Below are 144,179 nucleotides of genomic sequence, written 5' to 3' on the forward strand. Positions count from 1 at the left end.
GCAACAATCAGCTAAACTTTATTACCAGCTGAGGCCCTTAAGATGGGCATGCGGAGTCCAAGCTCTACCCAGTTGTCTTCCCTGATTACACCTTTCCTACCTAGACCCCACCCCTCAAGGCCACGATTTTCAAACCTAGCTTCACATTAGAATCAAATACGGAGATTTAAAAGATAGTGATGCCTGCATTCCATGTTCAGGGATTTGACATAATCTGTCAGAATAGGCATTGGGATTTTTATAAACTCCCCAGGTAATTCCAATGTGTAGCCAGAATTGAAGACAACTCTCTAAAACAGAGCTTCTCAAAGCTTAACTTGCATACAAACCACCTGCAGATCTTGTTAAAATGTGATTCAGTGGTCTGGATTAGAGCCTGGGATTCTGCATTTCTAACAAGCTCCTAGGTGCTAACGCTGCTGATTATAGACTTCACTTTGAGAAGTAAAGCTCTTAGCATTTGTATTTGATTTTTTTTAAACCTAAAAAACATACTTGGGGTTCAAGTCTAATGGAAGTTTCTTGTAGCACTCAAATCTTCCAAGTAGCTGGGGTGATGGTAGCAAATAAGTGAATCCTACCACTCCTCATTGGGGAGGATACTTTCTCAGCTTGCTGTGGCAACTCAAAGCTTTTCCTGGTATTGGAGGTCCTTAATTTCCTTGGGTCTGACTTTCAGACCACTTTTGCTGTCATGAGTTATGCATGACACTTTTGTATCCCTGTTGGAGATTGTACTTCCACTGCCATTTTGAACTCCTTGGTGGTGGCACCCCCTGCCAGTCAATAGTTTGGCCATTATTAATTGAACTGCTGTGTTTTTGCACTTAGTTGAGCATTTTATTGCAGTGCTTTTCAATCTATGTTTCCAGAAGCCTAGGACATAGAACAGTGGCTTGCAGACCCTATCATACAGCAGATCACCGGGAGGACTTATTAAAACACAGATTGCTGGGTTCCCTCTTCCAGCATTTCTGTTTCAGTGATGATCTGGAATTTGCATTTTCAAGTTCCCAAGTTCCAAGGATATGCTGGTTCTTCTAGTGCAAGGACCTAGATTCTGGGAAGGACATTGGAAAGGTGGTAGAGCAAAGGGCCTCTTGGCCTCTTATCATGATTTCTTACTGCATAACAGTTATGTTTGGGGATTCCAGATTCAGATTTTATTTAAAAAGTTTTTTCCCCTTGAAGTTGGAATACTGCTGTTTTGTTGCCTTTGGTCTTCAATAAATTATAGAAATCAATGGAAATGAAAATAAAAATGTTTATCTTAGTGATATGGGGGGGAGGTATCATCAATTTAATACAAATGAAACAAAGAAAAATTTTTAAGCATAAACCATAGGATTCTGTGTGGACTTCAGCTGTGTGTTCAAACATAATGGAAAAAAATTAAAGAGAATAACAAATAAGTGGGAAATAAATTGTTGAAGACTGTATAGAAGAGGAAGTGCAATCAGGGATTTTATGGTATTTTTAGGCTTGGGAAATAGAATCCCACTGTAGCAATACCTAAATCTCTTTCAAGATACCCATCACATACAAAAAGATGGGACAGCTGGGAAGGTTTTCATTTTCAGAATTTCTTCAGACCTGACCCTGAAGAAAATACTATAAACATCACAACAGTATAATATTTCAGCTTACTGAATTGGATCAAATTCTACCACAAGGTGAAATGCATCATTTCATCTATAAAGCTCAAACATAATGTATTAATATCAGGCCCTTCATTTTACAGAGTAGGTGAGAAGGATGTACCTTGGTAAATTTCATGTTTACTTTTAGATAAAATGGATCTGGGTAAGTGCCAGCTTTTGTATCTGTGCTTCAAGAGACATGCTGGAATAACAAAAACAAAGGCCCAAATGACCTAAAATGGAACTAACTTTTCCGTCAGAATGTGAGTCACTTTTTAAAATAACTGTATTTTCTAAGGACCTCTAATAGTGATTTTTAGGTAGGATGTTCTTTTCTCTATTTCCAATGTTTATAGGAATTCAAATTCAAAGTTTAACAAAAGTCTACATGCTTGGTTAAAAATTAATCTTCCTGTAAGGAAATTGGGAAAGAGCTGTAATAAGGGGCTTTAGGGCAAGCAGGCTGGGCGGGTGTGTAGGCCTCAAAACTTTAGAAGAGATATGGAAAGAGCTCTTTAAAAAGCAGGTTTTTACATGTTTTAATGGGAAACAGCGGAACACAGGGTCCTGGTATCCCACCTTACCCGTTGTGGAAGACATGCTGAAGGAACATCTTTAACAACTTAAGTACTGATAATTAAATGAGTAATATCTTAAAAACTAACACATTGAAGGCAATATAATTCACATGGGCTTCTCCCACCGCACCCCAGAAGCAACCTGAGCGACCAGGCGGTCGCTCAGGCAGATCGCTAGGGGTCTGTCTGGGAGACCTACACGGTTCTCGGAACTGGAAGAGATCAGCAAGCGTTCTGTCCTCCTCAGAAAACTTGCTTCCCTTCTCCCTATGCGCTTGGCTTCGGGTGGCAGCCCTGCCAGACTCCTGGAATTCGCGGCAGGCTGCGGGTGCTGGTACCTCTGGTTCACCCTTTCACCCCTCCTTCACCCCCCGGGCGCCACGCGGGGTGGCGTGGTTTTTCCGCCCACTCCCGAGGCTATGCTGGCAAGGCCGGGAATTGCAGGGCCTCTCCGCTTTGGCGAGCCCTGGAATCCGAGCGCACCCCGCCACAGCCATTCTGCTGGGGCGCTGGAGGCTAAAAAAAGACTGGGGTTTGTTTCAAGATATTCCGATTAGACATGCAGCCAGCCTCCGGGGAGGTCTGAACTTGTCCCCGACCTCCCCCATCCTCCCCGCCACCAGTCCGGGACGCAGAGAAGCTTGGGGGTGGGCGGCAGGGAACCAACGCCCAGCAGCCGGGCGGCCGGGGGGTCGCAGGCCCTGAGCGTTCGGCAGCGGAGGAAGCGCGCACGCAGCCTGGCGGGCCAGGGCACCCCTGCGCCCGGGAGCGGAAAGCGAAGCCCGCCGCAGGAAGGGTCGGCGCGGCCGGATCTCCGCCACCCCCCAGGCCACCCCGCTCCCTAGCCGACGCTGTGAGTGGCAGCGTCGGAGGGCGCGGCGCGGACGGAGAAGGGCGGGGACGCGGGCGCTGGTTGGCGCGGCCTCGGGGGCGGGGAGCGCGGGGCCGGGCCGGAGGCGGGGCCGGCGCCTGGCGCTGGAGCTGCGGGCGCACGCAGGGGAGCCGTGAGCAGCTGAAGCGGAGTTGGAGGGAGCGGTGGCTGCCGCGGAGGCGGTGGGGAAGTGAGTCGGAGACGGCGAGCACGGATCAGGGACGACCTGAGGGTCGGAGCCAGGTGGGAGGCGCGTCAGAGCGGTGCGCGCAGGAGGCCGCAGCTGCAGCCCGGGCCCCGCGGAGGAAGGAAGCCGGCCGGCGGGGGAGGTAGGCAGCAGTGGGTCCGGGTGTGTGTGCTCGGGAGGGGGAGGTGGTGTGTGCGTGCATTGCTGCCGCTCTCTTCCTGTCGCCAGCAGCCGCTTCTCCTTCTGCAGAGCCGAGCCAGGGGGAAGCGGGCCGGCCGCCGACATCCCCCGCTCTCCGGGCAGCTGCAGGCCCCGCGCCCGGCTCCCCTCGCAGCGAGCGCCCTGCGCTCTCGGGGCCACCTCCTGGCTCTCGATTGCCTGGCCTTCCTCCGATCTGGTTCTGCACGCGCCGGCCGCAGATGTCCCCGGAGTCGCAGGCGTGCTCGGGGCTTATCCCCACCCTTCGGTTACCGCACGCTTCCGAGGGTCCCCGCTGTGTCCTCGCTGCAGTTTTCCGGGGTTCTGCTTCGGAGGGCAGTGCCCTGCCGACTGCCTTTGGGTTAACAGAAAGCAGCTATCCTTTCTCCCTCCGCGCTTCAGCTGCTGCCAGGGTGGCTGCCTGGCCGCCTTCCCCGGGCTTTCGGGCGGCGGTGGTCTTCCGAGCTCGCCCCCAGCCCCCGCCCTCCTAAGTTTGTCGCCCTCCTCTTCCGGGGTTGGGGAAGTGCTCCTCGGGGCGGTTAGTTGCTGAGGCCCTAACTTGGCGCCTGGCGCCGACCCGGCCAGGGCAGGTTGTTGAAGGCATATTTAATGGGGTCTCGGAAACGCCCGGAAATCCAGTTTTTTGTAACGCCGTGCAGGACTGGAGAGACCTGCCCAGCAATATGGAGCCGGCCGGGGAGAGCAAGCGAGCCTGCAAGCCCGAGCTAAAATATCTTAGGGAATTGTCTTGAAGCTACAGCTCCAACACTTCATAAGGGCAGAAACTGCCCCGCAGATTACAAGACAAAGAGAACAGAAAAGCCCAGGCCCGGCACCCAATTACAAAAATGTTCTTTGGTATAACCAGAATTCAGGCAGGCAGTGCAAGCGTGTGAGTGGAATGGATGTTGCATGTTGAATGCACAATGTGTGTGAACGGGATTTGGGAAAATTCTTACGGTCCTCTGGGCTGTTAATATCGGAAAGGTCTCACTCCACCGTTAATCCCTGGAGGAGCTGCATTACTGTTAGTGTCTGTGTATGACTTTACTCTTCATTGGGGCATTTTATGATTTTAGAAACGATAGGGTTTTTTTTTTCTCTTTGTCAGTCAGGGCGAAGTATGAACGGATAAAGCAGTTCCGGGTTCTGAATGTATGATAAAATTGTCATTTCAGTGCGATGGGGTTCAACTTTTTCTTGTTAGGCGTAACATTCGCAGCCCTTATTTGACCCAGGCTTCATGTGAAGTTATAATTTAATATTTCATTTGCTTGTGTTCCGTTTTGACAACCTTAAAGATGGCTAAGAATTGTCAGTGTAGGAAGGTTCATTTCTCTTGCAGGCTATTAGACTTCCAGATCTTCAAAGTCTAAATTATTAGGAGTTTAGTGACCTCTGCACAGAAGGCCAAAAAGTCATTCATCATTGAAAAAGAAAAAAAGCCCCACACTAGTGTTAACTTTTTGATAGATTACACAGTTCTTGAAATAAACCGTTTAAAAAGAGCCTGAAATAGTTTTTCTTAGGAAGAAAAGTCCCTAAAACTTTAGGAATCAAGTGTTTTGGTCATTACAGAGAAAATACCCTAAGAGTGGTATTTTTTGTCCCTGGAAGGCTGGTAAGGTGTTTTTAGTTGGGGCATGGCATAGCCGAGCTCTGCAGATAACTGAGAGTTCAAAGTCAAGGCTTAACTGGAAAGGCCAGTGGAGGAACCTCCCTGCCTTGTAGAAGTGGTGAGTAATGTCACAAGTGGCTGGCCTTTTCAGCTTTTATATGGCAGTAGTAAGTAGGTACTTAGAGGGTCATTCTACTTTTTCCATAGAAGTATATACAGTTGTATGACTGAAAGAAAGTTGTATGTATCTAATAGCTCTTCTTAAAGTGTTACATGCATTTGTTTTTAACATCTTGATTTGGGACCTGTTCTTGTCTGTTGCACAATAGAACCCTGTAATGTACACATTGCTATCTGCTTTTTAAAAAATATCACCTTGTCTTTTTAAATCTGTGATGGCTATAAGTCAGTGTAAATAAGCCTTTCATTTTCCTTAGATTAACTATATTGTTTTTTTCTTTGGCTATTTCTTGAGTTTAAGTTTATTTAGCTTAGGAGAATTCCACAAAGTAATGTTGGTTTAGGGAAACAGAAACAGTTAAATTAGTTATAGGTAATACATATTTTGATTATTGACAGGTGTTAGGATATTATTGGGAGGCTATATGTGTGTGGTGGTGTGCATTAGGCTTCTGAAAATGGGGGTAGTACCCAAGCTGATTTTTTTTTAAGGGCTTTGAATCTTAAGGGCAAACCTACTCTATTTATCTAAATTTTGTACTACTAAAAATGTTAGTTGTTTTTTAAATTAAAATTTTCCATGACTGTCATGTAATTTTTAGACTTTTATGTTTGTTCAAATATCCTTTTTTCTCCTTTGGTAACTCAGAGTATTCTAAGAAGGCTTCCACTCTGAAAGACTGTCCACTTACTCATTAAAAGAGGAACAGTTCTTGTCCAGCTTTTGGTGTGTTTGCATTTTGTGATTTGCAAAATGTGTTTTATTGAATAAAGAGATGGTAAATGAGTTTGAAAACACTGATTTTCTGGTGAGGCAGAAAGCTGAGATAATGTTTGGATTTTTGTTTTTAATTGTCACACATTTAAGCCATACACAAATCAGAAGAAAATTGGACGTGTTTAAGTATTAATATATTATATATTTTAGACAGACTCCCTATAGGTCTCCCTCTTTTGGAGGACTGAGGAATTTGCAAGAGGGAAGTAAGTGTCTTAATGGAAAACCCTCTGAAGGCTAGAAGACCGATCAATGAAAGGGGCTATCAATTTAGTTTTTACTTTTAGAAGACATAATAAAATTGATATCAGCTTTTTATCAGAGACTTAGGTTGTAATTCATTTTTAATTATTTATATTTATTGCATATTTCTATGCCTCCTCTTCCTACACCCTAATGTGAGTACTTGCCATGGTGCTGCCAAAGCTCTTATGGATTTACTTGCCTGAAAGAGTGGCTTTGAAAGGCGGATTCATGTACCTTAAGCCAAATGAGCTGAAAACTAGACTGTGTAATTACTCATAAACTTGCCTGTTTGGCTTATGTTAGGATTCTTTAGAAAGGGTATAATGAGTGTAATATAGCTTTTACTAAAAAAAGAGAAAGCCTACTGTAATAAAAGCGTCTTTGGAGATTTTTTTCTTTCAGCATTGTTTTCCTTAAAGTAAATCAGATATGTACCCACAGGCACCTGTAGTCAAAATAGTTCTCAGGTTAATGACCATCCCAGAGGGTATTGTAGTCACAGGAGTCTAGCCAAAGTGTGAGGAGACTCCACCAGTGGCTGTCGTGAGTTCGTAAAGCCCGGTTGCCAGGCCAGCCCTGCCTTGCTCCTCTCTCCTTGCTCCCTGGACACCCAGTGGTCCCGACCTGAGGCTGCAACCCAGGAACTGGGAACTGGGGCTGTAATCCGAAGAGGCATCTGCCTTCAGTCCCTGGAGGACTGCGTGAATGCTGTCATCTTTTGCCTTTGAGGGCAGCCCAGGGAGCAGCCCCCAGACTGGAGAGGAGTACTGCCCCCTGCTCCAACACCCCTTTCCTGTCACCCCTCCCCCCACGTGACCCCTTCTAAGTCTCCTTTGCCCTGACCTCTGCATAGTCACTCTCTACCTCAGGTAGGGAGAGAGCTAGATGGGCAAAGTCCACATGCAGCATTTATTTAGCTAGCTATTTCGAAAAGGAATTAAGGAAACATCAGAGAGTTTTCTTTTGACTAGCTGCAGGATTCATATAGAAGGGTTTGTGGCATTCAGAGGCAGTGCAAAGGAAAGTTCCTGGCAAATGTCTGTTCCAAATCTCTGGACTGTTTAAATGACAGTAAGTGGCATTCAATTCTTACAGTCATAATAACAATAACAACAATAATAATACAGTACTGCAGTTTACTCACTATGGAGCTTCAGGTACATTTTTGAACTTCTCTGTGCTGGTGTTCTCATCTGTACAATGAGGATGAGAATTATACCTTAGGTGGTCTAAGCATGAGCTGAATTGATATATGTAAAGTTCTAAAAACAATGCCTGGCACATAGCAGTATGGTTGTGTTAATTATACAAGCTCCTATTATCGAGCATGGAGCTAAGTGCTTTATATATTTAATCTCATCTGATCCTCTTAATAACCCTATGAGGTGCAGGTTCATTTATTATATCTGTTTCATAGGTGATAAAATTGTGACGCAGAGCGGTTTAGAAAACTCGCCCAAGGTTACCTATCTAGGAAGCTAGGAGGGCAGCTGCCTGAATATGAGCTCAGGCTCATACCAACCTATTCGTCAAGAATTTCCAAAAATACCATTGTTTTTGCCCAGGAAGAGGGACTCGAAATCTATTTCAATCCTCTCTTCTCCTGGCTGCCTCCTCAGGTTTCCTTGATGAGGCAGAAAACCAGAATGCTTGGTCCCATGGTCTCTTCTTCCTGGTGATGGGGTGCCTTCCTGGGGCCCTGAAAGCAGCAGCTGGAGGTGGCAAAGCCTGTCTCCCAGCCTCCCCCGATGTCCACGGAGCACCTGAGAACCCCCTTCCAGCGGGGCCTGAGTCCCTCTTTCTTTTGCCCCTCCTGCAGGCCATCGTTTTAACTGCTTTCTGGAGAGCCTTGTCTACTTGTTTCACCTGGGCTTGTCCAACTGTGTGCGTCCTGGGCGCCCTGCTTCTCCACTGTGCAGACCCCAGTGGAGTGCTGAGCCACGTGCAAGGCTTTCTGTTTGGTTGCTCGGTTTGAAAATGAATTGAGATAGTTTCTGTCTTGAATTTGAGCCACTCCCTTCATTCTCTTGTTACTTTATTTCGAGGTAAAATTGGCATACCATAAAACCCACCCCAGGCCTCACCTAAATCCAGTCTTTGACAAAATCTTCAGACTTTCCACCTTTCAATTTTTGTTATCTTGGTAATAATTAAAGACAACTTGTTAAATTTGCTAGTGTGTTTTAATTTTTGTTCAGGGTGCTAGTCATTATTTCCAGGACACCAGCATTTGAAAGATGGAAAGATTTTAAGTACTGATTTTAAAAAAAAATAAGGCTGGATTGAAGTGAGGAGCCTGCTCTAGACGCCGCTGGCACGTTAGGAGTGGGGGCCTGGGAACCCCCTCCTGCCCTCCCCATCTGGATTGAAGACCCATTTTGTGCTGCCACCCAGGGCCCAGTTGCTAATTTCATCACAGAGTAGAACCACATGATCACTATATATTCTTGAAGTTGATGTCATTTAAAAATATCCTTTTCTACCTCTCCCCCCGAGTTTGCTAAATCCTTGTCCTTTGTAAAAAGGGAATGGAGTAAGTCAACAAAGTCAGAGGGTGTTTCAAAGAATTTTGTTTGTTTCTTTGCCAAAATACCTATAGGTTAGAGGGTTAAACTAAAAACTACATTCAAGCAGTTGTACATTAAGCGGTCATGGATGTCTACTTGTTGAGCATCAGAAACAGTTTTATTTTGAGGAAGAGATTGACAGTTGCTCATTATCTTAGCAGGGAGAGAATATATACTTCCTAGTTAATGGTATTGTAGGCAGTCTTCTTTGAAAGATTTGAATGACTGGAGCAAAATAATTCCCTTTAAGGAAATTTAGAACCATTGCATACATTTATAAGAGTAAGTTCATTTATTTTTTCATAGGATTTCTTTGTAGCCCTTGTTATAGTTACTTATGCATAGGCTTGAATCCTGTATCCTAAAACTGCCTTCATTATTTGAAAACACTGCATTGTAGTGAGGAGCCTAGAATGATTGGGGGGGGGGGGGCGTGCAGAGATGCCTAGAGGGATACAGGTGGCAGAAGCTAAGCTCCTAGAGCAGAAATGGACGGGATTCCAGAAGTGGGCAACCTTCCAGCAGTGGTGTGCCCCATACTCTTTTATTCACTAGTTTATGGGCTTCTCTGGCAAGGGAGCATTTTAATGATGGCTCCGTGGAAGAAAATTTGCTTGGTTGGAGATGCTGGATCTTGAAACCAGTGGAACTGCTACTGAGTTTGAATGGATTCTTTTGTTGCAGGTGTATTTGTGAAGGAGCCATATCAGTGTTCCAAGCAAGTTTGTCAGTAAGGCTGCTCCCAGATAGTAAAAGGCACACATTCAGGATTAATCTGGAAAGTATGGAGCGTGCAGGCAAGAAATCACATCGTTGACCCCGCTGACACCTCAGCTGCCCTTGTGTATAAAAGTAAAACGAGTTTGGGCAGTAGGCTCTGGTGGTGTTCCAGGTGGGGGAGCTCTGAAACCACACTGTCTGGATTTGAATTCTGGTCCCCACTTCAGTTGCTGTTTATCATGGCCAAGATACTAAACTCTGTGCACCTCAGTTTCCTCATATGTAAGATGAGGATATTGACAGCATCTACCGCCTATCGTTATCTTGAGGAGTGAACAGACTAATACACATAACGCTCCCAACAGTTGACGATGATGACCATTGTTAAAATGGGAATGGCATAGAGAAGACACTGTGTGATCTGCAGTTGGGCACTACCAAGCCATCCCCTCCCCACCTAAATGATTTGTCTGCTCTCCCTCCTCTCTCCAACCACTTAATTGCCTCTGAATCATAGCCAACCTGCAACTGTTTAAAATTCCTGCATTGGTCTTCCTGGTCAAAGAAAGGCATCATGTGTCTTACCTAGAATTCTCGAGTGCTAGAAGTCTTTTTTTTTTAATCAGATGAGGGCCCAGAGTGCCATACAGAGTTCTTACAGAGAAAGGATCCCTTGTTCAAATGACAGGGAGGGTGAATTTGCTGAGACGTGTGGATTCCATGCTCCCGTGGAGGGGGGTGGCTAATCTAGGATCTAGACTCTCTAAAGTCAACAGGTAATTGCTCCAGGTTCCTTTTCTTTTTGCGTGGGCAATGGTAAGCAGTTTTCAGATTTGTAAAACCTTGACCTTCACAAATTTCATCTCCACTCAGATACGGATCCTTGTCTTCCTACAGTGTCCCCTGGGGAGAAGGTTCATATGCACAGCGGCTTAGATAAACTGTGAGCAGGGCTCTGGTAGTTGCTGGGGAGCACATGAGGGAGAGAGAGAGCTGCTCAGACTCCCAGTTCTGGTAAGAATCCCACCAAACTGGTCTGCTGGGTGATGACACGGAGAACGTGCTAGGCGGCAGCTGGCCCAAAGACCTTCCCGGCCCTCTGGTTGAAAACTTTTTTTGTCCAAAAAGACATACATTGCCAGGAAAAGCTAACACAAATTTCAAGGCAGATTTGGAGGAATTAAATTATTCTTAGGCACACTGCCTGGTTTCCAGGCATTTAGAGATATGTAAATTTTCACGTTCTTTAGAGCTCTGTGTCTCATTTGTGCAGAGTACATTAGTACTAAAAATGAGATTTGCTAGTTCCACAGTTTTGTGTGAATTTATGCAGTGAATATTTAATTTGCTTCTGGATCAAAAGGAGCCTTCAAACAGATAATGTAGCTTATTTTTCTCATACGCCCTGCTGGTTGTTTTGACTTTTTTTTTTTTCCCTCCGACGACTCAAATGTAAAATAGAATACTATCCCAAATTAATATTCATGCTACACAAAGACTTCCGGTGTTTGTTTTTGCCTCTTTTAATGTGTAACTCCTTTAAGAGTGTTATTGTATTATAGCTAAGAGGCTTGAACCATGTAGAGCTAAATACTCACACTTCTGAATGCCAACATCACAATCTATGATTAGATTTTGCTTCTTAAGATGCCCACCCGAAGAGTGCCTATAATAGCAAACTTCTATGGTGCCCTACTCTTCAAAACCGATAAAAGCTCTCTTTGATGTAGCTACAATGCGTGGCTATTTTATTGCTTTATTGTACCTTCAGGTGCCCTAACTGAAACTTTTAGGTTGCTTTTACTCTTTATAATAAAGATAACCTTGTGAATGTAGTCCCAAGTGTGTACATATGCATGCAGTTCTATCAGCCATCCTCTTTGACTTACGGTTTTTTAAAATTTTATTTATTTATTTTTCACTCCCCCCTTTCCCCCCCTGAAATGGCTCCTGAGTCTGTCTGCTTGTTGTCGCCTCATCTTCTTTTAGGAGACACCAGCAACTTAACCTGGGACCTTCCATGTTGGAGGCAGCCGCTTGAGTCACTTCCACTCCCCTGACTTAAAGTTTTAGTCTTTGCCTAATTCCTCTGCCCCCAGTATGTTCAAAAAAATAAAAGAAAGAAAAAACTTGCGTTGCCCATTTCCGCTCTACTAAGCTGTCTTTATAGAGCACTCAGCAGCAGTGCTCTCTGCTTCCTTAACTCCTTCAAATCTAGCTACTGCCTTCACTAATGTGCTGGAATCTGCTCTAAAAGTCAGCGATGGTGCCACAGTAGACAGAGCCCCAATTCCCCAGTGCCAACTCAATCTCCCTCTAGTGGAAGCCTCTGCAGGATTAATTTTTCCTGTCTGAATGCTCTCATCCCTTGTTTCCAGGTTGCTGCATGGTCTCTGAACCTTGACTTTCCCTTCTTATTTGCATTCACTGAACTTCAATGTTTGGTCCTTGGATCATATTATTTTTTGGACTTTTACTATATTTTTTTGTTAACCCTTCCATCCCTATGGAACTCAGCCGTGCCTTATTTGCAGCCAGTTGCCACACTTCTCATGCACTCCCTCTCCTGAATCACCGCTGGGATTTCCAGCCATCCACCAGTACACTCTTCTGCCATCCTTCCTCCTCTGTGTACCCTTTGGAGGCATCTTGGCCCCTGCCCTCACGGCCTCCTGCCCCAATGACTGCAATTCACCTTTCACCACCCCTTTCCCTCCTATGCACCATGGCTAGATTGAGATTCCTCAGGTGCAGCTGATCCTATTTATTGCTCCCCTTTCAGATCCTTTTAATGGCTCCCTGATACCAAATCACTCACAAGTTCAACCCAGGCAGGCATGAGGTCAGACGGTCCCTGCCTTTCTAATTCAGTTCCTTCTGCTCCCTCTTTGTCTTTAGACAGATTGGACTTCCTATTCTCTAGCTCTTCCCAGAATACAATGTGTGCTTAGTCACAGCTATACCTAAGATCACCTCACACATTGCATTACCTCTCCAGATTCCTGGAGTTAGATTTGTGTGTCTCCCTCATTTGAATCCCAGGCATTCAGTCTCTCTCTTTTACCTAGTTTTGTGGTTCCTTGTGTACCAACAAGTCTTAATCTCTGACACATTGCCCTATTCCTCTGCCCGCCCCAGCCCCACCCATCTGCACATGCACCCTGCCCAGTGTTCTTAGAAGGCAGGGATTGCCTTACTAGTCTTTGTCACGTACACTGTGTCTAGCAATTGCACATTGGCCCCTGTACATCTGCCAAATTGATTAAGTACTTGTTGAATTGGAAGTAGAAACTCAGATTCACACAGATGGCAAAGTGTGATGTTCATTCATAAGTCTTGTTTCTCCTTTGCCAGGTGAAGCTCGCGTGTGGAGTGCAACAGTAAAATCAGACAACAGATGGACAGTGTGACAAGAGCGTCAGAAAGGATTGGGCCTCGCTGTGAGAGTCAGCCTGGAGGCCAAGTGTTGACAAGTCGCTGAAAAGGAAGCCAGTGGGAGGACTGTGGCTCACAGAGGCAGTGGAGGCCTGTCTTCAGACACACCATTGATGGAGGACAGATGGACAGCCGGATGGCCAGTCACCTCTCCTCCTAAAGCTTTGGAGAGTTGTCCTTTGTCCGCTGTTGGACACATATTAGGAGTTTTAATACTCTCTCTGAATTCGTTTACCATAGAAACATAGAGTTAAGACTGCAGCCTTTCACCCGATTCATCTGTTGCATGGTAACAGATTTGCAAACATGAGTGCCGAGGGGTACCAGTACAGAGCGCTGTACGATTATAAAAAGGAGAGAGAAGAAGATATTGACTTGCACTTGGGTGACATTTTGACTGTGAATAAAGGGTCCTTAGTAGCTCTTGGATTCAGTGATGGACAGGAAGCCAGGCCCGAAGAAATTGGCTGGTTGAATGGCTTTAATGAAACCACAGGAGAGCGGGGGGACTTCCCAGGAACTTATGTAGAATATATTGGGAGGAAAAGAATTTCGCCTCCCACGCCAAAGCCCCGACCACCTCGACCCCTTCCTGTTGCACCAGGTTCTTCAAAAACTGAAGCAGACAGTGAGCAACAAGGTCAGTATTACTGATTACTTAATGATTTTTTTGGCTTTGCTTTAAGGAAAATTCTTAGGTTTGGGTTGGATTGTCATGCTCTGGGCAGAAGTAATCTTGGTATCTACCTGAATTTATAAACAGTGAATAAAAGCTTTGGTCAGTCTTTATACAGCTACAAATCTATGTATTTTTGGGGGGGGGGGGGGAGTTGTTATGAAACTATGGAAATGGTATCTGAGTACCTGCTTAGTGCATTTAAACACTATTATTTTAGTTGCTGTTGAATTAAGCATCTGTTGCATTCTTTTTCTTCTAATTGGTATTATGTAGCTAAGTAATCATTTTTGTGGAAGGAGAGGATAAATCAAATATAAGTAAAGTGAACATTGATATGATTTGTATGGAAAAATGTAGAGAGTAATAAAATGACCACAGAAGAAACCATTGTTTTTATAACCCAGTGTCTCCCTCCTGGTTTCTTCTCCAGGAACACTGTGGCTGAAGCTGAAACTCAATCCCATAGTTAGTATACAGGGAGAGGGATTTCTCTTTCTTCACAGGCAGTATTATTTGTAGCATTTGATGCCTATATTATGCTTGACCTTCATCAGAAAAGCAACAACAACAGCAACAAAACACTGAGTATTTTTCTTAAATGGAAAACACCTTTATTGAAAAACGATTTATTGGGTTTATTGGAGATGAGCCATGCTCTAGCCTATTGCACAGCTGTTCATTTAAGCTTTTTCTTCTGTTCAGTTTCATGTTTTGATAAGCCCTGGTCTTAGCTTTGCTGCAATCAGCATTGCCAAATCGTGGTTTCCTCACTAGTAAATCTCAGGCATTTTTCTCTTGTGTAGTCTTTTTTCCTCAGGAATGTTCAGAAGGAAGGGATTGTTTAAAATAGAGTGGATGGAACTACAGTGGTTGCATGTTGAGTAGAACTGACTGAGTGCATGACAATATATTTTTGGAAGAGATTCTGATATTGCTACTACTGTACTATGTCGTCTTTAATGTTGGCTTATTCTAGCACAGATGCTAGATAATGAGAATAAAGAAGCAAAATGTAAGGGTAAGAGCTGCCCTTTAGTATCAAGTAATAGTAGCACTGGAAACTTTTGTAAACGTCAAGGAATTTTCTAAGGATACCTGACGGGAAGTCATATTCTCTCCTCTGCCAGACGTAAAAGGAATATTTGCCTCATAAACATGATTCTGTGCTTTATAAATAATGATGTTCAAATAATATCTTTTACCATAGAGTTCAAAAGCAGAAGTTAATTTTTCTTTGCATGTGATTCAGAAAACCTTGAGACTACACATACTATATATAATTTTGTCAACCATTGAATTTCTTGCATCGTTTCACTTAATCGTTGGAAGATATATGCATCATTAATTTTTTCCATCAAACTACATTTTTGTTTGACTTTTTATTTTCAAGTTAGAAATACAGTCTTAAGTAGGCTAGTTCAGTGGACAAATGATGTAGTTCACTCCAGGACACGAAGGATTACAGAATCATAAAAATATCTGAGTCGAATTAGAGAAGATTATTTAAAGGATGAGTAAAAAGGTATCTTCGTCAAGATTGGTGGCAGAAAGATTTGTGAAAATAACTTCTAAACAAGATTGCCTTTGATAACTGTGAGGTGTAAGTTGATTTGGTTATAGCATACAGAAAAACAAGTCTTTGCCTTTCCTTCTAGGAAAAATTATTTTCTCTTGGTTCTAAACTATTTTGTAGTGTTTTCTTTCTCATGTCATATGGTGAAAATAGAAAGTTTAACAACGTTTTAATACATAGAAAGGCAGGAGTAAAATGAAATTTTTTAGCCAAATTCAAAAAGAGGCCACTGATAATGTGCATCCAAAAGTAGGAAGAGAGGGCCTGAATATAAAGAGAACTTAGGACTGAGAGCTCGAAAAGGCAGTGTTGGGGGGTAACTTGAGGAGTATAATACTGAACATTGGATTTTCTAGAAAGTTTAGTCTTTTGTGCTCATTTAAATGTGAAGTGCTTTTGTAGTGTTTGAATATGTGAAGGCCAGAGAGGATGGTAGTTTTCTCTTTTATGTAACTGAATTCTTTACTCATGTTTTTTCCTTTTTACCTTCCCCACCTCCCACCTGATCTAGCCTGTTCTTCGTGTTTGGCTGTCTTTATTTCATTTAGAAGATTGCCCCTGAGACCTCAGAGCCACGTGTTGACATAATGCTGCATGGACCATTGGCACAAGGCGTCCTACTTGGCGGGGGGAACGGGGACTGAGCAGAGGGGGCTGGTACCAGCGCTGCCCACTGGCGGTTCCCTGAATCCTGACGAGGCTCACTCACCTCTCTGTTTTTAAAAGAAAGCTGCCATTAAACTCTGGCCAAAAGTAGACTCTTTGAGAGATTCCCTTTATACAATAAAACCCAGTTTTTCACTTTGCATGTATATTCCTGGAAATAAACTGTGAAGTTTAACATTTAGGGGAAAAGAGCCCCTTTGAGGAAATTACACCTGCCACCAATACATTTTGCACATAGCTTTTCCGGAAGCCCTGACCTATACACTGAACTGAATTTCTTTATTGGATAATCTGGCGTTCATTGGGCTTTAATTCATTCAGTAAACATTAACTGAACCCCTATTTTTTTGTGCTAGGAGGTGGGGGCTAAAGATCAAATGAAGACTTGAAAGAGACAGCGTGCCCTCCGATGCCTCTCCTCCCTCTCTCTCCCAGGGCCTCTGCCAGTTGCTCTCCCACCTTAGGGCTGTGCTGAGACTGTCGCTTTTACTTGCAAACTCTTCCCCAGACATCCATGTGGCAGACTCTGTCCCCTGCTAAGTCTACGCTCAAATCTTTTCTTTTCATGTTGCAACCTGCCCTACCGCTGTGCAAGGCATTTATTGCCTAGTCTACTATATAGTTACTTCTTAGTGTTTATCATTTCCTGTCGTGTCCCACTGTTAAAATGTAAGCTTCATGAGGGCAGGGGTCTTTGTTGGGGGTCCCACCACCCCATTTTCCCAAGTATTTAAAACAATGTACTCCATAGCAGGTTCTCAGTGAGTGAGTAGCATGCTGTTGAGAAGCTCATCATCGAGCTGTTTCGTGCATGTTCTTCTGGACTTTTGAAACTAGCCATGTGCTTAGTATACTGTGTACAGGCATACAAGGCTATACCGGCCTATCCTGTTTTTGGAAATGAGGCCCTTTGTTATTTGCATCATTTACATGAATCACAGGAATCCTGAACCTCAGCCTTTACCGTTGCCTGAGCTAGCCTTGACGAAATGTCTTTAGAGCTCTTATTTTCTGTCTTCCTGAGTGGGACTGGTCGTTCTGTTTGTGGGTAAGTGTGTTAAGCTAATAGTACCTTCCTTTAGCCACTTAAGCAGAGTGATTAGAGCATATGTCATCATTCAGTGAGTATCCTCAGGGCACAGGTTTTATACTCTCTCTCCCCTCCTATTATTATTTCCTCCCCTTCACATGTTGGGACTAAAATTGCTAATAATGAGTATCATTTTATTTCATTCTCCCGAAACCCAGTAAAGCTCCATTTTACCTTCTTTGGAGAGAACCTCTTCCATGTTTTGTACACATGAAGGGTATGGATGGGTGTATAAAATGGTGGTGCAGAGAAGTGATGCTCTGACTCTTTCAACTTTTATCCATTCAGATACTGGCACTCCATTCCCAACACACAGCCACATTTTATCACGGCTCCATGTTCACTGGAGGTCAACTGGACTTAGGGATGGGAAAGTGAAAATGTATTACTCTTTCATAAGTGAACTGTTTTAACAGGTGCTTTGAGATACTTTCATTAAAGTCATGCTAAAATAATTAGACAGGTGAGAATCTGATCATGTCAATTTTTATAGGAGGTTGAAATTTGCTATGTAGCTTCATAACCTCCATCCACCCCCTGCCCTCACTGCCATCTCCAGCAATGGTTCCCAGTTGGTGTCACATGTAAAACATATAGCACTCATTTAGGGTGGCCTCTTTGAAATTTTGATCAAAATTCCTTCTAAACAGAAGGAGGGGGAAAAGGCTGGGGGGGGGGGGGCTGGAGCTGCAATTTGTATTGGTTTTCTTAGTTTCCCAAGCCATCGTTTTTGTTTTGTGTGTGTGTGTTTTAACATTTTTCACTCTCAGCATTTGAGTGTCCTTCCATGGTGGTTGTCATTCCAGTGCTGTAATAAATCACATAAATTGACTACACAGTATAGAGGTCAGAGAAAATAGTGCCCTGATTCTACATTGCACACCTTTGCTCAACCCTGTGGTCAAAATATACAGCTCTCTCCTTGAGGCAGCAGAAATAGTACCTATGAAAGCAATTCATTTTGCCTCACGAATTCCTTCCTTTGTGAATTCTGCTTTATTTCAGAATATGCCTTCTCCTAACATTTCTACCTTCTCTCTCACTGATGTGAAACTGCTGTGAAGTTGGAGGATTGTCTTGTTAAACCCCCCTGAAGGAGTTTCCTTCAGATGTGGTAAAACATCTTGACATTTTAGCATTGACTGCCCATTTTGCAGTGACCACTCTCTGCTTCTGTGAGAAAGCAGGGACCATAACAGGATATTTGAAGATAAGGGCCTTTGAGACCCATCTCTAGCTTCAACCACCCAGAAAGTTAATCAGTACTAGAGATTTTCACCCAACCATAAAAATTTAAGTGTTTGTCCCTTGTGTTATAGTAGGTAATGAAATATATTTCTAAAAGACATAATCAATGTAATTGATTGGAGAAGGGGTCTGGAAAAATAAGCATGGCAGTTATTTTTTTTTGAAATCAGGTGATTCTAACCACTTCTTTTATAATCACAGAATATATTATTCATGTGTTAAGTTACATTATCTACTACTTTATCATCCCTTACATGAGCACCAGCTTTTATTTTCTTCTTGCTAAGCTCTTAATTTTTACAACATTCTTAGTTAATTTTTAGATTTAATTATTTCCCCAGGAATGTGAAAGAAGAAGATAGTTCACCATAATTAACAATTTGTTTATTCACAATTATGTGAAAAGGTAATTGGCAAGAAGAGAAAGCCTTCTGGCTTTGGCTGCTTTTCAGCAGAAGGGACCCGTCCCTTCCTTGACCTGACCACCTTAGGAACTGACCACCTTAGGAACTGACCACCTTAGGAATTGAGTGGCAGACCTTGGGGATGAAGTGACAGGGGAGCTCCCCTTGGAGCAGAGTCTCCCCAGGAAAGAGAGGAAGTCTTTTCCCACTCCTTCCCCAGCCTATTATTTGAATGGAAGGACTTACTTTTCATTTTCTTGTGGCTGTGGTGACAGTTAAGTTCAGGGCTACAGAGGGAGACATTTGAGGAAAAGCCTTCTTCCAGATTACTGTGACCTGTGTAATTTAAAATCCTGGGCTGCGGTAGGCAAGTTATGTGTTCTTACCTAGGTGAGCTATTTGTTCAGATCCTCTCATTAAGGCTTCTGGCATCAGACCTTTCTTTGTTCCTTTTTCCAAAATGGGTCCATATCTGTACATCCTAAGGAAAGCCCTCACGCCTCTGATTTGGACTGAAACTCTGCACATGGAGTGAGCCTATTTCATTTACTAGAAAGAAGTGACTAAAGCTAATACTGATGTTCTAATAAAATGTTCTTTGTCATAGAAGTAGAACTCTCTAGTCTAAAAGTATTTTGTGTATAGTTTGATTGTGAATAGATAGATAAGTTTGATGTCAATCTTTCCTCATTTCTAAGTGAGTGATCTTTGTCTGAAACAGGAGGCATTCTGATTAATAAGCACTTCTCCAGTAAGTCTGAGTTGGAGAAAATAAACATTTGAAATTCTGAAATTCAACAGCATATGGTGCTTTATTTCTGTGAAGTAGCATCCAAAAGGGGGAGGATTTTTACCTTTGGTAAATAATAATACCAAGTACATGGTGCCATTTGCATATCCATGTTCTACTTAGTAAAAGAAAACAGATGTTAGCAGTACAGCTGGATATGCATGTATGTGTGTATCTGCATTGCTAACTAATTTCCATGAGGAAGGACTAAAATTGATCTGCGGGGGGAAATAACTTGGTGTGCTGGCTAGAAATGAGCAGCATAATTGCATAATGGATTATATCTTAATGTTCTGAGGTCTTGATTGAATTTATAGCATTCAATATCATGGTAGTTCTTGGGCTTTCAATAAAACTAATCCAAATAGAGGAGGACAAAGTGACCTGGAAATGGTATTTGTTTGAATTACTTGGGTATAATTTCCCTAAAATGTCAAATTGTTTAACAAAATATTGTCAGATTACTTTGTAAATGTGTTATTCCTACTTACTAATTTATGTAAAGGAACACAGTATTTTGTTTCTACTATGATAATTCATGAGCTATACATTGTTAAAATGTTCTGATAAAATATAACTTCGCAATTAAAAACAAAACAAACAAGCAGCAGATCTTACTGTTAAATTATGTATGCAGAACATTCTCCCAGTGGCTTTATGCGAACTAAAGTATGACTGTCGCTTTCAGGAATACCTTCTCTGAACTGCTTCTTGCTTGGAGGTGTTTGCAGTGAGTTTGTATTCATCTATTTATCTATTCTCAGTTGGTAGCATGTATTATGCAATGCTTATAGATTATTCTCTCCTGTCACAGTTTGATACATATTGCAGTTCCAACTGTGAATTTATTACATTGTATTGTAGGAGACTGTTTGTAATTTGATGATCAAATCTGGTATCCAAGCTAGTAAAGAATGTAGGCATAAGTGAAATATAAATCTCTTTGATATATTATTTGAGTCAGAAACTCTCTGCTGATTTGCTTCCTGTAAATTTATTAATTCTAATCTCGGTGTGCTTTAATTGCAAAATGAAAAGCTAGGTACTGCTTCTTCTGGGTTTGGCTGTATGTTTTAACCTCATAGTGCCTCTTGATGACTGAAAGTTCCCCATTTTCCATGTAAGAATAGCTGGAAAAATAGAATCCAGAAAGATTTAAGTTTTCATTGGCCATATTTCCCCCAGTAATACAATCTAGAAGGAAGGGAAAGTTGTGAGAAGGCTTATGTACAGAAACAAGGTACGACGGTTTGGAAGATGCCCTCACATGACCTCACTGCAGGATCTGATTGGAGGTTGGTCTGTGAGATTACATGGGATTATTGCTAATGAAAGTGTCCACTTGGTTCCAAGGTTTTGCACATCTGTGGACTGGAGGATTTTAAAATATATTTCAACAGTAGGAGTATTTATCTTTACCTGTATGGTGGGCATGCAGCAATTGCTGATATCTAAATTGGTTAGAGACTCTAAATTTCATACCTTGCACTACATGAGCAAATTAAAAGATATTCATGGAGTTCCCCATTGTACTCCATCTATGCAGCATAACTAGATTTGTTGATATGATACACTCTAGAGTTCCAGGGGATTTGTCTAAAGGGTTTTTCTTTTGTTTGTTTGCTTTTAGTTAATTTCAAGGCAAGAAGAGGGTGATTGCCTTGAAGTTTGTTTATTCAGGCATCTTCAAATTTCTGTGATACAAATATGTACCTGAGAGGTAACAGGCTAGCACAGGCATTAGGCAGGCTGTGTTGTGAAGCCAGCCTTCCAGCTTTCCCCTAAGAAAGAAATCTGATGTGGTACTCTTCAACTCAACACAGAGCTATTGCCACAGTGAGGAAAAGTCAACATTAGTTCCATCATGCTGCTGGTTTTTAGAAAATACAGTTTTCAGAATTACTTAAAGGTATTAGTAATAGCATCTATTGTGAATTTGCATCAAACTGATTTTATTTTTGTCCTTTTTTAAAAAAATATTTTTTAACATTTAAGAATATTGTTTCTTTAGCAGTAAACAGTTCATTTGAAATACTTCCCTGTGTCCAAACTGTGGAAGCATAATTGAATATTTGTGTCATTATTAATTTACAATTTCAAAGTATTTTATAACATTGCTAATTTATAACATCTTACCATGTTCTTTCAGGTAGCAAAAAGTAAATTTTCCATTTTTGAAGGAGAGATATCTGAAGAGGTTAGAGCAAGACGACTTTTTTACTAGGCAATGCTGAATACCTACAAAGTAACAAGGAATGAGAGACAATGAATTCTGTTAGAACATATGACCATAGTATACAGTATATAGTTCAACATTGTTCCACAGTTTCCCATAAGTCTATTTCAAGCTTGAAAATGCCTTTTTTTAAATGTGCAGACTCAATACTTGCCAAGTGTTCTGTGAGGTGATGTACAGACATTTTTCATTCAGTCCCTAAAACCACCCTGCAAAGCTGGCATTATAGCCATTTTTGAGATTAAGAAACTATAGCTCAAATGGTTGTGCAAATATTTAAAAAGAAAGGGAGCGCCACAGTGACAGAACATTCACTGGATTCAAGAACACTCTGGACGGGACAATCTTGAGGATCTTGTTAAGCAGTCCTTTTGTGAAGTTATCAGTAACTGAAAAGACCAGGTATTTTCTGCTTTTTGGGTGGTCTTTTATGCCTGTTTTACCAGTTAAGTTTCATTAACTTTGACAGTCACACAACCATAAAAACAAATTAAACTTAGAATTTTTTCTTTTGCTTTACCTACAACTTGAAACCTTTTCTCATGTCTGCTAAGTATAGTAAATACTGAAAAGTTGAATTAAAAGGAGATTGATAAGGTCAGGAAACTAAGACAGTTTTGGGTATATGTGTTTATATGCATTTTTTTCTGTGAAGAAATATAGCTTGATCAGATACTCAAAAGAAGTTATATATCATTGAAGAGTAGATTTTCTTCCATTTCTGTTATTTTTGGCAAAGCTAAATGCCTGCTTCACATGTTTCCTGGAGCCTCAGATTTTCTTATTTCCGACTCATTATTTTGATTAACATGTAGCACAGGCTGGTTATTACCTATTTATTACTGCCTCTCCCCCAGTTCCCAAACCTGAAGGTATCCAGCATAAAAATACCATGGCATGTGGATAGCACTGCTTAAAATCTGTAAGTTCAAGAAATCTCAAGTTGTCTTGAATGCATATGAAATCTTGTACTTGATTTATGTCAGTTAACAAAATTACATTTAAAAATACGGACTAAATTACTAAATTCCTTTGACTCTTAAATTTTGTTTTCTCAGGAAAAGTCGGCTACTGCCAAGTTTGTGTTAACCTTGTATTTTTGTTACTCAAATTCCAAAGACGGAAGGGTAGCAGAGAGCAAGTGAAAGACAGGCAGTGGAGGCAGGTGAAGATTTCCTCTCAGGGTGGCAAAACTGCATTGAAAGGTAAACCACCATGGAAATTCACCTGGGAACTGTTCATCTCAACCTGCCGTCCAACTCTAGATCTGAAACCAGCACCCAAGTAGACTAAGAGTTGGCTCAGAGCAAACAGCAGGTTTGGGTAGGTCACTCTTTATTTAGTAATAATTATGAAAACCAAAACCAAAAAATGCTGTTTCATGGAGAGAGGATCATAATGAAGATCCAGAGGAAGAACAGGCTTCCAAAAATGATTTTTTGCCTTAAGAATTCATGGCCCTCATGAAATGGGGACAGAAAGGAGTTAGGAGTGTATGAGTTGAAATGACAGTAGGATGAACTGAAATGGGAGCGAAACAGTAAAAAGAATGATCACAAAGAAACTAAAAATGTGATGTCACATAAAATTCCTATCAGAGGCAGTAAAGAGTAGAATTGCCTCAGCTGAAAGTAAAGCCAGTGCCATGAAGGACAAATGAGGATAAAGCTTTTCTAGAATAAAAAAAAACAAAAATGAGAGAGAGAGAAATGAGATAGCAAGTATATATATATATATATAGAGAGAGAGAGAAGATCTAATAGAATTATAAATGTTGATAAACAAGAAATCCTGTCAAGTGAAAAAGAAACAGTAATCAACATATAATTAAACTTTCATGCATATGTACCTATATGAAAGTGTTCTCCACATTTTTCATGCAAAATGAATGAAAGCACCCCCCCATAGAGATATGACATTTTTTTAAAAATTGCAAGAATAAATATGGAAGCTTCCTGCCAGAAGTACCTGGTTTTAACTACAGAGGAACAAAATTCAGGTTGCCTTCTCCTTTGTAGCAGTAAATATTAAAAGAGAACCTAGATCAATTTCTACTGAGTTTTGAGGAGAAATAAGTGGTGACTCAAGAATTTAATGAGCATGCTTCTTCTTATCTTTCATGTGGGAAAGCAGTTGAGAGACATTCTCAGATACTCAAGGGCTCAGAAAAGATATATTAAATTTCTCATGTCACATGGGGAGACCCAAAAAGATTCTTAAGCTTTAAGATAGAAAGGCTTAGGTTAAAGAATAACTCCTTTTGAATATCTTAGAGTAATTATCAGAAAAATAATTTGTAACGTATGTATTTTCTAAATACCTACAAGTATAATGTGTGTGTGTGTGTATCAAAAGATAGATAATAAAGAAACATAAAAATATTGGTATGGGGAAAATGCTTACTACATTTGAAAACTTTAAAGAAATTTATGTTGTGTCTACAAGTACGTATACCTACCTCAATATGAAACTTTGGGTTTGTAAAGTCTATATATGTGTATTGAACAAACAGTTATTTGCCAAGTGCTGTACTGATATTATTAGAAGAATTCTATGACATTGGGCTACTTATTACAGCTCAAAGATAAAGAAATGGACACTTAGACTGGCCCAAGGTCACACAGATAGTTGAAGAGTTGGGCTTTGACCCAGTGTTCTTACCCACCAATGTCATATTGCAAACTGACCCTTTTCTGGAAATAGACCCAAGAAAAACTTGAGGATGAAGCTGATTTGTGAATTACTCTTCCTTACAAAAAAAAACTCATCAGAACTACAGGTTGGCAAGAGGTGATTATTTTAAAGGCTAGTTCATTCGCTAACATGTTGGAACCGAGTCTTAATTTAAATATTTTTGATATTTAAACTTCAAGTTCTCCCTCATTGAGTACTGCCTCAAAATGTCATATACTTATGTGTATATATGCCTTTCTAATATTATAGTATAAAAGGCAATATAGAAAAGCCATTGTTTGGTTAATTATGTAAATACCCTTATGATTGAATTTGCCCTTTCACTAATAATCTGCTTTAAAGGATTGTAAACTGTCTCTAAATTGCTACTTTTCTTGACATTGTAGATACATGTACAGTTATATTGTAACTGTCACTTGTGGTCTAATCTTTCTCTTAAGAGGAACTTGGGAAAGCTGGTCAGCTTTAACATGTGGAGGAAGTTTAAACATATTGGAACATAAAATTCACAGTTGTTTAGGTTGAATCTCCATTTCTTGTCAGGCATCTATGCAGCTCTTCCGTGATTGGAATTGTCTAACTTTGGCTTGCTTTATGGAAAAGTTTCACAAGATACAACGAATGTTTGCTCTTGTTTTCTTTGCCAATATCCCTAGTCTATGGAGCAGACTTTCAGACTTCTTTGCCTATATAATGGCAATGTAGCCAAAAAAAAAAAAAAGAATTGTCATCAGTTAGCTGTTATTTTGGTTTTTTTCCCCTTAACTACTTTTGGTGAATTCCAAGAAATTGCAACTGCTTGTTATATCCCTCCAATATTCTGAGTAATTCTTTAACATTTCTTTTTAGTTTTTTAGGTTTTGTTATAGTCTAAAAGAGACTAGTTGATTTCATATGCCCTAAAAGAGATGGATGGGATCAATTTCACAGTAGTCATTTCCCAAAATACAAATCCATCATATTTACACCATGGCAGGCAACCCCTGCCTGATTCATTTTCTAGAACACTTTTTTAAAATATAGTTGAGGCTTTTACTTGGTTAACAGTAAGAGTCTATTAATTCAGTGGATCCCTAAGGGACCATCTTTTGCTAGTGTCAAATCCTATGTTTAAGTTTGTGTTTTGAGTGTTTTCAATTTTATATCCTAGCAAATGTAGTTAGTAGCCAGGCTATGTTATCTCACACTTACTGTATAATTTCCTAATACAAGGGAATGAAGAAAAGGATGGAAATTAATAGTTATTAAGATAATAATTAAAGCTTCTTAAAATGAGGGCAGGGGGACGGAAAGCAACTTTCTTTTGTCTAGGGAGTTGAAAAGAAGAGATCATTTCTGACTGGGGGTATAGGCCTTTCCCCAGAAATCTGTCTCACAGAGTTGATATTTAATATTTTAGGCAAAGTCAGTGCAGATTATGATTAATTTTTGTTACCTTTTTTGGATCTTTCATTTATGGTGATACAGATGAATTACACGAATGTTTGATTTGCTAGTAAGATTGTATTTGCTGTTTTTTTTTTAGATTGCTGCTTTTAGTTCATTTTATCTATATGCTCCCTTTTCATTTTCTTAAATACATATGAGATGAAATGTTTTTCCTCTGATATGAAAAGTTTGAAATTTCTTGAATGTGATTCTTTATTAATACATTAGCTGATGTGATTGAGCATTTGCTTTGTATCAGCTGTATGTTCTTTCTGTATTTTCTCATTTATTCCCTCTTTGTAAGTGAGGTACTAGAGGCTTAAAGAGGTCAAGAAACCTGTCCAGAGCCAAACACTGGCAGGTGGTTGAGAGTTGGGATTTCCTGCAGGCTGACTCAGGATGTGTTCTTTCTCATGCCATGCTGTGCTACCCTCAGAGTGAAAAGGGGGAAGAAAGGACCCTCAAATCTTTTAACTTCCCTGAGGGCATCTCCTGTTAAACTAATTGCAGACTCCCAAAGCACTATATAAATATTAGTTATTATGAAGTGTTGTGGTCTGGAAATTGTAGTCTTTTAAATACAGTCTCACATCACTCTAACTTTCCCATATGCCATTTACCCTCAAATTAACCTAAAAGTCTTTAAGATTAGATAGTAAATTTAAATTGGCTGATTGGCCAGTATCTTCTTTCTGTCAAGATCATGTGCTTGAGCCAAATGCCAAACCAAAGTCTTTTATGAGGCAATTTGCATATCCTATTCATATGAAATACATCAACTTCTTTAAAAGTTTTCTTGCAATAAAGAGGGCCACGTCGTGCTGCGCACCAACCGCACAGGGCTCGTTCTCAGCACGTTCTGCAAAAAAAAAAAAAAAGAGTATAGAGTATGAAATAGCACAGGTTAAAGCAGTGATCTCACTTCATTCAAGAAAAGATAGTGTAGTATTAGAACACTAATGTTTTTGAACCTGGAGCATGACGACTCTTTTTTCGTAATTTCAATCTAGAAGAATATTTGTCATTTGTTGACAAGGCAAATGTTTACTCTTTGCTTGGAGAATAGAGCTGCTCGGAGAGCATTTCGGGGCTAACCCATGGATCTTGTGTCTGAACTTTTTCTTGTGGCCTCAGATTGAGTCCTGCTCAGGGAATGCCATGGGCAAACTTTGGTTCAGATCACAGTTGATAATGTATGAAGCCAAAAGAAAAGTCCCAGGTGCTAGGTCATTCCATAAATCAAGAGATTTAATGATTTTATTAGAAGCACTACTCCAGTAAGCCAAGGCAGGGTGAGGTTTTCGTAGGTAGGTCAGTATTCAAATGGTGTCCCAGGCCTGACCCAGGAGACTGTTTTACCTGCTGTGATATGGCTGGACCCTAAGACATCGTCCACCTCTTGGTCGGAGTTAGGGTATCCTTTGTAACTGTGATATGGGGGAAGTTAATGGCTGTGAAACGGGAGGCATGTTGGGTTGAATGAATAGCTCAAGGTTCGCTCACCTTCTGAGCCATAGCCAAAATTTCGCATTTTGGGAGGCCTCTTTCTTCAGCTTGCCTTCTTTTGCATTTGCCCATCAGTTTCTGAGTTAGTTGAAGTGTGTTTATCCAGGGAAAGCCCCTGTTTTGGATTTAGTTTGCTAGAGAAAACTGGATCTAAGTGGGAATAAAATTTGCTGACCCCTGTCTCAGAGGTTAACATTTTCATTTATGTTTTTGCATGACTCATTTTAAATTACAGTCCTCTTCAGATATAGAAAAAACCTTCCTCTTCCCACCCTCCTTCAGACACCACATGATGGAAAAAGCAAGCATTTTCTGCATAAGCAATATCTTTTTTTTTTTTTTTTTCACTTGCACGAAAAAGTCTGTCTCTCTGTCTCTCTGGTGGGACGTTTTTCCTGCCAGAAATCCCACTGGTCCACTGTCGCAATTTTTACAAAAGGCCATGATGAAAGAGGAAGGCATATCTTGAACCCTAGGCCTCTGTGTTATGTGAAATATAACTTATATTTCTGTTCGCATCAGAAGAATTGTTATTTTTGAACCTTTCTGATAGGCATTTAAACCTACTAGTATCTCTAACTGTTAAAGTAAAATTGTGATTAAGGAAAGATTTGTTCCACTATTATGATTAGACACATAAAACTTTGGAAGGTTTTGAAGTTTAATTTCCTGTGTAAAAAATGTGTCCTTTCCTACGAACTCCAGCTTGATGAGAGGATTTCCCTCAGAGAAAATTCAGCTCTGAGAGGAACCGTCCGTGGAGGTCGTAACCTAGAAAATGTTGCAAGGAAAGTTTCAGTGAATAAAAAGGGTTAGAGAAAAATAAAGGGGGTTAGGAAGTGGAAAGTTCTGTTCCACCACAGCTGTAGCAGAATGAACCTTTTCACTCTGGAGCCTGGGCACCCATAATTTGTAGCAACTGTGTCTCTAGAAGTCAGTGATTTTAGTTCATAGTTGAGATACATGGGCCCCCACTAGGAATTTGTACAAATAGGGACTCCTTTCTTTCCTCCGAAAATGTTCACTGGAGAAATTATATATAAGCCAACTGATAAGATGCTTGTCCCATGGCAACCTTTCTTTTCCTTTAGAGGCGGTTCAATTTGAGGGCCAAAATGAAGCTACTGTAGCAGAAACTAACTCCCAGCCCAGGGTAAACTCCTTTATAAAGAGCACTTATAAAGTAAGGGCTGGGTAAATTTTGGTGGATCACAGGCAGGCGCAGGTTACCTTTGGGATCCAGGTTCTGAATAATAATCTGCTACTAAACAATCAACTGGACCAGAGTGACAAGGGACTACTTAATTGAAACTACATGAAATGGTTCCTTAAGCTTCATGGACAATTGAGTAACTTCAGTTTCCTTTCTTTACTCTTGTTTACTTCCTGCTCTTCTAAAGTCAAGCCCTAGGTATTCTGGTGTTTTACAATGAGAAGATTAAACAGCTGTTGTTTAAATTAAAGCATTAATTTGGAGTGTTCTATGACTGTATTAGTTATATCTTCTGTAAGATTAAATTCCTGAGGATTTGACAGATTCACATAAGCAACAATATGTGTCTATCCAGGGCAAACCAAAATTCTGTTTACCACTGATCCTGGGTGATTTTTGATTTGTGTACAACAAAAATCTTTTAAAACCGAAGTAATTTTTACTTGATTTTCCCCCCAAGCTCAGTAGAAGAAAAACAAAAGAATCTGAAGCATGAAGCACAGTTGTGAGAAGTGTATTTGCATGGGTATAGGACTAAGTGATGGAAAATTCTGTTCTTTCATTCAGTGGGACTTAGCTGAAAGTATATTGAAAGCCTTTTACCTAAATGGGTTATAATTAAAGACTTGGGGATTTATTTACTTTAACAAGAAATATTAAGCTCGCTCAGTGGGCCCTGTGAATACTTTTTTTCCTGTGTATTTTATATTAAGTAATAAATTAAATTCCTGTGAGTGCAATGAAGAATTTTAGCTGTAACCACCATTGCAGCTCATGCCGAATATTTTAATGTGCTGTTCACTGGGTAGTTGACCGAATCAGATCCATGATTGATTTTGACTTCTCTACCTTTGTTTTCTGAATAATAATTAAGAGCATGTATGTTTCAGGAAAATGGTACTTGTTTGAATTTTTCAGTTGTAATGTGACCATCAGATTAAAGGTAAGAAATAAATGATTGGATTTATTTGTCAGGATAATTCATCTTTGCCTTAAATTTGCAGTTCCCTCTAAAGGAAACAAAAACTTCATAATTGAGGGAGACCACCCATCCCAAAAAGCATTGTCTCGCTTGGCTAACCCCTCCACTCCAGGCCAGTTATTCAAGAATTTCTTGTATCACCCATGGCCCTTCCCCTGAGAGGAGTTCTGGAAAAGACCATTGTTTCTCCATCTTGCTACCTTTTCAGTGAAGTAGCCCAGCTGCCTCACCCTTCTTTCCTTGTGCACTGGGAGGCCAGATGGCTCCTGTGTTCTTTTGGGAGGGGATCGCTCTGCCCCGGCTCACCACAGATATGTCAGAAGGGCGGTTACATAGCAGGTCCAGGTACATCGAGAAAGAGAGCTCTTTGGATCCTTTTTAAAAATAAAATCCCATTTTTTTCTTGTAGGTAAAAAAAAAAAACAAAAACCAAAAAAAACAAAACACCTGAACATCATCTAAAATTCTGTACTATTCTATCACATAACACATCCATGGGTTCTATAGGCAATTCCTCAGAAATCCAGAGCAGTGTGCAGTTTTTATCAACCTCCCTGCATCCCTGTGGCACAGGGAATTATTTTTCTGTTATCGAAGGGGCCAAACAGAGGGGTGAAGTGACTCACAGTTAATTGCCAGATTAAATCAGGCATCCAAGTTGCTCTGCTTCTGGTTAATTCTCTGAGACTCAGCTGCTGCCTTCAAAAAGAAGAAATACATATCAACATCCAAAAAGAACATAGTGTGCAGATATGGGATGGGTCTTACTAATTACCTCTTTTTTTCTGATCAAGAGAGCCTCTTGGTTAGAGGAAATAGTTGAACTACTTTAATAATCTAACAGCGGATATTACATTTCATAATTACTGCATTAAAAACAAATACATTTAACAGTAGTTGTTACTCCTGGGAGATTTAGGGATTCTAATAAATATGACTCTGTTTATTAAATTTTGAAAGCTGTTTGAATTTTGAATGGGCTAAGTTTGGGTCCTTATGGGTTTGTGGAAGGGTTTTGATATATAGAAAGATGAGTTTGTTACTGATACTATATGAGCACTGAAGCAACCCATGACAGTTTTGTTCAGTGTCCTTTCTCATTGTTCTTTCTTACCTGGAGCACTTGTGAACAGGCTGGGCATCTCCATACTTTGAACAATGCCCTTGGACAACCATTAGTCCTAATTGCTGTGACTAATTTGCTGTGCCACCTAAAGAAGGTAACATACTTAGCCTTGGTTTCCTCAACTGTAGAGTAGAATTAGACACTTTACCAAGTCAAAGGATTTCAGTGATGCATCGTGCTCACAGCCAACCCCCTAGAAAACTCATTAGAGCATTAAAAACCAAATATTCAGTGATAACATTCAAAAATAAAAAAGCACGTTTGGCACATACAGAAAATGTTCTTAAACTTGTGATGATTTAAACCTGAAGGAAAAAGGAAAAGAATTGAGATTGTTTAGCTATAGGAAATAAAGACTATGCTCATTTAAACTGTTGAAAATTATATGAAGCAAAGGTTTGTGGAGAGTAGATGTTAACTATTCTTCATCTTCTCTGGGACTATCCAAAGAAGAAATTAGGTTAAATTAGAGCTGATTTACATAACTTAGCTAGCAGTAGTGTTTTTACTGACCAGTTTTTTCTAAGACACATTCTTGAATATTCTCTTCAGTTTCAATGAAAGCAGCACTACATTTGGTGTATCTTTGTCCATATTGCCACAAACAAAAAGACTACAAGAATAGTGCTTGAGACAAAGTTTATATATTTTGATTTATGATTACTAATCATTTATCAAATAACTGATTAGTTGGAAAAAAAAAGGAAAAAAAGCTGAGCCTGGGGAGGAGGGAGGAAAGGTGGTCTTTCCAAATCTGAATCTTTTTCCTCAGTAGTCCTAGCAATAAAGATTGCCACCTATTGGTAAAAATAAAGAACTAAAAGATACATTGTGAATATAATTTAAGAGCATTGAATTATATTCTTGAATGTGGTTAAAAGGGGAAATTTTAGATTGTATACATGTTACCAGAATTAAAAAAAAAAAAAAAAAACAACTATGGGTCTGTATGACACAAACAGTGAACCCTAAACTATGGTCAATAGTTAATAGTACAATTGTACTGGTATTCTTTCTTTACTTGTACCCCACTAATGCAAAGTATTAACAATAGTGAAAACTGTGTAAGGAGGAGTGTATGGATACTATTTTCTGCATGATTTTTCTATAAATTTACAACTTCTCTAATAAAAATAAATAAATGAAATATTAAAATATTTTTGTCAATCTTACATGTAATGGGTGTGGTCAAAATAGAAGTATTTTGATGGTGCCCTTAGTTAAGGTATCTGAAAATACATTAATCTGATAGAAACCTTTATGCTGGGCTGTGAATTTATCTTATCTAATTAAATCACAAGAGATATTTAAGGAGAATAGGCACGTAGCTTTCATGGTTGCTTTACAAAGTGTATTTTTGAGACTGTCATAATTCTACTTTAATGGAATTTTAAATGGATAAATGGATTTTTAATTGGATACATTTTGGAGGCTAGATTGCCTTAGAGAACATTTTTCTAGCTCTCTTGTTAGTTGGGGCTTCCCTTCAGTCCAAGCTTTTGAAATCCAGCATTTCATCCCATCTGAAAGGGGATGACCTCGGGGATGCTAGCCTTTATGCCCCGTGGTGCCAGGATCTGTTTTCCAGATCGTGGGCATTCTACAGAGAGAATTGCCCTAAGCGACATCCTCTGCCCAGAATTGCTGAATGTCCTTAAGGTGCATTTGATAAATTTTTTAAATTCTTCATTTTTTGTTAAAAATTCTCAAACTTTCTACAAAGGGAAATCATTCTTTTTAATGGCACTTTTTCCCTTTATTGGGATGGAAATGTAAATTCATTTATTTGGACTACTTTAATTAAATGTAAAATACCAGCATAGCAATTTTTATTGTTAATAATATATCAGATTAAATCTATCTCCTTTCACATCTCCAATATCTAAATACCCCTCAAATATTGAGAAAATAAAAATGTACAGAGTAGTGTTTTATCTTTGATTTTTGTGTGTGTGTGTATGTGTGTTTTGATAACTAGGGAACTTACAGAGTCAACACTGTTCCTATATTGTATTCTTATTTTTTACTCACATGTCTGCTCATAATTGGAATTTAAATTTTTTTATGTTAGGTACTACCCAAATAATTATTTGATATGCACATTGTTGACATTAAACATTCAGTTAGTGAATTTGGCAAAATTTATTTACCACTCACTGAAAGGCGCTAAAGAAAGAGATTGTACAAGGGAAATAGGGAGACCCATATGGTATTTGCTTTAATTTTTACACAGTACACCTATATATGTGTGAAAAAAATAAACTGCAAAGCAACATGTTGATGAATTTAAATGAGTAGAGCTCCATAAAAGCAAAATCCAAACAGAAGATTGATTAGAGTGCAACCATAATAAATCAAGGAATACTTTCTGAAGGAACTGAAACGTATTTATATTTTCCAGCAGATTCCTGTAGATGTCGACATTGGAGTTATCCCTTGTGTTGCCAAATATTATGAAATACAGGGGAAAAGGTAGCTTTTAAGCATGGTCAAGAAATTTAAGACATGAGCATTTTATGTAGGAAAGTTGAAATTCATTGTTATAATGAGGCTGTGTAATTTCCTTCTGTAAAGACCTGCCCATTTACCAGTAATGATACCTTCTTTCTCTTCTATTTTTGTCCCTTCCTTTAGGAAAAGGAATATATGCTTGCTCATTATTTAAAATTCAGAGTCATTTTCCTGTTTCAATTGGGTTTTGTTCCTACCACTAAAGAAGAGTAGAATTAGGTACACATGAGTCTTTTATTCCTCTTTTATTTTTACTTTTTCAACCACCCAATCTGTATATTGGGATCTCTCCCTAAAAGAAAATGTACTGGGCTTTAAATTGTCACCGGACAAATTATCTACCCTATCACTAAGTGATCCTGTCAGAAAATCTAGTATCTAACCATGTATTACTCAAGTATTTTAATTCAAATTATTTTCAAAAAATGTTTCCATTCTTATTTTACTTCTTTTAAGTATTTTGTTGGGCACTTGGACTTCATAACTAAACAGTTTCCTTCTCCAAATGACATAGGTTAGTCAAGTAGCCTTTAAAAGAATTCTGCTATCCTGATTACACCAACTACTATGCTGCTACTGTGATCTACCTCCCGTAAAAATGTGTTTTAATAGGTGTTTAAAGGTTTCACTATCCATTTCAAGTACTCTTTGGGTGGAAACTGCTTTTTAAAAAGTTAACGCAGATTAGGCAACTATTTTTGAACATTCCCCATAAAAGGCATTTGATAGACTACATGGTGAATGAATAGGTGAATGCTGAATGCCCATCTCATTCCATTGACCTTTAATTGTTCCCCCAAAGACGTGGGGATGATTCCCTGGGCACTGCTGTTCAGTCATTTTTATGTGCTTATTCTATGCCAGGCACTGGGACTGATGCTTGCTTGGGTCACCAAAATGAATAAGGCATCTTCTCTGCCTTCAGCAAAGCTCAAAAACCTGATAAAGGGAAACAGAGAGAATGAGCTTAAGGTGCCATAACTGATTCCTAGGGACACATGTCTTCCTTTGCCTTTACCACCTGCTGTTCTCCCACATCGTTGCACTTTCTTTGTGGGTTCTGGTGAGCTGGAGCTCCAGTGCCCCCTCTGTAGGTTGGTGGGCAGGGGGAGGGACAGGGTGCCACAGGTTGCAGGGCATACCAGCAAGATTTAGAATCCCAATGGCAGCCTCAGCTTGGGAAGTCAGGGGGAACCTGCGTGTTGCTTGCTGGCATTGCCAGGTTCTTCTGCCACCCTCCAGCTTTCCTCTTCTTTGTAATTCCCCCAGCTCCCTCACACCCTTGCCTTGACATCATTTATGAAGATGAAAGGATTGGATTATTCCTGTTGGCCTTGGTGTATTTAGATAATAGAAACTATCATATGATTAGCTCAGTTTCCATTATTTACTAAAATTTATATTACTGATAATTGCACTCCTCACCATGCTAGTCGTTCAAACTAGGTTGGGTGATACAGACCATATGGTCTAACCTGGAGACCTAACCACCATTTATAAAATTTCTGGGGGAGAATGTGTTCCAAGTTTTGCACAACCATCTTACAAATGAGCTTTGGAAACACAGTCCATATGTTAAGTTGGAAACTTCTTGTGTTAACATTTAGCCATGTTAGGCAAGCTCTAGATTTGTTAGCTTACATGTATGTCCGCAGCCTTTCGTTCCAAAAAGCCACCCTACTCAAGGATTTTGAATAAACTCTTGGAGTTCTTGAGGTGAGTTACGAGATTTCAAAACCGGCTCACCGGTGCCACTAAGCCAGTGAAAACCAAATTCATATCCTGAAAGCTGGCATTAGGTCAAATGTTTGAGTCTTTACCACTGTTCTTTTATGCATGTAATACTAAAAGTAACTTGGCACTCCAATGCTTGTTGCTTTGTGACTTCTCAGTTGAGAATGAAAGTGAGGAAAAGGATTAATAAAATAATCAGCTCTTAGGCATTAAAGATTTATCTTCAAAACCTACCAGTATACAGTGGGTTACTGCTACCTCTTTCTGATAAGAATCCTACCATTTAAATTACCCTAGGATTTTTTTTTTTTACCAAGGAGATACCTGGAGGAAGTTGACAAAATATTATGTCAATTAACATTGCCTTCATCATAGCATTTAAGAATGTATGGAGGGAAGTGGACTTGGCCCAATGGATAGGGCGTCCGCCTACCACATGGGAGGTCTGCAGTTCAAACCCGGGGCCTCCTTGACCCGTGTGGAGCTGGCCCACACGCAGTGCTGATGTGCGGGCAAGGAGTGCCCTGCCACGCAGGGGTGTCCCCAGCGTAGGGGAGCCCCACGCGCAAGGAGCGTGCCCCGTAAGGAGAGCCGCCCAGCGTGAAAGAAAGTGCAGCCTGCCCAGGAATGGCGCCACACACATGGAGAGCTGACAACAAGATGACACAACAGAAGAAACATAGATTCCCAGTGCTGCTGATAAGGATAGAAGCGGTCACAGAGGAGCACACAGCAAATGGACACAGAGAGCAGACAACTGGGGGGGCAGGGCTGTGGGGAGAGAAATAAATAAAAAATAAATCTTAAAAAAAAATGTATGGTGGGAATGTACTATTTATTGATAAAACCTTTGCAACACCTCTCTGGTAGCCTTCTTGTGCATGGAAATAACTCATAGGTTCTCAGTTCAGAAGATGGAGCGTATAAACAGTATTTTGAGTTTTTTTCAACATTCCCTATTTATGTTAAAAAATACTTTTTATAATGAATTTGTCTTTCTGAGTCCTTATGCCCCTAGAAGTTATCTCTTTGATAGAGCTTAAGAGTGTGGACATTTGTGAGCCATTCACTAACACAGGAAGTGCATAAAAGGGTTCTTAAGTCAGTCTCCAGGTGGGAGGGAAGGAGGAGGAGGGAAAGGGGATTCCTGTAGACCTGGATTGATACCAACTACTGTTATCTGATTGTAGGCCCAGCTGCAAAAAGTAGAAAGCTTTTTTTTTGTGGGCTAGGAATCCAACTCCTATTTTTTCTTTCATGTTTTCCAGCATTTTCATTAGTCCCTTCTTTAACTTTGCAAGTTTTAAGAAAGAGTATTTCTCTATACATGAAGGCAAGCACATAGTTGATGGCATGAGGAGAGAGAGGGGAGGAGAGAGAGATGGGAGCAAACTGTGTCTCATGCAAGGAGGGTTCAGATCAGGAGTTTGGGGGACCCCACCCTAGCTGGGGGTTGGAGCCTTGCCTGTTTGCAGGGGGATAATGACTGACCTTGGAGATATTTTGGCTGGATCAAGTTTTGGGCTTGGAAAGCGCTGCCTGGAGTTCACCAGCAGGGATGAGGCAGAAGTCACCATTTGGTGCCTGCACATCTTAAACGTCTGCCAAGTGTTTTACACAGCCCCTTACATCTCGCCATTGACCTGAGCAGTGAGTGACTTGTGGAAAGTTCCTTGGTAAGCACAGTGGGGATTGGATTAGAAAGGTTGGCCCTTCACCTCTTGTCTGCTGTTTTAGAGTAAGGGCTGTGTTCTGAACGTAAGGATCAGCAGAATTGAAATTTCAGGCAGACTTGAGGAACTTACATCTGATGATGTGCAAGTACCTACATGTGTCTTTTATTATTCCATTGCCTTAGGAGATGCTGTTTAAATTGGCAGATAGACTTACTGAAAGCAGAGCTGTCGCTGGTGAGATTACTGATTTCACCAAAAATGAAAGGAAATAAAAAAGGCTCAAATGCCAAGGGAGAGGGGAGGGGAATGTGTAACATTTAAAAGTGGGTGAAGCCATCAACCTGACAAGAAAAAGTAGAATAAAATGTGGTTTCAATTTGTTGTACTGAGCTCAAGATGATGTTTCAGTAGAGAAAACTGTAGGAATTGAGTGTGTACGGGTGTGCGCACTCTCTGAATTTCAAAATGCAGTTATTTAGAAGCTCTTATTTCTTTCAGTCCCCAATTCCATACTGATAGTAAATTAGAAATTTTCAAAAATACAATAATAGTTTTCAGAGGGCTCACTGATGATTAAACCAAGAGCTCTGTAACCCCCAGGCTAGAGGTCTCCAACCTTTTTGTGGAGAGAACTGCTTTTTATTTCCCTGAAGTCTTGCATTAGTGGGGCAGGGCCTACAGGCATTGTTGAGTGCCCGGCCTAATTCTCTTAGCAGTCTAAGTAACACTGCGCTGCCACCCAGTGGTAACTGACGGAACTTCAGACATACGGAGTGGTTCCACCTTCTCCCCCTTCTCTATCTTTTGCTGTATCGCCAGTTTTGTGGTTTTTTTCCAGATAGTACCTGACACAGAATGTAATGGGAAAAACTGCATTTCTGGCTTAATTCGGGGTGAACGTGAATTTATTTACCTTCTTCCTTCTTCCTAGAATTAATGTCCACATTTGCCATGATGTGCATACTTTCTTTGAATGTTTCTGTTACCTTGACTAATGAATTAATGCTTTGTGATATTTCTTCTTGGCATAGTTTTAATTTGAAGTATGCCCTCACTTACAGTTTTGTGTTTGTGCTTTGAACTGTGGTTTACCAATTTCCTGGTATGTTTCATGACACTTATCCTACATTTCAGACAAGTATTCATGTGCCCCATAGGATTTGAGCTGGACTAGGAGAAAGAGCCAGCTAGCAAATGGAATTATTCTGGCTTGTGAAAGGTTCCAGCCTTTTAAAAGTAGACTTTGAGAAATAGAAAACAAATATTCTTGGGAAGACACAGGGTTTGTTAGTACTTGGCTAGAAATTTTAGGAAGGGAAAGAACATTTCCTCTGGCCTCAGGAGCACATTCAATGTGAAATATTACTGTTTTTAAAAGAGCCAAACTTAGATTTATCTTTGGGCCATTTATTTGACTTGAAAATAAATGGATCTAGTCTTTATAAATAAGAAAGTCCAGCATGCATTTTTAAATAAAATGATATTTTAGTAAGTTATGCAAGATTCTCCCAGCATCAGCTATTAACTAAAAACAGCTGGGACTTAGAGGTGTTTGCAAATATCTACCATGAGCTGGGAGACTGGCAAAATATAGTACAAGTTAGTTCCAGCTGCACGCATTTGCCTTGTTAGAGTTCTTTACGGTAAATGAAATGCATGCTTTATACATACTTTGGTGTACTCATATTCTCTCAGCACTTGACTAAGCAGGTGGAAAGCTTATTTAGCCACAGGAATGACTGTAAACAATGAACTATAAACCCATCTATATCCATTCCAAGCAAATGCCTTCTTTTTATTTTCCCATGGATCCCTTCTTTTGTTTATTTTTATAATTTTATCAGAACCCTGTGATTTTTAAATGTTTGCCGTTTGGTTATAAAAATGGCAAGTAAATGTGAACATTATAAATCAGTTGATCAATCAGTATTTTAACAAACTTTTAATGATTGCTCTGTTAACTCCGGCATTGTCAGCAAATGTAAAGTTATACCAGGAGAGATTTGCTCCTGGAAATGAATGATTCTGCATCCTAAATTTAAATGTAAATCATTTCAATAGTTCATTATTTTGTGCAGTTGGTTCCATTCTCTTGTCTTCCCTCTTCAAGTCGGATGGAAAATTGAAAATTTACTAGCAACTTTGAGTAGTGGGATTTTTAGATTTGAAAAGGACCATAGGGATTATTCAGTTCAACCTGCAAAAACTATACCAAAACAAAACAAAAACTCTAAAAAAGAATGAATGATGGTAGTACTAGACATAAGAATCTCTTCATAAAGCAGAAATTGCCTTAAGATTACAGAGACTTTGTTAAGTGTCCGATGTTTTAAAAATTTCAGGAATTCTAAGGACAGAGTTTCTGGAATATTGGTTTAAATATTTAAGTCACTCATCTTGGAACTGGTCCGAAGAGACTGATAAATGTTTGTGTTATTAACCATTTGTAAGTTAATTTTTATAATTTTGATGTGACTTAAAGGAATACCCCCTTGGAAGTGCTTAGCTATGGTTCTTTTAGGTCTTAAAATTATAATACAGGGGAATAGATTTGCTTAAGGACAGTCTCTTTCTCTTTCAATGAGGCAAGCGAAGCAGTTTCTTAATTTAAATCAGGGTTTAGTGAGATTCTGGAATCTTATTCCTTAGTTTTCCACTGAGTAACCTTCAAATCTTTCTCTCTTGTTCCTGTCCCTAGTTGACATTGAGTCAGGCCTCAATTTGTACTGTGAATAGTAGATGCTGCTCTAAGGGTGCCCTTACTAGGAAGAGAAATCCTTGAAGGGAAATAAATCCAGAATGGCCTGGAACATCAGTGGCGAAGGATGCTCCAGAAGCCCTTTAGAGCCTAACTTCTGAGATTTTTAAATGGGTGATGAAATTTAACAGCCTCCGGTTTTTTTAAATCACCAAAGGAGAATTGTTTCAGTCCCTGATTTGCAAAGTACTCACTCTTTAGTTCTCTCAAAGTTTTCATCAAACAGTTTTCCATGCCACAGATGTGGAAGGAATAACCCACTCTTACTGATAAAGGGAAGTTAGTGTTGTGCAGGAACAAATGATGAATTCAGGGTTTTTCCGGAGTCTTTGGAGGTATTCATTCTTGACCAAACTAAATCCAAATAGTATCATTATCTGGGTCAGCCTCCCATTCAGCCTAATTGTCTACTTCAGCAATTAGGTAAACAAAGGTCACTTGTTAGCTACTGCTTCATAACCCTTATAGGCCAAGCATTAATTTGGAGCCATGCCCTGTGAAATAGTCTTTGGGGGACATGAGTTAGTCATTTTATAAAGATAGTGAAGATTGAGGAAAATGCTTATGCTTGCTCATAATGAGTTGTTCCTTCATTTGCTTCTCAGTCTAACTAAATTCGTAGTAATCTTTTAGTGTCCCAGCCTGAACTTGTTGTCCCCACTTCTATTCTTTTAACTTGGGAGGAAATCAGAGGACAAAATTGAAACATACTGGCTGGTAGTATGAAATAGCTATAGTATTGGAATTCTGTTAATAATTATTGTAATGGGATTCTAATGTACAAATTCATAAATATTCTTATGCCATGTAATTTGGAATATTATTTATGCTTTTTTAAATTCCCCAGAGGTGGTAAGTGTTTGGGGCTTTGGTCTGCAAGACATTTCACACCAAAAATGCTGATAACATCTTCAAAAACCACAAAGGCTAGATTTTGCAGGCTTCATAACTGAGTGCCTTTGTGGTGTGGTTTTTTCCTTTTCTTTCTTTTTTTTTCTTTTTTTTTTAAACTACCTGGTTGCAAGCAGTAGGCCATTGAATTCATAGGGGCATATTCACAAAAATCTTTAAAACCAAGTATCTGTTTAAAATGGCATTATAGTTCAAAACTACTTTGATTTCCACAACTAGAGGTTTTTCTGTTCTGTAATGAAAACAGCCTGAACTTAGTTATTAACCCAAGTGTTTCTCCACGTTCACCAACTGGATTTTCTATTCAACTAGTTTGTTTAGTTTTGTTTCTGAGGATCAAAAAATAAAAAATATAGAAACATTTTGTGATTTCTTAAGTGCTAGGAAAATTCAATATGCTATTGTTCTGCTTCTTAATTTTCCTGTTGCAATATGAGATTGGTCATTGTTTACGCTCTAACGGTGAGCATGGCTGGGTGTCCTAAAGGATAATTTGGTCTCAGCTTTGCAAAATCCACTATTGACCAGAGCCTTTCAATGGTCTTAATTAGACCCATTGGAGCAATTCAGTCATAGCCAAGTGCAAAAGAGCCCTATATGTGGGTGTGTGGTTTTAGGGAAGATTGTGCCCAAAATACTATAATTAGAGGAATTCAGGTTGAGGCCTTTTAAAGTCAGATCATAAAGCCCTGTGATTTAATAACACAGAAAGCTTCTTTGGGCCTTTCCATTTCTGTGTGATTGAGTTTATCAGATCCTTCCCTAAGAGACTGGATTTTAAAAATTTATTTGTTTATTTTTTATGAGGTACTGGGGATTGAACCCAGCTCCCTAGTACGTGGGAAGCAGGTGCTCAACCACCGAGCCACACCTGCTCCCTGAAGCTGGTTGTTGAAGGGAGACAGACCAGAGAGACCATGAGGCAAGAAGCAGTCTCAAGGATTGGGGAGGAGGACTGGCAAGAGAGCGGGGTAGTGGAGGAAGGAAATGATCGCCACATTTGAAGAAAGGGTTGGGAAGGACAGATGGAGGTGCTCAAGACAAGCCTCGTGATTTTCAGTTTTTGTTGAAATGTAGCCCTATGGACGACAGTTAGTGCATTCACCAGGCCACTTGTAGCACGGTGGCCCAGCAAGGGAGGGGAGGTGGCATCAGTACCTGTCCTGGGGTGGTGAACTGCCTCCTCAATGTGGCTGCATCAGATAGAGAGCAGACGTGCTTTTTGGGAGACCTCCTTGATCTCTACTGTGAAGCGGGGAAGTAGGACGCTGAATGTTGCTGTGTGAGACGGGGTAGCACTGGCATCCCCTGCCCTTTCTCCCAAGACTCTTGAGGAAGTGGGCACTGCATGGCCCAGCCAGTCCCGGCTGTCGCACATCCTGCTTCTTCCTCCCAGCAAGTAAAGTGCTTCATACGTCAAAGCAGTGTGGACAGATGTACAGTAGGAGCTGTCTCTTCATTGGGAAGAGCCATGAAGTGCCTTTTGCCCACAACTTTTGCCCCTTCGTGTCTGCCAAAGAGCCTGCTGAAATGCAAATGCCATCTTAGAGGAGTAACCCTTTAACATGGGGCTAATATTTCATATTAACAGTTTAGCATTGTTGTACAGTCTGCTGAAGGACCTCAAAGGGAAATAATATAGTCATGACAGCCAATTGGGATGGCATGGGGAGATGGGCATATTACACGTTGAATTTCTTATTTTCTACTAATCCTTTTAACTTGTATGCTACAAAATGATGTTCTTCCTTTGTTAAACAGTTTTTCAGAGTATATTAATATTTTCAAACATCCACTGTATTTGTTACCATGGAGCTATCACTTCCCAAGGAGATTTCCTTGTCTATAATATAATTCCCTGTGCTCTCCTTTTTGCTTTCACCAAATAATACTTCCTGACTCAGTACTTTTTTAGCTGTTTATAATGTTATCATATAATCAGACTTGAGACCTGTTGGCCACTTTCAGTTTCTGCCACCCAAAAAACATTTTACGTTTGAAGAAAACAATAGCAGTTTTACTTTTTAAGGGAAGTAGTTTCTCCTTTGGGCCCAAACTGGACCGCAGATATCTGAGCGGCAACACTCATTTTCTCTTAGAAGCCTCAGTGAGGAGCTGGGCCTCCAGTGGAAGAATTGGATTTTGGGACAGAACACCCAGAATGGGGCAACTGCTGCAAGAGAGGCAGCATTTGACAGCAACAAGGTGCTACTTAAATTCTTCCACCCCTCTCCACAGCCCTCTGTGGTTACTGCCTTTTGAACAGTTTGAAGCCCAGGAAGCACCTAATATTATTATCTACAAAGTGAAACATGACTTCCAAGTTTTCTAAGAATGGCTTCCTTAACTGCATGTTCTGGGAAGAGAGCTATATTAGAGACTTTGATTTAGAGGATGCCGTCCTATAAAACATATACCATGGGATTATTTTAGCAAGAAAGACAGCTCCCTAAGGCGTCCCTCCATCTGATACCAGGGAAGCGTTTCTACCGACTCCCCTTTTATTGTAACTTCTGTTCATCGGTCTTGTAGCCAGTATCGGCCATGTTAATGATCACCCATTTTGTAAATGAAATCACTGCGGCACATACTGTCAAGATGTGAACCTAAGCAGACGTTAGATTTTCTAACTTAATAGCTGCACCATGCCAGCCTTTCCCTGATAATTGAACCTTCTGTCATCTGGCAGTCAGTCTTTCACAGGAGGTACACAGACATGTAATGCTCATTTTAGGGGGAGCCAGGAGCAGATGGAGAGCCATCAGATGAAACAATTTCATTAATCAGGGCATTTGTGAAGAACCAATGCAGAGGTCTGTCTAGTGTGCTCACCCCCATACCAGACACTGGGACAGACACTAGGACACCCATTTCCTAGTCGTCAGGCAGGTTCGTAGTGCATAATGGACACGACAGCTGCCCCATCTCTCCTGGCCAACTCTAAGTGCCTTCACAGTAGGTGATGCTGTTTTCACTTCTTACACACTAAGGTAAGAGAACACAGAACTCTTACCTGACCCTCTCGGGACATAGGCACTATGGTTCCTTTTTGTTATATCTTTTAAATTTTGATTTCAAAGCTAACCCAATCTCCAGATAACCTGATTCACATGGAGATAAACTGAAAGCTGCATCTTCTGGAGTGGCACTGCCCAATACAGAAGGCAAGAGCCACCTATGTTCGCTGAGCCATTGAATTGCAACTAGTGCAAAGTGAGGTGTGCTGTAAGTGTCCAGTGCAAACAAAGTGTAAACAGTCTTAATAATCTGTATACTGATTGTATGTTGAAATGGTATTATTTTGGCTTGAGCTTTCCAGTTCTGTTATTTGGCTAGAGAATGCTCTTCTTTTTCTAATTTCATTTTCTGGCTCTTGGCATTCCCTATTTCCAGAGTAGTCCACTGGGCTGCACCAGGAGAAAGTGCCATCTTAAAGGAAACCCCACATGCCGCAAAGAGACCCCCAGGTGATAACACTAAGTACATAAAGATCCCTTGAGAGAGAGCTTGCCTTTATGTCTGCTAAACCATAAAACCCTGCTCAGTTAGAGCCTGGCTCTGACTGGTACTATCTAACCATTTAACCTCCCTAAACGTCAGCTTTCCCCTCTGTAAATTGAGGATCATACTGCTGTGAAAGATTTATTAAGATAATTTCAGTAAAGCACCAAAGCACAGTAACTGGCACATAGCATGGACATCATAAATGCTAGCTGTTATTTTTAGTGTCTTAGGTAGCAAAGTCTCAACTACCAAGTCCAGTCTTAATAGATTATTTCCAAACTTGTATGATTGGGGGTTATTTCCCATGAATACTATTAATACTACCCTACTTTTGAGAATGTATTATCTTCCTAAGAATTAATTTACCTCTTTAGTGGTAGTGGGTCGCAACCTACAGAGATGTTAGGCTTTGCAGAAGAGAGCCATTTCCTCTGAATATCATGATCTCTTATCAGCCCTTTTACCTGGTTTACCACTTAACGTTTGCACTTGCTGACCATTGCTGACCGCGTAGGTCGTAAGCTATTTTTGCATAGACCCTCCCTCTGGTCTCTTAGGAGTGCTGTGTATTCCTCGGCCAGAATTCTCAGAATCTCACTTGAAAACACTACTTCCAAAAAGCTTCCTCTCCTCTGCTTGAAATAATAGGTTATTGTAGCCCAGTGCAGTCTGTGGAAATTGCCTTTGCAAGCCCCAAACTTCAGAAACTCAGAAGAGGGAGAACAGGGGAAACACTCCCTGTCGTAGAAATGACAGCAGAGGCCAAGTGTGAGGAGAAAGGGTCTTGGATTCCTAGATGTGAGTTAGAGTATCTGCTCGGCCAAAGACTAGTCAGGTGACTTTGAGGTAGTCACCTAATCTCTGAGTTTCTTTCCTCCAGGGTCGGGTCTGGGCTGCCACTGTCACTCAAGGACATCGCCTCAGTGCAGCACAGAGGCTCTGACTGTGCATTCCCTGCGCCCTTCCTTGCTGGGCCTGACTCTCACTTTCTGCCAATTTCATGATCTTTACCCACCCTCACCCCAAATCATGATACACAAAAACTAGAGTTGTAGTTAAATTCTGTCACCGGTCGCAGTCGTGACTTTGGGACAAACTTAAGAACATGTAGTGAGTCATCTTCTCTTAGATCCGCATACTCATACGGGATAAATTTGTAGTCCTTTTGACGTTGCCATTCACTGTGGCACAGCGCCAGTTTGTATCTAACTTGAAAACATTGCTTCAAAAAAGCACCCCCACTTGAAATTATAGGTTAATGTAGCCCAATGAAATATAACTAAATTTTACCATCCTTCCATTTACTTAAATTAATTCATTTAGTTACCCCCCGCCTCCATATTTAAAGTAATAATTTGCTTTGTGCCAACCCACCCGTCTCCCTGGTGCCTGCTATTTTTGCCAAATTTGCAGCAACATGGTGGCTAAGGAGAATGCGTAGTTATTTTTAAAGTAATTAATGAGAAATGTAAGTTAGTAATTTTTTACCAGCCATGTGATCTCCTTGACTTTCTCTTCAAGTTGTGGAATTTAAGAACTAGAAATTGTTTTATAACTTCTAGCTAAACCTTTACTGCTTCACTTTGTCCGGAGATAGTAAACAGCATCCCCAAAGTCACCTAGCCTGTTGAAGGCAGGGAGGCACTCCTACAACTTGTGTCCTTACCCAATGTCTAGGTTTTTTTTTCCTTCCATTGCATAGGTGTTTCTTATTCTGTTTAACAATAATCACGCACAGGTAAGGCATTTAAATAAGTACTTGATTTTGAAACAAAAGTCGCAGAAAGGATGCAAGTGTGTGATAACCCCTTTTTAGTTTTTTCCCAATGGGTTATATTCAGTGGCCCCAGAAAATAAAGTTTGGACTGAAACACAGCTGTCTTCAGAAGGCTGATGTGAGAACTGACCAATAGGGGGACACCTAATACAGCCTTTTGGATTCACTTGCTTTACGGCTAGACCCCTTGTAAGGGTTTACCCAAGCTCCTGTTGGAGCCACCAAAAAACATCTGTTGTTTTATTTATAGCCACAATTTCTAGGAAGCATATTCTATAGCAAATGAAAAAGTAGTTGACAGCTCATAATTCATAAAGTTACCGGGCCTAATCTGATAGAACAAAATGTACAAAACCCCCTCCTGTGGTTCAGGCCCTGTCACTTCCCTTTTAACTGAAGACACCAGTGGTGCAAAAGAGAAGTAGAGCCTGGGTTGTCAAGGTTGTTAAGAAAAGGCCGCCTATGGGATGATAGAGCAGGGAGGAAGACCCTGCCGTGAACAATGATCGCTTCCACTTCTGGGCTGTCCCCCAGCCTGAGTCACAGAGGTGACTTTTTCATTAACAGCATCACAGGTGTTTCCATGATTTGAACCAACATTTTCTTTACCATTCCTACATTTCACCAGGAAGTTTCAGCTGTGTTCTGCCTACAGGTGTTTACTAGTGTATTTTCTATCAAAAATCAAAGTGTTGATTAAAATTACTTAGGGAATAGTTCTGCCTCTGGATCAAGCTTTAGTTTTGACTTTACTCCTTTTCTTTCACCAGTTAGCTCTAGTTGAGAGTGACACAGCTACCTCCGCCCCCCCCGCCCCCCCCCCCCCCCCGTGACTTTTAAACAGTTATACACCTACCCCTCAAATATCGGCTATCTATGTTTTTCAGCTTTTTTCTGAGAATTTTTTGGAATATGGTCAGGCTTCTTTCTATAGTCAATATATATTTTACGTTTTACTTCTGTGCTCTCTGTAGAGCCTGTTGTGTTGCAGTTTAAAAAATAAGTGGATTGGTCTGACACAAATTACTCTATTTAACATAGTACTATTTATTTCCCTGGGCTTTTTTGAGAATTTAATGATATGGTCCAACTTCTGCCCATATTGACCCGTCAGAAATTGCTATCCTTAAAAAGAAAATCATGATTAGAATAAGTACATGAGTTTCTTTAACTGGGCGGTGAATACTCTCTTGTTCATTTCACTAGTATGATCATAGTGTATTGTGATGTGAGAATTTATTAACCCACCAGAATTAGTCACAAGTGACTGAAGTGGTGAAATTATGTTACTTCATTTTTTAAACTCCTCACACAGTTGTTAAGGGTTCATTCTGCTTATATCTCAGCATTGTTACTCTTTATTCTATATAAATAGCATATTACTTTTGTTTATATATTTCTTCTGCATTAGCTAATAGGAGGCTTTCTGGTCAGTATTTTCAGGCCCCTTTTCTTTGCAATCCCACCGACATTTCATCTTTTTCCTTTTCTCTCCCCCTCCTGTCATGGGCCCTGGAACACCCTTCATATACTTAGTAAGGATATCGTGTTCAATTTCTTTTGGGAATACTTGGAAATATAAATTGGAAAACATATATTTGAAAAATTATTTTCCCAGCACGTTCCCCACCTGATGATTAACTAGAATGGTCCGTTTGTACCTTGCTGAAAGTGATAGCCCGCTATATTTAGCTGACCAAAACCCATTACATCCTTGGGGAAGAATGTGCTTAGTTTAGCCTTATGAGAAAATATTTAATAAATGCTGTCCTGAAAATATTTAGCCTGGCTGAGTGGGCTGGCAAAGCTTCAATCCTGATAAAACAGAGGTGATGGCGAGAAGTTGGCCGGCCAGTTGCAGCTTAGGCTCCCAAGTTGAAGAAATCCACCTCTTGTCACTGAGGGTTGTAATTGTGGGTGTCTCCTGTCGCCAAGTGCTTTTTCCAACCATATCCTACAAAGATTTTTGACTTCTACTCATGGCTTTGTAACCTCCAGAATGGCATCGGGCCGTCTAGCTGCCTGAGAAAACAACCGAGCTCCTCAGAGTGGGAACGGCGGGCTTTGAAGTCAACCAGCTCTTTAAAATACTAGCTTTACCACTGACTGCTGGCATGACCTTGGGCAAATTGCTTAACTTTTCTAAGCCTCAGTGTCCTCATTTGTAAAATGGGGATGATTATAATGCCTCCCCCGGTGGTTGTACAAGTGAGGTAAACCATGTAAAGCACTGAGCACTTTCTGATACTCAGCGTTCAATGCGTATCAATATCGGTAGCAATAGTATTAATTTGTCCTGTCAGCCTTTCTAATATTTCCTGTTCGTCGCCACCTTCCACTACCACCCCCACACCAAATTCTAGAGCTGAGCCTTCTTGGATGTGATGTGGTTGGACAAGCTCTGGCACGGGCGTCAGGAGACCTGGGTCCTATCCTCGCCTGAACTTGCTGTAGGGCCTTGGGCAGGTTGTCCCCTTCCCACATGACTGTGCCTTTGGGGATGCTGGCTGGCCAGCCCAGTAGGTACACAATGCAGCAGAGCACTCTACTGCTAATCCCTCTCTTTTAATATCTAAGGAAGTATGATATCAGGCCTCATCAGATTTGATAGCTAGACCCTCGCGGTCATTTGGTGTCAGCTGCCCACCACATGCTGAGATGTTTGGGTGGCAGTGTCCCTGGGGTGCAGGCCATGAAGTCCTGGGCCATCAGGCAACAAGGTTTCAGTTTAAGGTCATCACTGGGATTCCAGCTCTCACAGTGACCTGGGTTTTCTGTCTCTGACTGAGCCCATCCTAAGTCCTTGCTCCTTACTCAAAGTGTGTTGGAGGACCAGCCGAATGGGTAACTCTCGGGGGAGCTTGTTGGAAATAGAGAATCTGGGCCCCACCCCTGATTCACATTACTAATATGTACATTAAAGTTCAGGAAATATTCCCCAAACCCTGTCCTTGGGAAGATTCTGCCATATAGAGGGTGTTTATTAAATACCTATAAAACTAATAGAGGAAAAGGTATGTAATAAAGCAAATACAGTAAGATGTTAATTGTAGAATCTAAGTGGACTGTTTATGACCCTTCACTGTACAGCTCTTTCAACTTTTCTGTATGGTTAAAAATGTCAGAGAAAAAAAAACAACTACTCTCTCTGAAGTTATTAGAATGGAATCTGGTGGTTCTTTTCTCTGATTTCTAGCCAGACTTGCTTAAAACTGCCTGTTCTGCCTAGCTGGACAAACTCGCCCCTTTGGCAGCTCCTCCTTGCACTGATTGCCTCCTTAGTCAGCCAGCAGCCTGCCTTCCGCCCCTCAGCGAGGTTCCAACCTGGATCAAACACTTCTTTCTGGTCTCTGGTTTTGCCAATAATGTCCTTCTGTCCAGTTTCTCTCCTTACCTCTGCCCCCTCCAGATCAGAGGATTCTTCAATTGCTAGTGACATTGCAGCTTCTCAAGTTACTGTTTAAGACCCTGTGTTATAATTTTTAAGCATTTCTAACATTATATTTTGTAAGTTTGACTCGTGGAAAATCCTAAGGGGGAGATGGGTGAGTGTCTCCACAAGTTTGCCCTCAGCCATGAGGCAGAGAATTAACTTGGTCCATCTGGAGTGCACTTCCCTCCCTCTTCTATTATTATTGCGAGGCCCCCATTGCTTTTCTGTTTTACGGTGTTATTTACCTGCATTTCAAAGTATTTCGTAGTGAGGGAGAATATATTGATTTGCTAGTTTGGGAACAAGTATAAAAACTTGTATTATCAGAATACCTTTACTTGAACACACCAGGAAGAGTGTGGCTTCTTATCTATGGGTTCAAGCGTCAGATCCAGGATGGTCACTTAACATTCTTAGTGCAGTTACCATTTAAATTAGGGAGACTTGGAAAGAAATACTGGAAAACTCATCACAGGTTTCTTTCCTGACTGGGACCTGTAGGTGGAGGAAAGGCCCAAGGTGAACTCCTGGGAACTTAGACTTATGAGTTCTGTGACCTTGGCCAAATTACTTAATTTCTGAGTCTCACTTTCCTCACCTTTAAATTGCAGATCGGAAAGACTATATGTCTTTGAAATGCTATGAAAAGTAAATAAAAGCTTCTGCAAAATACTTAGCATGGGGTGTGCCTTCTAGTCAGTGTTCAGTATATTCATTCATTCACTCATTTGTTCAACAAAAAGTCAAGCACCCACTGCATAGACACCAGGTGGTTTACTCCCTCCTTTCCTTCCATTTTGGGGGTGAGGGGTGGGGGAGGGATATGGGTCACACTTCGTACAAAATCGTTATAAGCCAACAGACCAAAGACCAACTTTCCTTATAAATCATTAGCTTCTGAGAGCCTGTGGACTCAATCATAAATTATTTTTCTGGTGGGGAGAGGAGGAAGTTTCTTTCCTCCCCATTTACCTCCTACCTAGCATTTTAATTTGCTTTACACTGTACATTGTAATCTTTAAATCAGCCTCCAGTGTAAATGATAACAATCATACTTAATTAGGCTAGCCTGTCAAAGATTAAGTGTAATCTTGCATTTTAGTAATCTCTTAACTCTAAGGCTTTAGCTAAGGTCATCAGAAGCAAAGCTGTAATGTCTGCTAACATTTAATAGGATCTTTGCCTGATGTGTTATTTCCTAGACCAGTCTGTTATTTAGAACATGGGAGGTCCTGGGTTAAGTTCCCGGTGCCTCCTAAAGAAGACGTAACCAACTGGCCTGGTGAGATCACGCAAGGAGGAGACACAATGAGATACAACAACAGGGAACAGATGTACCTCAAGCAATTGGGCATCTCACTCCCACATGGGAGGTCCCTCTTTCAGCTCCCAGGGCCTCCTAAAAAAGTATAGAATACAAAGAGACACCTAGAGCACACAACAAACAGACACAGAGAGCAGATAGAGTGCTCAAACAATGAGGGGGAGGGGATAAAGAAGTAAATCTCTAGAAAAAAAAACTAACTGGTCAGAGGATCTCAGATCCCTTTCTTTTGTTTTTAAACTGTGGAATAGAAGAGATAAGATAAACCTAAATATATTAAAGACAGTATCTGAAAAGATTTGCAGACTTTAGGTTAAATCTGTGGGCGGCCCTTTTAATTCCCTCCTCCTAGTTATCTCTGAAAATAATGTAGCTATGGCTGAAGATTTATTTCCACATCTACTCTTCCTACTCCCTTTTCAGTTGCATAGTTTTTATTTCTCCTTTCTCCAAAAAAAAAAAAAAAATTCTTACTGCAAGCACAATATAATTTATTACACAATCATTCCAACTTCATTTTTTCTTCACATTCAGAAAACTCAAGTATAATAATTCAGATTAGTATTACAGCCTTTAGTGGGAAAAATGTACAATAAATTGAAAACAATGTGATAGTTTAGTGGTGACTCCTGAAAAAATATTCACTATGGAATGCAGGGCAAAATGGAAATGTCTGTTCTCTCAAATGAGCTTCTACTTTGTCACCTTAAAAAATACTGAAAAGAATCTTCTTAATTATAATAGTGTCTGGTCTTAAAATTTATCATTTCAATTGGGGGTGTCAAAAATCTATTAGTAATAATAAATAATTCTAACATCAGTATTAGCTATCCTTAGTTTTTGCTTTCTACATATGAGGCACTATGCCTACCATGCTTTTTTACATTTATTATCATTTATGTGAGCTTCATAATGCTCACTTTATTCCCATTTTACAGATGGAGAAACTGAGGTTCAAGTTAATTAGCTTGCTCAGGATTATAGTCAGTAAGTGGCAAAATGAGGATTTCAACCCATGCGTCTTTGGCTTTAAATCTCTGCTTTGAAATCATTTCTATACTCTGATTATACAGATGTGTTCCAAAATTTGGGAATCCATAGTATGTTTTTAGTTTTTTAACAGCATTCTCTTAGCCAAGGAGCACAGGCTAGCATTTGTTGTGGCTTTGCCCATAGAATTTAAGACGTATAGAAGTTCAGGGTGTTAATCATTACAGGCATAAAATATGAATGTGCTTATGAGATTTACTTAAGAAAGGAATTGGGATTTCTTAGCTTTTGCCCACCAGAATGTCCTTTTTTTTTTTTTTTATTGAGGTAATGAAGAGAAATTGTTTTAGACAAATCATTTTCGATTCAGCAACAGTTAATAGACAAACATCTCAAATTAATATTGATCCATACTTTGCATATACACTTTCTTTTCTGTGTATTTTTATTACAGTATAAAGGGTAAGTGGCAGTTTCTCACCCACTTCTAAGCTGCTTCCATTAGTAATGAAATATTTGGCTTGGGCAGTCTCTGGAGTCCCAGTATTTCAGCTTGAACTTTCCACTCAGAGTTGCCAGGCACCAACTCTAAAATATCTCTTTTTCAAAATGAAGAACGCCTCCAAAAGGTGCAGCTGTGTGCTGGTTTCATCTTGCACTTTGTAGCAGTGCTGGCACCACTTAAGGCAGGAATGCCGCTGTCTCCCACACACCGCTGGTGCCCAAGGATTGTTCAGGCCTGTCCTTGGTGGTCGTTTGGGAAGGGCCTAAGATGGAGAGAATGCTCTCTTCTGCTTCATGTGATTGATTTTCTCCAGGGCAAAGGGGGAAGAATAGAACGAGGTGGGAAATGCAACATTGGACATGTCTTCAAAAATCCTTTCTCCAACCTGGGACCCTCCCAGAGTTCATTGGTGTTCCTTTCATGTTGAGGACTGATTCCTCCCTTCTTTTGATATGATGCATTGCTTGGCCTCACCACTTTAAAACCCTTCTGCTGTTCGTTCTTCTCTTCTTGAGCAGCACTGATTCTTTTGATGAAAAATGATTCAGCTAAATGAAAAACTGGTGTTGGATTCTAGAAGAATCTCCAAGTTCACCCAGATTCTTAAGAGTGGACTTAGCTCTCCAGATTTGTACACTGTGCTACAGCAGACTTCAAAGCTAAAAAGCATTCCTCAAGCAGGTATAAAGTCTTTCTGGATGGTGAAATCTATTGAGAATTTATTTTGTAAACTTTAGGAGACACATGCTCCGTTAATTTGTGTTTTGTTTCGTAGGCACCCTATTCTATGTGATCTATATTTTTGTACTTTTTTGTTGTTGTTGTTGTTGTTGTTTTAGTGCTTGTGTGTTTATATTATAAAACTATATGATGTTGTGCTTCGTTATGGACTTTTCAAAGATACTTTGCCAGATTTGGTAATGTTCCTAGCAGGTGTCATTTCCTGGCCAGATTTCTTTTTTTTTTTTTTCCAATATCTACTTTTGGATTTAATAAACAATATCAAACTTCTACAGTGATGTAATAAATAGTAACATTGCTATAAATGCAGTAGTCACCAGAGATTCTGAGGAGAGGCAAAGGGAAGAATAGGTATAAAATGGGGCATTTGGGAGACATCCTGGCCAGATTTCTTAAAATGGAATCTAATGAAAAAGTGAACATCAATCTTTTGTAGGTAATGGAATTAAAGGAATTGTTTTTGATTTTGGGGTTGTTGTAAAAATTAATACTTTATTGTAGACGACTTCTTAGACTTTCAACTGTAATCAATCCTGTTGCCCAAAGTAGATAAGGACCTCAGAGGCTTCCTGGGTAGGGCTTCTACTTTCCCTATGTCTAAATATTTTATAGGGGAAATGGACTGTATCACAGACATTGTATTAGAGGATATTGTTATTTTTTAAGAAAGTTGTCTCTAGTTAAATTTACCTCTTAAAATTACCATCGCAAAGTCTTAATACATTAATCAACTGGGAGGATTCATGCATTTGAGTAATAAGACTTTTTTCAATATTAATTCAGTGGACATTTCACTCAATACGTTACAAAAGGAGTACTTATACTTCCTAATATTTGTCTAATTTTTAAAATTATTTTAAAAGTCTCATGTTTACTTTGAAAAAAGTTCCAGTGTTCTTGCAGATACCTGATAGCCATTACAAAACTTTTCAGAAACTTCATGTAACATTTGTATGCATAAAACAAATGATATTTTGTATCTTGGCATACTACAGGTAAACTGCCTTTTTTTTTTAAATAAAGGAAAACAAGCATTAAAAGTTCTGAGGAAACTAAGAACGTTTTTATTTTACTTTATTTTCAAATCAAAGTTCAAAAATTGGTAGAAACCCTCTTACATATAGCATTTGCCAACCCAGCTTTGTAACAACTGTTGGGTGCACGTTTTGGCTGCAATTAAATGAAATCTTTAATTATCATTTAACTTTCATATTTGCCTGCAGAAGTGATTGTGTTCATGATTCTAGAAGTGATCGTGTTCATAAATCTTCTTTAAGTAATTCCATTTTCAGTTGTCTGTGCTAATGATGGATATAGGATGACCGAATACCTGAAAGTAACTTATTTCTCTTCCTGTTGCTAGGATACAAAGAAAAGAATTGTATGTAAATCAGAAGGTAATGAAATATAACCCTCTCTTTGGGCCAAATTTTGCTTTTAGTGGTCAAGAATATCCTGTTGAAGCAATGAAGTATGAAAACCAGCTTCAACCAGTTGGCCAGACCTGCGCAGAAGCAGCCCCTTGCTGTCCTCACTTCAACTTGCTTAATTAACATAGTAAAATTCCCACCCAGGGGTGGAGTTATCCGCCCCTTTCTTGATCATGCAATGTATGTGCAAGCTTGATTTCCTGAACATACTAATCATACAATTATATAACCAGCTATGTGTGTTCATCCATATGTATAAAAACTAATGCATAATCAAAGCAAATGCTAAGTAGTAACTTGGGTATTTAAACAAGAGTGGAACTGCTTCCCCCGGGAGTCAGGTCTGAGTCACTTTGGACTGGCCTTGGCTCCTTACCTCTGCAGACGTAATAAATGTGAGTTTTGCCTAACTCTCGTGTTGAAGTTTTCTTCATGCCATCTCTGGTTATCCATGAAGGCCTTGCTTTGAGACCTAACACTAAGAGATTTTTTTATTGGAAAAAAAAGTAGCCTGTGTAATTTACACAAGAAGGGGAAGAGCACTGGGCAGTCTTAGCTGGTTGAGCAGTGTGTGGATATGTTCACCGATATAAAGACTATGGTATGCATTGTAGTCTTTAGCTCCTTTGCGTTTTGGTGTGTGTTAAGAGCCCAGTGGGAGAAGCAGACTTGGCCCAGTGGATAGGGCATCCACTGGTTCAAACCTTGGGCCTCCTTGACCCGTGTGGAGCTGGCCCGCGTGCAGTGCTGATGCGTGCAAGGAGTGCCCTGCCACGCAGGGGTGCCCCCCGTGTAGGGGAGCCCCATGCGCAAGGAGTGCACCCCGTAAGGAGAGCCTCCCAGCGCGAAAGAAAGTGCAGCCTGCCCAGGAATGGTGCTGCACACACAGAGAGCTGACATAACAGGATGACACAACAAAAAGAAACACAGATTCCCATGCTGCTGACAACAACAGAAGCGGACAAAAAGAAGAACACACAGCAAGTGGACACAGACAACTGGGGGGGGGGGCTAGGGGAGAGAAATAAATAAAATAAATCTTTAAAAAAAAGAGCCCAATAGATAGGGCATCCGCCTACCATGTGAGAGATCCGTGGTTCAAACCCCAGGCCTCCGTGACCTGTGTAGAGCTGGCCCACGCACAGTGCTGATGCGCGCAAGAGTGCCCTGCCCCGCAGGGGTGTCCTCTGCGTAGGGGAGTGCTACATGCAAGGTGCGCGCCCCGTAAGGAGAGCCACCCAGTGCGAAAGAAAGTGCAGCCTGCCCAAGAATGGCGCCGCCCACACGGAGAGCGGACACAACAAGATGATGCAACAAAAAGAAACATAGATTCCTGGTGCCTCTGATAAGGATAGGAGCGGTCACAGAAGAACATACAGTGAATGGACACAGCAGACAACTGGTGGGGGGGAAGGGGAGAGAAATAAATTAAAAAACAACCAAGTTTGAGAGGGCTAAGAAGAGCCACTGTAGTGAATCCTAATTAATAATATTTCTCTACACTGTTTCGTAATCTTTATATTTTCCTTCTCTTACATACACTGATAGGATGATGTTTCATTTTGTTCAGTGTAAAAGGCATCTGTGGGAGAGGACACTTTTGTGAGTTGGCAATCCAGTAAGGCAAAGGGAAGTGGTCTATAGTTTATCTGAGGAAATGGTGTGTACTTTCATTTTATCCTATTTCCTTTTTATTTTAAGTTAAAAGGCCATATGAAACCTTCAAGACATTTGTATTTTGATGCTTTTCAAATACATTCATGGCTTAACGTTTGGGGAATGTCATCGCTAGATTTTTTATAGGAGGTCAGTCTTCTTAATAGTATATCCTAAAAACAGACCTCCTCTAGTTATCCTGATTACGTGGGTTTGGGGGTACCCAGGAATCGGTATTTAACAAGTTCTCCAGGTGATCCATAGCCTCAGGCAAGTGTGGGAAATGCTTGGTGAGGTTCCCACTAAACTGACCGAGCAGTGACTGTAAAGTTAATAGCAAGTCTCTTCTGCCTTGTGAATTCCAGAATGTGTTTTTAGAGTTATGTTGCAGTGGGACAAAGTCACCCAGGAAGCTCAATGGTGAACTTTACATGACTGAGTTAAGATGTTGATTGGCCCTATGCTATGTGGCCTGGTCCTCCAGGGTAGCTTTATAGCGCTTTGGGGTCTTGATGGCACAAAGCTGACTTCCTTTTAATCTTTCGTCCCATTGACAAATTTGCCTTTGCTCAGGATGCTGCATTCTCCAATCCTGTGTTCGTTAAACACGTGTAGCTCTTTCAGATTAAATCAATTAGAATTAAAATTTAAGCTTCACAGTCTCAATAGTTAGATTTCAAGTGCTCCCCAGCCACATGGGCTAGTAGCAGCACAGCTATAGGACATTTCCATCTTCTCAGAAAGTTCTGTTGGACAGCACTGCTGTAGTATTCTCTTCAGTTATTTAGCTCTTCTCCTTTTATCCTGGGTCATTGCAGTAGCTAATAATAGAGTTAGGTAGCAAGATCATGTGGCCATCTATCGCAGAACCTATTGCAATTGGAAAGGGGCTTAGGTCAGAGGATTTAGATTTTGCAATATAACCTAAATCTTACTTTATCAGATATCAGAGATTGAATTTAATGTGGTTTTACTTTACTTTTGCATTGTGGATCTGGTTAGGTGACTCTTAGTATTTAAACATAGACTTAATTGGAAATTTGCTTAACATGGTGTATGGCTTATAATAAAGAATTACACCACTCAAATCTCACTGAAACCAAATTGCAAATTTTTTTTTTCTTAGATTATATAAACGCTCTCTTCTTTGATACAAGCACATAGCAATGAACCATAAATGTAAAAAAGTCATTGATGGCTAATAAATCAATTGCACACATAGTTACTTTCATAACAACTGTTCTTTACTTGTATTTGCAAGTTAAGAAGTTTGTGGTGAATATATATTTAGCTCCCTCTTCTGGTTTATTAAGAGAAAAATATTTTTACTTAAAAATGGTTTTATATATATTTTTTGGAGTAAGAATAGTTATCAGTGCAATGCTGAAGGACGTCATTTATGAATGAATTATATATTTTTTCTTGTGTAGCATTAAAAGTGGTAAGACATGAAAATAAAGCATTGAAAAATAGTTTTATGAAAGCATGACATTTCTTACTACTAACTGGCCAAAATATATGTATGCAAATAAAGGATCCCACAGCAATTGCACAAGGACTTAATTTGAGTGTCAAGTAGAAGGGATCATGTGTAGTGGCTTCCCTACTGAACACTAGACACATTCCTGATTTCCATTAGGCCTGGGGCAAGAGTACCACAGGGGCCACTTATCCCATGTCTTAACATTTTCAGGTTATAAGTCACATTAAACCATTCAATAAAATCTGTCTGTCTTCCTGCCTTGACAACTGTACCTTCATAATGACTGAGAGACTGGATTTGCATATTGAGGTCTTGGACTCTTCAGGGTTCTGCCCCCGAGCATGGTGGTATGGACAGAGTTGCTCAAACCCATGCCAGGCTTCAGCCCACACTGCAAGGGGCTGGCACATCCAAGTCCATTCCACCTGCAACCCACTCCCATCAAGCCCCTGCTTGGGACTGGAGGTGCTTCCTGGCAGGGAGGTCTGCCCTGGGAGGATGGACCTGAAGAATAGGCTTTAAGTAGCTATTTGGACAGGGAATTCCAGGATTCTGGGTAAGTACTCTCAGTGTGTCCCAGGAGAGAAGCAGGAGGCGTGTCCCCTGGGCCCTGAAAATGCATCACACTGTGGGAAGAGGCCCCACTGGAGGAGGACCTTCTAGAGTGCAGGGCACAGGTGAGGGGTCCCTTGTGCTTAGGTCTGAGTGTGCTACTGTCAGATATAATTAAATTATTTTGCATTTACATTTTTTTCATTATCATCTAATATATTTGGTTTCCCCAAAATAAACGTAATCATGGAATTTTGTTTGTTTGCAGCTTTGACTCTTCTGGACCTTGCAGAGCAGTTTGCCCCTCCTGACATTGCCCCCCCTCTTCTCATCAAGCTAGTGGAAGCCATTGAAAAGAAAGGTAAGCAGACTGGGAGAGGGACTCCGTTAGCTTACTATACCTTGATTTCTTGGATGTTACAATTTATGTTGTCTCCTGGGTATTCATTAAACATTAAATACAGTGTAGATATTGTACCAGATGCACAAGCTATTTGGGACTATATTGGGAAAACAATCTTGGTCTGTGATTTCTAACTCTATATTAACTTGAAATTATTGTATGGAAACTATATTAAATACTCTATAACTTAATAAATATAATTAGCTTCCTTCTTAGTGCCCAGATGATTTTGCCAAAATCACTGACATGCCAGATAAGGTTAATAGTAACATTTGATGTCTAAGAATGTTTGGCAGAACATCTGAAAGAGATTCTGGATAGAATCTAGAATGTCTTTCCAGCAGCAGGCTCACGGTTCTCCAGAGAGCTGGGTAAGGCATCCACAGTCTGTTTTGTATCCTAGGTCTGGAATGTTCAACTTTATATAGAACACAGAGCTCGAGCAGCCCAACAGAATTACGACAGCTTCTTGATTGTGGTAAGTAGCATAGTTCTTACCTTTCTGTTTCAGGTAATGTGCACACACACACAAATGAACTTAATCCCCACAGGGTTCTAGGTTGGAAGGGACCTCAGAAGTCGTCCATACCAGTTCCCTGTAGTAACGATGCAAACGGGAGCAGGCAAACCTTTGGTGTTCATCCTAAGTTGGTGTGCTCTGTGTGGGTAAACCTACCTGCAGACCTGCTGGCATTCATCACAGTCATGAGCCCAGGGTCCTGTACAAGTTGCAGAGGAGAGAAACAATCTCTTGAGATTTCTCTGGCTCTGCATATCTACTATCTCCCCTGTCCCCTTCATAGTTGGCTACATCTAATTCATCTGAATCAGTTAGGAAAAAAATAGTTATAAGCTTACGTCATTTGACAAATGTCTCTTCTGACCTATTTTTCCTTTCCTTTCCCTTTTCTCTTTGTCTTTCCTTTTTCCTTCCCTGTCTTTCTTTTTCACAGCATAGTTATATTAAGTAACATCATGATGATGTTATATTCAGTGGTGTGCTCGTAAACCATCTCTTTGAAAAGAAGAAGTCCTGGTTTATAGCACTGGCCCTTTTCCATGGTGTAAATATTCCCACCAGGGTCAGGTTCAGGCTACCACCATGATGTCACTGCAGGTTCTTGGGAGCTGGTACAAACCATCTCACTGCAGATTATATAACACTAATTAATTTAGCCAGATATGGCTTTACTTGTCCCCTGAGCCATTCAGGAGGAAAAAACAACAACAACAAAATTGTACAAGTGTGAGTCAGTTTACTTACCATCATCTCAGCTAGTCTTCTTCTCATATCAACTCCTAGAATCTCTCAGATCCTCCATTCTCTCCCAAATTTGTCTCTTTTTTAAAAAATAACTTTTCTGCCTTATATTACTTAAGCTGAGTTTGGATGTTTGAACCAAAAAGAACAAAGCCCAGTTTTGGAAGAAGCCCCTTGGGGGTATAATTGTGCTAAGAATGCCCAAATGATATTTAGTAAAATAGAACTGTATATATGTCTTAGAGGCAGTTTACAAAAATTTCTAGAAAAATATTTCTGGGAAAAAAGGATTTTAGATCTTTATCAGTAAATAGTTTCACTTGACATGTTAGAAACTTTAACGTTGTTTTAGATTTCCTTTTGTACATAGAAATCAGCCTTACACGTACGCATGCACAGGCTATATCCCCTTTGCTGCAGAATCTCCTATCTAGCCCTCAGTTGCTGATTATAAGTTGACTGGCAGAAAGTTGAGGGTGAGAAAGACTCTTGTTTTTCTCTGTTTCAGAACAACTTTAAAAGCATGTTAAGAAAACACTGAAATTTGTCCTTAGCCAATTGAAATAAATATACATGTTTTGGTCAGAAAATTGGTCAAATTTTGAGCATGTTAAAAGTCACAGGAAATGTTTAGACATCAGAGACCTCTGAATTGGGAGTTATTTGAGAAATAGTGGTTAGGTATTTAATGTGACCAAATACAAAGTGATGCAGTTTACCTAAAAAAAAAAACAAAAAAAAAACTTCACACCACCCATGAGGTGAGGTAAAGAACCAAAATTCACGTCAACAATTTATTTTGACAGCCAGCTTTCCTTCCCCATTGAGGTCAAAACACATACTATAAAACTGGTTTCCTTTTGATTCTGCACTATAAAATATAAAAGTAAGTTTATTGGCCAGAGTTGACACAGTAGTATTGCATCATCACCTCTGGTGGAATCTGACATAAGGTGGGCTTATCTTCAGTCCTGCAAAAGGTATTTTCACTCAAACACTAAAAAGTCAGCCTCAGAATATACCTCACGTGTTAGAGAAGGGCTCCAGTGAATTAGCATGGCTCTCGGGGCTCTCTAGTTTATCCCACAACCATTTGTATTCTTCTGTTTTTTTCATAGCTGCCAATCTTACGGGAGTAAGATGGTATCTCGTTGTAGTTTTGATTTGCATTTCCCTGATAGCTAAAGATTTGGAGCATTTTTTCATGTGCTTTTTAGCCATTTGTATTTCTTCTTTGGAGAAATGTCTGTTTAAATCTTTTTCCCATTTTTTAAATAGGTTGTTTATCTTTTTATTTTCAAGATATAGGAGTTCTTTATATATGCAAGTTATAAGTCTCTTATCAGATATATGGTTGCCAAATATTTTCTCCCATTGTGTAGGCTCCCTTTTTACTTTCTTGACAAACTCCTTTGAGGTGCAGAAGGCTTTAATTTTGAGGAAGTCCCATTTATCTATTTGTTCTTTTGCTGCTCATGCTTTTGGTATGATGTTCATGAAGCCATTTCCTATTAGAAGGTCTTGTAGATGTTTCCCTACACTGCTTTCCAAAGTCTTCATTGTCTTGGTTCTTATATTTAGGTCTTTGATCCATCTTGAGTTGATCTTTGTATAAGGTGTGAGATGGTAATCCTCTTTCATTCTTCTACATATGGATATCCAGTTCTCCAGGCACCATTTGTTGAATAGGCCATTCTCTCCCAGTTGAGAGGGTTTGGTGGCTTTATCGAATATTATATGGCTATATATATGAGGTTCTATATCAGAACTTTTGATTCGATTCCATTGGTCTGTGTGTCTCTCCTTATGCCAGTAACGTGCTGTTTTCAGTACTGTAGCTTTGTAGTATGTTTTGAAGTCAGGTAGTGTGATTCCTCCAATTTCATTTTTCTTTTTCAATATGTCTTTGGCTATTCGGGGCCTCTTTCCTTTCCAAATAAATTTCATAGTTAGTTTTTCTAGTTCCTTAAAGAATGCTGTGTTGATTTTTATTGGGATTGCATTGAATGTGTAGATCAGTTTTGGTAGGATAGACGTCTTAATAATATTTAGTCTCCCTATCTATGATCAGGGAATATTCTTCCATTTATTTAGGTCTTCTTTGATTTCCTTGAACAGTCTTGTGTAGTTCTCGGTGTAAAAGTTTTTTACATCTTTAGTTAAATTTATTCCTAAATATTTGATTTTTTAATTTACTATTGTAAATGGTATTTGTTTCTTGATTTCCTCCTGATCTTGCTCATTATTGGTGTACAGAAATGCTACTAATTTTTGCGCATTGATCTTATAACCTGCGACTTTACTGAACTCATTTATGAGTTCGAGAAGCTTTGTTGTAGACCTTTCAGGGTTTTCTATGTATAGGATCATGTCATCTGCAAATAATGAAATTTTGAGTTTTCCTTTCCAATTTGAATGCCTTTTATATCTGGTTCTTGCCTCAGTGCTCGAGCAAGTACTTCTAAGACAATGTTAAATAGAAGGGGAGAGAGTGGGCATCCTTGTCTTGTTCCTGAATTTAGAGGGAAGGATTTTAGGATTTCTCCATTGTGAACGATGTTGGCTGTGGGTTCAAAGTCCTGATCTTGATTTAATCAAGTAAATGTAGAGCCTTTGAATTTAAATCAATCAAAGGGTATCATCCCTAAGGACCAATTTACAAACATAATCTGTGTCTCTTTTTGGAATTCATAAATAATATCAAACTGCCACAGGGATGTACTAGACAGGCATGCTCCTCCTTCTGAGATAGTTGAGTGTCCTCAGGTTAGATTAGTAATACCCAGTCAGAATTAGAGGGAAAGATTTCTGAAAATGTTAAAATTCTTTTTATAGCCACTTTTTCTTGAGATTGGTCACAAAAATTCCATAATGTGTTGCTATATAACTAATCACTCAGATTAATTTTATATTAATTCTGAGATGCAATATTTATCAATTCAGATTTTAGGAAATCTAGGTGTTTGTACTTCTCATTTTCCTTTTGAGGTTTAGGAACTATATTGTTCATCCATCCATTGATAGAACCCTTCTCATTCAGGGCAGAACCACCCTTCAGAGGGTGTTTGGAAATGCTTTCGGGGCATCATCTGTTTGTTATCCTCAAAGTTCTGGGGTATTTACTGACAACAAGAGCAGGGGCTCAGGGATGCTAATATCTTGAAATTCGTAGGACATTCTTACAGCAAGAAAACTTTTCTACTCAGGGGCCCTTGAGAAGCCCTGTTAATAAATATTAGAGTATCTTATATTTCTTCTCATATTGCTTCCTTTCCTATCTTACATTTAAATAAAGCAGTCAGGAAATTGGTCCAACTGATTTATAAAGGATATGAAATATTTTTAAAATGTTTTCTTTCATAGATGCCACCTCTGTGGACCTGGAGATGATTGATGTGCACGTTTTAGCAGATGCTTTCAAACGCTATCTCCTGGATCTACCAAATCCTGTCATTCCCGTAGCCGTTTATAGTGAAATGATTTCTTTAGCCCAAGGTTTGTTTTCTCTTCCGAGACCCTCATTGAACATATATTTAAATGTGGGCCTGTGCATGTAAACTCTATTAAGTGCTGCATATAAGGAAATATTATTTAGAAAATATTAGTAGTAACCTGCCCTTCCCCCCCACACCACCCAAAATTCCCTCCCATACCAGGGCATCAGATAGAAGACCCAGATTCTTGTTTGCTTAGGAAGATTGCCCACATGGCGAAGTGACTGATTATGAACCTTTTATCAGCCCTAGTACAGTTCATTACATCAATGAAGGACTTGGTGTTTTGAGTCCCAGTGTCAGATTCAGGGAACCAGGAGTGGGACCCAGCGACTGGGGATGTTCTTGTCATCTTCCTCGAGTGGCCATTACAAATGTGTTGAGGGAAGAGGCCTTTCCGTTTTAGGAGCTAATGCTCCAGTTAAGTGCTTTGGGGACAGGAAGTTGTGGTTCGTAACCTTCAAAGTTAAAACCTGTATACTTATCTGATGCTCCTCCAAGTTAGCCAATCAAACTTGAAGCTGCTCAATACAGGGCTGGTTTCTGCCAGCACACCCTGAACATCTTGTGGTTTTTGCACCAAGAGTTTCTTGCGTTTCCATTTGACTTGAGATTTTTTACACAAAGCCTTTTCTAATGAGAAGAGCAAATGTTCTGTCTGCTGCTCTGACAACTTGGTTTAAATGACTCCTTCTGGTAGCTAAGTGAAAGAACAGAATTTGTCTAGGTGTTTATTCACCGATACCCAGAAACAGTCTTGTATACTTTTCTTTTTCCTTTCTTCTTTATTTAAATTATAGAAATACAAAGCCCGGAAGAATATATCCAGCTGCTGAAGAAGCTCATTAGGTCACCTAACATACCTCATCAGTATTGGCTTACGCTTCAGTATTTGCTAAAACATTTCTTCAAGCTCTCTCAAACTGCCAGCAAAAATCTCTTGAATGCAAGAGTGCTTTCCGAAATTTTCAGCCCTATGCTTTTCAGATTCCCAGCAGCCAGGTAAGTGAAAGAAGATAAACGTGTATTTGGGGTGATAAGGGTAATCCTAAACTGATTTGTCATTAAATTTATTCTAAAGATACTAGTTTACAGATATGTGTGTACATGTTTACATTATATACACCCACTTGAATGGGTATAAATGAAAAAAATTTGTTTTTTTGGAAAAGGTTTCTAATAAAAGTCTTTTTCTTTCTTTCTTTTTTTTTTTTTTTTTGTAGCTCTGATAATACTGAACACCTCATAAAAATTGTAGAAATTTTAATCTCAACCGAATGGAACGAACGACAGCCTGCACCAGGTAAGGCTTTTTGAATGTTTTAAACTGTCTCATAGTTCATTTTAAAGAGCTTTAAAAGGTGGTGGCCTCAGACAACTCTTTGGACATTAGTCTTGTAGGATTGAGATCCATAGTAATGTGTACCTCGCAATTAAAAAAAAATAAAATGGTTGGGTGGTAATATATGTAGTAAATATTATCTAGATTTCAGCATTTATGGATTTTAAATGATCTCAGTTTTAGATGAGGGTTGGAGGAGGTCTCTTTACCAACTTTCATGCTTCTAGTTGTTGAATAAATTTATAGAGTTCATTTTAGTTGTTGACATTTTTGTTTTTCTTTCTAATACTTATAAAGTAGGGGGTTTATAATTACTATATAATTTAAAGTATTTTGAAATGTGTTTTTTGGAAGCAGGTATGCCAGGAAATATCTGTCAAAATAAACATTTTCAATAATGCTGGCAGTATGAAACCAGAGTGTGCAGGGCAGCAAGTTAGTGCAAGCCAGACACTTCTTTGAAAGCAGGGTGGTGTTCAGGTAACCTTTTAACAAAGCAGGAAATGTAGACCATATTAGCAATGGGATTAATCTAAACTAATGTATTTTTCACTTACTGTGTTAAGTCCAAACAACCTTACTTGGCTATATACTGGTTAAAAAATTAGCTAATAGAGGCTGGTCATTTAGAGTGGTGATTAGGACCCTATCAAGTGACGTTAAGTTTCAGGACCATTAGAAGACGTTGCTTGTGGTCTTAATTTATGCCAAGAATTCAGGTAAAACATCATGAATTTATTATCAAGTGTATTGCTCCCTTGTAGGTGATTCAAGCAAATTACCATATTTACCTAGGCAGGCATGGGAATTCAGTTGTCAATGTCATGCATCAGAGAGTAAGTTGTACTTTTTTATTAGGTGTCACACAGCCAGGCTTAGCTTGAGTGTTTGCATGTGAGTGAGGCAGATAGAGGAAGGCAAGGTCCTATGCTTAAAACCTAACCTGCAGAGGGGGTGGTATAGAGGATGGGTTAGGCAACAGCTCAAAATACAGGTATTGGGAAAAGCTTCTATGGAAAGACTCAAAATATGGTCTCCAAATAATAAAGGCAAGGATGTTCCAATAGAGATGCCTGGAATCTTAGGAAGATGGCATCAGAGAAGTTTATCAGCAGGTATGGCCTAGGACTTTCATCCAGATGGGCCAAAAGGTTTCATCTCATGTCACTGCTTGGCTCATTTGTCAATGGATTTTGGAGCTCTGTGTTGGGGTTCAGAGGCTGCTTTTGAGTTCAGAAGGAAAAAAATGCACTGATAGGTTAGCAGTGAGCTGTGATGGGTGGGGTGGACACGGATAGAACGCAGCATGTAAGCCATTTTATTTACTACCCACCCCTAGACTAATCACCTGGGTGAGGAAGAGGACTGGCAAAAACGGAGCGGGACCCTGCACCAAACGGGTCAGCTCTGATCATTCACTTCCCCTGACTAAAGTCAAGGTGATTCTTAGGGATGTGGGAGGGTTAGGCCCTGCTTGTAGAGAGGGCTGGAGGTGGCCCCGGTGTTCTCAGGGGCCATCCCTCTGGAGGGGGGAGACATGGAAAATGAAAGCCAGATAGCCACGAAAGGATTTATCACTTGGAGTGTTGGACTTTCTAGTACATAAGTATAGTAGTAGATCAGTGGTGGTATTTAATTAGTCTGACTGTTATAAACTGGTTAAATGTCCTTATCAGTTTCATCCTAATTCCAGTAAAGATCCATTTACAACCTTTTTCATAATGCATCCTTGAAGCTACTTCGATGGACCTTACATTCCTATACTAAGAAATTGATGTGCGAATGTCAAAGAAGGATTAGTTCCATCAGCTCTGCTGAAGAATGACAAATAAAGCATTGAACATTTGCTGGGCCATCTTAGTATGCATGCAGCCTCTTCAAAAAAGTTGAATCCAAGTTACTTTTAAACCCTAGTTTAAGCCGTTTTTCCTTTTGTGTGATGCCTTTTTAGCCATTCTGGAAGTCTTTATAGGCCCTTTGGAATTAAATGGGTGCTTCGTTACCTCACTTGTAAAAATACACCATCCATACCTGGAAAATGTCTTCTTCCTCAGCACCTTTGTATTCAGGAATGCCTCCCATGCAGATGATTGGCAGTGCACCCTGGGCTCAAGAAATTATTTCATAGGCCCAATAGGAATGCAGTGTTTTCCTAGAGTCTTTTATCATTGCCCCAGCATGTGCTCGTACGAGCAGGTTTTGGATGCATGGCCCCGGCACAGTTCCAGTGAATGGTCATAAATCAGTGATTTTCAGTAATTTTATTGTTGTAATAGAAATGAGTACTTGAATGCTATTTAAGGCTGAAAAGAGCAAGACTTTATTATGGGGCAGATAGATACCATTTGTAGTTTTTACCAGAGGGAACTTGAAATGATAGGCAGAACTCCTGATGTTTGAGGAAGTGTCAATTCAAATGAGACCCACTTAGGGATTTTTTGCAGTGTCAGCCCAGTATTGTTCTGGTGTTCTTAGGAATGCAGAAGTAGAAAAAAAGTGCAAAGTTGAATTAGGTATCAGACTACAAATGTGAAATATTAGCACATGTTACATAATTAAATGCCATGTGGGAGTGCACATATTCTAAGTACAAAAAGAATTTTAAAAACGCAGTTGATGGTTTGTTTGTTTAGGGTAATTGTGAGGAGACAGAAAAGACTGATAGAAGAAATGGAACTTGAAATGGGCCTGAAGAATAGGTATAATTTGAATAGGGAAAGGAGAAATAGCATTTACGTTCAACGAGTATCAAAAAAGACTTATTCCAAATAAATTACATATTCCAAATAAATTACAAAGTACATAAATAATGGCTCAATTTTTTTTACCAGATTTTCCAAAAGCAGTAAATATTTTAAATGAGAGTATTATAAAAAGCATCACTTTAGAGATCAAAGTGTCCAGCTTTTCCATTTTGGAGATAGAGAGGCCCCCAAAGTGGAGAGTTTTACCCCTTGCCAATTGATCGGTGTGTGCCAGAACTGTTTGCACTTGGAACCTGTTTCCTGGGTTCTGGAACTTGGATGAGTAGTAGGGGTGCTTTTAGGGTCCAATAAATAGACCTATAAAAGTTCCAGCAGTATCCCATTAAAAATATTTGATATTTGCCCCATGTGAATTACATACAGTAGAAAGTTACAGTGCACTTTTCCATAGCTATGGGGATAAGACTCAGAATGGCTCCATCAGACATGGAGAGGAAAGAACTGTGGGCTTCTGAGTTTGGATCTCCGTTCTTTCTGCTTACCGGCCAAGTTCCTTAAGTAATTTGCCTTTCCCCTCAGTTTTCCAGTCTGTGAAATGGGGATAATGCCTCTCTCCTGGGGTTGTGGTGAGGCTAGATGAGGTGGTATGTACTAAAACTCATGACCCTATAGTGTCTCTCTGCATCTGTTGGGTTGGAGGTGTTCTCATTCTGCAGCTCTCACTCCTTCAGTCTACCCATCCTAGTTAATCCCACTCTGAACCCCACTGACCCCACAGCCCCAGCCAGCAGAGCAGGCCTTCTGGAGTCTGTAGGGGCCTTAATGCATAGCTGAAAGAGACAGTCCCTGGGCAGGTGCTGCCCCGTGGGAGGGAGGACGGTGCTGGTATACGATGCCCTTTCCTCTGTGTGTGGCTTGCCGAGTGGAGAGGCTTCAATTTCAGCTTCAATTCCCCCTTACACGTTGGCCAGGTGGATGCCTTTGCACAGTACACAAAATGTACAGTCATGCACAGCAGCCCAAAACTCTGCCACCTACTACATTTGCACCCAGAAGATACTCCCCTTGCTTTATGAGCAGGTTAAACCAGTCTTTTCAGTGTGTTTGTGCCCTTAAGTCCCTCATACCCATATACTTCTGTTCTGTAGTTCTTTCTGTTAGTCTAGTCAATTACCTTCCTCCAGGGCCAGGACAAAGCTTTTCTCCTTTCAAACTTCCTGTTAAAGCCCTGATGCAGCATAATAATTATCCCAACTTTTTTTTTTAATTCTTTGATAAACATCCCAATTTTCAAAGAACTTTTACACACCAGCTCATTTAATGCCTCTAGCAACCCTGTGATTTCACCCCTTTTATAGAGGAAAACTAAGATTTGGAAAGATAAAGCACAGTAAAGTCTCAGAATTTTGCCAATAGTTTGCTGTTCCCTTTGTGTTACTCTTAAAAATATTTAGAGCTGAACAGCAAGGTTTTTTTTTAATCATTATATGTTATATTTACTCTTTATGAATAGGTAGCTGAAGTAGATTTCTATAGTGCAACCAAGGTAAAACAGGGCCATTTAACATAGGGTGCCGTTGAATGAAACCCATTATAAGTGTATTTACATATTTCAGATTTAATGGATATATTCAGAAATATTAATGTAGCATAATTGAAGTCTAATATTGCACCCTCAAGCCCAGAGTGGAAAATAAATGACTCTTTCTCCCCCCTGCCCTTCTACACCTGTCAAAGTTAATTTTTAACCACTGGCGCATTGCAAAACATTCATCCTAAAGAGCCCGATTCATAAATCTTGTTTTAAATGCTCTGGGCTTGGTTTTCAACCAAGACTAAAGCAAGCACTAAGGTAGTGGGAAGTGACTTTCAAAGAGTTTTACTTTTCTCTGATTTATTTTTTATTGGGTTTAAAATGTGGTCTGACATTAGAGGGTTGCTTCAAAGGTGAGAAATGAAACCTTGAAAAAAATGCATGCATTTAATTTAAATGGTTAGGAGTGCGTGGAGGCAAGCCATGCTAGGTTTTATAGAAAAATAGCAAGTTTTATTTGTGCTCTGAAAAAGGATGTATTTCAGTGTACATGTGCTGGAGGTGTATAGTTCAGTGCTGGAGGTATAGAGTTCAGTTCTACTTTTGTTTTCACAGTGCAGTCTTCTCTTTCTCTCGAGGGACTGGATCCGAGGGGAAAACCTCTGGGGAGGAGTTCTTCATTCTGCTAAGCAATGGGCACACCCATAGAATGCGACAGAGTGTGCAATGTAAACCCGGAAGTAGTCCGAAACTCAAAAACCTGTTTTTCCTTAGCCCTGAATCTTTAGATTATCATTAAAGCCCTAGACGTGGAAATTACCAAAAAAAAGATAAAAAAGCACTGTACATGAAGAATTTGCATCATCCAGAAAGGCCCTTCTGTTCTAAATTATCTTAAGTTAAAATTATGAAAGGGGGAGGGTCGCCTTATTTTACCCTTAAAGGAAGATTTTGGTTTATTTATTTTTCTGTCTTTCTTTAATGGTCTTTTGCTGACCCACAGACACATTTAGGAAGTTATGCAGAATGAAAGCTAGTTGTGGAAAATTCTCTACTTGATAGCCATTTGCATGTGTGAGATACAGTGTTCATTTGGTCTCTAACATTCACATGTATTTTGAGGATCAAGAGAGATTTTTCTGACTAGATTATGCCTGCAAAGAAGTGAAATATAATAAGCCTACTTTTGCCTCGGAAATGAGGTTTGGGGAAACTTTGGGGAAAGAGAATGTAATACATATTGTTTTAAGGAATCCATGGTTTTCAATTAGGTGTGTAAGTTTTTCAATGTGGCTGAGTTTTTTAGGTGCTTCAGTCATTTCAAATAAATGCCAAAATTAAAATATAGTTTTTCCTGAAGATCTTAACAGCCACATGAAAAATATTAATATTTCTTTAGTTGTTATGACATCTGCCCTACTAGTTGAGGTATTTGCTAGTGAATCATATAGATTAAGTGACAGTTGAACAATTATGTTTATTTGTGTGAAATTTTGGACATCCAGTGAAATATACAGAAAGTATACTACTGATTCTTTTTCACCAGCAGAGGGCTCTCTTTTTAAGCTAATAAGAGCATGTATCTTGCAGATGACTTTTCCAAAAAATTCAGTTGGAAAAGATTCTACACCCCCACCCCGGTCAGTAATATAATAGCCTCTCTCTATGGTAGATGATTGTACATATTGTGGGCAATTTGTTTGAAATAAAGAGTTTTCAAACCCATTTAAGACTTTATTTAAGTAGAGAGTATACTGCTTTCTAGTGGATAATTTCCTTCTGAAACAGAAAATAAGCTGTTGGGTTTAGAGAGCATTTTAATCTTAGAAGGTTTGACATGAAAGAACATGTGAATCCAGACAGGTATACTTACGAGACTGATGTTTCCAATGTTTCTAGCTTTAGAAAGGCTAATTTTAAAAGTTGGACAAGATTATGCTGCTCAGGATGCAAGGGTATTCTCTTAACTAACCATATGTCACTGTAATCAGCTGGCAGGAGCTGAGAGGTTCAGTTATACAGTGTGTTTTTTCATCAGGAAAGTGGGTTTTTCTACATTAGTTGCACTGACAGAAAAGTTTGTAAAATCACTTTTATCATAGGTTTAGCAGTAATTCCCAGACACTGAGAATAATTCTGAAGTTGGCTCCTGTGTTTGCCTATGTGGACTTTATGTTAGAGCCCAAATTATCCTTTATTCACTGCATCTGACCATTCAGTAAAATGCTGTATCACCTTCCCATAAAGATCTGAGATTTGCAGAACCTGTGTTTCCTCAAAGGGAATGAAAAGGTAGTGGTTTTTGGTTGTTGTTGTTTCAGTTTAAGTAGGCCAAAAATAGAAAATAGAAGAAGCCAGAGTTTTATTATAGGTGTGAATATTTTTGCATGTGCTTAAAAGAAATTAACTTCAGTTTTGCTTGCTAATTTTTACTTTCCCTGGCAGAGGGAAGTGAGGAGCAGGGGCTACTTCAGTAGTCTGACTTCTGGTCCTATGGCCATAATCTTGTGCAAACCACTTGACCTACTGAGTCAGAATGTCAGTTCTGTAGCATGAGGCAATTGATTGAACTGATCTCTAAGTTACTTTTTGGTGTTCCTGTTCCGCGATCCTATGATTTGACAATGTGTTACGGTCCTCGGGATGATATTAAAGTCATCTGTGCTGATGCAAATGAAATTTTTCTTAGGTAATTTTATTCTTTAAGTATAGCCAATAGTCCTAAATCTGGTTTTTTGCAACTTGAATTTAAACAGGAGTTGAAACTGACCTCAAAAATAGATGCAGAGTAGTTTTTTGTTTGTAATCTTTACATGGACTTGGAGTGTAGTATCCATGCGGAGCTATAATGCTTTCCTGAGGATCCTCTCCAACCACTAATAATTTTTTAAAAATCAGGTCCCTGCCTGAATTGCTCCATAAAGGGTTTTCCTGTTACACCTGCAGGGCTGTCTGTGCAAGTGTGTGGGAGGTGGTGAAGGAGGTGGACAGGAGCAAGGCGCTCTGTTCTGGGCTGTTCTGAGAGGTTCAGGCCTTTACAAGGAAAGCTTTGATTCTATTTTTTGCTGAACTAGCTCAGCCACTTCCTGTGTTTGGCTGTGCATAGTGCCTCGCTTCACTGTCAGCTACTTGAGCCCAGCGACTGCTGCGGTAGCCAGTTACAGAGACTATTTTAGGTCCCCTCACAATAGCCTTCTCATTTTCTCAGCTAAAACGAGCAAGTTGGTCTTGCATTGGCCACTTGTTAGCCGATGACAACTTTGACTTTGACTTCGGCTCCCCTCCCCCCACCTGAAATCCCTGGCTCAGCAAATATTTGAACCTGCCCGAGTTAATCATGAAGCCGAGATCCTTATCTAAGGGAGACGTGCGAGCGGCCGGGCTCTTTTGCTCCCCAATCCAGTGGCGTTTCTAAATGGGGAGCCAGGAGCGCGCGGCGGCCGCGGCCGGCGAGGGCGGGCGCCGGGGGGCCGGGCCGGGCTGCGCGTGCGGCGGCGGGACGCGCGGCCGCTGACCGGGGAGGACCCTCGGCCGTCCCCGCCCCCGCGCGCAGCGGCGGCAGCCGGCAGCGGCGCCCGGGGCGGACGCGGGAGCTGTGCCCGCTCGGTGGAAGGACAGCTTTTTGGCTTTTTTTTTTTTTTTTTTTTTGGATACGGGCATTTCAAAGGAAAACCGTTGAAATGCATAACCTGCAAAGTAAGTTGCCTTTAATTTGTGCCGTTCTCTGCCCATTCGCTGTCTTTTTGTACTTGTCTTGAGGGTTCTGTACTTTAAGTTTTGGGACGTGTGGGTGTGGGCGTCAATGCTGCCTGGGGCCAGGAGATGGGAGATTAGGGGAGACACTCCCCCGTTTCCTCACGGGGGTCAGTGTGAGGGGAAGGTGGGGTTTAGGTGGGAACTTAGGGAAGGAGGTAATTACAGGTGCTGGGCTGGAAGTTGGTTCCAGGCCGAGCCCTAGAGAAGCGGTGGCAAATCACCTGTCCCCTGCCCTCCTCCCACATGGCATCCCGCAGCCCGGCTGGCTTGCACCAACTGCTCGCGGATACGCGGGTGGCTGTCTGGGCTGGCTAACTGCTGGGCCAGAGCAGCTGCTCTGAGGGCTTGTCTCCCTTTTGGGGGAAGGACAAACATTTTTTAATAAGCTAAGAAAGAATTTTTGTCTGTATCTTGTTCAAGGATATACACCACCATCACCTACCACTTTTTACTATTTCCATTTGAATTTGAGTTTAGGCTTACCTCAACCCTTAGACAGATGGAAAAGTGAAGGTGGAAGGGGAAAAAAGGAGACCCGACTTCATTCATGGGAAAATGAATTAAACTAGAGAGGGTATATAAGGGAAGGCGGCTCGGAGAATGCCTTGCCTTGGGTGTCTTCTAATATACTTGATGATTCCAAATTTAATGAGAATATATTTCTAAGAGGATATTTTCAAGAACTCTGTCTTGAAATTGTCGCGCAAAGTAAAGTACATATGTACCTAGATCCCAGAGCCGCTATAGTTTTTGAAATGAGTCGCATTTACACGGGGTGGGGTGGGGGGGGCCGGACACGGACACCTTTCTCTCTCCCTTCCTACCCCACCCCCGTTGTAATCCTGAGAGTATGAAGAGGGGCTGGCTCTCCATGGGAATGTACTGTAGGCTTCTGTGAGGGTAGTAGTAGTATTATATGCAGAATTATTTTGAAAAACAAACTAAAAATTAGATTTGTAGGGAAATTGCTGTACATTAAATATTGCTGAGAAGAAATAATATTTGTCCCTGGAGCGAGGTGTTTGCAATAGAGGGAAAAAAGGCAAAAAATTACAATTTAGAAAGTGATTATGTCACATCCCCAAGCAGTATGAGCACGATAAATCCAAAGATGGTGCATCATGTAAGAAATAATACGTAAAGGTAACTGTTCCTCTACTCCACATTTTGATATAAGGCCTCTTTCTTTTTGGAAGAAGTATCTTACCTCACTTTTGTTCAATAGTAACATTTAAAGTCTCTTTATAATGTTGGCAGTTATGTTTATATTTCTGCTAATAATATGCATCTTAATTCCTGTTCAGAATTTTCATTATTATTCCATAAAGTCTAGGTTTAAATTGCAATGTTTATTAGACGAGGAGACTTTATACTTTCTTTTCTTTTAATTGTGCTTTCTAATTTTGGCACATTTGTGAGTGTTTAAGTTTCTGAGTTTTCAGTGAATTATATAGGACTGAAATTAAAGATCCAGAGTCCTTGATCCTCTCTGCTTTTAATTTATCGAGGAGGTATTTAAGGACTATAAAATATTCATTCAATATCCCATTTTGATACCTTTGTAAGATTTTTAAACCAAGAAATGATCGGGCTATCTATAAACCCAGATGCACTAGGGGGAAGGAAAAAAAAGCTACGTGCTGCAGCATATCAGCTTTTGTCATTCTGCCAACAGTGGAGCATACCATGCTGCAAGGAGTCATAAAAAGGGAATTAGAAAACTCACTGCTGGAAGAGAACAGTCAAATTAAGCACCCTTTTGAAGCGATGAGCATATGTATATATTACAGTTCTGTTCAAGTACGTTCTTAGTGAGGTTGAGATTGTGTTAAGGCTGGTATAGAAGAGAAATGATGAAGCAGGAGTGGTCTGGTGACATTTTTCTGACTTGATTGGCTGGGGTGTGTGATGTAATAGGTTACAGTGCAGCCCCTTATAGGTTTTAAAATGAATTCCAAGACACCATTACAAAGAAAGCCGGGCTCTTTTCTTATAACCAAGCTCAGCCAAGGAAACTCTCGCACAAATGTACAACACTGTTTGGAATATGGAAGACCTGGATTTGGAATATGCTAAGACAGATATAAATTGTGGCACAGACTTGATGTTTTATATAGAAATGGATCCACCAGGTAATAACTGCAGTGTAATTGTAGAGAGCTAGTAAATTTTCTGGATTTAAAAATTTTGACAGCTGTTGTAACAGATCCTCTGTAGATTTCTATTTTTATTAATTTTGTTTGATTAATGAAAATTAGTTTGCTCATAGCTTGAAAATTAAACTGTTTGACTGTGGAGGCAAGCAGATCAGGCTGTGTGTGGTGAATGCTTATTTTTACTTGAATGGATTTGAATTGAATTCCGGTTTATTTTCCTGGTGTCCTTAGTTAATCGTGGTCCTTTGCTATTTGGAATGTATATCGTTCCTATAATTAAAATGATGCATCCTTTATGCTGCCTTTCTCTGTTGACATTGGAGAACAGTGTGGTACTTTGCAGTGGTAACACTTGGTACTTTAGAAAGCATATAAAATGTAGCAGTGATTGCAACTCAGTTCCTGATGACCTGAAACTATTTTGAATCAAATGTTAAGACTTTGCTTGCCTTCTCTTATATTACGATACTGTAATAGAAACGGAAGTTGGCTTTCTAATATTTAGTCCTATGAATCTTTGCAAAATACTCTTAATAGGCATGTTTACATGAATTAAAATAGTAACACAGTGCTTTAAAACTTGGAATTAGATAAGAATCTTATTTTGTTTTTTGTTTTATTCCAATACTTGCCCTCCTCCCATTTAAGAAATTAAGAAACACTGCAGTCTCTTATTTGTCACCAACTGGTATATGTATACTGATTTGACATTGGGGGAAGGGGGTATGGTTTTTCATTAGTCTTGACATTTAAAGCACAATTTATCCAACAGAATATTAACATTAATAGTACAGAGATTTAGGTCATAGATGGGTTTCTTAAAGTAGCTTTTGGCAGAACAGTGCCTGAAATAGTAGAGAAACCCAATTCCTCCTCTTAAAACATATTGCTGTAGATGAGCTTTTAAATTACCACAACAGCATTTGTGGAGGACAGAAACCAAATTTCTCTTTCGTAATTAAATAAGAAGAGGAAATTAAAACCAACCCATGTGATTCCTCCTGCTCATATGTTCATGGTTTCTTACCTTAGATGGATTTGACCAGGCATAAACTCTAATATAACTAGAATCTAGAAGTGGAAAATGTTGTGACACTAAATTTACTTTGAAATTCATTCACATGGCCACCCCAATTTATCTGTTGGTCTCTGAGGCTTGTTCTCTCTCTCTCTCTCTTATTTTCAGTTTCGTTTTTTTGTGGGTTTTTTTTTGAGCCATACTCTGAAAGATTTCTAATTTTTTAAAAGAAGACATCTTTTTAACAATTTGGAATTATTTCACAGTTATTTGAATTCCTTTTTTTAAAACAGAAACTTAGGTAGAATTTAAATTTTTTTTTAATGTAGTTGGAATTTCAAACAACTTTTCCTTTCTCCTTAAAATCTGCAGCACTGCCTCCTAAACCACCCAAACCCACTACTGTAGCCAACAACGGTATGAATAACAATATGTCCTTACAAGATGCTGAGTGGTACTGGGGAGATATCTCAAGGTAAGGCAACAGAAACGCCTAGATTTCACTAGATATAGTTTTAGATTAAAAGGGAGAAGGAAAAAAAACAAAAACACTAGCTTGGTAGGTTCTGTTTTTAGGCTATCATCCAACATAAGCATAGTTGGTTCTATTCCAAAGAAGACCAAAAAAGTCACTGAGAACTGTGGGTGCTGGATGCCACAGGAAATTAAATACCCGGGAAGGTTCACTATTGACAGAGATGTCAGGGAACCACCAGGATGGAATGGCACTGCCTAAAGGCAGCATGAAAATTCAGTCTCTTTATTAAGCAAAACTCTCAGAATTAATGGTAATGTCTTAAACGTCATAAACTAAAATGACATTTTTTTCCTCTGCTTCTTTGGAGGGATTAAGGGTTATGGGTAAACCTTTTTTTTGGTGACAACTACTTTCAGTGCTGATTTTTCAGAATGAATGGAGTGTTTGGTTAAAAATAAGTAAAAACTTTTTTTACCACAGCTCTACCAGCAGTGAAAGAGGGTACTTTTTAAAATCCCTGTGTACCTGTTTGTAATAAGACTGAAATTTATAACATTTCTATGTAAACAAGGAATGAATTACTTAACTCTGAAAAATGTAATTAATACATGTAAACCTAGAGCAACTCAATCCCATAGATGAACGCTGTCATGTTTTCTCTTCACTTTAGGGAAGAAGTGAATGAAAAACTTCGAGATACAGCAGATGGGACCTTTTTGGTACGAGATGCATCTACTAAGATGCATGGTGATTATACTCTTACACTAAGGTGAGTTGGGGAATTAGCTTAAATTTGAGAATTCAGATTGATATTTCTTTGTCAGAAAATTGTGATGCCATTATTTTGATATTGTATTTACAGGAAAGGAGGGAATAACAAATTAATCAAAATATTTCACCGAGATGGGAAATACGGCTTCTCTGACCCGTTAACTTTCAACTCTGTGGTTGAGCTAATAAACCACTACCGGAATGAATCTCTAGCTCAGTATAATCCCAAGCTGGATGTGAAATTACTTTATCCAGTGTCCAAATACCAACAGGTATTCAAAACTGAAATACTCAAGTTATGATGATGTTTAGACAAGATACTTTCTATACTTAGAAACAAATTTTGAATCTGGTTACTTGAATGTAATCAAGTATGAAAAACTTTACATGTGTGGTCACAGAATTACAGTTTTATAGTTGCTGAATAAAATACTTTAGAGATTTTTCCATGTCACATGTTTTGGTAAATAGTTATTTTTTGATTAAATATCCTTTCATCCAAATTTATTTTTCTCTTTCCTTTAATCTCTAACCTGCCAGGATCAGGTTGTCAAAGAAGATAATATTGAAGCTGTAGGGAAAAAGTTACATGAATATAACACTCAATTTCAAGAAAAAAGTCGGGAATATGATAGATTATATGAAGATTATACTCGCACTTCCCAGGTGAGTTTTCTGTGTAAATCAGATTGAAGTTCAGAATTTTTAGTTATCAGAACCCAAGAGTGTTGAATTCAACTTAAAAAAAAAAGATTAAAAATACTGGCGTTTTTATGAGTGAAGTTGGGGAGAGATCGCTTACTTGTGAATCATTGTTGATTATTTGGATGGTGTTTTGTAAGCCATTTAAATGAAGCCCTCTATGTGTCAGGGTAATAACTTACGTTCACATGACAAATGAAGAGACCACTTGTGAGTTTTGAGTTGATTTGACATAATCCCTAATTGTAGAATGCTTTTGGATCTGAAGTTAATAACAACTGGAAATTATATGCATAGACAAGTATAATCTCAGAAATGGAGATTTCACCATTCATATACTCTGCCATGAACAGTAGAGGCTACATTTATTTTACTGTTTTCCTAGAAACTTAATCCTCTCCGGGCCATCATGTATCTGTGTCACCCAAAGAAGTAGGTGACAGGGATGCCATAAACTGCTGATAACAGTAGAACCACTTTGAAAAAAGATGAAAACATGCAATAATGTTCCATGGATGGGGAAAATTCTCCAAAGGAAATGTGCCTTTCTGTAATATTATTTTAATGGATCTTATGAAATAGAGTCCCACCTTGCTAACAGAGTACTTAAATGCTGGTGAATAATGTCAGGTCAAATGTCCTAGTTGTGTCTTGCCGTGAGAAATCGCCTGTTCTGTGAAAGGCATATGACATTGCCTTGTAAAATTATGTTACAGGAAATCCAAATGAAAAGAACAGCTATTGAAGCATTTAATGAAACCATAAAAATATTTGAAGAACAGTGCCAGACCCAGGAGCGGTACAGCAAAGAATACATAGAAAAGTTTAAACGTGAAGGCAATGAGAAAGAAATACAAAGGTTGGTGACCCGAGACTGTTTCTGTCATCCTTGCGCTACAGATAACCCAAATCCTCGAAAACTGCTTTAAAATGATCTCACTTTGGGTGGTGTGAATAATTAAAAACTGACAGGGAGAGAAAGCTTTCTTTACCCATGGAGAACTGCTGGGAAGCCATTGAGAAACGTTTCATAAATTTGGGGGAATCTTCGTGATCCGCCCAGGTAATGACAATCACATTTCTCTTGCCTGTAGAATTATGCATAATTATGAAAAGTTAAAATCTCGAATCAGTGAAATTGTTGACAGTCGAAGAAGGTTGGAGGAAGACTTGAAGAAGCAGGCAGCCGAGTATCGGGAGATTGACAAACGTATGAACAGCATTAAGCCAGACCTCATTCAACTGAGAAAGACCAGAGACCAGTACTTGATGTACGTACTTGAACTGGAACCCTGCTCTAAATGAATCATTGGCAATTGCTAAAATTATGGGTGAGTGATTAATGCATTTTCTCTTTAACACTATTTTTCAGGTGGTTGACTCAAAAAGGTGTTCGGCAAAAGAAGTTGAACGAGTGGTTGGGAAATGAAAATACCGAAGAGTAAGTAATTACTGAAGATAGGGGATCGCAGAAGATTTCTCTCATTTTAGGCAAAATGGGTAACTTGCTTTGTTTTCAGAACTAGCAAGGAATTTTACTTTTGGAGGAAAGGGGTAAACTCGGTCTCATTATCTAGAATTTTTAGAAAGGCAAGCATAGCTAAGCAGGACTAGGATTTATTTTTGCCCACGATGCTGTGAAATGACAGTCTAGGTCCTTCATGGTGTCCCTGAACATCTGAAAGATCCCAAAATATTTTGGGGACAATCAGAGAAAACAGTTCTGTTTAGTATATTTTGAAGTATAAGTTTATTTTTCGTTTGAATAATTTGAAAATTGGCAGACCCTCCTAGTCAATCAACTTCATAATCTAAACTGAATAAACAAGACCATTTAATACCGTCCCCCCTGCTCAGGTACCGGAATGTGACTGCTAAGTTAAAAACAGAAATAGTGTAATTTATTGCCAACTCTTTGTTCTGGAAGATTATCCTGAAGGCTAAGCATGCTGGGAGGAGAGCTCAGGTCGGAGAAGGCGCGTGGCAAGCAGACACGTGATGGCTGGCCCTGCCTGCGTCGAGGAGAGGGCCAGGGAGTGGGTGGACGTGATGAGCGGGCCCTTCCTAAGGGAGACAGTGGAGCAGGCTGGCGGTTCAGGCTCCTCGTTTAGAAACCTTCTCTCCTGCCTCCTTAGCCAATACTCACTAGTGGAAGATGATGAGGATTTGCCCCACCACGATGAGAAGACATGGAATGTCGGAAGCAGCAACAGAAACAAAGCCGAAAACCTCTTGCGGGGGAAGCGAGATGGCACTTTCCTTGTCCGGGAGAGCAGCAAGCAGGGCTGCTACGCCTGCTCCGTAGTGTACGTATCTCCAGCAGGCTATTTTTAAAAACATCTTTTGCGGACCGCCATTTCATTCATTGAGCATTGGAAGCAAGGATTTGAAAAAGTTCGGGCCTTTAAGAATTTTAGGGTACAATAATGTAGAAGAGGAAGATAACAGGCATATCATTTAAAAATACTAGGCAGCCATTATCTCTTAGTAGGGTCTAGAAGAAAGAAAGCTTGCTGTCCTAGACTTCCTCCTAAGATGGGATTTGGGTCCCAATTAGGCTACTAACTGGTCTGGAGCCATCTTCAAGTCTTTTTTTTTTTTCCTTATCTCTAAAATGGGGATAGCAGTGCCTGCTTCTTTTGCCTTCCAAACTACTATAGTTAGAATCTGAGGGAATTCAGGTGGACACACCACCCCCAGGTAAAGTACCTATCAGGAACAGGTCAAAACAGCAAGAGAAAGGGCCCTGATGGCTATCCTTGAGGTAAGATAGGCATAACCAAGAAAAGACAGATTTCTGTCTGATAGTATCTTTTTATATTATCATTTGTCTCTTTCCTAACAGTTTGGAAGTACTTTGAAAAGTGAGTTTTGGATCACCATTTCAGGGAACTAAATGTGGTATAGCAGTGAAAGGTTCTAAAAGTATATTTAATCGGAGAACTATTCCTACAGGATAAGGGAGTAAGAGCTTTGCATAAGGTGAGGGAATAGGAGAATAGAGCGTAAACATGAAGATGGAGAGTTGTGTAGACATCATAAGAATACCTGGGAAAGAAGGCATCCCGTTAATAAGGGCAGTTGGCATGATAGTCACACAGCAGCATTCATCTAGTAGAACTCATGATGGGTGGAAGATACCATTTGTTGGGTTCTTTTACTGCAGGCCAGGTGTTCTGCCGAGCACATCCCATACGTTCTCTCATTTCATTTCTCAGGGAAGCCCTAGGATTTATGTATAATGGTCGTCTTCCTTCTAAGCCATTTTAAAGATGAGAATACAGCAGCTCAGTGAAGTTGGGTTATCTACCCAGGTCATTCGGCCAGTGACTTGACAGGGACAAGGATCTACAGCTACCCTAGAAATATTTTCCCTACCTCGAGACTGGCTTGGATAATAGTGCACCTTTTCACAATGATACTCTTAAAAATGCTTGGTGCAATTGCAAAACGTCCCAGACACGCTCACGAGGCCGTTGTTCTTTTATCTCCTCTCTAGGGTGGATGGTGAAGTAAAGCACTGTGTCATAAACAAAACAGCGACTGGGTATGGCTTTGCTGAGCCGTATAACCTGTACAGCTCCCTGAAAGAACTGGTGCTACATTACCAACACACGTCCCTCGTGCAGCACAATGACTCCCTCAACGTCACACTAGCCTATCCGGTAAATGCACAGCAGAGGCGATGAAGCGCTGGCACTCGGATCCTTCTCCTGAAGTTCAACCACCCTGAGGCCTCTGGGAAGCAAAGGGCTCTTCTCCAGCCTGACCTGTGAATTGAGCTGCGGAATCAAAGCCTCCTGTCTTCAGATGGGACTCGAGCTTTCTTCGACAACAAAGAAGCAGGGAAAGACATGCAGCCTAGCGCTGTGACATACGTTTCTAATCCGGAGTGGTTTTCCTTCCTTCCTATCCTGTTGTTGTTGTTGTTGTCGTTTTGTTTTTATGTTTTTAATTTAAAGCCACAACAACACACAACACAAAGAGAAAAAGAAATGCAAAAATCTCTGCGTGCAGGGACAAAGAGGCCTTTAACCATGGTGCTTGTTAATGCTTTCTGAAGCTTTACCAGCTCAAAGTTGGAACTTTGTAGACCGAAGGGTCGATGGGGCTGACAGGCCCCATCCTCGGAGCGCTCGGGCCAGTCTGTTGATGCTGGGCGTTGCTGTGCCCAGTGGGCCCAGACACGTCACACTGTGGATGACTTCATTTTCTAACAAGCGAATGATATGTAGCAGAAAGGCACTTCCACTCATGAGGGACACTTGAGAGAACATCAGTTCATGTACATTCAGAGGAAATTCTGTTGTTGCCAAGTGCCAGAAAAGTGTTTTGTTTAAACTTTTCAAAAGGAAAAAAAGAAAGAAAACAAACACCAACAGAAAAATTGAGCTCGGGAAACAAGACTTCAAAATGACATTCAGTATATAAAATATGTACATAATATTGGATGACTAACTATCAAATAGATGGATTTGTGTCAATACCAAATAGCTTCTGTTTTGTTTTGCTGAAGGCTAAACTCACAGCGCTATGCAATTCTTAATTTTCATTAAGTTGTTATATCAGTTTTAAATGTACCTTCAGAATAAGCTTCCCCTACCCCAATTTTTGTTGCCTGAAAATATTGTTGTCCTTGATTTTTGTTAATATTCATTTTGTTATCCTATTTTTTTTTAAAGAAGAAATGTACAGGATGCCAGTAAAAAATGGCTTCAGAATTAAAACTATGAAATATTTTACAGTTTTTCTTGTACAGAATACTTGGCTGTTAGCCCAAGGTTAAAAAGTTCATAACAGATTTTTGGACTAAATGTTTTGTTGGGCAGTGCCTGATAAGCTTCAAAGCTGCTTTATTCAATAAAAAAAAAGATATATGAATATGACAAAGTATCGCTGAGTCCAACGATGTTGTTTCAAGACTCTTAAAATACGGTACCTGGCAATGTTTGTTTCATATAGAATTGTGAACTTCTTGAATCTCGGGAAAGGGGATGTAACAAAGGGGTATGAGAGGGAGGGGGGTGAATGTATGCACTTTCTCTCTCATGATTCCAGGCAAGTCGTGACAAACTGCCCAGGGAGGTGGCTTATGCTTCCTTTTTTCCCCACTTTGATTATTTGTTATTGATGGATGATGATTCCACAATTCCAAGCCTCCTGAAACTCTTAACAGTGCAGCTGATCAGATATTTCCACTCTTAGGAGGAAGGCTCTTCGAGGAGCTCCTGGAGCAGTGCTCACCTTTGTTTAGGACACTGGCTTAAAGTTAGAATCTCTGCGGTCAGGAAGTCTTTTAACAAAAGACTGCCCATTACAAGCAACATTCAGAGAAGGCATGATCTGAAAAAAAAATTTTCCTTTCATTTGGATACTTTCCCCTCTAGGTTTCCGTTAGAGAATGCAAGCAAATAGATCTGATCACTTTAATTGTCACTGCTCTGGGCTGCGTGGCGCTCCTTAGTTATGGCCCTCTCAGGCATCCAGATGGCAGCCCTTCTCATCCATCCAAGTGACTGTGTGTTAGACCTGACGATGTGAAAAACAAAGGGATTGCTGGAGTCATCTTCCCAAATTAGGGAGGGCAAGAGGTCTCTCTCCCTGATTTCCATGTGCAAAAGCTGTTATGTTCAATAGGAGTTTGTACATGTGTTGGGAGGAGTGAAGGTTAATTGTAATCATGGTCACACCGCAGTATATTAAAATGGAATCTTCCTTTCTCACTATCAGGCTGATTTCATCTGCAGCTTTATTTCTCTCCCTTCCAAGTGCTGGGGTGAAGATTTGTTGCTTTAATGTTATACCTTTTAAAATTCTTTTAAAAGAATCCATCTAGTAGCTGACTTAATCATCTGTTGATGTATTTTTTTCCCTCTGTACATGAAGCTACTCATACTCAAGAGCAAAACTGAGTCTTACAAGCCAGACTGTCAGCCTTCAAACTAGACTGAGCTGATCCGGCCATCTCCTCCTCATCTCCAGACAGTCTACGACTTTCCTGATTTTAGTCTGTTAGTGTCTTTGCCTTTCACCTTCTGATAGTAGTATCCTTCCAGATCATACAGAAGTCTAACAATTAATTAGTTAATAGTAGTTACAAACTAGTTTTGGTGGGGTTTTTTTAGTAGTGTTAAATACAAATACTTTTTATTTAATTCTTTAAAATAGAAGATTTGAGGTCAAATGTCATTAAAAGCTGCAGTTTTGTTCATGTTCTTGCTTAAACTTAACAAGTTGACATGATATTTAAGCATTTGCCTTATTTTAACATCTCACAAGCATTAATGAAATAGATGTTTCACTGAACAGCAAGGCAGAAGTCATCGTTCCTGTCACAGTGACTAACACCATGCCTATTATACTACGTTTCTGCTGAATGCCTTTTTGATTGAAGTGCAGTATGCCCACCACATTTGTCATTCTGGATGTTTGACCAGCAGGGCTCTTTGAGTTCAATCAGATAGTCATCTTTCAACCACATTGTCTGAGTAGCTCATGAGGATCAATGGACAATGGCAGAGACACTCCTGATCCATGATTTTATCTCATGCATCAGTTTTCCATACCTAAGGTAGTGTCCTAAAGTTAAAAAGCAAGATGCTTTAGCTTCAGAGAGGCTGTGGTAGGGCTATAGAGTGGGACCACTGGGACCTCATTCATGACACCTGAGAGAGACAGACAGAGATCATAACCATGTAAAAAGGCAAAAAAGCATTTGTTGGCAACATCTTGACAAGGTCATAGCCCTTGATATATGTATATATGTATATGTGCATGGACTGTGTTTTCAGTACACCTTGCAGCCAAAACAGAACCACAGTTGTTGAGTTCAAGTACATAACAAGCAAGTGTCTAGTACAATTCTTGTATATGTGTATGGGTCTTTTTTCCTTTGCGGTTGCTTCATTTTGTCTTATAAAGGTGAAAATTGTTTGCAAGTGAAGTGAGAAGTTCATGATTCTTTGGCTTTTTTTTTTTTTTCTGTTTTAAAAAGTTACTTTGGGGGGGCTGGTCTGGATGACTCACTTACCTGGGAAATCCTTGTCTTAAACAGTGCGTCCAGTCAAAATGTGTTCATGTGCGCTGTCACTGTGGGGAACCAATTGCTCTGTCATATAGCTGGTTATGAACTAGTAACGTGTTTGGGAAGTCCTACTGATGTTCCTTATTGGGAGAAAAATTCTGCTGGTTTTAACAACTGTGCTTTGTAATGCATGGTGTCCAAGTCAGTTGGTAAGCAGATCCTGAGAGCTGTTTGAGTTCAGGGTCATTTAAGAAAGGGGCAGTTTAAAGCACAATGCCTCACATGGGACAGAGTTTCAAAAGGCCAAATTCTTATATTTTAACAGTCTAGTTATATAAAGTACTAGTATTATGGATGGGGTAGGAACAGAATTGGGTTAATTGGAAAGCCTTTCTAGCTTAATGTTAAACTTGTCACCGTGAGATAGCATTAGCTGCCCAGGATGCTGCTATTAAAAAAAAAAAAGGCAAAATAAAAAAAACTCATTTATATGTGTGTATTTTTTAAAGCTATGATCTGTTCAATGTTTTTACAAATCTGTTTATATGACATTGTTAAAATAAAGTTGGTCTTTTGATGAGAGGGAGGATGTCGTGGTCAGTTGTAATTTTGCCTTTACAAGGCAACTAGGGGGGAGGGGTTGGGGGAGGGAAGTGTGCCTCCTTGATATTTTGTTCAAGCTATAGATTCAGTGGAGCTTTGTCTTGTTGTTTTAAGTTGCTTTAAAACATTGTATTAGGTCTTCAAACAGAATAAAGGTTGTTTTGAAACTTAAGTTTTGGTTCAAAGTTTCAGTCATCACCTGAGAAATATTTCTAAAACAGCTCTCTCTTTTGGTTAATACATGTGACTGCTGTTTCTTTCACCTCCTTTCATTCTCTTACCACGTGATCTCATTTTTGCAAAGTGAGCAGGACATCAAGGGCGGTCATTAGCATATGATGGCTTCAGCGTTGCTTACATAATTTCACTGTATCCTTAAAAGGGAAGAGAAAGGTCACTAGAAGGTGTCAACTCAAGACATGCTCAGGGGCAGGTGTAGCTCAGTGGTCGAGCACCTGCTTCCTATGTATGAGGTCCTGAGTTCAATCCACAGTACCTCCTAGGAAAAAAAAAATCTATATTTAGGGCCCATCCCCTTATCATTAGCAAGGAGGTGGAATAATAGTTTAAAAGGTAATCGTGCAAGGCAGAGCCTGCTTTCTATGCCTAGAGGAGCCCGCACCAAATCTTGGTATGTATTTCTATTTCCATCTTTCCCATTTCTCAGCAAGCTCTGTTCTTTTCCCCATTTCCCAATAAATTCTTTTTACTGTCCTAACTTAAAAAAAAAAAAAAAGACATGTTCTCTAAGAAAACAAAAATGCCCACAGTCCCTCAGTCCCTCCTCTCCCCCACCTTTCATCCCCAAACCTCCAGAATCATTCTCTAGAAACGGCTTGTTAGATATCTGGTTTCGCCTCTCTGTTGTGCGGCCAGCATGCTATACACACTCGCAGTGTGGGGATGGCCGCAGGCACCCTGGGGCATGTGGAGTTGTGACCTGGGGTTGTAGACAGGGAGCCAAGCCACCCTTCAGGTACAGGTCTCACACTATCCTAGTCAAGATAAGCAGGTCTTTCTGAGAAATAACTTCTGAGTGAACTTACGGCAACGCCATCCCGTGTGTATACTGATGCTCGCTTTACACGTAGACCCAGTCAAGGTCCTAGGCGTGGAGAAGACATGGTCCAGTAATGGAGGCAAGAGCAGTGGGGCACACAAAGCAATCACAGTCGTGGCCGAGGGTGGCAGTTGCCACCTGTTTGCACTCAGATCCACTTCTTGTTTTCTCTCTGCTCTTTTCTGTACCACAAAGAACTATATTCCCAGGGTCATTTGCCCTGTGACTTCTAGGTAGTGAGCTTCCTCCATGGCGCCAGCTTCTGCCTGGAGACCCTCTCTCCATAGTCCTAGCAGCCCCATTATGGTCTAGCTCTTTGTAGAAGACCCTGGCTTCTGGTCCCTGCCAACATTACCTCCTTCCAAGGCGTGAGTGGCTGCTTTCTGCTGTTGCCAGAGCCCTTCTATTATACCATAATCGATTCCCTTTATTCAAGTCTTTTTATAAGAGCTAGAGTAATTTCTATTTTCCTCACTGGACTTTGATATACCAAGTGATATTCAGCATTAAACTCTTCATAGGCCATACTTAATCCCTCCACAATTAGATGAATTAGAAGATATTATCTGCATTCTATAGATGAGAAAACCTGAAGCACAGAAGTTACATGGCTTTCTCAAGATCATGTAGCGATTAGAGCACAGTAGCTCCCCCAGGCAGTCTGACTCAAGCAGAGCTCTTCAGTCCTAGTGCATTTCCAGTTTTTCTGCCAATGGAAATGCACTAGGGAATTCAAAGAAAAGTTCACCAGTAATTCTTGCTGCTGTGGCTCTAAGTGGACAGTGCAGTTGGCCCATGGTGAATGGTAGGAAATGGCATGGGTTTGCTTTAGACCAGTGGTTCCCGAAGTGTGGTGCCCAGATACAATCAACATCAGCCTCACTTGGAATCTTGTGGGAAAGGCAAATTCTCAGGTTCCACCCTGATCTACTAACTCTTGAAAATTGGGTCCAACAATCTGTCAACAGGCTCACTGAGTGATTTAAAGTTTGAGAATCACTGCTTTAGATCACCTGATTGTTGGAACAGTATTTCTAGTATTTTAATCGAATCCCACTACTCTTGATGAGCGATGTAATAGTCTTCTTTATTATATAATTTATTTTCATGGTAGATACTCCATAGAGGAAAAGTACAGGACTGGCTTGCAGCTTAGGAGACCTCAACTGGTCTTCCTGCCCTCAACTAGCTGTGAGACCTTGGCTTAAGGCATCTGTCTGGGCCTTCAATTCCTAATTTGTGAAATAAGTGTGCGGGCCTAGAGGGTCCCCAGGACCCCTTCTGGAACATTTGGTCTGGTGTCCTCAATTCCCAATACTCAATTTACATGTTTACACAATGCTAGCCCTCTCGAGTTGATGGCTTACTGGCCCTCAGTGTTGTCAGTGGTATAGCTGAGTGAAAGCATCAGCAGAATTGGGATCCAGTGATCTTGCCAATGCCTTAAGCTACACCTTGGATAAATCAAAATCGGTAGCCAAGTTCTTAACAATGAGGAGGAGAGTGTATTTGGAAATGACAAGTTGCCCATCCATCTAAAGCATGGGACACTGAGTCAGAGAATTGGGTCTGCCAGATCCTCTGGGATATATGAAAGGAGGAGGGTAAGTACAGTCTGTTATGACCTGATACAATGTCAGCCCATCAAAAAACTTTTCCCCCCAGAACTCATCCCTTTGAAAAACGTGTCTGTAAATAAGAATTCTGTTGTGTTATTTTAAGTGTAAACACATATTATTGATTGTTCACTATCCAAACTTCAGATAATCTTCTCAAAAGATAGCACTTTGTAATCTCTAGCTTGGTACTGATGTCATAAATCAGCTCAACAGAAAACTGCTGAGATGCTTTTTAAAAAGAGGATAAATGAGTAACCACCAACATGCTTATCTGCATTTTACTTTCCAGAAGGAAATTTAGAAATTCTCTTCCTTTTGTAGTGCTCAATCACAACAGTCTGAAGCATGACCTCGGGCTTAACTTGTTGTTAAAGGAAAAAAATCTAGAGCTATACCTGGCTTGACACATGCAAGGGTTTGCCTCTAATAGGAAAACAGAATAGCCACCCTCCAACTACCACCAGTCATCACTCTAAGGACAAAGTTACAGGATAGCTCCATTCATCACCAGGACTGCACGTTAGAATTATAGGTTTGATTAGAATATATACCATATGTTGTATGACCTACCCACTGGAACCAACTTATTTATGTAACTCTCATTTCAGAGCTCGATGATTTATAGTCCAACCCCTCAAAATTAGAAAAACATGGATAACTTTCATCACAATGGAGTAAATGTACTGGTCACTTTCTTTCGTCTTTGCTGTCTTCTAAATAGGGGCCCTGCGTCACATGACTTAGTGCCTCAGATCGTTTTGTTGGCAGTAGTAATGATCTGTTTCTTTGGCTCATGAGATCCAATAAGGGCTTATTGAGTCATTCAACAAAGCTTTATTGATCAATTGCTGCACACTGTGTTTTCCTGTGAGATTGAATGGTACTGCCTTCAAAGAGCTCATGGTCTGCTGGTGAAATAAACTCGTAAACAACCGCCATCCAGCATGATAAGGGATATATTAATAGTAGAAAGGAATGAACAGCAAACTTCAAGAGGCCAGAGGAAGGAGTTAGGCAAGGCTCCAGAGAGGAGATGACATTTCCATATGTTACCTGTTCTAGAAAAGGGGCCCATCTCTGCCTGTGGTTGCTCCTCCCCGGCCTTCATCAGGAACTAATGCCCTTGGGGCCAGGCCATTGTACCTCTGAATAACAGGTGAAGTGTTAGGGTTTTAAGTACAGTCAAGCTTTTATCTCCATTACAAGTTCTCCTCTGGGATTAAAGGTCCCCAGCTGTGGTTCCTGTGCTGCAGGTGGTTCAGACAGCTGATGTCATATCCCCAAAGAGATGCCTGAGCCTCACTTGGCTCTTTGCCTTGGCACATCCAGATGAGAGCTGCATGCATTTGCACCTGTTCCTTTCATTCTAGATTAGAAAGTCTCATCCCTGGCTGCACATTAGAATCACCTGGTGGGGAACATTTAAAAGTATGCAATAAAAAAGTTTTAACTATGGATGCCCAGGTGAAACCTGATGATTGATTTGGAGTTTCTTGGGGTGAGGATTAAATAAGATAATGGATAGAATGCACCTGGAACATGCCTGGCATCTAATTAATGGAAGCTGATAATTATGGTTGAGGGACAGAATGGCCTATCTAATAAGAAGTGTTCCAAGGCCAGAAACTACATCTATGACTTTTGATTTACTGTAGTTTTTAGCCCAGGGCTGGACATAAAATAGACCACTTGAAAATATATTAACACTTTTAAAATATTTATTTACACCTTTACCTACTTCCAGAAAAGATTTTATTTTTACTTTTATTAGATCTTAAGTATACAGTGTTGGATTACTCATAATCTAACACATTAAATAAATTGGCCCACACATGGTCAACTGCTCTATTTATGTAATGATACAGAAAAAAAATGTTGTACAGAGTGTAATTAAGTACAAGATAAAGAATGACCAACAAAAAATAGACACAAAACAAATAGTGCGGGAGGACAGGGAAAAAGTTATTGAAAATAAAAAGAAATCATGTCTAAGGAAAGCTCCAATAATTGAGAGGAACTGAGCTCCCTGTCAGCCAGGCAAAAGAAGGACCACACAATGGTTTCATAGTCCTCACGTTCTATTAGGAAGAACATGTAAGTTCATTGTTAAATAAACATTTCCCTTGCCCCGATGTTTGAGAGGAATCTGTCAAAGGGGTCGTTGTAAATGATAGTGCGTCTTACACAATGTTCTCAATCATATTTTTCATAATGTAATTAAAAAATAAATAAATAATTAAAAAAAAAATTTTATTTTCACAGATATACCCCATATAGTGCCTTCTCATTCAACCTGTGGCAGAAGCTGAATATTGCTCTACAAAGGAGGTTCTGTGGCTTGGCTCCAAAACCCTGCTGGAGGTATATCTTGGCAGTTCCCAAGCAGTCCTTGGGCTGCACCCACTTTAACATGCCTAAGAAAGCAGCTCTGCAAGTTCTGCAGAAGGAAAGGCCAGCAGAATTGGCAGCCGCGGCTTAGGTGCTAGACTGTCCTCAGGCTAGAAGCTCAGTGCTGATTCTCTCTTGCCACTTAATGTTAGTTTTGGCCTATAGATAATGTTAATGCAACTCTTTAAGAAGTCCTGTGACACCCCTAGCACAGCCAAGGTTCAAAGCTGTAGGAGGCTGGACACTCCACCCTCTTCTCCAGGCATCAGCTTGGTCCGGGCCAGAGCCCACCTCTTGTGCCGCTACATTCCGTTCATCATCCCCCACACGATATACCTAGTTCTAGGTCCTTTTTGCTGTGTACTTTTCAAAAAAATCTCTCAAAGTATTGTTGGGACAAACAGTATTTGGTGATAAGTTTCAGCTAAATAATACCTGTGAAGCTTTGAATGTCTAAGTTTTCTGGCCTTTTCTTGGGAAGAGGGAGCAGGGGTTGAATATCAATACATAAAACTTTTGAGAAATTGCTACAAAAACTTGAGCACAGATGGAAATTCTGACAAGCCTATGATTAAGGGCATTTGAAGGGAAAGCGTCTCTCAGAAGTACATGGCGGCAAATCCTTAGCAGAACTCCACAACATATCACCCTCCTCCCCAGGTTTAGAGAAACTAAGGCTAGAGGTAAGGATGGACCAGCAGGAATGTGTTGGAAAAGGTTCAACAATCAGTTCTGAACTGGGGTGGGATGAGCTAAGCAGAAGCCCACCATTACAGACTATTTCCATCATGTAGATGCCATAGAAGAAAAATAATCTTAATATATAACTAAATATATGAAACAAGAAAGAAGTGATCGTTTTTTAGTATTTATTTGATTATAATTTATTTGATTGTAAGATATAATTTAATTTTTAGTAAGAGCTGTGTGTAACAACTGGCTCTCAGAATTCCTGAAAATGTAGAAACTGGCTCTGGCAAATTGACCTGAGTCCACTCCAGCCTACCACTTGCAGTCTTAAGCTGAAGACGCTTTGGGAGATGCAGTCGGTGTCAATATATACCAATTGGACCTCACACCCAGCTTCTGCTTGGAGAGGGGGTTGCTAAGAAATGCAAAGATGCCTCCATACCAAGTTCTTAACAAAATCAGTTATTAGGAGCAATCTGTGTCCTGGCTAATTTAGGGCTATCATAAAAAACATGGAAAAGAGATTGAAGCAATAAATAATTTTATCAGAAGTTCTGTCTTATTTCACACAGAAAGATGGTTCTCTAACCTAGAAAAATCAAAGTTTTTAGATTAAAATTTTAATAGTTTTAACAATTAAATCTTTACACAATTAAAAACATATACTTACTTCCCCACCCCAGTATATCTGAGATTAAAAGATTTGAACCAAGACCTACATAATTTCAGGCAGAAACCATATATACTCCTAGTACTAAGCCAGTCTATCTGCTACAGAAATTTCGCAGTCAGTTTCTGGGCACATGAAAACTTTTAGTAATTACAATGAAGAGAACATTTCCAGAGGGTTAGCTCAAATGTGTCCCATATAAAACAAATTTAGAAAGAAACAGGGTAAAAAATCAAATCCATTTTCTCTGTAAAATTTGAGAGAAACTTGCATTTTATGAAATGAAAATAATTTGAGATAAGGACAAATTACTATCAGACAATTAACTCTAGTAGCATGTTTTAAAATGGCAATGTCAGGGGAAAACAAGTTGGAGACTACAGAAAATGAAACTAGTGATCTCGAAGAACAATCCAAGATAAACTCTTAGACTACAGAGAAAAAAAGAAAAGAGATGGCCATGAATAATGGAAACACAGATGACCTGGAGAATAGATTCAGGAGATCTAGTACATATAGACTAGGAATTCCAGAAGGAGAACACAGAACAGGCAAAGAGAAGAGCTAATGAAAGAACTGATAGAAGAAAATTTTCTTTAGCAGAATAAGGATTGAGCCAACTTACGTAATAGACCCACTGAGTTGTATAAAATCATTAAGAGCCCAAATTGATAACTTTTATTGGAGTTTGAGAAAAAAAAATATATTTTAATTGTAATGAAACAAAAACAGACTACTAATAAACTATTTTTTTAAACTAAGGTTGATAATGGACTTTTCCTTCCTAGTTCTATTGACAGAAAGCTTTGGAACAAGGACATCTTTTACTCCCAACAAAAAGGATTTTGGCAGTCACAAATAACAAAATATGTGAAGGCCCAGAGAAATGTAAGATCTACAGTGCCCAAGAATGCCTTCCATTTACCTTTCCTGAAAAAAAATTGCTCAAAAAATCCTCCAGCCAAGTGAAAAATGAATTGAAAGAAAGAGCCCAAATATGGAGAAATTATTTTTTTTTAAATGGTAGAGAACAGAGACAGCAGTTAAAAGAATTAATATGTAAATAGTTGTTAACATATTTACGAAAAATGCCAAAGGCCAAATGATTGAATGAGGATATATGTAATATACAGATAAATTATAATTAATAATGATGTGGATCTAAAAAATTCAAATTATCCCAATAAAACAGAATTAGGGGAAGGAATGGATAATCAAACAAGTTTGTAAATATATATGAGGAAAGATGCTTTTTAACACATTCATTTTAATAAATATTCAAATTAATCTAAATGAACAGCATGTTGAAAAATAAATAAATTAGAGAGATACCACCAGCAATCAAAACATTATACATCCATACCCAGTTTATTGATAAGAAAAGATATTCATGTTATTTATATAAAAGAAGCAGGCTATCACAACAAAACCAATATAATCCCATTTTGTTAAATTCGTGTGTATACATCTATCTCTTATGTAGAGATATATTTACACAGTATAAATTTGTAGAGAAAAACTTGGGATGGCTATTTGCTTATCTTTAGTTGAAATAAGATGGTTGATTTTTTTTCTTTTTTCTGTTTCCACCCTAAGCATGGAGTACTTACAGAACTTTAAAAAGTTGTGTGGAAAAAAAAAAAGTTGTGCTAAGGGAGCACAGGAGTGGTAAATTTTGATTGTGACTGTCACTAAAGGCTTTTGAGAAAAACTATGAATAAAGGGGAGGGTTGGGGGAGTCATGACAATACTTTAGAAAGGCAGCCCAGATTGAATCAGGAAGAAACACCTAGAGATGTGAGAGTATGAGCACGTGTGAACACGTGTACTTATTTGCCCATGTGCCTGTTCAGAGAGCCCAATCACTTACCTCAAACACTGTCTGGATCACTGTGAAGGTAGGAGCACTATCAAGAGTTGCAAACCACATTCATATGGTACAGCTTTCTTCTTGACAACAATGTCCCTCCCCAACCTTCCATCTGTTCCCCAGCCTTTACTGATAGGGAAGACTGAGATGCAATACAAGGAGCTCTTTCCAAAACAGACAGCATCATGCCTTCAAATTTTTCAGAGCATGCCTTGAGGTCCAAACTTCTTTACAAGTTGCCAGAGTCTAAGCTAGTTTACTCCAGACTCTGGCAACCCTGAAACCATCACTGAATCCAAAGGACATTGTTCTAAGTTTTGATCTTCTTGCCTTACATAATTCTTGTATCTTCTGCTGAAAAAAAAAAAAAAAGACTTTTTTTTGTTTTGTTTTTTTAGCTCAAAAGTGTATTTAAGGGAATGGTTGTAGCTCAGTGGTTGAGAACCTGCTAGCCATGTAAAAGGTCCCAGGTTCAATCCCCAGTACCTCTTAAAAAAACAAACAAACACACAACAACAACAAAAACCAACTAATTGGACCGCAATGTAGCTCAGTGGTAGAATACCTACTTCCTATGTATAAGGTTCAACCCCCTGTACCTCCTAAAAAAAATAAGTCCATTCAAAAGACATACAAATAACAAAACACTTAAAGTTATTAACACTGTAGTAAGCTGGATTATGTTCCCCCCAAAAATGATGTGTTCAGGTCCTAACTCCTGGTATTTGTGAACGTGAGCATATTTGGAAATAGGGGCTTGGCAGATGTAATCAGGTTTAGATTAGGGTGGACCCTAAATCTGATGGCTGATGTCTTTATAAGAGAAAGGAAAGGGAGATTTGGACACAGACAAATAGGGAAGACTGCCACGTAATGACAGAGACAGAGATTGGAATGATGAAGCTACGAGCCAAGGAACACCAAGGATTGCCAACAGCCCCCAGGGCTAGGAAGAAGCAAGGGAGGATTCTACCCTAGAGTCTTCCAAGGGAGCAAGGCCTGCTGATACCTTGATTTTGACATTTAAAAAAAAAATTCACTCCCCAGATGGCTCCCTTGTCTGTCTGCTCATTGTCTGTGCTCACTGTGTCTGCTCGTTGTCTCCATTCATTGTCTGTGTGTAGGCCGTCTAACCTCCAGAACTGTAAGCGGTTTAATCTACTCAGTTTGTGATGATTATATGGCAGACCTGGGAGGCTAGCACACACACTGAGGCAAATTTGCTTCAAAGAAAAGCTTCTTCATTGGGATCGTCATTAACACTTAATACAGCTTTGAGAGACGACATTCCCATTTGATAGAACAATTAGGTTCTAAGAGGTATAAGCCAGTATCCCTACAGTAGCATGTGAAGATGGACAAAATAATTACTACCTGACCACGATAATGATGAAAGTAACTACCACTCATGGTATTGAATGCTTACAATGTACCAACCTTGGTTCCACTGCTTTACATATGTTATCTTATTTCATTTTGACTGCCCCCAATTTACAGATGAGGAAATGGAAGCTTAAAGCATTTATTAAAAGTGGCCACAGTCACAGAGCTCGTTTGTGGTGTAGTTGTGACTCAAACCCAGAGCGCTTGTTCTGATCCTTGCACCTTGCTACCTCCAACCACCCACAATGCTCCTAGCCATGGGTCACATCTTAGAGAACAGGGAACTGCAATCACTGCATCTGTAGAGATCCTGACTCAGTGACAACAATAAACAGACATTCTTGGTGCATCCACTCCAAAATGTCATTGTTCACGCCACCTGCCACTTTTCCAGCACTCCAAGCACCCCCCTGGCCCGGATTCTGCTAACACGCTCTTCCTTACCTCTCCAGCTCTCACTGAAGTCACTTGCTGATCTTTCAGTGCATTTATTTTCTAAAAACACTCTCAGTGGCCTTAAATTCTATCTTCTGCACCATTTAGGAGTAATCACCTACAAATTGGAGAAAAGCCACCTAAAAGTGGCTCAATGGAATAAAACTAGAAGTCTGGAGGTAGGCAGTTACTGGAATGGGTTTGGAAGTTCAAGGATACCAACTGGCATCCAGATTCCTTCCACGCTTTGTTCTGCATATGGGTTTTTTGGTCCTCAGGGCTTGTTGCTTCATGGTCACGAAATGACTGCCTGCCTCCAGATATGATATTCTCATTCAAGGCAAGGAGAGGAAAGGGCAGCGCCAAGGACCCCTCCTCTCACACCTATCCCTTTTATAAAGAGAGGGAACTGTTTCCAAATGCCCCAGCAGACTTTACATCTCACTGGCCAGAGCTGGATTATGTGACCACACCTAGGTTCAAGTGGAGAGCAAGTATCTCACTCCTCCGGCATCGATAGTGGGAGGAGCTGAGAGTGGCTGCTCACTGGCAACAGTGTCTGCCATCCTTGCACTGAAGTGTCTTTCCCCATGTTTTCTTTAATGCATTGTCACTTTATACAGACTGCAATCTTCTCAAGGGCAGATTTTTAATTTAATTTAATTTATTTATTTCTCTCCCCTTCCCCCCCCCCCCAATTGTCTGCTCTCTGTATCCATTCGCTGTGTGTTCTTCTGTGTCCACTTGTATTCTTGTCAGTGGCACCAGGAATCTGTTCTCATTTTGTTGCATCATCTTGCTGCATCAGTGCTCCATGTGTGCAGTGCCACTCCTGGGCAGGCTGCACTTTCTTCGCACAGGGTGGCTCTCCTCACAGAGCACACTCCTTGCTGGTGTGGCTCCCCTACGCGGGGGACACCCCTGCATGGCACAGCACTCCTTGTGCGCATCAGCACTGCACATGGGCCAGCTCATCACACGGGTCAGGAGGCCCTGGGTTTGAACCCTGGATCTCCCATGTGGCAGGCAAATGCTCTATCCATTGAGCCAAATCCGCTTCCCAGCAGATTCTTTTTATTTTTTTTTTATTTTTTTTATTTTCTAAATATTTATTTATTATTATTATTTTTTAATTACATTAAAAAAAAATATGAGGTCCCATTCAACCCCACCGCCCCCGCCCCCCACTCCCCCCACAGCAACACTCTCTCCCATCATCGTGATACATCCATTGCACCTGGTAAGTTCATCTCTGAGCATCACTGCACCCCATAGTCAATGGTCCACATCATAGCCCAGACTCTCTCACGTTCCATCCAGTGGGCCCTGGGGGGATCTACAGTGTCCCGTAATTGTCCGTGAAGCACTATCCAGGACAACTCTACGTCCCGAAAACGCCTCCACATCTCATCTCTTCCTCCCGTTCCCCACACCCAGCAGCCCCCATGGCTACCGTTCCCACACCCATTCCACATTTTCTCTGTGGACATTGGATTGGTTGTGTCCATTGCACACCTATGTCAAGTGAGGGCTTAGATTCCACATGGGTACTGGATGCACTCTTCCCACTTCTAGTTGTAGACACTCTAGGCTCCATGTTGTGGTGGTTGACCTTCTTCAACTCCATGTTAGCTGAGTGGAGTAAGTCCAATAAGTCAAAGTGTAGGAGCTGAAGTCTGTTGAGGCTCTGGGCCTGGGTGTCATATTATCAGTCCAGAGATTCAAATCCCCTACATATATCTTAAACCCAGCACCAACTACAATTCCAATAAAGTAGCATGCAAGTCTTGTGAAAAGAGATCCCCTCTGAGTCCATTTCCATCACGCAGAAACACCAGCTCCAAAGAAGGGCCATCTGTCATGGCAGTGAACCCCTTCTGCCATGACCATAGAACCCGTGGGTCTCTTTATCCCTCAAAAGAACCAATACCTGGGGTTGTATCTACCTTATCTGTCTCTTGGACTCTGTTCAGTTGTACATAGGGGTATTCCTTCTGACAACCTCCAGACTCTTTTTTAGAGACTCACAGCCTTATAATCTCATTTCTCCTTTCCATTTCCCCCTTACATTAGGTCAAACCGCTTCCCGAAGTCATGTTATTATATGTAGACAGGTATATTCTGCTGTTCCGCATTGAATCTTTAATTCAAGGTCATTTTCTAGTTGCTTCTTCAGCTGGTATGTGGTAGTGATCCCTCGGTGCCAGGGAGGCTCATCCCCGGGTGTTGTGTCCCACGCTGGGGGGGAATGCATCACATCTACACGCTGAGTTTGGCTGTGAGAGTGGCCACATTTGAGTAACATGAAGGCTGTCAGGAGGAACACCCCAGGCACAATGCTACTCTAGGCCTTGTTCTTATTGCAGGTGCATAGGCTCAAAAGTGTAGCCATTAGTATCAAGGGCCCACTGTTGGGCCCTCCTTCCTTCCTGGTTCTTGCCATTGCACCTGGAGGATTGCCGCTGCTCTCCCAGGGCCCACAACAGTGACCCCCCGGCCAGGAGCCCAGTACCCCCCCAGCTGTTGTTTTTAATTGTTTCCACTATGAGTATATATAGACATTACCATATACCCTGGGCATATGCCCTGTATAACTCCCTGTCAACCATATATATCCTGTCAATAACATCCCATATCAGTATTCCTCCGCTGCCATTGTTGAACCACTCTGTGATCCAAAACTTCCCGTAAAGTGAATCCCAACATAATGTCAGCTTCAGAAGAGTCTTAGATCACCAAAATTCATATATACAATATACAGTATTTCCCCAGATCCACCATAAAACCTTTTCCCTTCCACAGCAATAATCTTTTAACTTATTCATATCATATTTCCTGAAACTGATGTACAGATTCCAAAACTATAGTTTTCAAACAAGGTAACATTTGTGCTTACTATGTGGTCCATACTTTAGGTTGTACAGTTTTCTAAATTTTTTAGTTATCCTATGTTTTGTCTTATGGTTTTCATTATTAGTCTGTCGCCCCTATATGTTTTTGGTGTAATATTAGCTGTTTTATATTCATCCTCGTGTACTCTCACATAACTCCTCTTTTGCCCCCTTATTTACCTTTGTTCCATCCATTGCACATCTATTTTCCCCTCCCCAGCAGATTCTTTTTAATTCTCTCCTTTTTCTAAACTCTCCTAACTCCTATCATTATCCCACATGGTTCTTGGAACATTGTTGGTATTGTTTAAATACCTGTAACACTGACTTTTTTAAGTGTTAAATACATATCCTAGAAATATAATGCATCATCTCCTTTTGCCACTTTTAGAACATCTTGACTGAGATGCAAAAAGAGAAAGAAAACCTTTGAGAAATTCTGTCAAGATTTCATTATATTTCACTACTGTGAAAAAAACACACAATGCTCTGAGCAGAAGGGAAGTTGCTGAGCCCAACAGTTTCTGATTTTGGCCATCTTTTCTGACCATTTCCATAATGGCTGACCCCCTAACAAAGGTTGAGCAGGAAAAGACACGGGAAGTCAAAGTCACATTTACTTTTGTTGGCAAGACTGATTAAAGTCTACTGGAGTGGAAGTTTGAAACTATTGGTTAAATTCAACACTGCTACTGCTTTCCAAATTAAAAAAGGTGCTACAGTGAGGGCTATGACACTATTTATTGGTTTAGCATTCCAGAAGCTTTTTGGAGTTTTTACCAATCAGTATTCACTGCTCTTTTTAAGGATCCATGATACTTCCTCGCTTTCTAAAACATTCCTATCAATACTACCTGCCCTACCCACCCTTCCTCTCCCAGATGGCCTTTGGAAAAATGTACTTCGGAGTCTGAAATTCAGAGAACAGAAATTTGCTGCTGGGCTGAGAGAAAGCCTGAATTTTAGCCAAACTCACTACCAAAGCTAGGAGTCATTCCAATTTACAGCAACATTCTCAGATAAAATAATAAATTTAATGACACCTATGGTAGCTGGCTTACAAGATGGCTCTAAGAAGGAGCTCAGTAATTCTTGTCTCCTGGTAGGTATTTATGTTCCTGTATAGTTTCCTCTTCACATAATAGGGATGACCTGTATAACCAATGGGTTAATGCAGAAGTGACAGAATGTGACTTCCAATGCAGGGTCATAAAAGACATTGCAGCTTTGCCTAGCTCTCTCTTGCATCATTCACTCTGGGGGAAGCCAGCTTCCGTGTCATGGGAACACTCTAACAGCCCTGTGGAAGAGGTTCACATAGTGAAGAGCTAAGGCCTCCTGTCAAAAGCCTGCATTGGTTTGCCAGCCACATGAATGAGCTATATTGGAACAGATCCTTCAGTCCCTGACAGCATTTTTTTCTTTCTTGTCTTTTTTTTTCTTTATTTTCAAAGAAGTTTTAGATTACAGCAAAGCTACATTGCAAATATAGGGGATTCCCATATACCTGATGACACATTTTCACATTTTCCCCTATTAATAACATCTTGCATTAGTGTAGTATATTATTACAATTGTAAACATATTGAAGTGTTGCTACCAACCAGGGTCTATAGTACACGTTATGGTTTACAATTTTGACAGCTATTTTAACTGCAATTTCATGAGACTTCTTGAACCAGAACCACTCAGCTGAACTACTCCCAAATTCCTAACTCACCAAAATTGAATGAGATAAAAAATGTTTATTGTTATATGAAGCCACTAATTTGGGGGTAGCTGCTTACACAGCAATAGATACCTAATGCAACCCCAAATATTTTGCTATTTTTGTTTATAAACTGTGTTCACCTTCATGATCTCAATTGATCATCATGAGCACCTTATATGAGATAGGAAGAACAGGTATAACAATCTGCAAGATTGTTCCTAGATGAGCACACAGAGTCAGGGACAGGAAGCAACGTGGCCAAGTCAACATTGCATTTTACAGATGAGAAGAAACCAAGGACTAATTCATCTTGGGGTCTGCTTTCTAGTTTGGGGAAATTTCTACTGTAAGCCCTCTGCTATACCTCTGCATGAGTAAACTGATAAGAGGGCCATCTGTAATGGATCACTGGTTTAACTACTAGACTGAATTGTATTCAAGTTAAAGCCAACTTAAATCTCTAGTCTCTCAATATAGCCAAAGATACTCACCAGATTGCTGCAGGCATCCCAGAGCTGTTCAGGAGTAGGTCTGGATGAGGAAAAACTTCCCCCCCTTTCCCTTTAATCCTCAGACTTCCTCTAGCCATCTTGTTTCTCTCCGAAGAGGGTTTTGAAGTAATGATGCCTCTAGATGCTTGGTCTTCGTTCACAGTTACTATTGTGGTTTGCCACTCACCTGTGTTTCAAGAGATTCCTAGCGACTGGGAGTAAAGTTTTGGGTAAAGAAGAGAATCCATGTTTTCTCTGACTTTTCCTCCCATTTTCTATCCAACACCACCATCACTTTCAGAGATCTCTGGTTCTGGGAGGTAGGAAATACCATGAAGGTGTGGGATCAAGCCTGCTCTTCATACATCCCTGCCTGGAGCGCAGCTTTCGAGGTTTTGGATGGAGAACATGTTTAGCCAGCATAGATCACAGCAAAGGGACAAGGAGCCTCAAGCAAAGAGCTTTAAGAAACCCCTGTCTTCAGGAAAATGAAGCAGAAATTTATTTGAGCATGTGGTTGTTAGCAAACTCTTTCAGCCAATCTTTTCCTTCTTGCCATTGAGATCTGTCATCGTCCAGCAAACACCTTCCAGGCTATATACCTGGTCATATTCCCTACTGGTGCATTTGTTCAACCTGCAGGTTTGGTTCTATGTTTACCAAGGCAGAAGGCGAGCAGACGCCGAGGGTCATATATAGCTCTGCCTTTTTAAAAAGCACACTGCTTTTGTATGATTATAGGCTAACAGTTGGAAAAATTCTTGGAAGTAATTCTTCTCATCTGTAAAATTCAACCATTGCCTTTTACAGGTGAGCAGAAACCAAGGAGTAAGGGTATAAAGAGAAGCACCCAAGATTCATGTCAAAGCCAGGACTAAAGCTCCTTCTGCAACACCGCATGGCTTCTCCCATAACATAAGCGCCTGACCAACATAACTAAAAATGGTTTCTTTTCTACCACCCTCCCACCTGGAGCTCACAGTTTAGGTATCGACCTCATCAGTGGTGAAAGAATAATATACCCTTGAGACCTTCTTTAATGGGAATCAACTCTAGCATTCTGGAACATTTACTACAAATTTTCATTTAAACTCCCTACCGCAGTTTCCTTATCTACAAAAAAAAAATGGGTACAACAGTAATACCTGTTTCCTAGGGCATTAGAAGGATTAAAGGAGAAAAATATCTACATGAAAAGCTTAGCATAGTACCTGACACACAGAAAACTCTCAAAAACTGTTAGCATTGATAAGAAATAATCAGAGAGCGAAAACATCCCTGGAAAAGAGTGAAGGGTCACCATGGAGGAACAGTCATAATGGGGTTCCTTCTCTCAAAAGACATTTAGGAAGAGCTATCGATTGTCCTGGCTGTGTGACCTGGGACGGCTGGATCAGGCCGAGGGGAGAAGAATAAAGGCCACTGAAAGGGAAGCAGCCAGCAGGCAGTGGAAGGGAGGGGGACAAAAGAGAGCCAAGGAGAAAAAGGAAAGGGGAAGCAGGACAACCTGCTGCAATTTGCTCTCCTGTGCAGTGGACAAAAGCCTTCATCCATCCAACCATGCTGAGAAGGTGGCACGAGGTCAGCTTTTTGAAGAACTAGGAAGGGATGAAGGAAACATACACAAAAATAGTATGGCCAGGGAAATCTCTCTGGCTCCCCACTAAGGACGAGAGCTGCCTTCAGGGCAGGCACAGGGCTGGGGCTCAGCCTCGGGCCTGTCTCAGGCTTCAAGGCTCCGGGGCCTCTTTCTGGGTCACTAGCTGGCTTCCTGAGTGAGGTAGCCCGTGGGCTGGGCCCTGGGATTTCCCAGCACTTTCTCTCTGCATTAGCTGTTGTTTTTGGTTTTGTTTTTTTGTTTTTTGTTTTTCATTCAAACATTTACTATTTTTCTCATGAGCACCTAGGTGGTGGCCACAGCAGGGCCTGGGTCCTCTGCATTAGCTTTAACCGCACTCCCTTCCACAGGCTGCAGGGCTGCTCCCCCACGCTTCCCTGCCTGCTCTGTGAGCTACACTCGAGGTCTGTCCACTTTCACTTACCTTCACTCCTATTTTTGTCCAGGAGGGCACAGGAAGCAAGCCCAAAAGGATGGCTTGATGTTGAAAAGCCCTAGAGGCACTTGTGGATAGAGTCCAGGTCTTAGCACCAACTTAGTAAGTGACTCTGGACAAGTAATTAGCCTCAGATGCTATAGCCATAAAATGAGTCAATAAGACCTGTCCCAGCTGTTATCCCAGGAAGGTGTAAGGATTAGTAAATTGCTAAAAGAATTTGCCTCAGGACTTCAGGTGTCAGTTAATTGTACCCCATTGTGAGCCCTCTTGGAGTCTCTGATAGAGAGGGGGAAGGAGAGAGGAGGGAAGGGAGGGAGGGAGGAAGGATGGAAGGAAGGAAGGAAGGAAGGGAGGGAGGGAAAGAGAAAGAAGCATTTTGAAAAAGACTAAGGCAGGGATTCTTACCCTTTTTTGCTCCATGGACCCTTTTGCCAGTCAGGTGAAAACCACAACCCCTTACTAAATCCACACTCTACTGTGTATTATTTGATAAAAACATCACACCTGCACCAACATGCCCCCACAAGAATAATGTTTTTTGGGATTTCAATCCTAGCTCATGGACCCCTTGTTAATAACCCCTGGGCTAAGGTAATTCTGCATTTAAGTGGGCCCATTCCTACTCTCTCCATCTTCAGGAAAAACAAAGCATTGGTTTTCTGCTCCCAAGAAAGCCTTTCAAAGTTTGGTGAGCCCTAAGGGACTTTGGAGTGGGAGCCAAGTAGCTTCTGGCTAAGATGCCTTCTGCTTAGGGTGGAGGGCTGTGAGCTCAAGACAATTTCCCTGCTTGGCTAAAAGCAACCATTTTTAGGGTCATCCTAAAGAGTTTTGGGTATTTTCATGTAGGATCAACCAGCTTCAGTGGAATGCATGGCCAGCAGCATAGTGGGGTTTCCCTGAAAGAACTGATGCTCCTTCAAAATTCTCTCCTGCTCACTAACGTCCTACCCCAATGGTTCTCAAAAGTGTGGCCCACTGGGAACTTGCAAGAAAGACATATTCTTGGACCCTAATCCAGACCTACCAAAGCAGAAACTTGGAGGGTGGGACCCAGCAGCCCACGACAGAACAAGCCCTACAGGTGAGATTGACGCTCAAGTTCAAGAACCAGTGCTCACTCCAGGGCTCCTCAAACTGTAAGGGGTGTACAAAGCACCAAAGATCTGGCTAAATTTTAGAACTTGATTCTGAAGGTGTAGGTTGGGCCCTGAGAGCCAACACGGCTAACGAGCTCCCTGGTGCTCTTCACCCTCTGATCTGTGGACCATGCTGAGGATCAAGGCTCAACACGGGTGAGTCACGATCGTGGCTGCATCTAAGAATCATCTGGGAACCTTTTAAAACCAGTGCCAATGCTCATGCCCCAATCCCAGAAAAGCTAATTCAATTGGTCTGAGGTTGTAGCCCAGCATTGGTATTTAAAAACAAAAAACAAACAACAAAAAACTCCCCAGGTGGTTCTGATGTACAGCCAGGACAAAAACTACTGCCTACATTTTCAACTTCATTACATTCAGTTTAAAATGCTTTAATTGCTGCTTGTTTTACACCCACCCAGGAGTATATACATTTTAAGATTACAGCCCAGTGATATAGTGGTGGAGAGGACTTGAGGCTTCTCAGAGACCTATAGACTGTCCACAGAGCAGAAGGGCTGCAGAATAGGGAGGGCAGGGGTTCAGATGTTGTTTATTTCACAACCTGACTTGGGGTTACCTAGTGTTTCTTCGAGGATCAAAGGGAATTTTTTCATTGTAGGAGGTCTCAGGAAACATAGTGAAAAAGACTGAAATGAGCAAAAATGATTACTGGGTGTCCAGAATAGCACCCCAGGTTATAACTACAACTCTGCAACTTGTAGAATACTGAGAGTAATGCAAATTATTTTGCTCATAGAAATGCAAATTGTGTCTAGTGGAGATGTACTCTGTTATTGCCTTGAAGATACTGACCAACTTTATATCCATTGATATATTCATTTCAGCATTTATGACAGCCTATATATATGTGGGGGTTTTCAGTTCTCCTTTGAGACAGTATAGCACTCTTCCCTAATTAATTAATAAGGTAAATAAAATCTTTGATGTATTTATTTTATATTGTATGAGGGTCTTGATTTTACTGTTTTAAAAAACTAGCCTTTAACAAAGGATGTGAGTTTCTTTGGGTAGTTGTGGTAGGCTGACTAATGGACCTCAAACCAACCGCGCCCAAAAAAAGAAATTTCCACATCCTCATCCCCAGAACCTGTGAATGTTATCTTACTTGGTAAAAGGGGCTTTGAAGATGTGATTAAATTAAGAATCTTGAGATGGGGAGATTATCTTAGATTATTTGGGTGGGCCCAATGTAATCACAAATCCTTATAAAATAGCAAAGCAGGAGGAGACATGGCCACTAAAGTGGAGCTGGTATGATGAGAGAAGGGGCCACAAGTCACAGAATGCAGGAGGCCTTGCCAGGCTGGAAAAGACAAGAAAATGAATTCTCCCTGAGAGCTTCCTGAAGGCACATAGCTCTGCCAACATCTTGATTTTAGCCTGTAAAACCCATTTCAGACTTACCTCCAGAACTGTAGATAACAAATTTGTCTTGTTTTAACTTGTTACAGCAGCAAAAGGAGACTAATATAGTGATCAGAAGGATGCTTCCTGTGCCCTCTAAAGATAACGGGTCTCTGTGTATGTTTGCGGTGGTCTGTGATGTGTAGTGATAACTCAAGCCATGCTCCTGCCTCTGGCTTTCTATAGATGAAAGATGAAGCCTAAGTTTGTCATACTGTCTCCTTTCCCTCTGGCTTGCTGTTCCAACCTCCTGGCAGAGCCAAAAACTGCTACCCCACCTCTAACAACCCTTGGAGTTAATTATATCTTCTTTTCTCCCTCATTCATACTAAGTAAAAAGAACGCTACCATGGTCTAAACCTTCATTTCTTGGGAGATCTTAGAAGCATGGCTTAGCCTTATTTTATCCATCTATAATCTACTCTAGTGTACCATTATTCTTGCCATTATTATAAAAGAGGAAACCAAAGAACCACAGCACAAGTGACTGACTTGCCAAAGGTCAGGAGTGAGTGGCCAAGGCTATCTCATCTTCCAAAGGAGGTCAGCAGCTCTGAACTTCTAATTAATGATTCCCTTGAGACAGACTTCATACTACAATGGGATAAACTGCAAAATGCTGCTTGGTCCCTGAACTTGACCTTCTTATTCTCTCGTCAAAATTCAAAGGTATTTCTCTTTTCTCCCAAACATTATTTGAGCTTTAAAACTCTTCTTTTCTTTCTTATTTACAAGAGCATCTTCTCGCTGCATCAATCACAGTAACATGAGAACTGCAAAAAAAAAAAAAACCCAACAACACACAGCTCTTGACTCTTGGGCATTCATGATATAAGACATGGACAACATTGGCCACTGAACCTAAACATTAAGTGGTGGCTAGACAGCAAAGAATTTACTCATTTAGGTCAAGGTTAAGTGTGCAAAGGGAGAGGCCCCAGGCTAAGTGAATAGCTAGTATGGAAATGGAGGGAGGAAGGCCGTAGAGTTCCAAGTCCAAGTAGGAAGGGGTAGAGAGTGTCACCTACACCCCAGTGGTCAGTGCTGGGAGCAGTTTTGTGTGGGGAGTGGCATTTGGGGATTTCAGTGGACCCCTTCACAGGGGCAGTGAGTAAGAAGCTTCACTCTAGACATCTGGGCTTTAGTAGGTCCCACGGAGGGCAGCCTTTAAGGTGGCACTGGACTTAAACACTTCACAGCAGAGTGAGTCAGCAGATGCCATTTGCTCCTACTATGAGCCCTGCAGACGGACCTCTAGGAGAAATAAAATCAAGTTCCTGCTGTATCAGCAATTATGTTGATATTCAGCCAATTGCACCTAGAATGAGCTGGAAAAGGTCCCAATTAACTGTTTTGACTTAGCATCAGTTGGGAAAGCAACCCTGAGCTCAACTCAATCTTGACTTGTCATTTTCCTCATCTAGATAAGTGGAAGACAGGGCTGCATGAAACCTCCCCATCCTCAGGCCTGTGAATTCATGCAGTCCACCCCAAAGAAAATGATGGGCCTGTGCTAAGGCGTGGACTGATTGATCAGGAGAAATCTCCAGACTGTCCTCCTTCCCACCTGCAAATAAACAGGGCTAAAATGGGAGATATTTCTAGATACATGAAGTTTAAAGAGAGGAAGCTAAAGATAAAATATTGGTGAAACGAATTTTTTGATAGATACATTAATTAGGAAGCTTAATAGTCTCTCTCTCTCTCTCTCTCACACACACACACACACACACACACTTCTTTCCTCCTCAATTCATAGGAACCACAACCCATTTAGTGTTCTTTTCAGGGCATGATGATCCAGTATGCAACTTCAGGTTTGGTGTGGATGGAAAGATTCCCAAAAGCTCTCTTGTCAGGGCTTTCTGTCTGTTTGCCCTACCTGCTTCTTTGAAACATTATTTTTCTTCTTATCAAAGTAGTACATGAACATGATTTAAGAAGTAAAATAATGGTCAAGATTTTTGGAATGCTTCCTATGTGCCAGACACCATATGAAGTGTTTTACAAGGATTAAGTCTTTAATTCTCAGTATATCCATGAATTAAGTACTAGTCATGTCATCCCCATTGTACAGATCGTAAAACTGAGGGGATCAGTAACTTTCCCAAATGTGTGAAGTTAGTAAGCAGTGACATTAGATTTGAAACCTCAACAGTTTTCTCCAAAAACAACACACTTAATATCATGGTATTCTGCTTCGACACATAACAAAGCTTTTGTCTTAAAAAAAAAAGCACCAGATTCCTAACACATGCATGTACACAGAGACACACATACATACACATACACATACCCTCACCATCCCACTCCTCAGAGGAATTTACTCTCAACTCTTTGAGTTGCTTCTTTGGGCATTTACCTCTGTAGTTCTGAATAATATCCATGGACCTATGACTCTTGGTTGATAATTTTGGTATAATCCATTTATTTCTTACTATGGTGGATGAGTATTTAGCTCTCATATTCCTTCAATGTAATTATAATCATAATTTTTGGTTAAATCAGTATTCAGTATTTTCATTATTTTTGACTACTGTTCACTTCTAAGCCAACTAATGTATACTCTGTGATTTCTTATTTTGTATAACTTTTGTTTTCCCTGTAGCTAATAATTACCAAATTTTTAAATTTGCTTTGTTTTTTTTTTAATCTATGGCAAAATCTTCCCATGCCTCCTATAGCTATGTACTAAGACTTTCAATACAATTTTCACATTTTCAAACCCTTCAGATATCTGTAGTTCCAATATCTTTTTCTGGAGACATTTCTCTCAGAGCTTTCTGTTGATGTGCTCCACTTTGGACTGCTTGCTCTTTATTCTTGCTACACTGCTGTTGTTTGGGGACTTCCCTTTGTCATCATCCTGGGATCACCCTTACCTCCTTCTGGTATGTATCTCTTGTTTCCTAGAATCCCTGTCTTCCTCTTCCTTAGTTTGTCCTTTTTTGGTCAGCGCATCCCCAATAGAGAGTATGGGAGGCATTTTTTTTCTCCTCAAAGTATATTTCTTGTAGGCAAAAGGTAGTCATCTGACTGTGTATGATAAGAGTGGAACCCAAAGAGTTTAAGTAACTTTTATATAGTTTTAACACCCATCCCTCATCTTTTTCAGCCTCCCACCCCATCAGTCTATTCTCATATTGCACAGTGCTTGGCATCACCAATTCTGAGGACTTTCCAAAGTATAGCAGGTGAACTGGCTTAATTTAGTTCTTCCTTTGCAGATTGTTCTGTTTTGCTGTCATTTATGGATCTTTCCTCTGTGTTTTTTGTCACTGTATCAAGTGTTTCAAGGTTTCATTTGGTATCTAGTGTCACCAAAGAGTGTTTCTGTTTCTTGTAATTCCTGTTATTGGGATGTGGGGGTGGGGTTGAGAGGAGAGTGGGCTTTGCCATCGTTACTATACCAGGCCCTCTTGACCACTTGGTGTCCTGCAGAGGTGATGTCTGGCAAGGCTGAATCATAAGGCGATCAACATTCTTTACTCAATAAATGTTCCACAAGGCAAGTTCATTATTATCTCTTTAGTCAATTGATGTCCTGAAGGCCCTAGTAACACTACCATTTTGTCAAACTTCAAGGCTCAGACTTGGTTTTTGTTCAGCTGAAAGTCTGCTTTGATCCTGGGGAAATCATCTTTCTCAATCCTTGGATTGGTGGGAAACAAACTTTCAAATGCCTAATAATCACCTCAGGTACTTGTTTAAAAAAGAAGAAGAAGAAGAAGAAGAAGAAGAAGAAGAAGCTATAGGGTTCCAGGGTTTCTGCATCAATAGGACTCAGGAGTTTACATTTTTGAAAGCACCTGGGCAAATGATCCTCAGATTTCATTTTGGTCTGCATTTCTAATAATTTATCAGTATTTTTGACCACTTTAACATGAGAATTAGAAAGAGTGAACTCTTCTTACAACCCTTTCTGTCTTCCCTTTTGCTTGACTTCCTAATCAGTAAAGAAACTTGAGTTACAACTCAATGACATTGTGGTACTTGACTTATGAAATAGTTACTTGTCAGTCTCATTCTGTAATCATGTTGCAACTAGTTCTTATATTTAATTATTTACAATTCCTAAATTATGATTAGACTCTAGTGCCTGAACCCCCCCAATCTCCATAATAAACACTTAGGAAGTTTGGGGAACAATTAAAAAAATAAACATTTGTTGAGCACTTATGTGTGCCAGGCACTATTCTAAGTGCTTTGCAGTTCATTGTTTAACCCTAAAACTATTATTACCCTGATTTTATAGGTAGAGAAACTGACTGTTGTTAAACAATTTACTCAGATCACACGGCTAGAGTACGTTGCAGAGCTGAAAGTTACTGGAGTGTGAAGAGCTTCCAGCCCTTTCAATAATGTTCAAGGAGCTGGGGAAGGCACAAAACCCACACAGACCAAATGCCTCAACTTCCACCCCTCAGTTGCCTGACCACCCTGCAGGACAGGTGGCCAAGGATGGGAGCAAGGCAGGGATGTGCTAGCAGCCTTGGCTGTTAGGTGCTCAAACAACATATATAGATTTGATTCTGGAACAATTATTATGGTGTGCCACCCCCAGTACTGAATCTGCAAGTATAAGCACTGCTGAGGTCAACCTCAGCCAGAGCTTGAGGGTCCTGGCAATTGAAGCTACCTACATATAAGACTAACAGTCACAAAAGAGTGTGTAAATGGTGAGAAAGGTAAAGAAAATAAATGACAGGTCTGAGTCTAATCATGGGGCAGTGATAATCTTACAGTGATGCAAAACTTTGGGGGAATGAAAAAGACCCTTTCCAAACCTCCCTTCTCCCATTTGTAAAATGGAGATAATACCAGTGTACCTGTTAAACAGAATTAGTGAGGATTAAATTATGTAAATGGTTTAGCATGTTTGCTATTATTATTAAATCTCTTTGCTCATTCAAGTCTGTGACCCAGATGGAATTTTGCATAAGAATAAAAGTATGAATAACATCGTTAAGTTTTATTTTAGTTTTCTAATTTGGTCTCTATTTTAACCAACTAAAAGATTAATTTCTTTTTCTCTCTAAAGATAGAAATATCTTTATTTACAGTAAAATAAATAATCAAATCAGCTTTCCATAACCACTTCAGCCTGTAGGAATCTCTTTTGACCTTCAACAGTACACTTTATCCATATTACTCACTTGATACTTATTTAACAACTGGAGGCCACTTATTTGGTCTTCTACTGAATGCTTGCTTCTTCCAAACACATCCTCTCTCTTCCTACCATCCTGATTGTGAGATCTTTAGGGATCTTAGAGAGCTGGTTTTCATTTTTCTTTTCGATATCTCCCAGCACAAGCAGGAACCAGATATTGCTTTACGATGAATAAGGGTTGCTACTCTGAGGGTATTCTCCTACAGTACTCCTTCACAGCAGCACAGAAGGGACAGTGGCCTGTGTTATGCTCTGAGTACCAGAAGGCTATTTGGGGTTAGTTAGTAGAAGTTAAGCAGAGGCCTCTCATTTCTGGCTGAACCTGTAGGTAGGACAGTTACTTTTTTTCCCCTAATGCCTTACCCTTGCCTATGCCCTCACACTTGACCTGTGGTGAGCTACAAAAGCCTCAGGACAGTTGATTCCCATATTCCAGGTCATCTTTCCTCTCATCCACCCAGCCAACCCCTGCCAGATGATGCTTTTAACACCATGAGTTTGTTCAAAAAAACTTTAATTGTTCAAAACTAGATGTTGGGGATTGAGTCATGCCCCTCACAAAAGACATGTTCAAGTCTTACTCCAAGTTTCTGAGGGTATAAACCCAATTGTAAATAGTATCTTTTTGAAATTGTATTGTTAGTTAAGGTGGGAACCCTTTTGTGAATAAGATCTTCAAAGATCCTGTTTAGATGAAGACAAACTGAATCACAGTAGGCTTTAATCCATGTGGCTGAAGTCTTGATTAGAAGAAAACTAGACAGAGACACAGACAACTGAGCAGAAGGAGAAGACTGAAGAAGCCATGTGACAGAGGCAGAGATGTAAGCCAAGGAGCCCCAAGGATGGCTGCCAGCCAGCACCAAAACACCGCGATTTGGGGTTTCTAGCCTACAGAACTGTGGGACAGTAAATTGATGTTCTTTAAGCCAACCCATTGTATGGTATTTGTCATAGCAGCTCTAACAAACTAAGATACTAGGCTTCTCCCAAACTAATCCCCAACCATTTCCACCAACTTTCCACTCACTTGTACCCTGCAGGAACCCTCTGCTTCAGTCAGAATAACCTATTTATAGCATCTCCTACTCCCCTGAACATGGCACACTTGCATCGTGGCCTTTGCTGAGAAGCCCCTGCCAACCCCTCTCTGCCTACTTCTCTGGTAAAACCCCATTTCCTCCATAGGAATTCTTCTGCTTTAATTCAGTGATCTTTCTTTCCTTAATTTACTGTAGCTACCATTTCATATATGTTATATACTGCATTATTTTGGCAGTTATATTTTTTATCTACAGATATATTGTATCCCCGACTATAACATTGGAGTGTTTGCTCTGTGCCACTTAATATATCAGTGCTTTATATGGATTAGTTCTCACAAAAGATCTATGAGGTCAGTCATGATATTAGCCCCATGGTAGATTAAAGAACCCGACATGCAGAGGTAAAGTAAGTCATCTGAGGTTTGTAAGTGGTGGAGCAGGTAGATCTAATGCCTATGTACTTAGCCATCATGCTATGCCCTGCACACAATAGTCACTCAATAAATATTTGTTCATCAATTAATTGTTGATTTTCCCACAGCTCCTCTGCCCCAGCCCTACCTACACTATCTTCTCAAACAGAGCAAGGCTTGGGAAAATGATCAAATGTCCTCATTATGTTGAACTCCTTGGGAGAAAAGAGTTCTAAAAATAGTCGCAATGTGTTATTTTGATTTTGTATTTCATCACTATGGTTTGTGATTCCACTCTGAAATTCTTCGTTGCCAAAACTCCCAGATATACTGCCTGTTGCAAAGTTGTTATTTTTGATATCAGAAGATTGGGGATGTTTCTATTTGAAACATTGTCTATTTACATTCCTTAGCCCAAAATAGTCTGAAGTGTCAGTATTATGTCTTCATGTTGAATTTTATGATGTTACATCAATAGTCGCAAGTCCTGGGGAGGTATTTTTGCCCTCTCCTGCTTTCGGGAAACCGTATTATGATAATGACTAAGGTCATATTTGTGAAGCAATGCCAGTCTATCTTTCCGCAATATGAGAAGGAAGACAGTGTGTGCGGCGTTAAGTTGCTGGCAGGACACAGGCACAGTATGCCTTAAGTAAAGTGATTGTTCTTACAGTTTTCTCCCCCCATCTGCCCTCATTACCTTGTCAAGATGTGCACTTTCCCACCGTTTCCATGCTGCCCCCTCAAAAAAAATTACACCTCAATCAAGGCCATTCCTGTGGGGTTACAGGACTCAGGGCACATTACACTCCAAGAGCTCCTTCCTTTTCTCCTAACATTATTATTGAGATAACTTCTAGTTACAGTAAATAACATCAAGGACAATCTGCAAGAGGAAAAGTTATAAAACTTCAGCTTGTTGGTGTGTGAAAGGGGAGAAGGGTAGTTTGCTCCCAGTCATTGTCCTATCATAACCCTATTTGCCTGCTCTCTGTATGTTCATGGTTTTACAAGAAAGCCACGAAAAGTGTAGAGGGCGGTTTGTTGTTTTTAAAGCAAGAATCAGAACATATATCATTGTCTTCTTAAAAGTAGTCACATTAGGAAGCTGGGCACTCAGTCCAAAAACTCTGTCATGGTTTACACAGTTGTTACATCCTTTTTGGAATTGACTTCAGGAAAATCACGATTTACCACACAAAACTGGTCTCATTGAGGGTACTATTAATAATTAAGTCGGGATAACTGCCCAAAACCCAGAGTCCTAGGCAACTGGGAGGGGTGATTGCTTTGCCTTAGAGCTACATGAGAAAATCAGTCTTCGGTATTTTTGAACAAAAATGTTCTGACGCAGCTGATAACTTTCACAAAGTTTAACTTGTGTATCTTCAAATGTAAGCCTAATATGAAAAGGTAAAGACTTATCGTGATGATAGTCAGAATGTGCTTTCAGCTTGAACACGATTCCTAAAGTATTCTGACCAACAGCAGCACCTCTGGAACATGTAGCCTCCAGAGAGGAAAGCATCCTGGATGTGCCTGCTCTATCGTACATCATACAACTCACCTTTGCGCACCCCTGAACTTTGGGCCACTGTCTTGGTCCCTCCTTGTCCCCAGAAAGATATCTCCCTGAAGTGATGGTTCTAATATCCCTTATCTCAGAGACAGCTCTGCTTTGAGCACATCGCTTAGACATCTCAGCTTCAGATCAATCCCTGGAATTTTGTGGCACTTTCTAGCTTCCCTCTTAGTTATCACTATAGACCTTAAAGCCACAAAAGCAGGAAGATGTGAAGGAGTAAACATAAGGGCGAGATCTGGAAGGGGGTGTCCAACTCCTCCATCCGTGTGTGACCCGAATTGAGCGGGCTACTTTGAGATCCATCTCCTCAAGGGATGTATCCAAAAGAAAAACAAGTCTGACTCCAAAAATCCTTGAAGAGCAAGGGAGGAATGGAAACTTCCTCATGGAAGTGAATATCCCGGATAGCCCTTAGAGCCAGGTTTAAAGAGGTTGACTGCAGACTTGTTTCAGTAAATGTGATAGGCAGAATAGTGACTCTCCCAAAAATGTCCACCTCCTAATCCCCAGATCCTGTGATTATGTGAGGCTACATGGCAAAGGGTTCAGATGGCATTAAAGATGAAATTCGAGTTGCTAATCAGCTGACCTGGAGATGGGGAGATGATCCTGGACTAGCTGGCAAGCCCAGTGTAATTTTAAGAAGTGGAAAAAGGAGGCAGAACAGGATAGTCAGAGAAAGAGCTGTGGTGATGGAAGCAGGGTTAGAAAGATGTTGTGTTGCCAGCTTTGAAGGTGGAGGAAGGGGACTAGAAAGGCGGGCGGCCACCGGGAGATGGGAACGTCAAAGAACACAGCCCTGTCCAAACCTTGGTTTTTGCTCAGCGTGACCCATTTCAGACTTCTGGTTGCCAGAACTCTACAGTAATAAATTTGTGTTGTTTTAAGGCACTAAGGTTGTGATAATTTGTTACAGCATCGATAGAAAACTAATAAAGTCTCAGCCAAAAAATCCACCAATAGAGGAATAGAAAAAATGTATAGTGCATTTTGAAGAAATGCTACATAGCAGTTAAAAATGAATGAACTAGACTTATATGTCTTAATATGAATAGATTTCAAAATTATAAGTTTTAAAATGTTATTTATGGTTTTTACAATACTGTAATTACGTAACATTAAAAACATAAAACAAGGTTTCACATTATTTAGAAATATGCATGTAGTAGATAATGTATATATAGACTGTATTGACACCAAATTTATGACAGTGGTCATATCTAGGCAGAGAGTGAGAGAAATGAGACCAACAAGGAGAATATAAGAGACTTCAAATTTAGCAGTGCTGTGTTATGTTTTAAGAATCTAGGACAAATATAGCAAGATTGTTAACATTTACTAATTGCAGGTAGTGACATAAATGTTCCTTTGTAGCTTTCTATTTTTCCCCAAAATTATAAAAACAATGGAGGCTTTTATTGAAGGACTCCTGAAGAAGCTGGAAAGAAAAATGAAGCACAAAATGCAACCACAGCTTCCGAAAAATCCTCCTTACACACCCTTCACCCTAAGACCTGCTTTTCATGACAGCTGCTGTATCTTTTCCTTTTCCCTCCCTTCCTTTTTGGCATACTGCCCGTTCTAGGCCAATTCTTTTCCTTTCTTTACTACCCGCACAGAAAAGCAGTTTGATATGCTCTCACTTGTGGCATTCAGCGATTGTGGGGCAGATGCCGGCAGATGAGGGCACTCATCCTACTCATAATAGATTGGAACTCCATAGCTGCCTGAGCAAGCAAGTACCCCTCCTTCCTAAGACAGGGCTTCTTAAATTTTAATGCACAAACAAGTCATTTGGAGCTCTTAATGAAATGCAGATTCCAATTCAGTAGGTCTGGCATGGGGCCTGAGATTCTACTGGTCCAGTGAGCTCCCTGATGCTGCTGATGCTGCTGGCCCACGGACCACAAGCTGGGAACGGTGGCCTTGGAGAGGATTTGAGTCTGAGCGTGAAGGGGCAGGAGGAGGAGGGGTAAAAGGAGCCTGAACTACAATTTAATACTTTTCCTCCGTATTCCTTGTCACACACACACAACTTCCCCTCGGTGACCCCAGCAAATGCCTATTGTACCTCTGATTTTTATCACTTCCTTGAAACATTTTCTATACTTGCAAGTTAAGTCTAAATATAGTATTAGGCTCTGTATTAAAGGGAGATAGGTGTTATCAGTGGACAAACATTTATAGTTATACACTTGGGTTGTCAGGAGGCTAGATATTGTATTCTGGTGATATTTATGACCCTGTTTTTTAAAAAGTAAAGAACCCAAAAGGTAAAAATATTGCATTAAATAACATTTTATTAGTATTTTCTGCATTCATTTTTAGGTGCTGTTAAGACAATTGATTTGCCTCATTACTGTTGTTTGTACTACAAGTTTCAAGAGGATCAGAATCTTTTGTTTTAGTGGCCTGAGTGTCAAGAACAAAACCAGGCCCAGAAAAATGACTTACTAAATGATTTAGGAATGCCCAGTAATTATTAACTTGCTACCTCGTTCTCCTCATTTCTAACTAACTAAAATTTCATGGCCTTTTTATCCAAGGATGACATTTATACCATGACTATTTCATGTCATGATAAGGAAAATCTCTTAAACAGTGATTGTTGTTGTATGTATCCATGAATATATATATGGAAACAGTGTTTACATAGCACTTACCATGAGCTGGGAACTTTTCTAAGTGTTTTTAAAATATTAAATCATTTAATGCTGTTAATGATACTATAATGTAGGTAACATTAGTTCCACTTTCTAGAATAAAAACTAAGACACAGAGAGTTTAAGAAATTTGCCCAGGGCCACATGGCTAGTGTCTGGGTATATTACCAAAGTCCACATTCTCACCCACTATAATGGAATAGACTGTTTTAAGTTTTAAGTTTAGGTTCCTTCAAAATTAAAGCCTGTGACAAGAGTTTGAACGTAGGTCATTTCTTCAGGGAGTAATCCCAGGTAACTGAAAAAACCAGTTGGGAGGAGTCTGACAGGGAAGGAAGATGCCTGAAATAAGTGCATGAGACTCATACACAGTGCTTCCAGAACCATCCACCTGAAGGAGGGTCAGCTTCAACGCTGGCCTTGTGCCAGGCCTCACAGATAGAGGGTTGCCCCAAGGCTTAACTCTCACCCCACTCCTGAAATGAACTTTCAGAGTAACAGGGTAGGCTCCTCAGCAGCCTCAAGGGACCTGGGCAGGACATGGACATATATAGACCAGCAGAGGTGAGACACTTTCAGGATGAGTCTGAGATGCAGCTGTAAACAGAGGTGGGTGAAGGTGGTATCACAGGGCTCAAGTAACACTGGCTATAGGTTGCCTTGAAGCAGTGTTGTCATTTAAAAGTGAAATGGCTGTTAGTGGGGAATGTTGCAGAGAAGATTGAGCATTTGGGCTTGATAATCCCTTCACATCTGAAATTCTATAATTCCCTAAGTAAAAGTTCACAAGGGTTATTGTGTTTTGTCAACTAATAAATAAGACCTATTGCTAAAATTGTACTGTTAAATATATCTAACCTTGGTATGCAAGATTGGTTCAACATAAGACAAACAATGTAATAGACCACATTAACAGAATGAAGGAAAAAATTAAGATATGATCATCTCAATTGATGCAGAAAAGGCTTTTGACAAAAGAAGGCACACTTCGTTGATAAAAACACTTAGAACACTAGGAGTAGAAGGTAACTTCCTCAGCAAGATAAAGGGCATAAAGAGAAACCCACAGCTAACATCATCCTTAATGGTGAAAGTCTGAAAGTTTTCTTTCTGAGATCAGGAACAAGATAAGGATGAATGCCTTCTGTCACCACTCTTACTGACCCTTGTACTGAAAGTCCTAGCTAGAGTAATTAGGCAAGAAAAATAAAAGGCATCCAAATTAGAAAGGAAGAAGTAAAGCTCTCCCTATTTTGCAGCTGATATGATCCTATATACAAAAGACCCAAAAAATTGAAAACAAAGCTCCTAAAACTAATGAATGAATTCAGCAAGTGGCAGAGTACCAGATCAACCCCAAACTCAGTAATCTTTCTGTACATTAGTTATGAACAATTGGAAGAAGAAATCAAGAAAAATTCCATTTACAATGTCAACTAAAAGAATCAAATATCTAGAAATAAATCTTACCAAGGGTGTAAAGGATGTGAACACAGAAAATTATAAAACATTGCTAAAAGAAATTAAAGAAGAACTAAATAAATGACAGGATATTCAGTGTTTATGGATTGGAAGACTAAATATTAAGATGTCAATCCTACCCAAAGCAATTTATAGATTCAATGCAATCCTAATTAAAAATCCAACAACCTTCTTTGCAGAAATGGAAAAGTCAATCATCAAATTTATATGAAAGAACAAGAGGTCCCAAATACTAAAGCAATCTTGCAAAAGAAGAATGAAGTTGGAGGACTCACATTTATTATTCTTAAAACTTATTACAAAGCCACTGTAATCAAAACAACATGGTTTTGGCACAAGGACTGACATATAGACAAATGAAATAGAATTGAGAGCTCAGAAAGCAACCCTCAAATTTATAGCCAGCTAATTGTTGTCAAGGTAGCAAAGACCTTCAATTGGGAAAGGATTGTCTCTTCATCAAATGGTGCTGGTAAAACTGGATCTCCATTTACAAAAAAAGAGAAGGACTCATACCTCACACCTTATACAAAAGTCAACTCAAAATGGATCAAAGACATAAATATAAGAGCTAGACCTAACAAACTCCTAGAGGAACACATAAGGAAACATCTCCAGGACCTTATGTTAGACAATGGTTTCTTAGACTTTACATCCAAAGCATAAGCAACAAAAGAAAAATTAGATAAATGGGGCCTCATCAAAGTAAAAGAATGCTTTTGTTTCTCAAAGGACTTTATTATGGGTGAAAGTAAATAGTCAACCTGCAATAATGGAAGAAATATTTGGAAACAACTACCCAATAAAAGATTAATATCCAGTTTACATAAAGATCTTCTTCAACTTAATACCAAAAAGACAAACAACCCAATTAAATAATAGGCCAAAGACTTGAGCAGACATCTCTCATGACGATGAGAAATAAGAACATTCATTCATTGCTAGTGACAATGTAAAATGGTGTAGCTGCTGTGGAAAACAATTTGACAGTTCCTTAGAAAGCTAAGGACCATATGACCCAGCAATCCCACTACTAAGTATATATCCAAAAGAAATTGAAAGCAAGGGTTTGAAGAGATATTTACACAATGAGATTCATAGTAGCATTATTCACAATTGCCAAAAGATGGAAAGAACTGATGAATGGATAAATATAATGTGGTATATACCTACAAAGGAATATTATTCAGCCCTAAAAAGGAATGAAATCCTGATACATGTGACTACATGGATGAACCTTGAAGACATCATGTTAAGTGAACTAAGCCAGACACCAAAAGACAAATAATATGTGATCTCACTGATTTGAAACAATTAGAATAAGTCAACTCATAGAGGCAGGATCTAGAATAGAGGGTACCAGGGGGTAGGGTGAGAATAGGGAATGGAAAGTTAAGACTTAAAATGTACAGGGTTCCCATTTGGAATGATGGAAATGTTTTGGTAATGGATGGTCATGATGGTAGCACAACATTGTGAATGCAATTAACAGCACTGAAATATATATCTAAATATGATTAAAAGGAGAAATGTTAGATTATATATATGGTAAGGGAAAAAATATTTTTTTTAAATCTATGGAAATAAACAGTGAACCCTAAGTTAAACCATAGACTTTCATTAATAGTACAATTATAAAAATGTGCTATCATTGAAGTTAACAAATGTTCCACACCAATACAAGGTGTCAGTGGTAGGTTGGCATGTAGGAGTCCTGTATTTTAGGTATGATTGTTCTGTAAACCCACAACTTCTGTAATAAAGGGAAAAGTCGTAATTATCAAGGGTACTAAAAAGTATAATTTAAGGAAAATAATGCCAATAGTACCCTACTCTTTTTATCCAAGCCAGGCATTGTTAAGACATTATCCCAATTTGAAATGGAGAAATAATCCTCTTGAAATATGTTAGTGTTGCCTAGCTTTGGTCAACTGGATGGGAAAAAACAGCATGAAAACTCTCCATCAAAGGCCATCGTGACTAAGAAGATGAGATTCCCAATCTCATAATAATAATTTCCAAGCCAATAATATATATACAAGTAAGAATGTGCATCTATGCTTCCTTGTTTAAAGTTATCAGTTAATAATGGATTTTTTGAAAACCTGAACCAGATTTCCTTTCCTCAGTTAAAAACCATCCCTCTTATATCTCTTGCTGAATTCCTAAATTAGTACACTAATTAGTGAATTAGGAATTAGTGAAGGACACTTAGTGAAGACAGTTTATCCACTGATTCACAATTGTGGTAAAAGCTGAAAAATTTCTGAAGCTTCCACTTCCAGGTCATTGGACATTTCTAAGTTTGGAGTGTCCATTTGGTCAGTTCAGGGAGCTCTGAGGGATCATACATTAGGATTGTGAGGAGTAGGATGTGGCTCTCTTCACTTCAGAATGACCACCTAGGCAGCTGGTCAGAATTTGGCACAGTTGGTTAAAGCATGGAGATGAGACCATCTTACTGGGTTTGATCCTTGGTGGACCTGTTTTATTGATATAATTCCATGACCACAACCTGTAACCACATTTCAAGCAGTGCTCTCCTACATGCCCACTTCCTGGCCTATACAAGAAATAAGAGAGAGTGTGGATGTGTCTATGCACATTCATCATTTCTACTGACTAGGTCAGTGTAAGTATCTTCATACATAAAGAACAGGCACTAGGGTTTTATAGAGATACTGGTGTGCATGGAGATGATGACCACTTAAATTCAAAGGTCCAAAGAGCAAGCATAGATGTACCATGATCTTGGACTTGGTCATTTTTCCAAAGGCCACTAATGGTAAATAAATGTTGGAAGGCAAACCAACACCTTGAGAGAAGTTTAGATGGAAATAAAGGCTGTATCTTTTTCTCTGTGTTGTTTTTCTCTGCTATTTGATATCATCAACATTCATTTTCTCATTGTTTTATTTTTGACCACTGGAGAATTCTCCCTTTTAGTGATTCAGTGATTAGAGTTGTCTCCCTGCTTCCCACTATTCGTTAACACACACTTCCTTCTCTATAACTGGAATAGAGGAGTTTAAAGATACCTTAAGAGGAACATTCATATAAAATATGGAAGAATTACATTCTGTAAGGGCAGCAAATCGAGCTGAGTGCTCCATTCTGCTATATGGGAATCTTGATTTCTATGGGAAGGAGTCCCTGAGAAGAATAAAGATCATTCTATCCTAATTTGTTAGATACAGTGGTGTCCTTTAAAAGAGCCCCCCCCCTCTTATTGACTTTCTGTGTGATGTGAGTACAATTCCTTTGCATCTTTGGGATACAGTTTTCTACTAATTGAATATGAGAGAGAATAAGAGTATCTATTTTCACTGCACACTATGAAGATGAATGACAAATTGAGTCTGGTTAGGAAACAAGAGCTCTGGGTTTAGAATATTGGTGTGTGAGTCTCAGTTCTTCTCTTTATAAATTGTGAGGATAAACCATTTAACCTTACTGGTCCTTAACATAACCATTTTTAAAATGAGGAAAATACCTATCCTACTTACATTTGGGATTGTTAGGAGGGTCAAATAGAACAATAGCTGAAAAATTGCTATTTACACATAAATTATTTTGAGCTCACAGAAGCAAGAATGTACTAAATAAAACTCTGTATTGCTATTTTTAAAAACTTAAAGCCTGGAAGTCTACACCTTTCATACAATTAGGTTCATCTTCAGACACATCATTAACTTTGGAAATGAGTGTTAGAGTAGGTATACTAATATTGCCTGCCATTTATTAAGGGTTTCCCCTGTGCCAGATGCTTTACATACATTATTTCCAATCTTTACATCTCACTCTCTCAAGTAGATATTATTGTCCACAATTAAAACTTGAGAAAGTGAGGTCCAGAAATAAGTAACTTGCTCAAGTGAGAGGCAGAAGCAGGAATCCAGGTATGTTCAACCCAAGCTCTACCTTCTGTGTGTTGAATTTCATAGGAAAACCCCCCACTAAGATGTTATTAATGATCATAGTAAATATTTATATAGAAAAAATATTTAGCCTGTGGGTTTGTCCCAGAGTGCACAAATTCCTAACTCCTATTATATTTAATGCTGATTCTTGATTTCTGTTTTCTCCATTTTCTGGCTTGGAGACTGAAATGAATATTACATACAGGATGAAACAGGTCAGGTCATGCCAAAACTAACACGTCCATAAGGTGGTCTGAGCTTGCATTCCCACTGACCCTTGCCCTGGTCAGCTCTGGGAGGGACTGCTCTTGCTCCACCGAGGTCAGGTCGGGGTACAGGGCAAAGGGCAAATTTCATGGCAGACGGGCAGGCTCACCCGCTCCACACATAAATGATCCAACTTCCCTCCTCCCCACAGGACTTCCTACTTAACCTTCATTTTTGTCCTTTGACTGAATGTTCAAGGAAAGCAAATGTTCCAGCTGCATTACAGGATGGAAATGCTATGTTGGTGGGGAATGGAATGTCTTCAAGTAGAAAGAAACCTGTGGAGCAAGTTGCTACAATGGTGCACCAAATGACCCCTTTATAAAAGGCAAATAATCTCCTTATTACTTACTCAGCACAGAGTCCAAAGGAGAAGAAAAGTCCCATCACTGTCCATCTCCGAGGGTGGATGAAAACTCTCCAGGTCTGGGTTGACAGATGGCAGCTCTGCACACTCCACTTTGAGCCAAAGAAGAGAGAAAGGGTGGGGGGAGGACGTCCACTGAGAAGTCCTGTTCGGATAAGCATCTGGGCCTGCTTGTTCCTGGTTTCCAGGCTTAAGGTCTGGCACAGACTTCTCATTAGACTTAATATCTCCCCCAGATTGTGGTAAGGCACACACTAGAAAAGGAGATGGGAGTAGCAAAAGGTCAGAGGATGACCACTCAGCCTGTGTTTGTGACTTCCCCAGAGTAGGGGGTAGGAGGTAGGTGAGGTTTGGGGAATGGAATGGCCCCTTAACATATGCCTGTGATTCTCCTAACAAAAGCCCTGTTAAACCACCTTCCACCCCAATCCCAGACTTATTTGGGTTATATGGGAGAAAGTGTAGCGGTTAGAGGATGTCCTCTGGAGACAGGCAGCATGAGTGCTTATCCTAGTTCAGCCAATTTCAAGCTGTGTGAGCTTATAATGGGAGAACAGCCTTATAAGATTATTGTGAGGATTAATTGACCCATGTTAAGGACCTGACACAAGTACTGACATAAGGAAAGTACGTAATAAATGCTACTATTATTAGCTAGCAGATAGAATGGGTTGGATGGGGAAGGAGGAGAGTATATTCTTACCTATGCTGGGGAAGGCATTGGGTGTCCAGGACATGTGCTGTGAGTCTGGGATGGACCAGAGCATCATATACCCACAGAATAGACATGGTGTGACCCAGAAAGGCCTTTCTTGTTTGCCTGCTGAAGTGTAACCATACTAGGCATATAGATTTGAGGTTCCCCCAGGAATGGTACCCACATCCATGCCTGCAACTGCTTTTTAATTCAGGGTTTTCTCAAACTGGTCTGGGACCACCTGAGTCGCAATCACCAGGGGGGTGTGGGGATGGTTTTTAAAAATGATCCACTCAGATCTAGAAAACCAGAATAACTTGGGATGAGTATGGGGTGGAGTGGGAATTTGGTTCCTTGGTCCTCTCTTGGTCCAGAGCCTTGTTGAATTCACCAAGCTGAAACTGGACAAGGGTGAGGGAACGAAAATCCAGAGAAGAGGTGTAGCTGAGCCTTTCTCCATGTGCCTTCTCTACCTCTCAGCTTGGTGAACCTCTGTCACTGAATTCCCAAAATATATTATCTATGCTCTGCAAATTCCCCTACCACCACTATAGAAGAGAGTCCTGGATGATACTTTTTAACAAAGTGAGGAGTTTTCCTGGCTTTTCCTCTATGCCTCTCAGTTTTTCTAGTAGTCATAATTAAACACTTACTATATAGGATGATCAGCGTGGCAAGACAAGGTAGCTCTTGTAAAGCAATACAGGAGATCATCTATTGTGACAAAATTGTGACTGGTAAATGGTCCCAATGCAAGGTATAATATGGACCCTCTTTCTTTGTGTGTTTCTCCCCATGCATACCAACAACTGACCCTCTTTATCCATTAGGTAAGGGGAGTGTGAAGTTGGCTATGCCAACATGAAGTCCTTATGGACCAGGGGTATGTGTTGTGGAGGAGGATGGGTTGAGGAGGGTCATGGGCATTCCATTAGAGGACTCTGTGCCCTTTGGAGTAATGAGGGTCTATAGAAGGAATAAGAAAGGTCATGGGTCAGTTCCCATGAGCCAGATACATATGCTCAGAGCTCTTCCAGGACAGGGGTAAGGATTTGTGTTTTAATTTGCTAAAGGCTGCCAAAGCAATATACCAGAAATAGGTTGGCTTTTACAATTAGGTTTTATTAACTTATAAGCTTACAGTTCTGAGGCTGTGAAAGTGTCTAAATCATGGCATCATCAGAAAATGCTTTCTCCCTGAGCTGCAGCTGTGGGTGATCAGGCACAGGGCATCCACTCCTCGCTCCCCTCTCTTCTGGGCCTTCTTGCTTTCAGCTTCTGGCTAAAGTGGTTTCCGCTCAGCTTCTGTGCTCTGTTGATTTCAGCTTTTGGCTCCCAGGGCCTTCTTTCTCAGATTCTGGGCATTTCTCACTGAGCTCCTGTATGTCTCTGTGGCCTTCTTTCTTTGTATCTGAGCTTAGTTCCAAATCTATTTCTGGACACCTATTTAATTTTGAAAAATTATCTTAACTTCTCTGAAGCTCACTTTTTCTCATTTATAAAATGCAGTTATTAATTTTCACCTCACAGGTTGGTTGTGAGTGACTAATAGCATAATTTATGGAAGTCCTATAGAAACTCAAGAGTGCCAATCACATTTTTTTTATTATAGCAAAGTCTACAATTAGTAAGTCAGAATACATAATTCCTAATCCATATCAGATAATAAAGATCAGGGGGAATCCTACCTTGAAAGAAGTCACTGTGAGTTGAAATACTCAGGGAAGTGAAAAACAAGCAAATAAGCAAAAAAAAAAAAAAAAAACAAAAACAAAACAAAAACAATGTGTATATGGGTACATGGGGAACTTGTGTGGGGATATTCTCCAAAACTCCTGCTGGTAGCATTTTCAGTTGAGAAACCAGTTAAGACCTTGCTACCAAAAGAGAACCCAACCTGGTTCTCTAGTGCATGGAACCAGCCTGTGGTGCTTGAAGAGTAACATTCTTCTGCCTGGGAGTGAGGGCCAAATAGCCAAGTATCATAAAGAGTGTCTCTCTTCCTTGCTTTGGGGAAGTCCTTCTCACTGCTCATTCTCCTCCGTGCATGGGACTTTGGCAGGAAGGGATAGGAGACTGTAACAACCTGGTCTGGTTCTAGAGCCCATAGAAAGGACATCCCAGAAAGACCATCCCAGGGGTGTGTATCAGAGTTTGTTTTTCTACCTGATTGACAGTTCCAAGCTCATTCCTCAGATCCATAATGCCCTTGAAAAAAGGCTTGCAGGGAGGTTTCCCTCTGCCCCGCTGCCTGACTAGTGCTAGAGGTAACTCTTGGCAACTGTTGAGGCTGATGAGTCACCAGAGATGTTTCCAACCTATTCTTGTACCCTGAGAACAGCAATGGTTAGTGATTTGCATCAGTACACCTCTATTTTGGGCAGATTTTTCTTGGCATAGGGGTTTCCTATTGTGTATATTAAGCTGTCCCTTTGAAGTCCCTTTTTCTCATATTTGGCTTCTTGAGCCCATCTGGTTGGATAAGCAAGCAACACTATCTACTCCTGACATCAGAAAGGGGAAGGATACACAAACCAAATTTTACTTAATCACTTTCTCATTCAAGTCGCTCAGATTCTCATCAACAGAGATAACATAATTAAAAGGCTGACCTCTAGGCTTCATGCCCATTAATGGGCATTAATAAAGGCTTCATCGATGGTAATTCCATTTCCCTCCTCTTTATGAAGGTCACAAGGCTGGAAAAGTCCAGAGAAAGTCATGCTTGGCTCTGTTCTCCCATTTGTTAAAGGCGGCAGGCTCTTATAAAATAGTGTGCTCAGGTATGATCAATTAAGCTCTTGCTAAGTAAGGTGTGGTCCAAGAAATACCAGTGTCTTGTAGAAATTCCCACTCCTTAGTCCTGCCCTAGACCTACTGAATCTGAATCTGCATTTTAACAAAATCTCTGATGATGTGTATGAATGTTAAAGTCTGAAAAGCCCTAAGCTAAGCCAATCTAAAGGCCTTGGGTGGGGCCAATCACACTGCTCCAAATGGAGCAATCCAGGGTTAGATGAGTTGGAATTGTAATAAGTAAAATGGTAACAACTCTCCCATCAGTGTCCCATAGAATAAGGAAAGAAGGGCCTCCTGGGACAACCCTCCCTCATTTATTAGAGCCTTCAGTCAAGTATTTGATATCATGGCACTTGACTTGCCATCCTTTGCAGGTCTGCTTGAATGGAATAATGAATGCTCAAGCAAAGCCTTGCAGTGGCACACTGGATATATCAAGCAGGCTCCTTGCAGCCAGAGGAGGGGGATACATTGCACTAATTTAGTGGATAGACCTTGAACTCACTGAGTCAGCGCCTAGATGCCATGTCTGTTTTAATGATCCACCTACAGAAACCACAAACTTGTTGGAAGCAGTATCAGCTCAGGAAATCTGGATCAGGTCCCAGGGAAAGGAAAAGAGAAAGCGCAGGCTGGGGACTAGGGTGAAAAAAGAAAATGTAAAAAGGGTCAAAGTGTTTGTCGTCAAAATTGCCTCTCTTTTTGTAAAAGTGAGACTTCATTTCCTTTTACATTTCAGCTGCTTTTCATTTGCTGGATGTCTCTGCCATTTTCTCAATGGTTTTCCTAATTATCATTCAGCTCATAAAATGTTCTCTCACCCATGCACAGAAACTCAGCCTGCATTGTGTAAGGAGGGCATGGATCCTGCCGCTGATAGCATCAGGCTCTCTTCATGCAACACTGTGGATCAGGACTATTGTTCAGAAGTGCTAAGATTTCCCAATTTCTTCTAACTGCCTAACTCACAGGAAGACAGAAAATAGAGATTGTATATAATGAAGCACTCTCAACCTTTGGAAGAGGAGGATGAAATAATAATTGTAACAATGTCATAGTAACAGAGCGGGTTTGTGTACTCTCCTCCCTGGTAACCTACCACATGCCACCAGCAGCAACCTGAGAGTGAGTGACTGGATTGTGCTGCCCAACAACAAGCAAGCCTCGGGTTTCCTGGCACGCATCTTCATCAGCTAAGCTCATAGAGCACCAGCTTTCTGGGGAAACAGACAGTATATTCCACGATTTATCCCCATGATATCTATGAAAAGGCTAAGAGGAGGAATGTTAATCTACAAACCATTGAGTTAGTATAAAATTTGCTGAATAACCTCCTCCCCTATCATTATTATCATCATGATCATCATCGCTTGCATGGGCAACGTATGCTTTTTGACGGCTGAATATGCAGACAGAACAATCATCCTCAAGATAAGAGCTAAACTTAAGGGCTAAATTGAAATCTTTCTTTTATCACTAGACCACGTTTTGCAAAATCTCACAAGGAAATACATTTTAGTTTTTGTTATGGACTGATTTGTGTCTTTCCCCAAAAGACATCAAAGTCCTAATCCCCAGTAATTCCGAACATAATCTTATGTGAAAATAGGATCAATACAGATGGAATTAGTTAACTTAAAATGAGATCATGCTGGAGCAGGATGGCTCTTAATCGAATGTGATTGGCGTTCTTATAAGAAGAGGAAGTTTGGATGTGGAGAAGACAGGGAGAATGTCATGTCACAACTGAGGTGGAGAACACCATGGCTTACTAGCAAGCCACTATCAGAAGTCAGGAGAGAGGCATGGAACAGTCTTTCCCCATGAGCAGAGTCCTACCAATACCTTGATTTCAGATTCCTGGCCTCCAGAACAGTGATTCAATAAATTTCTGTTGTTTTAAGCCACACAGTTTGTGGTAAATTGTTACGGCAGCCCTGGGAAACACAGTCAATGAAGGGTAACAAATCTATTCTCTGATGTATCTCTGGACTGGGCTGGGTTTTGTGTGTTTTTTTTTTGTTGTTGTTCATAAAATTAAATTACAAGTCCAGCCACATTCAAAGAGACCAACTCTCTCCTTTGAGTCTTATTAGTTAACTTGTTCCTCTCCTGGACCAATCCAATGGCAAATAAGAGAGATGAGGTCACATAAAGAATGTGATGAATAGAAGCCTCCTCCCACAAGACAACCTTGTGAATGGGGGAATAGTGCAGTTACCAAGGTGAAGGAAGGAGGAAAGGACATCATTACTACATGTGTGCAACCAAAAGGAATGTTGCCAAGGGCTAGACGTGCTTAGCCATTGTCTTTTCCTTTACGTTCATCCAATGGAGCTTTGCCCTTCCTAACACCCCATTTCTTTTTTAGTCCTTTGTTCTTGGATTAGTCACAAAGACAATTTTTATTTTGGGATGTCACTTGAAATAATATGTATTTTTCTACTGGAATTCAGATTCAGTTCATATTTTTGGTATGTTGTATGTATGTATGTATTTGTTTGTTTATTTTTATTTGAGAAATTGTAGGTTTCCAGAAAAATCATGCAAAAAATACAGGGTTCCCATATACCACCCTATCGTTAACACTTTGAATTGGTGTGATATATTTGTTACAATTGGTGAAGCACACATTTATAATTGTACTATTAACTATGGTCTGTGCTTTTATTTAGGGTTCACTGTGTTGTGTAGTTCATGGATTTTAAAAAAATTTGTTCTAATAAATATATGCAACCTAAACTTTCATTTCCCTTTTTAACTACTTTAAAATATATAATTTAGTGCTATTAACTACATTTACAATGTTGTGTTACCAACACCACTATCTGTTATCAAAATATTTCCATCATCCCAAATAGAAACTCTGTACATCTTAAGCCTTAATCCCTATTTCCTAACCCCACACTGTAACCTATAATTTAGACTCAGACACTATGAGTTTATTTTAATTATTTCATATCAATGATATCATATGATATTTTTCCTTATGTGTCTGACTTATTTTTCTCAGCATGATATCTTCAAGGTTAATCCTTGTTGCCTATATCAAAGCTTCATTCTTTTTAGGGCTGGATAATATTCCATTGTATGTATATACTATATTTTGTTTATGCCTTTGTTGGTAGATGGATACTTGGGTTGTTTCTATCTTTTGGTAATTGTGAATAATGCCATTGTGAACATCGGTGTGCAAATATCTGTTCAAATTGCTGCATTCAATTATTTTAGGAAACACATAGAATTGATATTGCTTAATCATACCATATAATTCTATATTTAACTTTCTAAGAAACCACTAAACTGTCTTCCACAGTGGCTGCTGTAATTTGCATTCCTATCAGCAAAGAATGTGTGCTCCTATTTCTTCATATCCTCTCCAACACTTGTAACTTTCCATTTTTTTGATAGTAGCTAATCTAGTGGGTAGGAAATGGTGCCTCATTGTGTTTTGATTTCCATTTCTCTAATAGCTAATAATGTTGCACATCTTTTCATGTACCTTTTCGGTATTTATATACCTTCTTTGGAAAAATGTCTATTTAAGTCATTTTCCCATTTTTAAATTAAGTTGTCTGTCTTTTTATTGAGTTGAAGGTTTTTCCTCTCTATTCTAGATATTAAACACTTTTATGGTTCCCTAATATTTTCTCCTATTATGCAGATTGTCTCTTACTTTTCTTTGATGCTCAGAAGTTTTAAACTTTGATGAGGTCCCATTTACCTAAGTTTTCTTTTGGGGGTCATGCTTTGGGGGTCAGGTCTAAGAAACCATTGCCTAACACAAGGTCTTGAAGATGCATCCTACATTTTCTTCGAGGAGTTTTATAGTTCTGGGTCTTATTTTAGGTCTTTGATCCATTTTTAGTTGGTTTTTCATGTAGAGTGAGGTAGGGGGTGACCTTCATTATTTTGTGAATGGAGATCAGTTTTCCCAGCACCATTTGTTGAAGAGAATATACTTTTCCAATGTAGTGACCTTTGTCACTATGCCAAAAAATCAGTTGGCCATAAACGGGAGGTTTGAGTTGTGAAATCTCAATTCAGTTCCCTTGGTCTGTATCTGTCCTTATACCAAAACTATACTGTTTTGATTACTGTGGCTTTGTAATAAGTATTAAGATAGGAAATTATAAGCCCACCAACATTGTTCTAGTTTCTTAAGATGATTTCAGATATTCAGAGCCTCTTACACTTCCATAAAATTTGATGAGTGACTTTTCCATTTCTGCAAAGAAGGTTGTTGGAATTTTGATTGGGATTGCACTGAATCTGTAAATCACTTTGGATAGAACTGACATCTTCATGATATTTATTTTTCCAATCCAAGGACATGGAATGCCCTTCCATTTATTTAGGTCTTCTTTGATTTCTTTCAGTAATGGTTGTAGTTCTTTCTGTCTCTCCTTTAGATCCTTGGTGATATTTATTCCTACATATTTGATTCTGTTAGTTGATACTGTAAATGGATTTTATTTCTTGATTTTTTCTTCCAATTTTTCATAACTAGTATATAGAAACACTGCTGAGTTTGGGGATTGATCTGGTTCTCTGCTACTTTGCTGAATTCTTTTTTACCTCTAGGAGATTTGTTGTCAATTTTCCAGGGTTTTTTGTATAAAGGATCATGTTACCTGAAAATAGTGAAAGTTTTACTTCTTCTTTTCCAATATAGATGCATTTTATTTCTTTTTCTTGCCTAATTGCTCTGGCAAGGACTTCCAGTACAAGGTTGAATAAGAGTGGTGACAGTAGGCATCTATCCTTTTCTTGTTCCTGATTTTAGAAGGAAAGATTTCAGTCTTTCACCATTAAGGATGATGTTAGCTGTGGGTTTCTCATATATGCCCTTTATCTTGTTGAGGAAGTCTCCTTCTATTCCTAGTGTTATAAGTATTTTTATCAAGAAGGGATCCTAGATTTTGTCAAATGTCTTTTCTGTATCAATTGAGATGATCATGTCTTTATTTTTCTCTTCATTCTGTTAATGTGGTATATTACAGTAATTGATTTTCTTATGTTGAAACACCCTTACATACCTGGGATAAATCCCACTTAATCATGGTGGATAATTCTTTTAATTTGCTGTTGTATTTCATTTGCTAGTCTTTCACTGAGGGTTTTTGCATCTATATTCATAAGAGATATTGATCTGTAATTTTCTTTTCATGTGGTATTTTTACCTGGGTCTGATATAAGGGTGATGTTGGCCTCATAGAATAAATAGACAGTGCTCCCTCCTCCTCCATGTTTTGAAGAACTCTGAGCAGAATTGATGCCAGTTCTTCTTGGAATGCTTGATAAAATTCCCCTGTGAAGCTATCTTGTCCTGGGCTTTTCTTGTTGGGAGGTTTTTAAATATATACAGATTCAATCCCTTTACTAGTTATTTGTTTGTAGAGATCTATTTCTTCTTGATTTGGTAGAGATAGTTTGTGTATTTCTAGGAATTTGTCCACTTTATCTAGGTTATCTAATTTGTTGGCATGCAATTGTTCATAGTATCCTTTTATGGTCTTTTTTATTTTAGTGGGGTCAGTAGTAAAAGTCCCCTTTTCATTTCTGATATTAGTTATTTGTGTCCTCTCTTATTTCTTCATTAGTGTAGCTAAAGTTCTGTCAATTTTATTGCTCTTTTCAAAGAACCATTTTTTGGTTTTGTTGATTCTATTGTTTTGTTTTTTTTTTTTTCTTATTCTGTTTCATTTATCTCTACTCTAATCTTTGTTATTTCCTTCCTTCTGCTGGCTTCATGTTTTCTCTTCTTTTCTTCTTCTTCCGGTTTCTGAGATTCAGTCTCTGATTTGAAATCTTTCTTCTTTTATAATGTAAGCATTTAAAACTATCTCATCACTGCCTTTGCTGCATTCCATAAATTTTTGTATGTTGCACTTGCATTTTCATTTGCCCCAAGATATTTCCTAATTTCCCTTGTGATTTCTTCTATAACCCAATGGTTGTTTAAAAGTATGTTTAATTTCCACATACATATGAATTTTCTATTTCTCCCTCTGTTATTGATTTCTAGTCCCATTCCATTGTGATCAGAGAAGATACTTTTTATGACTTCACTATTTTTTAATTTATTGAGACTCATTTTGTTACCTAAATATGGTCTCCCCTGACAATGGTCCATGTGCAGTCAAGAAAAACATGTATTCTTTTGTTGTTGGATGAAGTGTTTGTCTCAAATTTAGTTTATTTAAAGTGTCATGCAAGTCTTGTATTTCATTTTTAATCTGTCAAAATGTTCTCCCATTATAGAAAGTGGTGTATTAAAGTCTCCTACTATTAATGTAGAACCATCTATTTCTCCCTTCAATCTGTCAGTGTTTGCTTCATATATTTTGGGGCTTTGCTGTTTGGTGCATTAAGATTTATAATTATTACATCTTCTTGTTGAATTGATCTCTTTTCCAGTATATAATGACCGTATTTGTCCCTTTTAACAACTTTTGACTTAAAGTTTTTTTTTAATCTACTATTAGTAGAGCTACCCTGACTCGCCTTTGCTTACTACTTGCATGGTACATGTCTTCTTCCATCCTTTTACTTTCAAACTAGTTATGTCTTTGGATTTAAGGTGAGCCTCTTGTTGACAGCATTTAGTTGGGGTATGCTTTTTTATTCATTCTGCCAATCTCTGCCTTTTGACTGGAGAGTTTATCTATTTACAATTAAAGTTACTGCTGATAATGCAGACTTTCTTCTGCCATTTTGCTATTTAATCTTTGTAAGCTTTATAACTTTTTCAACCCTCAATTCTTCTATTTATGCCTACTTTCATAATTATTTGACTTTTTGTATTGTACCATAGTGAGTTCTTCTCATTTCTATCCAGAGATACTTTTCATATGTTTTCCTTGTGTTTATCATAGGGTTATATTTTATCATCCCAAATACAGAGCAATCATATTTGATTTAATACCAACTTGACTTCAGTAGCATAACCAAACACTGCTCCTATATTCCTCCATCCCCCACTTTTTTTCTCTGCTCCTCATCCTGACCCATTTCAACTGTCTTGTCTTCAAGTTCACTGATATTTTTCTTCTGCCAGCTTCTAACTGTTGTTGAAACCATCCTGGGAATTATTCATCTCAGTTAGAGGGGTCTTCAGCTCCAGTAGTTGTGCTCGAGTCCTTTTAAAAATATCTCTCTCTTTATTAGGATTGCCATATTGCTCCTTCATTATTTTCCTAATATCCTTTAGTTCTTGTATTTTCCTTCATTTGCATGAACCTGTCAACCATTTTCATGCTATCCTTTAGTTCTTTCTCTGTGTTTTCCTTCATCTCCTTGAGTATGTTGAGATCATTTTTAAAAACTCTTTATTCAATAAATCCACAGTCTGTCCTCTTCATTGATGTGTTCTGGATTTTTATCCTTTTCCTTTGAATGTGCCACCAGTTCATATTTTTTTGTCTTGTAACCTTTTGATGCACACCACACATTTTAATATTTTAAAATGTTAACTCTGGAATTCATCCCCTGAGATGTCTGTTTTCTTGAGTTTGTAGCAGGCTGGTGATATGACAGAGATTTTCTGTAGTGTCAGGACCTACCAAACCAAACAAATCTAAATGAAAACACCATTCACCATCTTCACAAATTGCCTTTGCTTTGGTTGGTGCTCTCTATCAGAGTTCAACCCTCCTATCAGGAAGGTCAACTCAAGCTTAATGCAAAATACAGGGTTTTCCCTGTACATTTCTGGGTCTGTGTCTTATCTTGGGCTTGTGCTTGCTTGGTGCTTAGGATTTCCTGTTTACTGGAGTTTGAATGCTCCCTCCACTTCCTAGGAAACACATCTTCCTCTCCAGGGTCTTCCACTGCAGGACTTAAATTGCTTGCTCCAGGACCCAATTGTTTCTTATACTGCTTTTATTGTCTTAAGCTGCTTTTGCCTGGAAGACAAATTCTGGGTGGGAGTGGGGAGAGCACTCCAAAAAATAGTTTTCCAAATCAATATTTACCAGCTGAAACAAGGCCATGGACCCACAAAAGGAAAGCTGGCAACTCCAAACTCCTTTGAAGAGGGGTTAAGAAAGTGGCCAGTGAGGACATTAGGACTTTCTTCCCTGGATCTCCAAGGCTGTACTTTCCTGACTTGGCCCCTGCCCAGTTAATGTTGGCCTTCAACTGTCTTCCACAGGTCTGAGGAATTATATTGTCCTAATTTTTTCAAATTTTTTATTTTTTAGTATACTGTCTTTAAGTCTCCTCCACCGCTTCTGCCCAGGGCTATTTGGAACAATGGCTACCTTCAGAGCTGGGCCCCCAGTAATCCAAAGTAGTTAAGTAAAAACACAGGGATCAGTGATTGACCCGCATCCCTCTCCCTGGATCTTGGAAAGGTGGATTTAATGTCCCTTTCTGCCAACAGGAAGCTACCAGGGCACCAGTAACCACTGCATGGAGAGAGCAATTTAATGGTATTTATCATAATTTATCAGCCTCTTCCTCTTGCTCTTCCCTGGATGCTGTACAGTGTTCTACTGGACTCAAGTGTTTCAAAATAGTTGATTCAAATAGTTACTGCCTTTTTAATAGCTGTTCTGGTAGAGGGATTAATTCTTGGTGCTTCCTACTTCACCATCTTCTCACAACTCAGGACTTAAAAATTGTTTACTTCCACTTCATGTCTTTAATGGGCAATCATGATTTCTTTGTCCTTTCTATTAGCATATTCAACCACTATTCTAGCATGAATATGACATGGCTTAAAGTATGTTTGGTATGCAGCTTCAGTCCTGGTGGTGGATACAAACTAATGTAATCAACTATTTACCTTGCAAGTGGTACTTCTACATGTTTTTTAAGATGGCAAGCCCACATTTATACAATAAATTGGCTACTAAGGCTGAGAGTGATTTTCTGGATATTCCCAGAAGTAGTGAGACTATAACAAACTGAATTCAAAGTTAATTAAATTCAGCTTTATTAGCATTGATTAAATGGGAATAGAAGATATAATAGCCTGGAGGGGATATTGCCCAAGAGTAAACCAGTGGAACTGGACAGAGTTTTTTTTAGCACCAGGAATGCCATTATTTAGGGAATACTAATGGCAAATAAACTATTTTACTTATTTATCCTTAAAACATAAAAATAGTATTCTTGAGGTATTTTATGAATATTATTTTGTTCCATAAACATCCTCTTCCCCATTCTCTTGGCTGTTTTACAGTACTGGATTTCTTTCTAGCACCTTCTTTATGTAAACCCACCCCCCTGGGCACAGTTGGATTGGTCCAAGAGAGGACATGTGACCCTAGTTTGGTAGATTCAAAAGAGTGATTTGGTCTTTTTGAGTGTAGCTGGATTTGGAATAATTAAACTTTCATGCTAGTGGAAGTCATATTTTATGCCCTGGGAACTAGTCTTTAGACTAGTCTTTAGAACCAGAAACACAAAGTCTTCTTAGCGTTTCTGGCATTGTTCCAAGAATTTTCTTCAAATAGACATTATGGTTGTCTCTCTAACATTTATTTTCCTTTTTTTGGTAGCTAGCTCAATTTTCACTCTGATAGCCACAGCTTCCTCAAGTAGCCCTTGGAATGGGGCAAAAGGACTATGTTTATCAATAATCCTTTCCCTGGGCACAGATATTGGTACAGAGATGGATGGGGACTCAGGTAGAATCAATGAAACATGGGAATATGTACAGGAATTCAGATGGGGAATAATATATTATACTCACTTTATATGCAATCCTGGATCTTGCACTTGCCTTTCTTATAGATCAGCAAGTCCTCAGAAACAGTTTTGCTATGCCTGAGATTATGGATCCAGGTCATTGTTGCTGCCACTCCTATTTTGGTGCTAACTGGCTAAGAGAGATCGCTGCACCTTCATAGTGGCCAAACTGGTCCTGTAGGGCCTTGGCTTTCCCCACAGCTGCCTGGAGAAGCCTCAGGACACAACTGGGAAGTGAGGGGGTGTTAGGTCCCATGGAAATGGCTTTGATCAGTAGAAGATAAGAGTTCAGGAAGTTGGGGGCAGATAGATTCTCCTTCACTCCTGCACCCACATAGAAGTTCCTGAGAAAAAGCAGCTCACATGACCTCTCTGAAGGCTCCCCTTTGTATCTGCTCTCTCCTCTTTCCTACATTTTCCTCCTTTTTCCTTAGCTTGCTTCCTAAAATTGCATGCCAATCCCTAATAAAGTGCCAACACATCAATTTTTGCCTCAGACTCTGCCTTCTGAGAACCTGGGTTTTGACAGACAAGGAGGATGTAACCTCAGGAATTGTTGGCAGCTCTCATGTAACCAAGATAGACAGACAGCATACGGATGAAGCCAATATTGTGAACGCCATGTAGAGAGATGAAAAAAAGTTGAAAACATCACTGACCAGGTAAGCAAACCAACCTGGGAGTGCTTCCCTATCTCTGGACTTTCAGTTTTTTGAGACAGAAAGAAGTCCATCCTGCCTATTTTTAAGTTATTGGCAGATGAATACACTGTAATTGAAATCCTTCCCTAGTTCCACCTACATTTGCAGATTCTGAAGGAAATCCCAACCCCCCAAAAATATAGTCTTATAATAAATCTTACCTTGACCTAATTCGGTTTCTGATACCTGTCATCAGTTGAATCTTAACTGATATACCTGCCCTTCCTTCTGGCATTGATGAAATATATTTAGAGCTCCTTGTTGGAATTTTGGTTCATTTTGCCATGAAAGAAATCAAAATCAGTTAAAATGTCTGAAGTATATCTATAGTTAGGCATAAAGCATGTTACATCTGTGTTCATTAAAAGGCAAACATACAATTTTCTTTAACAATTCTGGAAGTTCTCCCAAATAAAAGCAAAGCAACAATGCCCTCATATAAGAATAGTTTAAGAATTAATCTCTGTCAAGCCAGCTTTCCCCCAGATGATGGATTTGTTAGTTAATCATTCTGAAGCCAGGATTAGAGCACAGTCAACAGTTTAATAAACCATTCATTTCCTACAGTGCTGAGTCGTTTCATGGGCTTTTTTACTATTATGTCATAAACAGGACTATAAATTGTATTAGTAATTGTTTTTGAAAAGGATGTCAAGACTTCCGCTCTAAGATGGCAATTTGAGCCTGCTCATTTAACAACTTTCTTTTATTGCCAAATGCTTATGGAAATGACCAAAAATGCATTTTAAAATACGGTTTTAAAAAAGGCTTTACTTGAAAAGCAGTGAAAACTTAAAAAAAATAAAATTATATTAAAGGAAAAAGTGAAGGGTGTTATCAACAGGCCAGTAACCAGGAGGAATTTGGCAAGGTAGGTGGATAAAGATGAAAGAACCACCTCGCTCAAGATTCAACCAGCAAGAGGTAAAACCACCTGAAATTGAGTGGAAGGTGTCTCTAGCAGCACTTTAAAATTTCCTGGAGCAGCAAGGGCTGGGGGTAAGTCTGGGCAGTGAAGCATTAGGTGGCTGCAATGAGAGGTCTTTGCAGAGAAGCAGGCTCCCATTGTGGACAACCCTGTCTCTTAGAGGTGGGGCTCATGTCCCAGCTAACTTCAGGCCACCACAAGAAACACAGCAAAAATAATAATAATAATACAAGAATAAGAAGAAAACAACAAGGGCCTGTAGAGATGCTGAGAGCCTGGCCTTCTCCATTTGCATTCCCTTGCCAAGGTTATTGTTGGAAACTGTAAAACACTTTACAATCATTTGCCAGGGGTTGCTGAGTAATTTTCTTCAATCAGGAAACAGAGCTTTGCTGATTATATAAAAAAAGGTGAAACTACACTAGCTCCGGAGCTCTGAGGAACAGAAGTTCCCTTTTGCCAACCAAAGGTTAAGGCAATTAGATGTAGGGAACTGATTGAAGTTTATTGATTTTCAATTGATGGAACATTGACAACAGCATCGAGTGGTGAAATTATACCCCTCAACTCAGAGAATATTGTTTCTCATCCCAGACTCATTGTTGAAGTTGACAAGTAAATGGGTTTCTGGTAAACATTTATTTCACTTTTTGCCCTGGACACGAAATTGGTGTGTGGCAATAATGTAAGGGTAATTATAAGTATGAAGGCTTTTAAGTCTTGCAAAAGCCTATATGCTTTCAAAAGAAGGCTGTTTTCTTTTACTTTTCAATTAGAATTAGATTGTTCAAGAGGAAAATGCACAGCAAAGAATTGGACTCAATTCAATTCAAAAATATGTATGCGGGTTTTCCCTTCGGCAAGGTACAGTGCTTAAGGTCTCACTGATCGGAGTTTTCTTTCTATCTCCTTTATCCTCCAGTTTAAATACCTTTTCATTAATTCCATGAAATCCACTAGAGAGTTCTCTGCTCCCAAGGGGCTAGCCTTTCTCACTTTTCTCATTTCAGCTGAAAACAGCTCTTTACAACAGATGATAAAGTTTTATTTCCTTCTTGCTGTTGGGGTGGATGTAGGGAGGTAAGGAATTACTCCTCTCAACTACGATTTCTCAGCATCCCACAGTATTTCCTCCTGCACATTCATGAGTCTCCCACCCCCTTTCTCATCCACAATGTTCCACAGCAAAACTCTAATTAAAATATACTTTACAAGGGTAGCAAGACTTAAACTTCTGACTCTCAGTTCTTATCTGTAGAATGGGGTTAATAATTCATCCCTAACATGGTTATATGAAGAATGAATAGATAATTAATATAAAAACATGTTGTGGAGTTAGAGCTCCATAGGGGATACTGAAGAGAGTGAATTAGTGGTTGAGAGCTCTGGCCAGGAAACTGAGGGCCACCCTATTTCCCACATGCCTTTGGGCAAGTTCTTTAACCTCTCTATTCCTCAATTTCCCTATCTATAAATGGGGATGTAAGATTGCCCACTACTACTCTTATTGTGAGAATTAAATAGCAAGTTCTTAACGAATTATAAGCTCATATCATAAAAATAAAAGACAATTATCATTTCAGCATAATCTTATTATACACAAGAGGTTTCCTGGGTCCTTCGAAAAAGTGATAACTTTTAATATATTTGATGGCCAGTTGGAGGGAGAGGGGCAGAAGCAGGGAGGAAGGATCCATATATAGATTCAAGTCTTGGCGTTCAGCAAGGGTCAGAGTTTCACTGCAGGTAAGGGTGGGGGATGGCGCTGATTGCTCACAGGGCCAACTCGAGGTTACAGCAGGAACACACCATTTGCTGCTCCCCTTTTAAGGACTGTGCTTTCACGCGCTGATCTCCTCTAGGCCCCGGGGCCTTATCTTGTATCTTGAAAATGCAGTGTACTGCTATCCCCTAAACAGAGTCAACTGCCAAGGGACTAGTATCACTGTGGTGGTATCAGTCAGTCAAAGCTCTTACCCTTCCAAAGACAGGTCAGGATTTGCAGTTTAGGCACAAGGAGGGATTTGGTATGAGATGGATGGACGATAGGGTAGGAAGAGCTGCCAGACAATATTATGACTTTTGGCGGTCCTACGCAATGTTAAGAATTAGGTGCCCATCTCACCCCAAAGAACTCATACAATAAAAATTATACAAAACCATAAAATATAAACACAGAGCACACATATATGTTGAAACAGAAATAAATTCATTCTCATTTCCCGATTTCAGAATTCAGAATTATTAGAGTGACTGCAATGATGTAGGTAGGCACAATGCCTGGGTCAGAGCAAGATTTAATAAGGGTAGTTTTTATTTATAACAGTGCAAGTCTCTGTGGCTTTTGGGAGCAGCGACAGGCAGCTCATCTCTTTGCCTACCCTTGATTCTTGTCCCCTCGTGAAAAGCCTTTGAAGAAACAGGTTAGGCTAGAGACTGAATTGTGCCATCAGAGATGGTATCCCACACTCAATTTTAGCCACCCTTTCTGCAGTTTGACAACAAGTCAAGGCTAAATTAGAAGATACCTCCGGTCTATGGATTAGGAGGAAACGTAGCCCCACCCTTCCCCAAGTTTCTGGTGACAAAGTAGTTTTCCAAGGCTTGGAAATTGAGAAAAGGTGGTAATGACATCCTTAAGGCTTTCAGGTAGGATTTTCCAGCTGAATCCATTATACAAAATTGCTTTAAAGCTGAGAACATAGTGCCTCTGGCAATTTGGGGTTGGTTGCTTTAGTTTAACAATTTTTTAGAAAAAAGGAAATTTCGAAACTCAACACGCCCATCAACATTTAGATTTCCTCAGTCATAAAGTGTAAACTCCACATTCGCGTGACTATTTAAGGAATCTGCATAGACAGTTATAGAAATTTTTATGTTCCACCTAGGGCTTCATCTGGTTATCACTTATTTGAAGTCAGGGACTTTATTCCCACTCACAACCAAAGCCCCAACCTGACATGGAAACCTGTGCCATCACAGGGTCCTGAGCTTGGTTTAATGCTTTGCTGTTGCCATCTTAAAATTCTTAATAAGGTGTCCTGCAAATTATGTGGCTCCTTCTGGCCCATGCACTCAGCCTGGTGTCTATTTATAGGAGCTGCTTATTTGTTAGTGGACGAAAATTATCACTGATGTCTTACACAGTCACTAACTCTTCGTTAGTAAGGTATTCAAGCCATAATACATAAAGCCCTTTAAACCTTCAATGTTAATCTGCAGAAAGGCAACATTAAGCCTAAAGATTATACCTGGAACTTAGAAATACCAGCTATCAGAAAATCCCTTTCGCACCCAAAGGAGCAATTCACAAATCTTCCTTTTTGCCTGACAGTGACAACTTCTGCTATCGAAAATCTCAGAAAATCTCAAAGGAATAACAGGTCAAAAGTGTTGAGTATAGACTGCTGCCAAGGCATAGTGCTAAAGTTATTGAGATGATGCTATTAAATCCTGAGAATCAAATATTCAGATCTCATTCAAATGACATTCTCAGGGGAAATAGCAATTGATTTTCCTAAAGTGAATTACCAGTTACAGGATATTTATTCTGGTTTGTTGTTTGGGGACTTGGGGATACATCTGAACTCCCTTTAAGGAAAGAGCACTGAAAAGCAGGGCAGCCTGCAGAATTGTAATCAGGAGTTTGATGATAAAATCATTAAAAGATAAAGCAGAAACCAGCTAAAAATACAACAAAAAACTTGAGAAGTGGGATCCCGAAAGAAAGAATATGTGGGATTTGATTCTGAGATGATGTAATGGAATGAACCTCATCTTCCATTGAAGAGGATTCAATTTGCAAGGACACTATCAGTGCATGTTAAATAAAACATCCTTGTTTGAGAACAATGCCGGGAGGTTGGTGAGGGTAATATCCTACAACCAAAGATAATAGAAAAAAAAGTAACCTTCCTTCTACGTGCCTTTTCTTCTATCTATCTATGGACCTTTATCATTGAAACTTCCCAGCATTCTCTCTCAGATCCAAGTAGCAGCTGAAGGGTTTCAGAGCAAATTCTAAGGCTTACCAGGCATAGCATCTGTAGTGACTTGTGCATAAATAAAACCAGACAGAGAGGAGGTCAAATAGGGAAAGAAATGGTAACAGTATGAATCTAGATTTTATTCTCCAATTCCAAGAATTATTTCTGATTAAAATATGCCCTCTGCTCATAAGACCTGCATGAAGGACTGCAACCAGGGGAATACGTGATTGTGCTACTTCAGAAGTATAGAGTCCATAACCACTGAAAGGATCTTTTTCCTGTTGGATTTAACTTAGAGGCTGTTCCCTCCGGTGGAAAGCTGAAGCGTAGGATATAATTCTTCTCTCAGGTAGAGCATGAACACAAGCGAGAGAAAAGAGGAAAGTAAAAAGAGATATCAAATACAGGCAAAATGTTGTATTTTGCGGAGCTTGAGTGATTTCAGACAGTCTCTAATTGGCAATAAAAAGACTTAGAACAAGGAAATAAAGAATGAGATAGGAAAGAAGAGACTTAGAGAATGGGAATCTGAAAAGAAAAGGGTGCAGGCTAGACCAGGGCTGAGACACCTTTTGAAGCCATAGCCGCTTGGGGTTTTCACCAATTCTGTGCTGAAAAGGGAGTCAATTAACATCGGCACCATATTATTTTATTTGTAGTTAATGATACTTAGGTTGACAGTTGAGTAAACTGCATGTGGTTCTCAGTCCAGCATAGAAAACAGCGAAACTGTTAATAGTAGACATTTGTGTCCTAAAGTTCCTTGGCCATTCACATCACAAAAAAATTAACACAGGCCCAGTTCCTTCCTGAGCCCCACATGCTCCCAAGTAGCTGCTCTCCGCCCACTCTCCTCTCCTCCTCTAAACCCCGTCCTCCTACTCCTGGGTTGCTGCCAAAGGCCCACTCCCAAATTCCTGTTGCTTTTTAAAGCAGTGCTTTAGACTTTGTCTAAAAGTCTTCTATGTAGGTTATGCCCTGGGGAAGGCCATGACTCTCAAAGTGAAGCATGCCCTTGAAGGTATTTTACTAAACCCAGAATGAAGGTCTCCTTCTAAGAGGAATCCTAGCCTTCTCACAGAGCAACAGTTCAAATGCCAGGTGGCTATTTAAAATAATCTACCTTCCACTTTACAAATTGCGAGGCCACTAAATATTTTTCTAAATATTTTTAAGTGGTGGCATATTATCCAGTACCATGTATGTGATGCTGTTATGATACATATAATGCCCTATTGTTGAACGTTTTTAAAGTTAAGTTGTTTCATATTATTGCCAATATTTTGCTATTACAATCAGGGCAAAAATATATTTCTATCTATATTGTCAAGAATGTATGATTATTTCCTTATTATAAATATACTGAAGTAGAATTGCTATGTAAAAATTATAAATTTAATGCAAAATTCTGCAACTTTTTATATGTATTGTTAAATAACTTGCAGAAAGCTTTACAAATGTATAAAATCCCTCTGTTCATATACCTTCATCCCCTCTCAGGAGTGGAATTCTTATTTTTTAGTGAATAATTTTAAAAGATTATAGTATTATAATTATTAAAGATTATCATAAAAATAAGTAAATTACCAGACAGTTTAATGGTTGTAAATAGTCTCTATTACTTGAGATTTAAAGAACTAAGAAAAACTAGAACTTGACAAAAGGAGTTTTAGTTTCCTAGGCTATTTCAACAAATGCCATGAAATGGCTTGGCTTAAACAATGGTAATTTATTAGCTTAGTTTTGAGGCTGTGAAAATGTCCCAATCAAGGTACCATCAAGTCAATGCTTTCTTCCCAATGACTGGCTGATGGTGATCCTTGGTTTCTCATGGCAAGGCACAAGGCAGTGTCTACTGGTCTCTCCCTTTTCTTCCTGGTTTCATTGATTTCAGCTTCTTGCTTCCCAGGTGTTCTCTTTTTGTCTTGCTTTCATTTATGAAGGACTTCAGTAATAGGATTAAGACCCATCCTGAATGAGGTGGGCTACACCTTAACTAAGACAGCCTAATTGGTCCTATTTACAATGGCTTTACACTCACAGGAGTTAATTTGATTTAAGAACATGTTTTGGGGGGGTACATACAGCTTCAAACCACCACTGAGTTTTATAGTTTCATTAGACTTTCCTCAATAAAACATTCCAACTTTAGTCCTTGCTACTCAACCTCAAAGTAATTGTAATTTTGACATATTTTGTAGAGTTGAGTAGAATTGTCCAAAAAAACTTTAAAAAAAACAAAAGTATTGGAAGGGTTTTCGTTAAACATATACACACTATGGCAAGATTGATTTGCATTAAGGAAAGATTATTTTGAAAGACTATGGGGAACGTTATTTTGGGAAAATAAAAAGATGTACTGGAATATACCATATTTTGAAAGTACTACTCCCTGGAACCCACTTTCTACTCCAGTCAGCCTGGTCAAGTCAAACTTAAACTTGTTACTTTTTTATTAATTGTATGAGTGATATATGAATACACTCTTTTAAAATACTGAAAATATTACAGATAGGAGATTTTCACTTTCAGCCATGATGAAGTAGTACAAATCAGACTAACACTACCTCAAGAACACATAAAAGCTAGATAAAATTTAAAGCCAAAAGGCACAGCTCTTTGATAACATCAGAGAGTAACAAAGACAGTTAGGACTTCAGGACCAAAATCCTAGAGAGAAGGGAAATGCATTGACTTGGGTCCTCCATTCACCAAAATTTATTTCCCTCTCAGGTTATTTGCTAATTAGCAAGTTATGTGGCCTAGAACTTCTTACATTCTCACTGGGCTGGAGAGATAGAAATGTGAAGTTCAGAGTAACAAGACAGGCAGGTCATGGGGGTGCCAAGATCAAAGAGAAAAGACACAGAGAAGTGAGCCCAATATTCTTCACTTAATCCCCTTTGAAGCACTGCTGGTTACTAAGCTACATATCTTCAGGGAAAAAACCCTGAGAAACCAAGAAGAAAGCTGCTGCTAAGAGAGTAAAAAGCTAAGCAGAAATTTTGACAGCCTTGTAACGAAGGAGTGATTAAAATTGGAGTTTAGAGCCTGCCAAGGGGGAGTAGTTCTGGTAAACACCACAGGTTTTCAGCTGAGATTCCTAAAGGGCTATGCCTAAGAGTAAGAACAAACCAAATTAGTGAGGTCTCCAAGAGTGGGCCTAAACTGGATCAATGTGATTTTTTTGGGTAACATCTCTAGCTGGCAGAAAAGAATCAAATTCACTCTGGAGAATGATGGCATCATTCAGACTCCCTCTAATTTTTTTTATACAAAATTTCCAGAATTCAATTAAATAGACATTCCAGTAAAAAATTATTAGACATGTCAGAAAAGAAAAATGCAAAGAATTTATGAGAAAAAAACATACAGTGTACAGAGATTTACTGGTGATCCAACTCTTAGAATTAGCAGACATAAACTTTAAAATAACCATGATTAATATGCTCAAAAATATTTTGATGAAAAGATGAGAAATTTATAGAGAACTGGATTTTATAAAATTATAAAACTATAATTTATAAAATTATAATAGTTAAAATTAGGAATTTAATAAATGGGCATGAAATGAATTAGTATAAAGGAGAGAATATCGATGAACTGCGAGATAGGTTAGTAGAAAACATTAATTGATGCACAGAGAGATTAAAAAACTGTTAAAAATACAGAAAAGAGAAAAAGATATATGGGGCACAAAGTGAAAAAGTTTAGTATAGGTATAATTGGGGTTTC

General features: G+C 39.8%; 1 protein-coding gene across 2 annotated transcripts; it reads left to right on the forward strand.

The window, feature by feature from the left end:
- Positions 1-3,144: 3,144 nt before the first annotated feature.
- PIK3R1 (phosphoinositide-3-kinase regulatory subunit 1) lies at positions 3,145-85,058 on the forward strand. 2 transcript variants are annotated; one of them, XM_004465589.5, is made up of 16 exons: positions 3,145-3,418; positions 12,938-13,658; positions 57,908-58,000; positions 58,446-58,520; positions 62,667-62,798; positions 63,598-63,799; positions 64,021-64,100; positions 75,681-75,783; positions 76,457-76,555; positions 76,649-76,829; positions 77,098-77,223; positions 77,976-78,118; positions 78,354-78,530; positions 78,632-78,700; positions 79,395-79,565; positions 80,759-85,058. In XM_004465589.5, exons 2-16 carry the CDS (start codon positions 13,325-13,327, stop codon positions 80,946-80,948), a joined length of 2,175 nt encoding a protein of 724 aa, XP_004465646.1. In that variant the 5' UTR covers positions 3,145-3,418; positions 12,938-13,324; the 3' UTR covers positions 80,949-85,058. The 2 variants fall into 2 exon arrangements, with proteins under 2 accessions (XP_004465646.1, XP_023446652.1); XM_023590884.2 differs by having other exon boundaries at positions 3,160-3,332.
- Positions 85,059-144,179: the final 59,121 nt, after the last annotated feature.

Source organism: Dasypus novemcinctus, chromosome 2, assembly GCF_030445035.2.
Source record: "Dasypus novemcinctus isolate mDasNov1 chromosome 2, mDasNov1.1.hap2, whole genome shotgun sequence".
Classification (NCBI taxonomy): Eukaryota; Metazoa; Chordata; class Mammalia; order Cingulata; family Dasypodidae; genus Dasypus; species Dasypus novemcinctus.

Excerpts from the sequence above, each read along its gene's own strand:
- PIK3R1 (XM_004465589.5), top strand. The coding sequence starts at position 13,325 with ATGAGTGCCGAGGGGTACCAGTACAGAGCGCTGTACGATTATAAAAAG. Across the intron at positions 63,800-64,020 it reads TTCAGATTCCCAGCAGCCAG|CTCTGATAATACTGAACACC; the intron begins GTAAGTGAAAGA and ends TTTTTTTTGTAG. Across the intron at positions 78,119-78,353 it reads AATGAGAAAGAAATACAAAG|AATTATGCATAATTATGAAA; the intron begins GTTGGTGACCCG and ends TCTTGCCTGTAG.